At 38.0% G+C, this 144,179-nt stretch overlaps 2 protein-coding genes and 1 non-coding gene across 4 annotated transcripts; 1 reads left to right on the top strand and 2 right to left on the bottom strand.

Moving 5' to 3' along the window:
- Positions 1 to 42,151: 42,151 nt before the first annotated feature.
- On the bottom strand, positions 42,152 to 59,179 carry APIP (APAF1 interacting protein). Its single transcript, XM_062576492.1, has 8 exons — positions 59,096 to 59,179; positions 53,494 to 53,594; positions 50,915 to 50,963; positions 49,441 to 49,558; positions 48,121 to 48,256; positions 45,472 to 45,639; positions 44,775 to 44,897; positions 42,152 to 43,529 (listed from the first exon to the last, which is right to left on the bottom strand). The coding sequence occupies exons 1-7, from the start codon at positions 59,156 to 59,158 to the stop codon at positions 44,798 to 44,800; spliced, it is 735 nt and encodes a 244-aa protein (XP_062432476.1). The 5' UTR covers positions 59,159 to 59,179; the 3' UTR covers positions 42,152 to 43,529; positions 44,775 to 44,797.
- Positions 59,180 to 59,472: 293 nt separating this feature from the next.
- Positions 59,473 to 113,124, top strand: PDHX (pyruvate dehydrogenase complex component X). 2 transcript variants are annotated; one of them, XM_062577428.1, is made up of 11 exons: positions 59,473 to 59,603; positions 65,834 to 65,917; positions 70,735 to 70,835; positions 80,891 to 81,096; positions 83,779 to 83,877; positions 89,113 to 89,296; positions 90,869 to 91,016; positions 98,268 to 98,326; positions 103,772 to 103,930; positions 108,449 to 108,513; positions 109,429 to 113,124. In XM_062577428.1, the coding sequence occupies exons 2-11, from the start codon at positions 65,857 to 65,859 to the stop codon at positions 109,691 to 109,693; spliced, it is 1,347 nt and encodes a 448-aa protein (XP_062433412.1). In that variant the 5' UTR covers positions 59,473 to 59,603; positions 65,834 to 65,856; the 3' UTR covers positions 109,694 to 113,124. The 2 variants fall into 2 exon arrangements, with proteins under 2 accessions (XP_062433412.1, XP_062433413.1); XM_062577429.1 differs by lacking the exon at positions 108,449 to 108,513 and having other exon boundaries at positions 59,525 to 59,603; positions 109,429 to 109,557.
- TRNAI-AAU (transfer RNA isoleucine (anticodon AAU)) lies at positions 65,150 to 65,219 on the bottom strand. The gene has a single exon. It is a non-coding gene; the product is annotated as a tRNA-Ile (tRNA).
- Positions 113,125 to 144,179: the final 31,055 nt, after the last annotated feature.

Genomic DNA, 144,179 nt, shown 5'->3' with positions numbered 1-144,179 from the left:
TGGAAAACTATTGGAACAGATAACCAATCTATTCGCAAAACACCTACAAAAGCTGCAACAAATTTCCCAGAACACTCCTGATAGCGTGATGCCTGTGTTCCGATAGTTCCAATGTCTGTGATAGCGTGACAAGTCAACAATTCTTTAATAGGAGTCAGAATGTGTTAGGTTTAGTAAGGCTTTTGACTTTAATACTGCTTCACAGGACATTTTCATGAACACGCTATGGAAATACAGTCTTGATGAAACTCCTATAAAGTATGTTCAAAATTGGTTGCAAAATTGTACTCCAAGAGTGGTTATTAGTGATTCACTGCCAAACTAAGTTATACTTACTGTGGCTCCATTGTGATCTGTCATCGGTCAAGCACCATTCAATATTTTCATTAATAACTTTGTTCATAAAATAGTCTATTTACTGAGTTTGTAGGCCATACCAGCTGGGAGATGCAGCAAGCACTTTGAAAGAGAAGATGAAAATTCGAAATAGCAATGATGCATTAAAGAAGTGATTTGAAATAAGTAAAAGGCCATTCCATAAAGACAAAAACACGCACAATGGCTCAACAGCAATATTCAGCTGCACAAATAGGATATGGTAAATAACTTCTTGGGTGGCACTTCTGTAGGAAAAAGGAAAGTTTGTTGCAGTGGATCACAAGTTGAGCATGAATTAGTAATGCCAGGCTTCTGTGAAAAAAATACACTAGAATGTATAAATAGGAATGACTTCTGTAAGATAATAATTTGTCCTTCCAGCCTTTTCAGCAACAGTGCATCTAGTATTGGCTAGAATGTAGTGTTCAGCTCTGAACACTGTACTTCAAAAAAAGACAGGAGCCAGGTAGTATAGCCGGTAGGAAGGTCTAGAGGTCTAGCAAACGTGATATACATGGAAAAGTTAGAAAAATCAGGGCTATTTTACAGGGAGAGGACAAGAAAGAGGAGAAATGTGATAACAGTCTTCAAATGTGTAAAAAGCTGCCAGGAAGAAGATAAAACTTCCGCATTTCCAGTGAGGCAAAACAAGAAATAACAAGCCTGAACTACAGCAAGGGAAATTCAGGCTAGATGTAAGCAAGAGATTAGTGCTAGTACAGGTTGGAGTCTTCATCAGTAGACATTTATGAGGACAGGTTAGACCAACATCTTTGTGGAATTACATAAGTGCAGCTGATCTTTGCTTTGGGTGAGGGATGGACAGACACTATCTTAGATGTCCTTCAGCTCTTCTTTTTATGACTCTGGAATATATCTGTATGAGTCATGCAGGCTTTGATGAAATGAGAATGTTGTGATGAAAAAGTTGTATTCAAAACGTTTTGGCCATATTCAGCTATATGCTTTGACAATTCATAAACTGCCTTATGCTAGATTTTACTTTTATATTCTGTCAACTGATTCTATATTCTACCAGAAATGTTAGGAGTTCCTAGAGCAGAACAGTATCATAAGGCATTTTATATATCATATTAGCATTTACATATCATATTAGCATTCAAAGTAGAATATGTGCAATTTGAAACTGCCTGTAGAGGACTAAGGGGAGAATAGATCATGTTGACCTACTTCCAATTACGTTTGAGCCTCACCCATCGAACCTGTTACATAACTGTTTCCCTGTAGGTGATAAAGCAGGTTAAAGTTTTAAAGGGAATTAAGAGAGGTTGCTAGTACCACTAGACAGCGGGGAGTGTTGTAGCAGATCGGGCTATACTTCCACACTCGCAGGGTCATGTACTGCAAATGACTGCCCTTCTATCTACAAAAGATAAGACAACACTTTTCCGGTATGCATATGACACTCATGTGGCCCATACTGGTGTAGTAGTATTCACAACCACCTTGCTGTCTTTGAAGTCTTGTCCTCAGAGTAAGGCTTTGAGATATGGAAGAAAAATTGCCCCCTTTATGCACACAGAGATAAAGCCCCAATCTGTTCAGCATTTCTGAGATGCTGATCTATTTGTACATGGAGCCTAAGCATCTTCATTAAAGTCATATATATAGAGATATCCTGAATGCAAACATATCTGCCAGGTAGACAGAGGCTGCAGCCCTAGCCAGAAACACCTTTTCTTTACGAAACACGTAACTGTGTAGTGCAGGCATTCCCATTCTAGCTGCCAGGAAATGCTTTTGTTTCTGCTGAAAGTGCTAACAAAAATACTCTTAGATCTTTTTTTGTTAAAAATCTTGCTAAGATTTTTCATCAAAACTCTGCAAATCGGAACAGAATCTGAGCTGGGACTGTGGAAACTGAATAGCCAAGACTGTAGCAAAATAACAAGAAAGTTATGACAAAACCTGCAAAATGCTATGTAACAGATGCTGGTTTTGACAGAAAAACCCATCCAACTAGTTAATTAACCTACCGAGTTGTCTTTTTCTAATGGAATACTAAAAAGTTTTTTCTTCTTCTTGCCTGGTAGGAGACAAAGGTGTCCGACTGGGAAAATGTCCATTGTACCATATACAATGGGGAAGGAATAAAATCAAAACAAACAGAACAAAATGGTTTGTGATGTTTTTTTTCCTTTCACATACCATGTGTAGATCAAAACTCTCCCATCTGCTGCTTAACCTTCAGTAAGAGTCTCAATAAACAGCTAAGGAGCTGAGGGAAGGACCAGGATGGTGAGTAGCTTTCTATTAAATAAACTAACAAAATAAACAGATATTTAGTTCAACTAATTATAAATAAAAGAGGCTTTTTTAAAAAACTATGTCCGAGTGTTTTGTCTAATAAGGCTAGCAAGTTTACAAAATTTATGAAAGGCTTTGTTATTAGGACAAATTCAGTGCTACTGCTGATGGATTAGCAGAACTAAGAAATCTCATCTACAACTGTACTTCCATAGCGCCATCAACAAAGCAATGAGGAAAGGAGACTTTGCCAGGCAGACTATAACTAATGTAATGAAAGTACAATAGTATCAATCTTTTAAGCTGAGTAATGCTTTGGTGTTCAGGAAAGTAGTCACAAAAGCCTGGCTGCAGCCTATTAAGACTGGTCATCCTCAGATCTTCTGCAGTCAATGAAAGCTTTGGGTTTGCATTTTGGTTTGGGGCAGAGTGCGAACTCTCTCTGCTGAATGTCAGCATCGTGGGTTCTTGGTGCACTATGCACAGCGCCCCAGGAGGAGTCAAGATCCTACACAAAACATGCTGGCTCTAGTGTGAGACCAGATCAATTTGCAGCACCTACAGATAAGTGCTAAAGGCTAATTTACTCAGCCCTCCTAAATTAGTTTTACCACTTAAGACACACTTCTACCTTGGAGAATTTCAGCACAAAATCAAAATATCTGGAGAGGAAGACCCAAGAATTACCAACATGCAAATGCCTTACTGAACTTGCTAGACCACAGCAAAAAGTATCTTGGATATCTAGAATGACTTGGCATTGGATACTGTCATCCTCAGGCACATGAAATGATGTGGGAGTTGGGTGTGCCAGGAAGCAGGGACGGAGCCTTATGCTGGTATCTTCTAAGGATAACTTGCTCTCTTCCTGATTCCTAATAGGAACTGGAATATGTCTAATCAGACCCAACAAAAGATGTAGTGATTAAACTGCGCCATTAATATGCAGTAATGAGATGACTTGAAAAGATCTCTCACATGCAACACCTTCATTTCCATGCTTAAATGATTTACTTCTTTATTAAGTCCACTTGAATCAGCATTTTATCAAAGGAAATTAAATGCATGTGGAAGAATATTTGGCACCTTGACCACAAGCTATACCATGGATATGAATTTAAACACACAAACCTGCGGAGTTGGATATTACTAATGAATGCAATAGAGCAGAATGAAATAGAGTAGAAAAATATTTGCATATGCATATTCTTGCCAGATTCTTACAGAAATACAGTAAGATAAATGAAGATTATTAAAGGAATTAGCGAAAGAAAGCAGAGTATGCACCAATTGCAGTAACTTGTCATAGGGCTGCTGTTTTGCTTCATAAGTAGTCTATTGATTTTTGACAGTGTAGGAAAGGTGGCCAAATTATCTCATAATTGTGATCAACACAGCTGCAAGAAGCTGCTACTTGTTATCTGGTATTTTGGGAGAAGAATGTATAGTTTGTGAATGCTCTATGTCCTTCTGTGCTCCAGACCAGAAGCACTGGTGGTGTTTTAGTATGAAATGTTCTATTTCTACAAGAAATACTAAGGTGAAATTTTGCTCATTTTCTCTGCAGATTTTTAAACATTTAATTATCATAGAAAAAAATAGCTCCTGGCTAACCTTTCCTCAACTGTAGCAGCAATTAGGTGTGCTGGAGTGATGGTGCTGGAGACCACGGTCCAGCTAGGCACTGCCTTTGCACACCAGAGGTGATGGCACCATTTTGCAATGATTTTTAGTCACTCCTAGCATGGGATGTGGATTGGAGTTGACTGCTGCAGATGAAAGGCTCTGTATCCCAATTACTCACTGCTCAGCTATCCAACACACCCAAGGTTTTCAATTTGTAATAAAAACACATTTTGATCATGATTCTCTGCCTCTCTGGAAAGAGGGCTTGGGTAATTTGTTAACCATGAACTAATAGAATTGATTCTTGTCATACCAAATAGTTCAGGTGTATTTTGAGAGAGGTATAAACTCACGGTGGCACAGATACTGGAAACTTCTCCTTATTAAAATTTTCCCTTTCATTTACAGAGAAGTCATCTGAAATCTTGAATGTGATGTAATTTATCTTTTCGACACAGATTTTGATTGAATTGTTGGTGAAATTAAGATGTCAAGAAAAATAATAATTAAGCAGTGTTTCAAGTCGCTTATGGCAGAAATGTTCATAAACAGTTATTCGTGTTCATATGAAGCACTTCAGATTAGTATTTATTTAATTATGGACTGATAACAGATTCACTTTGCCATTGTAAAATGAAATTGCACAGACACACGAAGAACCAGTCGTCACAATTGACTCAGAAATGCAAAACCATTCCGGGAGGTGACAAGGAGTCTCACAGAGAAATACTGGGTGGCATGCTGCGGCACTTGAAATTAAAGGAAGAAGTCCTTAGGGGAACCCTCCACAAGCGCGGCAGGACGGCTCACCCGGGAGGCCCTGCGCGGCGGCGGACGAGGATCAAAGCCCCGCAGCCCAGAACCTCGGTGCCCCAGGCCACGCAGGGAGCCCACGGCAAGGCGGGGACCTGCACCAAGACGACGGCAGGGCAGAGCCGTTCGACAACCTCGCGCGCATTTTTCCTGCCTCACAGGGGTAATAAGATGCAGTTCAGCTCTCCCATTTGACTCTGAGAGGGAAACTTCTCAAAATTTCTCTCCGTTTCCCAAAATACCAGAAAACTTTCAGCCATATCCTGAGCTTCGGGCTGCACGTTACAGGCGCCGGGCTGGCACGAGAGGATGGAGCCTGTTCGGGGTTGCGCAAAGGGGCTTAGCAGCGAGAGAACATTCCTGCGGCTTATGGCAGTTAATTTGATAAGCTTTTTGTTCAGCGTCTAGAGGAATACAGCCTAAATAGAAAACTTGGCAGGTGAGGTGAGTTTTATAAGGCAGTTCAGACTGGGAATGGAGAATTTTATAAATAAATGCAGCTCACAAAGCAGTTGAGAGGTTTGTGTAGGAAAATGTCGCCAAATCGCTATTTTTAAACGTCGTTAGGAGAGACTTGGCAAAGCGGGGGTAAATCACTGCGGAGCTGCCCGGGGTAACACGTGCGTCTCTACGGCCCTCTGGCCGGATCCCCCCGGACGCGAACCGGCGCTGCCTGGACTTCCCAGCTCCCCAGTACCGCGGCAGGATTATTTCAGGTCACCGAGGCCTCGGTTCCCTGCAACCCACTTGGCAACGCGCCGCTGCCTCTGCCTGGAACCGGGCAGCCGGACGCCGCCGGCTCTTCCTTCGCCACGGCCTCGTCGCTCGTCGTTCGCCCGCTGCAGGGCAGCCATGGCGGGGGGAAAGGGCCACCGGCCTGCTGCTCGGCCGCCCCGGCCGCGACTGCGGGCCAAACCCAGCGGTGGCCTGGAAGCGCGAAACTCGTCACCCGCGAGGTAAAACCGTGTCACCCATCATGATCTCCTCAGCCGGGCAGCTCCTACATGTGTAAAGAGATCATTTTCCTTATGCTTGCCGTCTTCTTGTCTCTTGACAGTACACACGGCGATGCTCGAATAAATGTGATGAGAAGATGGTATAAAGTTGCAAAAGGAGTCAGTTTATCTGATTGTGTATGTTTTCCCTCGCTGTTCTTTAAAAATAATTACATGTGATTTGTGATATTTGCTGTAGCCTGGCAATATACATAGAGGCAACAGATCAGATTCAATCTCAGATGAAGCCATCACCCTCAGCTAATCAGGGTGTGGGAGAGGCATGCAGACAACATGTTCAGCCCATTTATTCAGTTATGTAATGGCCTTTTAAACATTTTCCATTTATGGTCTCTATTTAATTTACTGTAAGTCACAATGGTTTAATGTAAATTCAAGCCATAACATATGCCAGACAGCTCAACCATAAATCAGACCAGCCTTTGGTTTTCATGCATTTCTTCTTTTATGAAATAAAAGAACATCCATTACCCGCCTTTTAAAATGAGACTAGAGAAGATAAATCATTTTGGTTACTGCACAGAACAAATCAGTCCAGCGAGACTTGGTCTTTGCCCATAACGTACACAATAAAGGTTTAGATACTTTTCCTTTTAAAAATATTTTCACTCACCTTTGTGTTATCTGGCTTCAACTGTGACTGACAGTGAAAATACGATGGGGAAAATCACTTTGGCAGTATAACTCTCAAACTTTTCAAAGTCAGGAGCACTAGAAGGATTGTTTTACAAGATTTCCAAGCCTCTCATTAAAGGAGGTTTGAATTGGTGTCTAAATTAGGATACTTAATGAACTAAGCAAAAGCTTGGCTCTACCGTAAGCAAGTCATAGCATGAGTCTCAGTAGCGCATGTTTCCTCCCTTATCCTCGCTGCAGCGCTTCACTGTTCAACTTTTCCGACCATAGCATGCCTAATATATCAACTGAAAATATCTTTTTTCTTCTGTTGAAATGTGTTGATCACGCCAGCTGCATTTTTTGAGCTCCAGCCTTTGCATAAATGCCTTTCTGCGGATCCCTCCTCCCTCCAGGCCCCGCACTGGAGGCAGAAACCAGAGCATAAACTGCAGAGACCGGGCTTTAGGGACCGTAGCCTAAATCTAAGCGTTCGCACCCGGCAGAACCACAGCCTAAAGCGGCCGTTGCCGGGCGGTGCAGTGCACACCGTCCCGCGCTGCCGCGGCGCCCGCCCCGCACACCACGGGGGAAGCAGGCGAGGAAGGCAGTAACGCGGGGCGTGCGGGACGGCGACTCCCCAGCTCGCCGGTGCAGGCAGCCCACGTCGTTATGGAAGCGCCGGCAGCCAGACGCGCAGGCGGAGCCAAGCGCTGCCGCGCTGGACTCGGTGGCACGTGGCGGAAAGCGGTGGCTGGATGCTGCCCTGGTAAGCTGCCCCTCGCCAGCGCTGAGGAGCAGAGCTGGGACCGACCCTCTGAAACAGCCCTCTGGCTCTGCCTTGTCAGGGCTACCTCGGCTTTACTCAGCCCCCTCTGCCTCCTTAGACGGGGCATAGGAAACCACATTAAACCGTATAAAAGACGTTAAACCTCCCTGGCTAACTAATTAGCCTGCGGGTGCCTCCCCCCCGGCTGCCGCGGGCAGAGGTCAGCGCCCTGCTGAAGGTCCGGGGGAGCTTCTCTGGGAAGCACGCTGCAGGGCTCCCTCCGGACGTGCCCTCGGCCCCTCCGTCTGGGGGGAAACCGGGCAGACCCCCTCCGCGGCGTCTCCGAGGGCTGCAGCGGAAAAAGCACGGGTCCTCCTGCTTTCAGCTCCTAACATTTCGCTCTGAGAGACTCATCCCAACGTCTGTTGGTTTAAGAGCACGGTACAGAAAAAGCTCAGTACCGCTGGGCCTATTTCTATTTTAATGAAGACAGACTGTACCCTATATTTCTTCTCTATATTGACTTTATCAGATTGAAATCTGATGGGTCTGGTATATTTGCAAGAGCCTTGTGTGCATTGTTCTGCTGTTTGGTTTTGATAAAATGTGGTATTGTACTTGATGTTCTTTAGCTACGTCAAACCTTGCTTCATGGCTAATGCATGGCATTAGTCCATACCACAAGTTGTGCAACACTTCACAGCAAAAATATTGATGCTTCTTGGGGATTAAGCATGTTATTCCAGTGCAAATTTAATGAAAGAAAAGAAGGCAGAACTGGAGGAAGAAAATTTTCACTGTGAAATAAATTTTGGCAAGTTAATTATGAGGGGAAAAAAACCTCTTTTTTAATCCGTTCAAGCATTATACCTTCACCTGTTTCTAGAATTAAACTTTTTCTTTTTTACTTTTCACCTTTAGTTTCCAGCTGAAGCAAAACAGTAACAGCCACAGCCGAAAAAAGCAAAACATTTTGTCTGGAAGCCCATTTGAGAATGCACCTAATCAGGGCTAGAAGAAAGATTGACAAAGATTTGTACAATAGCCCCTCTCTTAGCAGATATTTTCAGGCAAGAAAGTCGAGAGTCTGGAACAGTCCGAACCAGCTCAAGCTACACAGTATTTCTCTCACCTGACCAAATTCCTGTAATTCTGCTGCAATCAGTGGAGTTGTAACTGTTGTGGATTTGGCCCGTTGTGCCCAGGAAGTGCAGAGCTGGTGCTAGGACACAATCACACTGGGAAGTTCTTATGGGAATTAAATGCATTTTTTTAATGGCCTCTGTGGCTGTATCTGAACTGGTAAATTAAACAGCATCCAGGCCAAGCAGCAGGTTAATTTACCTGTATGGGCATAGATTCAGTATCTGGGGATGGAGCAAACTTGAGGGTCCTGCAGGAGCTGTGGAGGGCACGGGCCAACGGAGACACATTAATCCTGCTTACAGGAATGACGCCTCCGTCACTCCGAGTAGGAGCGAGATAACAAAACTCTCACATCCACCCTTTGGACTCTGATTCACGAGCTCTACCCATTCGTGCCGGGCTGATCTCGGAGATTGCCGGGGCTGCTGCCTGCCACACCTGTCTGCCGGGGGTTATTGCCCCGCTAATGGGGGCGGCTAAAGCGCCGCGTATCAACTTCTGAGGCCCTGCAAGCCATAGGCTGATAAATCAATGTAAATCGCGGTTACTTCTGTGTTAATGTGCCATGAAACATGGCAGTAAGTGGCATTGATTCATGACCTCTCAAATGCAGCTAAATAAAACCCAGAATTTTATTTCCAGCACAAACTCTTTGAGATGGATTTTAGCTTTTAATCTGTTTCTTTCCCCTCTTCTCCTCCCCCACCCCCTCTAGATCTTGGTCTCTATTGACACCTGTAATTGCTACTCTAATATTAGCACTACTACTATTAACCATAACAATAGCAACAACAGTGAGGACCTACATGCACCAAACAGCAAGCTTATTAGATGCCACAAACACCTTTTGTCACGCTATGCAAAAGCTTATGTCATACTGAAAACCGAACCGCTGGCTTTTTTCCAGAATGTTTCTGAGTATCCACAGAATAGCTGCAGGGTCAGGACTGCGGGCGTACGCTGGCTGGATCCAGCAGATCAAAAACGGGTGTCTCAGTGTTGCACAACCATTTCTTTGGGAGAGAAGGCTCCATCTCGGTCTAAAACCAACACTCACACATATTAGAGGAATCCCTACCCACTAGAGTTTGCATGCGGTGTTTTTGCTTATTATATTCCTAACTCCTCGGGTCATCATTTGCATTGTACATCTTCCTCTCTTGGGCTGACAGGGCTACAGCATGAAAACAGAGTGGCTAATTGTTCTGCTATTATGAAGGCCTCTTGAAACAGAGCAGGCTTGGAAAATAATTTAGAGCAGGTGCTCAGCACACGGGAAGTTCAGTTGTCCAAGTAACAGATATTACAGGAGGTTATTTCATTCTGGTGTTGGCTGTGCGAGTTTCTAGTCACTTCAAACCTTCATTAATAGAAAGGTAGCTTAGATAACCTCCAGAAATATCTTTCATAGTTAAATACTGTGAACATATCACTAATTTACCTTTTGCGTAACTGTGTGTGTTTTTCTAGAACTAACTCAGACTTTATTTTATTGACATTGTTTTGCAGCTAGTAGTCTCCGTAAGGACGCAGATTCAAAATCTTCCTTAAGCATGGTGGGAAAGTCCTGCTGATATGAGGAAGGCTAGATATCCTGCAAAGCTCGGTAGAAACCTTTCCAAGCCATACATAAACGTATCTTCCATTGTAGGATATTATACTATCTCCTTAATTTAAAAGAATGATATGACTCTATCAGAGTTTTGTAGATTTTGGAAGTTTTCACAGAAAGGATAACCATTAAATTTTGTAGGAATGTCCAAAGGAAAACAAGATCTTACACTTTTACCATGGCTTCAATACCTTTATATCCCTAGAGATAAAAGAGAAAGAAAAACCTTAGACAGTGAAAGGAGAGGAAGGTACACAACCCCCTGCAGGTTCCTTACTAAATCTGCCTGTCTCCTTTAGCTCCAGCTCCAATTGCTGGCCGCGAAGAGCAAACAAGACTGCAAGGGAGACAAACACAGCAGCAACCAGAGAGAGGGCCACTATGTTTTTGAAAATAATTATTATATTCATGTTCTGTACAGGATTTTTAAATATAGGCTTTGATTTGTTCTAGAGAACTTTGTAGTTGCAAATAAAACTGAATTTCAGAAATATAACCGAGATTATTCACAAAAAATTGAAGCAAAACAAAATAAAAATTAACTTTAGAAATCAATCTGAAGGGGGGTTCGAGTGTTTTGTGCTCATAAATATGAAAAATACCTTTTTCTTCTTGAAAAAATTTGAGTGCCCAGAGTTAAGGAAAAGGTAACTATGATGTGACAGTTCCAGAACAAATCCTGAAAAAGAATTGTGCCATGATTTCATCCTGAAAGAAAAAGTGCAATATCTCTGTCTAAGCAGGTCTGTGAAACTTAATTTTTGATTCAGACACAAGAAAATGACTTCCACACAATACAGAAATAGTCCAATTACAAATGCACTGGCAATTGGAGCACTATCCAATTACAGCATTCAGTAGTCCAGCAACATTATTTTATGCTAATTACCATTGTTATTAGTTCCTTTTAGTTCATCTTATGTTTACTTTAAAGCATGCTCATAATAAAGCATGTTCATAATGACATGACTTTTTATAATTATATATGTTTACATATTGTACATCAACAAAAAAACAAGAGAAAGAATCATACTTACAAGCAGACTGGGCAGGGGAAATAAGGAAAAGATCTCACAAAAATATTCGTATGAAAATGGGTATTTTTCCCTCTATCTGCTGCGACACCTACCTGAATGAATAAGACTAACATTCTAATTTTTGGCTAACAGATTGCTTTGTAAATTTATATTGTGAGTTGCAATTGGGGATTTTCTAGGTGGGGAAGCTGCTTTGCTGTGATCCACTAATTCACCATGTAGCTGCTGCTCTCACATTAACCCCCGATGCGTATGTGCTTGGACTGCAGTTCGTGTTAGTAGCTAATCCATGGAGTAAATAAGTTGCAATTACTGCAGTTTCAGAGTTAAGGAAAAATTGTTAGTACTCTCTGCATTCAGCATTTAGTTTACTACTTAATTAGCTACCTGTGAAGAGGAGCTTTTAGCCTGATCAAAGGATAATTTTGGGCACTGTTTTTCTATTTTAAAGGTCCATGCTATATTAGCCTTATTCTAACATTCCTTGATTGATAATGTTTATCTCCATAAAACTACATAGCAATAATTTGGTAAGAATGTTAGCTAAGTGCTTAACGACTTTGGAGTATGCATTTATATTACATACATCATATTGTATCTTTTATTAGTTGCTGTTTTTTAATTACTTGATAGAAATGTATGTATACATTACATGAATGAATGAATTTATACTTTTAAGACAGTTTTTAGAAATGAACTCAGTATTTTCACTACTTTTAGGAACATCATGGATACAGGTTTCTTAATAAATAGCTTGTTTTCGTTCTAGAGGTTATGAACCACATTTTATGTTTCTTAACTACCTAGGAGTAATTCATGAATAATCAGTCATGCAAAGCTGTCACACTTGGTTAAATAGCAATCCTGTTTTTACTGCTTCAGTCCTTTATATCTTTAATTACCTTTATTTAGCTGATATAAATCATCTTCAAATGCATGCTCTCCTGGGCAGCCCTGCTTTTGCACGTATTCTGCAAAGTACTGATCATGCTTCTGGATGAAGTGCCAAACAATAATTGTATCTCTTTTTCTTTGGCATAGTTATATAAATCTTAGTTCTTTTATCCAGAATGAACTTGATCTTTTTTTCCTACTATTTCTTAGTTAGATTTCACTGCATCAGTGCTCTCACTTTACTGCATTCTCCTCTAAGTATATACATTTTAGTTTGTTTTATGCAAAGTCCCTTGTAAGAATATGTCTTTTTGAGCACCTTGCCTCCTGGAATGAATCTCTGTGGGCATGCAGCCTGAAATTAGTTGGTCAGAGGTTTCTTCTCCTGTTTACCACAGCATCTGCACTCTGCAGTGTCCAAAGAGCTTTGGATCCAAAACTCGTCCATGCAGTCACTCTGCCTGACAGCAAGATGCTATTTTTTTTTTTTTTTAAGAAAGCAGTTCACTCAGAAGGGTTGAAGGGTTTTGATAAACTCGTGGGATAAACATTACTGTCATAATAGTTGCTTGGAAAAGCCACTTTGCTTAGAAACCAACTCAAACAGATAGTTGTAATGAAGAAGTGACGATGGGTTAAAGTTATAGTAAATAGGAAAGTCAGTTGATAGCTGCCAAAAATACATTCTGGCTAAGTGAATGTCACTTTCCATTTATTTTCTCATAATCTATCTGTCATAGTGGACAGACAGATTTGCAATGGTGAATGCCTGCAGATTAAATGTGAATAATTCCCCAAAATGAAAGGAGCGTATCTTGTTGCAAAAAGTTAATTAGGCTCTAAAAGTTGTCTTGCAAATCTCTGATGGAAAGACAGACAAAAACAAAAGGAGATAAATGAGCTGGATTATTTCAAGATGATAATTTATTTACAACTATTATCTCTAATTGTCTCCCCTTTTTTGCATGTTTTACTTCTGTTAAAGGAGACCTGATTATATATACATGTATGTATGAATATTTACAAATGATTATAGCTGAGAAGATGGAGTAAGGAGTTCTTTATTTCTGATCCTGTCTCAGGCTTGTGACCTAGAAAAAGATGTTCCATGTTTCTGTGCTTCGGATAAAGCATATGCGAAGATCGAGACGAGCTTTCTCTCTCCCTTCCTCCCTGTCCCCTCCAACTTTCATCCTACCTCTTTTCTCTTAAAACTTCCAGCCCGTGGGTAATACAGCAACATCTATAAAAACAATAGCTACCATGAAAATATCTGCTACGGAGTAGCTGCGTGATGTCAGGCATATCAACAACTCATTAGCACCCTAAGCCTGACATCAGCGCCGCCTGCAATCCGACTGGCAGAGGCTGCTGTTCCTGCTGGTCTTGCTTTTTCAAATTCCTCGCTGCGTGGTCACTGCCAACTGTACAAAACTGATACGCCTTATTTTTATGAAACAAAGGGGATATTATTGGACAAACTGCTGATAACAAGGTATTGTTATTTGCATATCTAAATGCTGGCTTGTGAGTAACAGCCATAGGCCTGGAAACAGGTGGGTTTCTGTTAAAATGACTCAGACTGTCGCTCTACCTAGTATGGGAGCTTTAGTGAATAATAGTCACTGAGTATCCTCCTGCTTAGGTGTACAGAAAGGCAGGAGCCAGTGTTTCCAGTGCAGGGAAACCTTCATCACTCAGTATATGCAGGAATAAAGTGATTTTTTGCTCTAAAGCAATTTTTTTCTTTATGTTCCATGAGAACCTTGATGTTTCTCATCAAAGAATCTTTCAGAAATTTTCACAGAAGTTTTCCTCATTTTTTTAACTAGGTTTGGCATTTTTGAGCTTCAAAATTGTCAAAACTTACGATTCCAGCAGAGTCTGCTCCTTTGGCTTTTCTAATGCAAATGTGCTATCTTTTCCAGGCCTGAGACGATGCAGCTGGCAAGATTATTTATGTCTCTGATCTGAATATGTTATCCCTTTAATTCCAGTCTAGTTCCAGTGAAGGGCAAACTACCCATTCTGTGCTCTACCTACTTGTCTTTTACAGCATTGCCCCTCCACTTCTTTAGCGATAAACATCAATGCCCCCTCCAGCTGCTGTTCCTGTGATGCTTCCAACACATAATCCCTTTTCCTAACTCCTTCATAACATTGCTGTCTTGCACATCATGCTTGGTACACCAGTGTTGATAGCACAGGGCAGGGGTGATACACTGTTTGCATACTCCATCTCTTCCAGATCAGCCTCCAGATTAAAACATGTGCTGTCTACACAGGCACTCAAGAATCAGACCAGATAGAATACCTCCAGGTATCCACCCTTTAAAGGGAAAATCACAAGTAAGAATAAAAATACCCCAAACTCTTTATGACCTACAGGCCTGTTCCTTGTAAAACTGGTGCTTCTGACACTGGAACTTCAGGTGCTTTTCATGCCTGCTCCAGGCTTTGGAGATGGTCCAAAGCTACTCTGGGAAGATCCTTCTGAAACATACATGCATTTTGCATACACTGAGCCATCACGTTGCATATCCTTGGGCTCTCTGATCTCCATTGCTTCCTGACAAAGGGGTGCATCCTTCCAGTTCCTCTGAGGAACAGGAACGTTTTGCAAAACCTTAAAGCTCCCCATCCAGGGAAAAAAATAATTTGGAAAATGTCTGTGAGTGAGGCAGAGGATGAAGAGATCCTTAGCTGCAGAGCAGGTGCCACCATGGTTTGCATGGGCCTGGATGAGGGACACAGGTTATGTGCCCCATCATGCCCATATTACTCCCAAGTTTCCTTTTTGTGGATAAGGCCATTGTGGTAGAGACAGAATCCGTACAGATCTACATCCGTAGAGACGGAAGTTTCACCCTAGTGTGAATTTGTATGTATATAGCAGTGTCTGTAATCTGTTCAAGGGCTTAAAAGCTCCCTCATTGCTGATTTTTATGTACACGCTTTATCCCCCTCATAGCTGTCCAAGTAACAGTGGGATTAAGGATCCTAGTATAGTGGTGGTTATGGTCACAGAGCAGAAAATCAAGCAATGGAGATGACCCCTCTGATGCTGCAGGAAGCAAAAGAGTAAGGAGTAAAGAAAAAAAATGGGTATAAAGCAGCTGTATACAAACACTCTAGTCAGTCACTGGGCCTTCTGCCCTGTGCTCAGAGTGCCTGCAACATCCATACGTATCCTTCCCCTCGCAATCTCAGTCTAAAGGGACAAACGAAAAAATGGGACCTGCCTTGTTATTTGAGTGTTGCATAGCAGATACGTTTATGATGAGTCTCTGGGGGATTACTCCTGCCCTGAGTCTAACAAAGCTAATTACATTTTCAGGGTCTCTTCAGAGACCATTTCATCTTTCCTTAGGATGTCAGGGCAATTTGGAAAAGTCGCCATGTGAGCCCTTTTATGTGTAACTCCACATATTTTCTTTTCTGTGTATCAGATAGATGATGGACATCCCTGTTTTAGTAGTGCTATTTTAAAGAGGTAGTCCAGCTGGAGCTACTGTGCAGAGGTGGTTGTGGCGTGGATGAAGAGTCAATCTGTGGCTGGTAGCTGCTCTCAGGTATGCCTCTCCCTCAGCCACATGGCCAGAAGGCATCTTCCACTCCATGTCTGTGTTGTACAAAGGTAGTGCCAGCCTGCTCATAGATTTTGAATGAAAACAACTATCTTCTCATGGTTATGATGGTGGAGGCAAGAAGACAGGCTGAAAAGTATATAAAATGTGGTTGGGAGTGGTAAAGAGAGGGCTGCCACATCCTCTGTCTCTGATGCATGGCCATTCCCACTCTATGACAACCTTGCCTGTCCTATGCTTCTGACTGCTTGCAGATGAGCCTCATTAGATGAGCCAGGACTCAAAAATAAAAAATGACATTGGAATGATGTACCATTTTATACAGTACACTGCCTTTGCAACGCAGGTCCATTCATCTCTTGATGAAGAGGGAGGAAACAGGACTACAATAAGGTGTGGAGTGAGCATGATATGGGGAATGTCTTTTTGCAAATAAAGACCACTTATATTAGACTTTCTTCTACTTGTGCAATAGTTTTAGTTTCTACAAAGTAACCACGGAGCCTGCTAAAAACTTCAGCTTGATGTGTTTGTCAGGGTGGGCTAGAGGAAGGCATCATTGCTGCCCCTGCAGGGGGACAGCTAGGTGGAGGGGCCTGCTAACAGGTGTGCTGCAGCTGGCCCAGGGAGTGTCAGGAGTGATTGCTGAGCTGATTTAGGCCAGCTGACCACTCAAAGTGCAGTGCTGAGTTAGAGAGGGGGGAAAGCAGGTAGGCTGGCTCTGCTGAGCCCTCAGGATAGCTTTGTTCCTGTAACTCCGCTCAGACAGGCTTGGGGCTGACTGTGGATGCATGTACATCCTGGCTTGGTGGTCAGGCTCCTCCTGAGATTCCCTCTATCCTGGGAGGGGGGCATATTCCTGGAGAACATCCCTGTAATCGTGTGGCAACATGAGCAACCTGGTAAGAGTGTGGGGTGGGTGCCCTGACTGTACTGCAGAGCTTATGGCAGGCAGGCAACCCATCTGTAAGAACATTTGAGAGTTAGGACAAGATGTAAAGGTATAGTGATGTAAAATAGTGAATGCTGCTTTATTGCATACACTGTAGAAGACTTGGATAGCTCTAATTCAGTAGTGAGTGCTCTGGGCTTCTTCAGTTTGCATGCTGAATGCTATGGGATGCAGAGAGCCAAGTGCTCTTGAGCTTTCCTCTCTGCTATGATTCAAAGCGGGCCTTTTTCATGATACCCTGTATGTGCCCCTGTGCTAAGCCTCTATGAACAACTGGAAAGTTGAGTTTTCAGAGCTCTGCAGAGGGCAATTCTCCAGGGCAGAGTAGGAGCAGCCCCTCTCTTCCCTGGAGAGCAGGGTATGAGGGCTCTGACCTGGGCTGCAGTCAAGATTGAGTAGCTGACAATGCCCTCTAGTGACTGCCCAAAGAGAAAGGAAGGAGCAACTGCCAAGAGATTTTCTTAGTTTGGAGTTAGTATAATACCTGTGATGGCAAAGAACTAAATTTCTCGGTTTTTCTTTTTCACTGAGCACAGGTTTTGTGTTTATTGCCAGTGGCATGTTAAATTGCTCTGATACAACAAGAACTTTGTTAAACTTGGGGCTTGGTAAAGCTTATGTTTTATCTCCTGGACTTTTTTTGTTGCTGAGTTCTGCTCAGCTACAGAAGGATTTGTATAAAAGAAAGTATATGGCTCTGCTAGTCCTACCATAAAAAGGCCTTTCCTTATTTAAATGAAAGCACTAACTTTTCATAAAAATTTGCTTAGCCATATTATTATTTCCTTGCAATGTGATTACCTGAAAATTAGGTTAAAAAAATACAGTAACCAGATCTATTCCATGCACTCGCTTAGTGGATTTTGTTTAAAATCAACTTTTTGGAAAGTCTGTGTGATTTCTTGGGTTTTTCTGAGTTGGATGGAATTTGGATCAGACATTCTATAAGAATTTTGTTAGGTATATCAGCAGCATCTTCTGAACTGAGGAGATGAGTTCTTTGCATGGAGTGCAGGAATGATGTGTGAATATATAAAAGACTGAGGGTTGCCAGCTTTTCATTCGAAAGCGCTCTAAGCTGCTCAATTCCTCCCTTAGATATGCCCCTGGGTTTTCATTAACCCATCCGTTCTGTAAAGGTGATATCGTTTCTTCCTACTCTCCCATGTCTGTGAAACTTTTTTGTTGCCCCTATAAATGGAAAGGGGAATATTCTGTTTTTTTTTTTTAAGCACAACTTCCATTCCCTTACTGCCTTCTTAAAAGACAACCTCTTGTCTGAGATCTTTCACGTATGCACATATTAGTTATCTCACTTGTTGGTACGCCTTCTCTTGGGAAGGGTACTCTTTGGTACAAGCACCATGTTTGATTTTTGTGTGCTTACTGAAAACAAGCCAATCTAAAACTTACAGATCATCTAAAATGTAAAATTATAGTAGTTTCCATGGTTGTTTCACCTCTGGTTTGGCCCTATTTGGAGATAGAGAAAAGGGAGAAGGATACGTATGCCCTCTGTGCTCCATGAAGGAGTTGCCATCCTGCAGCTATTGTGCTTCTTACAAATTCCCAGAACATATGTAAATGGCTAAGCGTAACAGTAAACATAAATATTTTACCTTGTACCACATCCTCGTCCTCCTTGTTTGCTTCACTCCTTTTGTCTTCAGACTTTTAGTTTGTAAGATCAGTAGGTAAGGGTTGTCCTCTTGCTATGTGGGTTGCCCCTGGCTCGACATGGTCACTAGCCCTAGTTGTAGCCCCTGCATTAACACTGTGTCAGTGGGGGTGAATGACTTTGCGGGGGGGGGCAGCTGTATGAAAATGTGCAGGTAAAGTGAAAAGCAGATAATGTTGGAGATGGCACAGGTGATGAGAGAGGCACAAAAGGGGAACAGAAACAGAGAAGAGTAGCAAAAAGGTAAAAGATGTAGGGAAAGATGTATCCAGCTTCCTTATTGAGCCTGGTTCCTCACAGCTCAGTCCTGCACCCCCCCCCACCCCACCCTCCGAGAGACGAGAGGCAGAGGCAGCGAGTTTGCAGGAGGTGAACAGTAGGGAGGGAGAGAAAAGTGACACACACAATAGAGAAAAGGGTGCTGGAAACAAGGCCAACAGAAAACAAGCATATGTCAAAAGACACTCGAGCATTTCATCTTGGCTGTCACTTTTGCAAGTGAGCAACTGAAATAACCAGAGGGTATCAATTAGATTAGCAACAGGAATTCAGTGGGTGGAAATGTGGGACAATCTGCCTATGTTATGCCTGTCAGCACATATGACCTCTGTATTAATTCAAGAGGCGTCTGTTTTGTCACTTGCTGAGTCCTGAGTGTTCCTTAGAGAAGTGCTCTGGGTGGAAGCAGATGTACCTCAGTAGGAGTAACACTAATCTGTATTTTACTATTTACAGATCTCAATTGGAAGAGGGTTCAAAACGTGCTCGGTGCTCTGCTGATAGGTGTTGCTGTACTGGTACTGCATCTTGCCCCTAGAACTTCCCCTCGGGGAAGATGAAGTGAGCTATGAAGTACAGGGAGAGAGTGCCTCTCTCCACTTGGTGTTCAGAGTCAAGTAAGATGTTCAATTGTCAAAGCTAATCTCATGCTTTGATCATGCTGCTTTTTTGGGGTGTGGAAACTGTAGTTGCTAGGTGTTTACAGAGATCCCTAAACATTTGAGCCCTATCTATTGGAACTACTATAATTCCAATTTTGTATTGATTAGTAGGTTTTGGTGCACAGGTTATTTTTACTTGATATTCAGGCAAAATTTCTGAAAGATGAACTGAGTTCATGCAAGTCCTGGAGCAGCAGAAAGCCAGCCTCTGTTGATCACCTAAAATGAACTTGCTTTGCACAGGTTTTGGATACTAATGTATATTCTCACTGGCCTTCCTGCCTGCACTTTTGAACTTTCCTCCAATACTACTCTGCCTGATATTCCTAAGGAATAGTATTCCTTAAGGTCATTCTTAGAGCTCCTCTAGAGGAATTTCCAGCGTGGGTTTCTCCACATATCACAGTTATTTCTGGGTACCGATGCAGCCCCCTACACCTGTATTCCCACTCAGGGAAGGTGAGAGGAGAAGATTATTCTCCGTCAGACATGGTGATGTAGAAACAGATGGCTTCTTCCAGATACAGGCCAAATATTGGAGCAATGATTGATAACAGAGAGGAGGAATGCCTTGCTGCTATGTCCTTCTTTCTCAAGAAAGGATAAGGACCTTCCTTCTTTGAATTAGTAATGATCTCTACTAAGAGTTGTTAGGGTAGGCGTTATGTTTAAGTTATCCCGTTTCAAAAGCTTATCAAAGAGTTTAATGTCTTGCATCTTCAGAGTTGGAAATTTGTTCTTCTGGGTGCTTGTGGTCTTGTGTTTTGTTAAGTATCGAATAGTGATCTCTAAAGATCTGGTCTCTAAAGTATCTCAGCCTGGGTATTCAAAACACAGGGCTTTGAAATGTCTTGGCTTTCCTTCATTCTTTGATTCCCAAATGTTGATTTCAACTCATCAAACCACAACTCTTGGTTGACCTCTTAAGGTCATCCTATGCTGTCTCAGTTAAGTTTTAACTTAAAATGGTGTTTGCTGCCATTCCAGGGATCAGCTAAGAACCACTTACAGGATTTTCTGGACTTCGGTTTGGGAATTTAAAAATTTGGTCTGTAATATCTGGTGAGTTTTGTTGAGCACTTTAAAACAGTAACCTCTGCTATTCCTGTCATTGGACTTATCACCAGTTCAGTCCCTTTGTCACTAGCACAGACTAGGGCTGATTTCCTTTATTACAGAGCTTTTGCTTTGCTTTTTCCCCCACCATTGTGCCCTTAAATGTCAGGAAAGTAACTAATTTTTGCCCTATGGCGATTAAATAATCACAGATCGTTCATATCTGCTTCTTCCCTTCTTCTACATTTTATACCTTCAGGTCACTTCTCTACAGTTACTTTTATTGGTTAGAGTTCCTTTGGTCATTTCAGCTCAGTGCTGCACTCAACGAATGCAAAATAATACAGAAAATAAACTCAAAAGTTTGAGCTAGGAAAAAATCAAACTGTCCACAGTATTTATGTAATACTCCATGGTTTCAGGGTGTGCTTCATGCACCAATAAGTCTTCAAAACTCCAGAACAGTTTTGGGGGGGGAAGGGGGGGAAGCACCAAAAACTAAAAAGCCTTTTTTTCTTACCATTCTTACTCTGACTATAATGATGGAGGAATGCAGGACAGTATGATGATACTTGTACTGGAGAGTTTGTATTGTATGTGTAAGATAAGAAATACCACCTAGTCATAAAAAGGAAAATAAGAAAATAATGAGCTAGTTTTCCAACTTCATGTTAGGCAAAATTTATAGCATGTCATTAAATTAACTTTTTTTCCAATAGGCAACACAACTAAGGAAGATTAAAAAATAATTCACTCATTCACACAGGCCTTTCTTGATTTATTGCTTTTTCTTCATGCTATGTCTGAAAAACCAGAATAGCTAATAGGAGGTTAGCCACTACCACCTTTCCAAGGGAAATGGCATTCAGGAGTAGATGATTCCTAAATTTAAGCCTGTTGTTCTTCGTACCAGAAGCCTGTTGATATATCACAGAAAGATTGAAAGGAATAGGTCTGTGCAGGTACTGAATTTGGCTTCGAAGTCTTGATGACTGGTGAGGGTACGTAGAAGGGCAAGAACCTATGTTGTATTTGCATAACTGACAGTTGAAAAAACAATACTTTCAATTACAAACTGAGAAGATAGTGCACAAGAAACACTGAGATAGAGATTCCTTTAATCCTACACTTTCAGTCACATGATGGGACAGGACCACACTTTGAGCCAATCTGATCATCTTCCCATAGATATGGGATTCTGCTGCGATTCCCTAACTGCTGTGGAATGCTGGTAATAAAAAGCAGGGTTTATCACTTCATCTGGATTTTACAGTATTAGAATATTTCACATTTCTTTAGTCCCATTTACCATGGGGAATTTAAGCAACCTGACCAGTGAATCTACATGACCAATATTGCCTTTTCAGGAGTATACTGTAAAGATTAGGAATGCCTGAAAATGGATTGCAGCCTTCAAATAGTTATTTATTTTAACCCTGAAACTATCTCTACAGCTTATGCAAAAAGTCTTTGTCCTCACTTTCAGTAGCTTGGCGCACACTGAAGAAATTTACAGTTGAAATTTTTTCAATGGTCTAAATACACAACAAGCTTTTCTAAGCTTTCAATGTTGTAATATATGCACACAAATACACTGCACTTTTAGGAAATACGTGATATTTTTGTACAAGTACTGAGAATATAGAGAGTCTCCCTTCCTTGATGCTTGTTCTGTGAATACTTTTCTGGCTCTCTGAACACTAGCATGGTTGTTTGAACTTGCAGTCCGTAGTTCAATCATTCCTTCCAGAAGCTGCTTCTGTAACATAAGGAATTCACCTGCTCCTTAGCTGATGGCACTGAGAGACTGCAAAAGATTTAAGCCAAGGTTTTTATTTAGTCAAATCTGTAATGGTATAAAATCAGATTATTTATAAATACCATTTTTTGAGCAAAATGTACTGGGATCTTTACAACAAAATGCTGCATTTCATAGTTTCTCAGAAACGAGACTTAAGATGTTAGCTGTTCTATTGTGTTTCCCTACTGAGATTTTCCACAATGTGAGTGAAAGTGTCATGCTGACTAGTTATAAATGCTGTATTATTTACCTATTTTTTCATTCACAAAGAATAAAACAACATATGCTTGATTTGGATGCTGATTCTTAGACAGTGACAAGGAAAGAACTGAATGCATGAAAGATAAGAGGACTTTGTGCCTTGAATTCTCTCTCAGAAAAGGTGAGTGAGTACATATGTGAGTCACGAGACCTTACACTTGTATTTAAGGTCTGTCCCTTACTGTAAGTATAGAAACAACTACATAGCCTCCTGTTGCGGAAGAAGGAACAATTTCATAATTCATGAATATTCTATTTCCTGGTAGCATGGTTACCCTTATTTCCATAAACATATTATGCACCATGACCCTAAAAGTGTAAATCAGGCTCACAAAGAAGAAATTCTGCATGGAATTGCAGTAAGTGGGTTGGTGGGAGCTTGGGATCCTGGGGGTGCCTGGATTTTCTCTTGCCTCTCTGTTAAGCTGAAGGAGCTGCACTGAAATAACCAGCTCGTTTCCCACAGTTTATTGGTGATGTGAAGAATGCTACTGACCTTAGCTGGACTGGAATGCTTATTTAGCCGTTTAGCTGTGGTAGATGACGTTATTACAAGATCCTTCTAGAGATCCTGGCTGTACTTCTTCAGTTTCCATGCTAGTGCATGTATGCATGATGAACATATCACAGCAGTGGTTTAATGGGTATAAACAATTAAGCAATTATAAATCAATGAGCTCTGTCTGGTATTATAATAATTGCATTTTAAAAGGCACTACTTAGTCGCAACTTGGGGATTATTTACAGGCAATAATTTAGGTCAAACTGACTTCCTCCTGTTACACAGAGTATTTGTACGAGCAGCGTGTCAAGCAATAATTAATTTATGGTAAATCTAATTGCATATTGTACTGCAGTGTGTTATTAACCTAGAGAATATGATCTTGTATCTATCACTGGTTATATTTTAAGCAAAAAAAAATGCATATCTTAAAGTGTATTGTCTGAATATGTCACACCTCATTTAGGTATCATGTGCTTCAGGGTTTTTTATTCAGCCCACAAGAAGGGCAATAAAATAATAGGAAAAGAGTATGGCATATTCCATACATGAAGCAATCTTACGAGGAAAGAATAGATGGGGAAAAAAAATCGTGCAATCTTTTTACAGGATTATTCCCTACAGTATATTTCCCAGTGCTTTGTCTGGTCTAGTTTGCAAAGATGCAAATGATGTCGGTTTTATTGCTCCCCTTAGGGGAGTTTATTCCAGTCTAATAACATTCAGAGTTAGGAAATTTTACTGATGTTCAAACTGTTTTTCTTTACCTGACTTTACCCCATTGCTCCTAGCTGTAAACTCCCACAGGCAATTCTAAATAGTTCCTCTCCTTCCTGGGTGATCTGAGCCAAGCTATACATAAGTATTTCTTTTAATCTTTCATCTAAGTCAGTCTTAAGTGATGGACATCTGGGCCTCCTCACTGTCTGGTCACTGCCCTGCGTTCGTGTGTATGTCCACGCGGAGGTAGCGCACTCGCTAAATGGTCGCCCGATACAATGTGACCCCTTGATGCTTGCTGAACGATGAAGCGCACTTCTGAGAAAGGATTTCTTTTCCATTTAGCAGAGGGAAGAAAGTCACTTGCAAGGCTAACTGCTCTGAGAAAGGTGAATTTGTAGAATTGGCACAGAATCACCAAGGTGGGAAGGGACCTGAGCAGGTTTCTGGTCTGACCTCCGTTGCTGAGCAGGGCTAGCACTGAATGCACACTGGTGCTCTCGGGTCCCTGTCCAGGTAGGACCTGAAAACCCAGACGGACAGAAGTTTTGCAGCCTTTCCCGATAACTTGTTCCAATACTGAATTTTCAGTGAACACTTTTTTTTTTTCCCCCTTCACTCTTGTATCCAGTTAGAACCTAATCTTAAAACTAGTAGCCTTCTGGGATTTCTTTTAGGTTTGAGGTACCCTATTTAAGTGAGCACAGTAGTGGCAAAAGGTGGCAGCATGAATTATCAGTAAAATGCCTCATGAAAGGTAGCACAAGCTTCTCCAGTTTTGGGTCAGATGAACGTTGAAGTTTTCTTCTCTTTGTGGGTTTTGTTTTTTCTGTCCATGACTATTTTTTTTCTATTGCATTAGATGATAAACTTGATAAGAAAATGTAGCTGTTTGAATGACTCTGAGACGACATAAGTTTAAAATTGGCTTGTGTTATAATATGACTAAATTCTAAGGTGTTTTAGAAGTCATTCCATGAAATGTTGAAAAGTTTCTACGGTTTCATAAAATAAGAAATATTGTGACTGTTGGTAGTAGCATTGTGTGATCTCACTGCTGGTAGGAAAAGCAAAATCTTCTATAGGAAATGGTGACTCTTCTTACTGATTGTGATCCCTAAATCAGATCACCTCAGACATCTCTGAAGGGGGGATTGCTTTTAGACCCAGGTGTTGCAACCAGCTTGGTTGCTGTGCCCCATGCTTCATCTCTGAGGACGTTTGACCTGTGCTCCCCTTGAAGGGCAGGGCTGTGCTATGCAGAGCCCTCCCAGCATCATCTCAGCAGCACAGACCTCTGTCTCATTGCTGCCAGCCCTGGATAACTTGGTCACCTTCCAGTGCCCTCTCCTGAAACAGGATCAATGTATTTCAGTTTTGGCAGACTTAGTCACTGCCTTGGAGTTGCAGCTGTCCTGGCTGGAGGTGACGCTGATGAAGAGATAATACACTTCCTTTTTGGCAACGGCAAGCGTAGTGAACAATCTTCTCTTCAGACTGACAAGCTCCGGCTCTTTCAGTCATTCAAAGACCTCTGCCTGTTCCTCTTGCTTTCCTAGGTGTCACTTCTAGTGACTGGTGTATTTGTTGAAGTGATCCTTAGCTTTAGGCTCAATTTTCTAGTTAAGATCCTACTAACGCTGAAGAGAAGCATTGAGGGTATCTTGCAGACTGTTTTGCTTTTCATGTCCAAGAGTGGTGTCAGCTGCTTGTTGTCGTCGTGGCAGTGCAATGCTTACTGCTGAGCAGCTTGTGATCAGACACCTCCCCTGCTTTCATGTATCCAGAACTGTTTTCCAGGCGGTCATTCCTGATTCTGCTTTTGTAGAGTTGAACCCTTCTGAGCAAGTGTAGTATTGTGCACTTGACCCTATTATTAAACTATAGTCTATTTTGCCTTCAGATTAGTTCTCTAATTTCCTTATTGATGACTGTATTGGTTAGCATCTTTCTCTGAGGCTGTTCTCTAGTATTCTATTTAGAAGTAAAGATTTTGTAAACTGTAGTTGTAGTACTCCAAAAGAACAGTGTGCAAATACTATGAAACAAAATTAAATCTGACGTTAAAGTCATTGTGTTTTTAATAAGGGAAACAAGCATTAGTTTATGAAGCAATATATGTGGAAAGGTAAGTAGAACACATGCTTTATGAACAGATGCTATGGAAAAATGACTTGACATGTTCTTACAATATAAAATTTTCAAATAACAGGGATTAAGTATTTCACACAAGGCCACCCATGGAGCAATTTCACATACTAACAAAATGAAACAGCTGTGTTTCAAAGCAACTACACTTGTTTTTCATTTGACAAAAAATTTCTTTTACAATAAGATTATTTTTGTAGAGGTGTATGGGTATAGCTAGAACCCAGACTAGTAAGTGAGGGATATCATAATATTCTTTAGAAGAAATATTTCAAAGGGGACAAGGTATTTCAAAAAGGTTGGCTTCTACTTAAGAACCAAAATAACTAGCAACATGCTAAAAGAATTTTAGCACATGTAGCTTTGAGCAAGTCTAAAAAATTGCCTACAAGGGTACATGCTGAACATTTGAAAGGAAAAAAAGCCTACTATTCTTGAGCTCTTTAGAAAATCTGGCTACATTTTAGACAAATACCTGTTCTGTGATCTCTTGCCCTTTGGTATACCAAAGCTTTGTGTGCTATTTGACTGCTTGTTGTCAGATGTTTATCAGCTTTTAGTTGGCTCTAAAAATAAGTGAGGGGGTCTCTTTAGGTTTTGTGGAGATGGAGATAGAACCTCATGATAGAGGAAGACTTTATACTTAACATTTTTGAGCAGCCAGCCAAGTGATTAGTCAAATTTGTCAGTCCCCTGGGAGGACCTGGAGCACTAGTCCAAAGGCAGGCCTGGAGAGCCTTTCTCGCATTCCAGTCCTTACTTACCTCAAGGCTTCATAGCTTTACTAATGTTACCAAGAAATATTTGCTTGTGTTTTTCCACTACCAAATGGCAAGAAAATGCTCCTACCTTTAATAGTGATACAGGGAATGAATAGTCAGTTTAAAATGTACATCAAAGATAAGGACTACAAATCAAACCACTGCAGAATAAATTATTACCGATAAAAGAATAAGAATATACTTGGATAAATCCAACATTTTATGAAGAGCTGGCTAACTTTTAAACATTATAAACAATTGCCGTATTTGAAGTCCAGTTTAGGTTTAGTATAGTGATTATTTAATATGGTTTCTGTATGGCATTCATGCTTTTGAGGTATACTTCTTGGAGACATCATTCCTGTTTTCAGTCCTGCTGTTGATGCTGTGAGCCTGGAAGTTCTTTACCAGCCTCCCACCTTCTAAAATACATTTGAAGTGACTAATACTCCTTGTGTATTTAATTAACAATGAAAAACTTGTAGCCTTCCAGGATTTCTGAACATGTAGAAGCCTTATTCAGATCCAGATTGGATGGACAGCTGTATCTTGGCTGACCTGAAGGTGTGGTAGGCGAAACCCAGGGCTGCTCATTGAAGTATACCCTGCTTTAAAATATCATGTGGTCAGCTAGCAATGCCTATGCCTGAAAGACTGCCTGAAAGAGCACTACTGCATCCCTTTTCAGTCTTTTTCGTTATGTAAAAATAGCCCAGTGTTTTGAACATGTATCTTGTGCTGCACTCAAAGGATGTTGAATATCCAGGAGTAGTAATTATTTACAGCACTAGGTGGTTAACTTGCTCTTATATCAACTACCAGTCTTATCCTGATTAATCGGTATTTATTCTGCATTCCACATCTCTATTGACCTTTAAAAATATTCTTTGCTACCAATCAGAAAATTGCACCCAGTAGCAATTATTTTAGATCTTACTGGGATGATTAATTGGTTTGTTTTTCAACTCAGTGGGAATGGTAGACATTTTTCGATGCATTTCTCAAAATTACATGAAAGTGGTTTCAGAGTCATAAAAGTGGTATAACTGACTGTAGGTGGAGTGCTCTGGGCTTCATAATAAAAGAAGACTAATACTTCTTTTTTAGAAGTTATTTGTTTACTTATTCCTCAGCTTCTTTCAAAAATTGTACAAGAGATGTTTAGATATAGTAGCAAGGTAAAGATACGTTTGCATAATAGATATGGTTTAGGCTGTGTTTTAATCTTTACTGGATCTTTTTACTAAATAATGAATGATATGTAGCTGATGGAAGAGATGCAGGAAAGAAAGAGCAGCTGTGTTTTGACTGATTCTATAATATTGTAATTATGTTTCTAAATCTGTGCCAGGTGCTCCGACAACTCTAGCTAGGTTTTATTTTATGTGGATGTAAATAAATAAAGATTGTGGTTAATTTCCCTGTTTTCTGAAATAAGAGTTTATAGGTATTAATGAAAACAATGTTAATTGAAGCCTTAAAAAAAAAAAGAGGAGATCTGATTATTGGAACTGTGCAGCTAAAGTAATGGGGTGCTTGAGAGGGTGACTGAGCATCTAGGAAGAAGGTGAATCAGTAGGTTATTTAAAGCCAAAAGTCTGGATATGTCTTCATTAAGAAAGACATGAAAGCCAGGAAATGACCAAATGCAGCCTTCAAATACATATGGCATGAACACATGGTGCAGACCATGACTGGAGCTAGCATTGATATATATTGTATGGGTAAGCCATTAATCAATAGAAAAGTGCATTGTAGATTCATGATAGAAGCTAGGCAGTAGCAAATGCATGGCAAAATGTATAAGGAAGAGACTAAATGTAAATAAAGTGGTGGTGGGGAGAGACTGCGTATGAATTTTGTGACTCAGCTGCTTGAAAGCTTGGCTGTAGCATGCTTCATCCCTTACTAAACTGCATCAGGAAAGGGAATCTGGGCAACAAATCTGGTCCAGATTTAAATCTGTGATTAAAGGAGGCTAGTGAGGGAGAGTCCCTGACTGATGGGAGAGGGAGGCTTCTGACCAGGACACAGGACTAATGGATGGAGAGTCAAGTCTGGAAGAGCATCCAGGGAGGGTCCAGGATAAGTGGGACTAGGGCATGGTGGGGAGGAGACGAGTTGCAGCTGAGAATGGCACACATACCAGCTTTAGGAAGGCTTAATTATTTCATTCTTATGAGTTTATTAAAATTAAATATTTCAATTTAAATCTAATTTCAGTCAACTAAATAAAATCAGATACAACTAATATGGTATTATCAGCTCACAAGTAATTGTATCTAACATAGCCTAAAGTTCTCTCCACTGAAAGTGCAAAAGCAAATGGGAAAAACAATCTTGTTGGAAACAACTGAGATTTTAGAAAATGTGACTGCATTTCACATTTCATGAAAAGTTTATATTTGGTTCTAAGCAGCCTGTAAACTCAAAGTTGTAACAAATCTCTCAATTTTCCTTTCTCTGTGATGATAGTTCTTGTGCAATTTGCATTTCAACATCCAGCTTTGCTTTCTGGACTGCAGCCCTACTGGAGCACAATCAATTTGGGGATAAACAACAAAGAGGATGTAATTATATGTACTCATAGGAGATGAAAATTAAAACTGTTTTCCAGCTTATAGACATTAAATGGGCTAGAGTCAATTAGCAAAATTATCTTCTACCATACACTATAGCAGTTAATTTATTAGTTGCATGAGGAGTGATCACCTCATGCAACTTAACCAATGCTGCTTCTTCCACTGATAAACAGAAGTCTTAAATCTTTTATCTCCTGCAGTAAGTACCCAGCAGCAGAAACAAGTTATTGCCAAAATCCATAAATCTGATGCCTTATCCCCCTCTAATCCCTCTTCTGTGATGCTCATGAACCACTCCCGTTAGGTAGGCAAGTATTGAACTGCAGTGAAGTCTTGTTTGCTTTACAGTTATTCAGTCTTTCCAATCCGCTCCCACCTTGTAGTTTCTGTTCCATCAGTGTCTCTTATCCTGAGTGATAAGAACTGTTAGATCTCTGATGCTGGAACACTTTCCTATGATTTTTTGCAAAACACCTAATTAAAGTAGGCCCTTTCATTGGGGTTTCTAGGTGCAGCAATAACGTAAATAGTAAACAATAACTTTATAAGATTCTCTAACCCAAAAATCTGAAAGTGAGGCTTCAGGAGCAGATGAATTGCAATACATTCAGAAGAACAGAGCAGCACTGATGACACTGAGGGGCCACGACCAAATTTCATCTGTCAAATCCTGCCCGATCATATAGAGACACACTATTAGATTTGGGGAAGTTTGCATGTTTAAACCTATATTGCTCACTCTCAGAATGCTGTCCAGACGAGGGAGTTAGAATAAAAAGGACCTCTATCAGAAGATGCTTCCCCCCCCCCCCCCCGCCCCCAACAGTGAATTAATTTCCTCATATTTGGGTCTAATTTATTTATTATTACTAGTCTCTGGTTGGACATCATGCACAGCAAAAAGATTCCCATGTTGATGTAACTTAGGACTAAAAGGCAGCCTGGGATCTCATGTTTGAGCCACATGTTTTTAGTACAGCAGCCTATTTTGTCCTGCCTGAAAGAATCTTGTAACAGAAGCAGAGTAAGACTCTTAGCTTCTCCTATAAGGTTTAATTATAGGAGAGGTGAAAAGTCCTTAGAGGTGAAAGTCCTGGGTCATAACCCCAATGTAGCATGGCTTTTAGCATGTCACCTTGGCTGTGATATCAATAATTGGGTCAAAATGAGCAATAAAAATGGATACCTTGTGCATCACTGAGCCGGGAGGAGAACATTATGTCTTTTGAGACCTCTGTGTAACTCGTCATACCTGTTCTAAAACGAGTATGTTCCCTGGGAAGCATTAAAAGAAACAGACCTTACCTTAGTGTCTAATTGTAATAAATGACAGGCTGGGTTAATTATTACTTGGTAATTCTTTATTTAAACTTTGTACAGAGATTCATTTGCAGCAGATTCTTTCATGCAGAACATAAAAGATATAATTGTGTACAGAGTGGGCGTGGTGTTTCCCTAGGACAAGTAAGGAATAACTTGTCTATATACTTGCCCTATATGAAAAATATGCATGCTGTGCTTGTACAACGTAGTTTATAAGATCATTTCCATTAGTGTTTGCATAAAGTGAGGAAAATAAATTCCTTGGCATTTGGGGGGTCACTCTTCCTAGCTCCGATATATAAGGGAGCAAGAAACAGTTGTGTTTGCACAGTGCTGCAGTGGCTTAATGAAACCTTCTAGATGCAGTCTAGATCTTAATCCTTCCTCACTTCCAGTACTTCTGAATTAGTTTACCATCTTCTTGTAGATCTTGTTAAAAATATGTCGGGGCCAGAATTAGCTTCCAGGCTGTTCATTAACCTGCCCTAGGGATGGGAAAAAACAATTTTGTATAAGACCACTTTTACTCAGATGACTGAAACTGTCTTTTTGTCTTCAAGAATTGTCACAGACAATATGTCACAGGATCGCTTTTTTCTGAGCCAAACGGTACGTGTAGTGTTCTATGCATACTTCAGGTGATGTTGTTTTGCAAGGGGATTAGTAACTGAGGTACTAGGCATGTGGAATGATGTATGTGGAGAAAAAAATCAGAAATCACTTTGGAAAATTCTGATGTTTTTGTTACAAAATAATGCGATGTCCTGCAAAAGGTGGAATGCTAGTTAATTCTCAAATGTCTTGCTTATTCTGAAAAATATTATTCTTTATACAAAAAAACAAAAAAACTCTCAAGGGTCTGGACCTGATTTGCTTCGATTGTAATCAAGTTTCCAAAGGAAACAATAGGATCTCACTGAACTAGATGTCAAAATCGTAGCTCACTTCCAGGCAGGCATTAAGGACTTCTTCCAGAAAACTCTGCTTCTCACAGCTGTTGTCTTCTCTCCTCAAGCTAGCTTTTTTCCACTTACTTTTTTTCCTTCCTACAGCATTCTTACAGATTTTAAACTTGAAGTCACTGCCCTGTTTTCCTGGCCCTCGCCTAGCTCAGAAACTGGTTGTTAATCTGGTGGCATCTCCCTGTACTTGCTCTTGATTTCCAGAATAGCATAAATCTCACTCTGAATTTCAGCCTTGTCTTCAGGTTGACTCAAGTCGAGACCAGTCACCTCAGTCATTGCTGGATGATGTCTGTTAGTAACGTTTGGGCCAATACAAGTGAGTAAGAGAACAACAGAAAAGTTGTTGTCATGGCACTGACAACTTCATTAGTTTCTAGAGGGAGGAGAAGGGAAGAAAAGCAGCTACCTTCACTCCAATGGATAAGGAATGATGTGCTTAGTCTGCTGCTCTGTATGTGGCCTGCCTATAGCAGCTGTCTGTGTGTGACAGTCCTGTGGATGAAGGGAACCATGCTTTTCAAAGCTGCTAATCAGTAATTTTAATTAGTGTTAAACTTACTGGCCCCCAAGGCAATCTTCTTTATTAGTAGCACTTCTGTGCAAGTGTTTTGGGTTCCCAGGCACCTATCCTGCTCTGCAGGGATCCCTGCGCTGCAGAGCACTGCTTATCTCTGGAAGGCCCAGGACACTCGATAGTACTGCAAGAGAAATGGAAGCAATTACAGAGGGAAGGAACTTACTTTTCCAGGAAGGAAAAGCGGATGGTACAATGCTGGCCTGCCACAGGGCGCTCACTGGTTCGCAGCACGGCCAGTGCTTTTTCTGCTATCAGTCATATTTAGAAGGTAAATAATTTTTCTACTTTCTGCTTTTTTTTCCTGCCCCTTAGATACTCTTGTTCAAGTCCATTGTCTTATTCTTTTTTTAATGTTTATGCTTTCTTATGTACATATCTTAAGCTCCCAAATATCCATCCCCTCCTTAAGTTTTTATCACATTTGACTTTTTTCCTCAGTAGGCTTGTATTTTCCTCTTTTATTCCCTTTCTCTCCTTTATCCTCTCCTATATATTTTTTCCACTGTTCTCCAGTATTATACTTACCTATTAACTTCACTTAAGCAGTCTCAACTGAGCATGAGGTCCTATTACGTCAATCACAATCTACAAAACATGGCAGAAAGGAATTTTATCCCCTTTTTACAGATAAGGAAAACGTAGATTTGGCCATTCAGTGCCTTGACCTGACCCACGTAAGGAAGCTGTGATGTTTTGAGACTTGAGCCCATTTCTTGCAAATCCTAGGGATATAAGGCTATTTTCTTTCCCTCCTCTAACCCTTCCTTTTTCCCTCTAGTGTGCATTCTCCTTTCCCTTTTCCTCTGTTCCTCTCCAGAGAGAACAACAATTTATTCTATGGTTACTACCCTTTGACCACTTTGACTGGATCTCTTTCTACCCAAATCAGTGGCAATTATGTCAGGTTACAGGATGTTTCATCAGCTCCAGAATACCTGTATTGTGTAACTCAAAGTTGAACAGTACACCCATCCTGAAATAACACTAGGCACACAAGTTAATTGCATGGTTACTGTGGTGGGGGGGGGGAATGCAAATTATTTGATGGTAACTACACAGTGACCATCAGCAGTGACTGTAACTTGCTTGTTTAACTTTGAGATAATACACCCAGTGCTTGCAATGCATCAATAATCATGTAATTGACTTCTGTGCAAACAAAACTAGTCATTTTTGAAGAATACTTGCACATAAGCTAACACAGCCAGAAAAGGCCACTCCTGCTACCTCCATAAATGTTTCTGACACCAGTTAGTTTCCTCAACAATGCGAGGGAAGTAGAAGGTGTGTGTGTGTGGGGGGGAAGTAGAATAAATGTGTTCGTTGAATTCTACCCACACTCTGCTGTGGGGCAATGAGGAAAGATGCACAACTGGAGGAGGAGGAAGAAAAGAGGTGCTTGATCAGCATGTATAAATGATCAAATCTTTTAATTTTTGTTCTTTTTCTCTTTGGTAAATTATTTGGGTGAAGCGAAGGCTATTTGAATTAAATGGTGAAATGTGTAAGCATGCTTAGATCTACCTTCTTCACAGAGCGGAAGGATTGCTGCTCTGTCACTGAGTTATTACCACCTCTGGCTCTCCCAACCTAAACTTCCACCTCTGAGAGCAAGGTTGAATTGGTTTCTATCTATAGGAGTGGAAAGTAAATGATCAATATGTCCAGTGATCAGATTCTAAGATTTTAGCATGAGAACGAAAGTTTTGTCAATAAAAGAAGGGAGGGGAAAGAACTTTAGGCTTTCTAAAATTAAATCAAGAGCCATTTTTTTATTAATTTGAGTAGTTTTGAATCAATAATTCTGGCAAGTTTTACCATCCATGCTTGGGCGTGGACATAAAAAAAAAAAAAAAAAAAAAGTCCCAGCCTAAGCCTCTAAGTTTAACTTTACAGTAAATGTGCAGAAGGATCAACATCAAAATAAAATGAGACATGAATAAGTAGCTGTTTATTCTAGGTACAGCTCCCTTGCCCTGACAGGACACACTGTTGTATGAGCCTTTCCTTTATTTTCAGTTCATCTTAAACTCCTTCCAGTCAAAATAAGGTAATGCTTATTGCAGTAACATTATGTTCAAAAAGGCACAGTATACCTGTGTTACTAGGTAGTCTTAAAAATTACACTGGGTTACCCGTACGCATGTCTGCATTTGAATCAGGCCTGTAATCATTTCTCCTAGGTGAATATCGGGATGCTGCGTCTGGAGAATGTCATGCAGCGTCTCAAGTGCTAATGTAATGCAGCGGAGCTTGTGGAAATATTATCTGCTAGTAATTCACAGCAGCTGTTGTCTGTCTGTAGTTAGCTGAGGTGCTTCATTATTAATGGCAATTGGAAGGGAGCTGTTATGCTGTATGAAAGCATAACGAGATCTCAATCTACTATTGAGTCATAAGAGCTGCTGGCGTGGTGCTTTTTTTCTTCAATAGTAAGTGGTTGGAGAGCAACCTTTGGGCATGTTCCTGCAGCAAAGCTTGCTCTTCTAGGGAAAAGGATTATCAATGCAAATTACATGGAAATGTTTATTAAAGGTTACTAATTCAAAAAAATGAAAAATTTGCCAAGAGGAATGATTAGTAAAAGCACGTCATCTATGTCAGGACTATAAGAATCACTGAAAGCAAAAGAAGTAAGAAGTTTTTTGTTAAAAGGAAGGCCTGGCAGCTGTAATTGTTCATTTCCTTAAATTTTCTTTTTAAACTGCCTATTCCTACCTCTGAGGACTATTTTCAAGCATCTTAAGCACCTCTGTTGTAGGTGCCTAATCCGTTGTGGCCTTGTTCATTCCCTTACTTCCTTCTAGGATTGTGTGTAGTCACCAAAAGCCTCAGGTGACCAAGCACCTAGGTCAAACCTAAGCTGTTTCCAGAACCAGGATCTTGATGCCTCTTTGGAGAGGGTGAGCACATCTGGAGCCAGCTCTCAATAAAATATACCCATTCTCACAACCTTCAACTCTTTCTTCTACCCAAGGGTCTTCAAATCTACATCTCCCATGATAAAAACCTATGCTGAATGATAGTACTTTCACTTCTTCCTGTTGGATCACTTTTAAGTTTAATGTAAGAACAGTCAAATGCAGTCTCAAGAATGTATTTATAAATTAAATAGGGATTAGAAATCAAGTCTCTACTCTCCCACATAAATATGTTGGTTGCCTAGGGATTAATCAATCAGTGCCCATTACTATCTCTTTCTAATCCAATGAATATTTTCATAGCATCCTCAAGGGGAAGGAACAGGAATACTCCTAACAAATTCAGAGTAACTCTACTTCCATCTTTTTTCAAGGAGATGGGAGAGACTTGATTGAATCTCCACGTTCCAGAAAGGTACCAAGTTTTCATGATCGTGGATGAGACCATTAACTGCTCAAGTACCATAGCAAGGAGCTGGGACTACTGTCTTCTACTCCTCTGAAATATGAGAGCAATCCCTGCTCATGCTTTCAAGGACAGTGCTTAGTTCTATCTGTTTTCAGGAAAGTGTGCTGGACGGAGATTTCTCAAACAAGAGGAGACTCCCCTCTGCTCTTGCTCAGTCACTTAACACCCTGATAGGGTTTAATCTTAAGACCTACCCTTGTTCATGATGTTTGCTAGTGGCTGTTCATTCTACTTTGCACCTAGCTTGTATTTTTAAAAACTTAAATCTTACACCTTTGAATACCAGAGCTTTCACAAGAAAGCTGATTGCAAGCATCATGAACCTCCTTTTCCAGATGGGCTATAAGAGCTTCAAAGATGTATAAGTACAAAAGCTTAGCCTAAAACCTTCACAGAGCTTAAGAGGATCATTATGAATCAAAGACCTGATACTACTTCTCTGAACAGGAGTTAGTTTTATCCAGCAGGGAAATCCCACCTTTATCCTCCAAAAACTCAAGCATGGAAGCCATAGCCTGGGGATGAGAGGGAGGTTGCTGAGACTCTCGTACTGCTGTGCTCACTTGGAGCTGAAATTAGTCCATGGGTTGCTTTAGTCCTAAGAGACTGTTCAGGTTGTGGAAGCCAGTTTACAAGGGCACCTACAAATCCCAGAGGAAGTCTTGTACCCTCTGCCCTGAAACCACTGTCTCCTCTTGGCCTTTGATACAGAATCTGCAGTAGGATCCTCTAAGGAAGGTTTCAGCTACTCGCATTACTTCCTGTCCATGATAAACTATCTCTGGGATAATCTTAGCTTTTGGGATATTCTAATCCTTGCTTGGAATGTAAACAATCTAGACGAGGGAAACTTAATATTACTAGTCAGTCTGGAAGAAAAGTACATTTTCAGTACATAGCTGAGCAGGCATGAAAATCAACTCGTAAAATTATCCTGATATTGTCCTTTCCTGGTTCTTGATCTCTCTACATTAGCTTCTGAGCACATTAAATTTGCATCTACGTCTTAAAGCTTATTGCCCATTATAGGATTAAGCTTATCACGCAATCTTTTGACCTAGCTGCCATCTGTTGCATGAGGCTTAAGCCCGGGCACTCGCTACTGGTTCTGCTCAGAGCATGAAATGCTGCTCCACAGCTATTCATCTGTCATCTTCACAAAACTCCTGAGCTCTTTACAACCACTTTTGTCTAACATGTGGTTTCTTGCTATTCATGTGCAAGATTATTTTCATCTTCCCTGGTGTATTTCTTTGAATACCTAGGCTTTATACCTATTTCACACTGTTTTTTAACTGTTTACCTTCAATAATGCTGAGCAGAAAAATATGCTCACAAACCCAGTGCTCATTTTTTCATGTTCATGGTGGAATCCTTTCATCTATGTTAAAAAAAAAAAAAAAAAAAAAAAAAAAAAGTATTCCTCCTTTCATCATAAACCAGCTACTGTGTGTGGACACTTCTTTCTTGGAGAAATCTTTGTAAAGCTGTCCCCTATGCTGTTAGGATCAGTTTTGAATATGGCGCAAGGAAAAAAATTACAGAGAATTAGGAAAATGGTAAGGCAGATAGGAGCACTGGAGAGATCTACAGAGCTTTGTAGGATTTCTTGAAGTGATGCTGGCAATGGCAAGTCATTAATAGTGGTCAAGCAAGGTGGTAGTTTGGGGAGGGAAAGAAAGAAAAAAAAATCAGTAGATTAAATCTTCTGATAAGCTTCCTCATATAGGATTTTTTTTGTATCCACATGTATAAAAAAAAATGATTAGGGACAGCTCAGCACATGTAATGCTTTACATGACATAAAGCCACAATTGTGGTCTCAGTGCTGCAGCCTGGGACCTCTAGCCAGTTTGAGCTGAGCACGGACTATATATTTTGGGGAGTCAATAAATTAAAATATAGCAGTGGTGAGTGTCTCCATCCTTTGTCTCCGTATGGGAACAGATTGGGATGAACTGTCACTTCATTTTGTTGTGCAATTGATTTTGTGCAATGTGAGTTTCAGGTTTCACTAAGTTATCAACTATTGTCTGGTCTGATGTGGTTTAGTTCATTTTCTTCAGTATTTGATAGTTTTGTTTTTAATATTTTTCAAATTTTAGGTGAAGCTAGTGTTAACTACTTAAAACTTCTAGATTTTTTTTCTTTTCCAAATATAGTGATCTCTGATATTGAGTATCAGACATTTCATATAGGACAATGCATCTATTAATGTAGGTTAGTGGTGTGACTTCTTTTATCAAGAACATTAGACTAGCTATCCAGTCTACTGGGATTGCACTGTTTTAATTGTAGCTAATGTAAAATAAAACACAGTACTACTACTTGTAGTACTACTTCTTGTACCTACAGTGAAGGTATTTTATTAATGTTTCTGCGGCAATAGATAGCGGTCATCATTCTATTTATCTAACTATTCATCTACTAATGTTGCTACCATTGCTACTAAATGCTTTCCTATTTATGTGCCTGAGGTGCTAATTACATTCTCTCTTCTTGCTTTTACTGCAATTAAGTAAATCATTTACTATCATAATGTTTGTCCTTCTCTCACTTTGTGTTAGAAAGATTATTCTCCTCTTACTCTATGGCTTGAGACTTGATACCCTGAGCTGCCACTGCAATGTCATTGAGCTGTTCCTCCTCCCTCTTTTCCCTCTGTTCAGAAACTGCAGCACTTGTCCCTTTCCTGCTCCGACATGTCTCTTTGCATCCCCTTTGGACCTAACTCTAGTAGGCATGACAGTAACCATTTGCTTTAGTGGTGCTTTTTTTGTTTTCTTTTTGTTAAACTGATTTCCTGGCAACTGGGCATTCAGCTTCAGAGAACTTCCTCATCCAAGTTGTGTTTAAAATATATATATCTGGGGTCTCCAAAAGTCCTGACCATGAACCTCTAAGCCTGTTTACATAGAAGAGGTACCAGGTGACAAAAGTGTGTACTTTAGTGTGGCAATGGGATTCTCTGAATTTAAAGCACAGCTGGATTTAAAATAGAACTCGGACATAAAGCCATGACTAATTATTAATCAGTTCAGAACACTTAAGCATCTTGACTCTTTAAATTGCTAATGTACTTTCTCTTGAGGCCCCTTTGTCAAACTCCTGCGTGGGCACTCCTTTATTTACATAGACGTTGAATAAAATACCTGTATTATGAAATCTCATTGTTTTTGGCTATGTTTTTCATAGGTGCAGTCCTTAACCCCTATTTTTGTGGTGCGTTAGATGCTTCAGAAGTTATCATAACCTGAAGGCAAAGGCATTAAATAAAATGATGACCCAAGAAAATGTGGTAGCTTGATTTTGAACACATGACAACTCATGGAAAGAAAAAAAAATATATACGTATTCTATTGTATGGATCAAGTTTCAGGGACTGTTAAGTTAAACTTAAAATAACCCTTTTGAAAGTTGTTGAGGATAATGAATTAGCCAGGAGGAGTTAGAGCCTGCTGCTGCCAACTAGAGTGCTTGGGGACTTGAGATAGAAGTGAATGATAAGCAGCAGCTTTCATGCATTCAAATAAATTATATGTTGGGCTTGGCTTAATCCTGGCATCAGAATGATCTCTGGGGTTTTCCCTACATTATCTTAGTCTATGATTATGCAAATTTCCTTTTAATGTAGTGACTCTTTAACAGGAAATTAGTCTCATACTTGCTCATACGTTCTTGCAACCAACAGACGTTTGCTTGCAAAATCCTAAATAGTGTGTCTGAGGAACAGAAGGTACATTAACCCTTTAAGTACCAACATTTAGCAAACATGCAAATAACAGGACATGCTTGTGTGTGTCAGGGATGTAGCAGATGAATCAGGGTAGGGGTAAGTTATTTGTTGCCTAACACAAAAATATTCCTGGGTTTGAAAGTTCAACTAAGTTTACACTTAGTTTCAAAGATGGTACAAAAAATAGGAGAGGGAGAAAAACATCTTACAGCAAAGCAGGATTAAAACAGAGTAAGACAAGGAAATGAGACAAAGTATAAAGACAAAAGAAATGTAAGCATCAGTGTTAAATACACAGCAACCAGATGAGCCAGGCAGCTGGCTACGATCACTTATCCATGTATGTATATTTATTGCAGTGATGTTCTCTTCTGGGACTGTATTGAAACAGGGACTGTGAGGATGACCTGCTTTGTCTGGAGAACTGGAACTTAGCAATGGGCATCAGATGTTTTGTCCAGAAAGGACAGTTTACTGAAGAATAGTATCCTTTGGGAGGGGCAGGATTAAAGTTGCAAAAGTTGTGATGTTTTAGTTACGGTAGTATTAAGGTGCACATCTTGAGTCAGCAGGAAAGCTCAGCTCTTGATTTCTTGCTTTTGTAATACTGTGCCAGGTGATGTTACTGCAAGGTAATCTTTCTCTTAAGAACTATGAGTTTATTGTGCAAGAGGTTTTTTTTTCAGGGGGGGAAAAATAGCAGGCATTCGATGTCTACCTGGAACATGCTAGTGATGAGCTAGGGACCTCCACGCTAGCCCCTCCCTGCTTTTTCCCTCTTCAGATTGAAACATACAGAGCTAAATCCTGGGAGTTCCGGGGGAGCTTAATGAAATTCCAGCGTCTGTCTCACTAGTGGGATATAGGTGGTACCTGATTCATTCAAGCTCTTTTGATGGGAGTTTCAAAGTGAACTGTTCAAGGCATGACCGTAAGGTAACACTTGAATCAGCCACAGAATCTAGACTTCCAGCACTTTGCTTTAAATATAAGACTATTCTTTCTTCTGTATCCAGTGTATTCTGTTTGTAATTACCAGAAATTACCATTAGAAAAATCAGAGCAAATCTGAGGCTCATCTATGAGAGAAGGCACAACTATTTAAATAGATTCTTGTTGAGCTAGTTTCTGGAGATTAAGCTCTGTAATTTTATCTGTCACAGATGAGAGAAACTTGCCAGTACAATAGCACAGTGTCTTTTTTTTTTTTTAAGTACTTCTCTACAGAGAGAGAGAGTGGATGTTTGCAAATGTTATTCAGTCAATATGAATTTCTATGGTTTTGCATTAATATCTAGCTGAACATGTTCAGTCCATTTTTGGTATTACACATTAACCAGTCACTACTTTTTTTTTTTCTGGTTGTGCTTTAGCACAATCTAGCAGATGTTGGAAAAAGTCTGAAGACAAATAGAAAAATTAAATATTACTATTTGGAATTTATTTTGTTTTAAATTAAAATCCTTAGAAAAAGCCAGCTGAAGTAACTCTATTGCCATGGTTTCACTAGCAGTTTCACCTTCCTAATAATTTTGCAATACTGCACTCAATATGCTGAACTACAAGCATTTCAGATCTAGTAGAACCAGGTCCCTATGGTAATAACGTCAACTGAAAAATAGTATGATTTTATTTACCACCGGACTGATGAAGTGAATTTTTGGGCAGTACCAAGATAAAAGCCTGAGAGTTTTTTCAACTGGGGGGCTTAGAAACTTGCTCCCTTTGAAAATGCCAGCCAGCCTTCTCCTGGGGTAACATGATCCCAGGACATGAAGCTTTAGAAATTGCCAGTCAGCAAGGGACAGTGTTGACTTAAAATTACACACCAAACACACTGATTCACTGACTTCTGTGAAAACTTTGATTTAACCAGTATCAAAGCTCAGTCAAAGGCACTGTGATATTGTTACAAGGTCGTAACTTTATTGATTCCATTAACGACCCCACAGAGAGGAGGACAGTATATTTAGCTTTTTTCTATACCAATAAATGGGGATTCTGTGTATCTGAGAGTCCCATACAAACTTTCTATGGTAATTAGATTACTTTATATTTTATACTGATTTCAGAAATAGAGTTACAGATTGTGTCTGGGTAAGGAAGTGAATATTTGTAATTAACACATGATCCCAGAGGAATATATTTGGCAAAAAATACTTTCACTTACGTCTTTTGTAGTCTTTCAATGTGCACATAGAACAAAACACTTCGAAGCATAAAAACCTCTTTATTCTTACAATTCCATCATTATCATGGAATGATATAATTGTCCTATTCTGTCAGCATCATCAGAATACCACAGAAATTCACTTTTTGCAGAGATTTAGCAGTCTAAAGAAAGTATCAAAGGTCAGAATCAGTAGATGGCAAATAGATTTTATTGCCAAATGGGCTGTCACATCAATAGTTTCCCCCCCCCCTTTTTTTTTGAGCAAGACTCTTAGGAAAAGCATGAAGGAAAACACAATCTGCTTTCCTGTCTGTTTTGCCTTTGAGATCTTACTTAGATGCAACTTGTGCCTGACTAGAGCAGCAGAGTATGCAGCCTGCCCCTAGTCACACGCTGATCTAAAACTCAGTATTTTTTATGCAAGTTTCTGCTGCAATCTGCATACCATCATAAGATAGAGATGCTGCAAAATATGTATCACTGACAAGTGTTTAATGAGAAACGTGTCAATTAAATACAGTCAACAGGCTGAAGTAACTTAACTATCGCTTCATGAGAATTAAGAACCCCCTCACTTTAAAGGTTGCACATTGCAGGTGCATCACCACTCACACTGGGGAAAGAAAACACGTCCAACCGTTACAGGACACAGTTCTTAAGGAAACCTGCCAGTCTGTCATCGTAGCACTGAGTATTACTTTACTTTTCTCTATGAATTTTAAGAATGAGTGCAACACGACAGCAGGCACTTAGCTTACATTATGATGCTTTACTGCAGATGAGTTTTGTCAGTCTAATGACAAATTGTTACATAGGAACACAAATAGCCACCAAGCCAAAATGTGTTTATTGAGCAAGTTCAGCACAACACAATTACCAGTATACCAACAGTATCTATTGTGCTATATGCAGTAGTCCGGCATACATAAGTAAGTCAATGCTATTAAGTGAGAGGGAAATATAAGAAGTTTCTTCCTGATTTCTTGGTTTAGCAGAATACTTATAGGATGCCTTTCCACGAGTGGCTGAGTAAGTTAAACAGTCATTGCCATCAAAAGGGAGAGGGTCTCCCTTTTCTTCCTTCATTGCCTATTTTAGCCATCTCTATATTTTTGCCCCATCTCTGGTACTCTTTGGACCGATTTGTGAGCTGATTCAACTTACGGTTTTCTAAACAGTCACTAATATAATTTTTCCCCTCTGCAGTAGTTTTTTCTTAAGCTAATGAATTAATTCACCTCACAGAAGCTCAAACAAGTGTCAGAGATGATGCAAAAGAGGTGGTGGGAATGCATGGTCCCCAGCTGAAAACAGAAGGGAAAATGAGACCTCTCCCTCTGGCAGTGTAAATTGGCTGATTAGCTCTCATTCACTCTTGTGTCTGACTAGAGTCTCAATATTCAGTCAGAAAGCTGGACAACTGAGGCTTTGATTGCTTCCGCTGGAGGCCATTCCATGAGGTTTTGAAAGAAGATACATAGGTAAAATATGAGACTGTATTTTAGTTTCCTATCAGAATCATAACATTAGATTTAATCTATTTTAGACTGGGTATTGTAGGACATAAAAAGCTGTTTTAAAATTGTAACAGTCTTAATCTTATTGAAAAGGATTTACAAAGGTACAAAAAACTGACAAGACCTTCTCAGTGATAATTTTCAAATGCAAGCTATAAAATATTTCCTACTCCCTATAATGACGTTAAAAGAGGATTAAAAAATGTGCTTAATTTCATACACATTAACATAGGATAAAGGAATCAAGAGTTCAACCAATGCTTTAAACTTTATACTTAATATAAGTGGGGGGGTGTCCCACCTTATTTCCTAAGTTTAAAGGCTACTTTTTTCTCTCAAAAATCAAGATCCAAAGCAAGTTAAATGATCTAGCAGAGCATCAGGATCAAGAAATGTGAATTTTTAAAACACGCAAGCAAAACGTCACATTAATTCTCTATAGCTTTCCTCAAAGGCAGTTTTGCATCTGAATTTTCATTTCTTCCACTGTAGTCTTTGACAGTATTCATAAATAGCAATGATTGATTGTTCATAATTTTCTTCATTTCAACTCTCCTTTTTCTTTTTGATCATCAAAACTGATGATGGGTAGCATCTGCCAGTCAACTGAGTATAACAGCACCCCCTTCTGGTTTCAGTGGTGTGACATGGAACCTGAAACTCCCATAACAATGCAAGAAGAAACCTGCGTGGGAGGGAGAGAGGAAAAAAAAAAAGATATTTTGAAACAAAGTGTTTAGACACATGAAAAAAGTAAAGGGATATTAATGCTATCGTGCTAGTACAACCTTTTCAGTTGTAGGGGTTGAAGAGCAATTCTGGAACCTGTCTCACAAACTGCGGGGTAGCTCTGGTAGGCAGTGTGTCCTCATCCCTGAGCTCAGTGGCAGCCCTCCAAATATCTGGTCATGCAGAGACTCATTTGACAGCAAGCCTCCTGTCCCACTGCTTCCTCCTCCAGTGCGGGCATAATAGCTAAGGCTCCTAGTGCCTGGCTGTTCTGCGCTTATGCTGCCTAAGCAACCATTTTTCATCTCTTCTGATGCAAATGTGGTAGGTGGATAGAATTATCTGATGGGCCAACTTTGTGTAATGAGGTAGCCCATTCTGTTTAATTAGACCATGAGATTGGTCTAGCAACTCCTTCATCACGTCAGCACTGCCATCTTCAAACTCCTAGATCTCCAGGAAGAGCAGCTCTGAAGCATCACACTACCACTGTGTTTTGCCATACTGAGCCGAACAAAGCTTAAGTGAGAACTGTTTCAGAGATCATTCTCCATCAGTTTTATAATATACTTCCTGATCATATTGTACACTTGCTTTCAAAAATATTCATTCTGGGAAGCTTATAAAATGATCATTGCTGCGTTAGAAAACAAATTCATAGTAGCATCACTGTAAAAAGTAAAAATATGACACTAATCAATGAAACTTAAGTTGCAAGCAGTCATTTCTGTTGAAGGAAAAAAGCCATTAAATAAATAAGGAAAAATTCTCAATACTGCTGAGACAAACTGATGCCTGACCCTCCAAGCTAAAGAATGAAAGTGAGTGTTCAGACAGCTTTGTATATGTTAGCTTTCTAGGTTGCAGTTTCTTTCCTTTACTGGCTTCTTTTTTTGAGATCTTTGAGATACTATAGTTTTAAAAAGATAAAGGAATTGCAGTCTCTGCAGTTGCTAAAATACTCACGGGACATACTTAACTATAAACACATATCCTTTTATTGCACTGCAAGGTAAGGGAGCATTAATTCGGGCACAGGTCAAACTGCACTATTAACAGAGCTGGAGGTGGGGAATGAGGGGAAATGTGCAGTATTGAAGTGTCTGATCTGTTACCTGCCTGAGAATGCAGACTGAATAGATGTCATCTGCAGTCTCTCCCTCCATATAGTCCCTTTTGATCTCTACAAATAAATTCACACCTGAATATAAATGTTGTTGCCATTTACAGGATCCCATTTTCTCCTGATGGGTATTTTGAAGGATCTAGTCCATGCTGCTTCATCTGCACTGCGATGTCAAACAGGTAATCATAACACTCGCACCTTAAAATGAAAAGGAGAAAAAGAAAAAAATGTAAAGTTAAGTTCAAGCTGTACCATGTTCTAAGAAAATGAACAATTTTTCTTCCTTGAGCTGTGCATCACTAATGTTATGGTCTGACTAGACAGCACTATTATCATTCAGTTCCACCACTATCGGGAAAGTTGGCAAGGACGCTGGTATTCAGCATTTTTGCTGCAAGCGCCTGACTTTCTCCATTTCCATCAGCAAATGATCTAGATTCCCAAAGCAAAAGGGACTAGGAGAACTACAGAAACAGCTGGAAGGTACCATATAAAAGTAGAGATTGTCTGAAGGTTTCACATGGAAAGGGACTTGTCCATATCAAAGAAAAATATTGTGAACCCTTACCAGCTAGCATTACTGAGAGAGGGAAATCAAAAGGTGAAATTATAGATGAATCCATTACCAAAATCTCCCTATGCATTCTGTGAGGCTAGAACTTCTGAATGTTCTGAATTATCTACAATAGGTAAGAGGTACACACAACTTTAAACTCCTTAAAATTTTGAAGATATAATGGCAAAGGATACAGTCTTTCTAAATTTTACTCACATTGTTTTGGCTTTTTCCCATGTTTCTCCCCATACATAAACTCCATGACGTCTGACCAATACAGCACAAGAGTCTGGGTATTGTTCCATTGCACATGCCATTCTCTCCTTGAGATCTTTCTCTTCTGGTGTATTCTCAATAATGGGAACCACTAGTGTATCATCATATCTAAATAGAAAAAATAGGTGTTTGTGCATTTAAAAAATGATGTGTTTGAAAGTGCCATCCATCTTCCACTCCCAAACTTATGCTATGCCTGCAATACCTGAACCATACTTCAGCCATAAAAAGAAAATAACACTTCACTGTGTTAGGTGTAGCTGTTGTTCATATATCACCACTTTGCAGTCCCTTTGCAATTTTTTCAGGCTTTCTTCATCCCTGTATTGGCATTGTCTACCAGCTTGATCTCAGGCTAAATTATTTAAAAGAATCACATCATGAAGAAGGAAATGAAACTGTTTGCTGGAGAGCAGAAAAATATTTAAATTTAAGCAGTCCAAAAAGCCCATGGAAATAAGATTGTCCTGCTACGGCATACAAATAGAATGAAGAGTCAACACTTGAAAAATAAATTCTCTTCTGTGATGGAGTGATTGGTGGGCTATATGTGATCTTAAGAGAGGTTGAGAACCCCTGTTCTGAAGACAAGATGATGCACGTTATTCAATGGAACTTGCCTAACAGTTCCTTGTGAAGGAGGACTGGTATATTTGGCATTGTCTGAACCTTAATTAACACTGGCAGAAACTTGTTTAAATAGTTTTAATAAATCCCCAGTTCAGGTTCAGATTTATCAAGATCACATAGATATTTCATGGGTAGATGCTAGTAGAACTTTTAAAAAACACAGATGGGAAACAATGCTAAAAATAATACAGCTTATACTTCACATTACATATTCACAAAATTAAAGTCTGATCTCTTACACTTTTAAACAATGATGCTTTCCCAAGGAAGTCCATAAAAATAGTGAATGAAGAAAATGTGTATAGGTTTACTTAGACTCTCATAAGTTCTGGCCATTAAAATTAGATTTGGAGTGTTAGCTGTTCTGGCTTCACAAGTAGCAAAGGGACTGGTTTCCTATATTTCGCTTTCTCTTTGGACATGTGTTTGGAAGAATGCCACACTACTCTGCATCTTGTGTTAGACAGCATGTATAAACACCGTAAACTGATTCCTAATCATAACCCTGGATTTCTTAACAAAAACTAATATCCATAAAGGCCAGATAAGACTGAATAGGTTAAGCTAAACAGGAATTAAGTATTCTATTGAAACAAAAGGAGACCGTATTTTGTCAAACTTTCCTATAAAATATCTTGGGAGGGTTTGAGAGTAAGACTTCAAAGATTTTTCTGACGGGCCTGATTCTTCTTCTTCTGAAGTTGAAGATAAAACTATTCTGGCTTCATTGGAATAATATTTAGGCCAAGGAATACTTCTGATTATCCTATCTGTAACATTTTCCTGGATAGCTTCCAGAAAGTATTTGTGTAATCAGAATCAATGTATTCTTAATCCTGTTTTTGAAAGATATTTTTCTGCTCTATTCCTTTTAAATTCAATTAAGAGTTTCATGGGAAATAAGACAGTGGAATCAGAATCTAGGACAGACAAGTATGTACATAGTGACAACCAACTTTACAAGCTTTGACTCCTTTAGTTTTTCTGTTGAATTAAAAGAGTGACAAAGGAGAATGTGTAGGTATGGAACCCAATAAATGAACTCCTGACTAACATTTAGGAATATCTGAGAACTCAGAAAGCAAATCCAAAAAAAGGAATTTGATCCTGATTCTTAAAACCAGTGTTGTTTAGACAACTCAATATATGCTAGGATGTTTTGCTACATTAAAAATACAAATGTTAATGCTGAGAAGAATGTAAAGCCAGCAAGTTAACTAAAACTCTGAATATGCCCCAGCATAAAATCTCAAGCCAAACATTTTGCTTCCTTGCCAAAAGGCAATTGTTAGTTACAAATATTAACATAAAAAATTGGAAAGATCTTACCATTTCAATTTTTCATATAATCTTATATAAGTGTTGTTTGCTGGTCTCAATTCAACATTCTGCGGGTGGAGTCCTCAAAACAAGCCATCACACATAATTTGGAATAACTCAGCACTTACCTCAGCGCTCATCCTTGAAAAGTAATAACATTATCTTTATGAGCTGTTTATTGTGAATTTTCTTTCAAAGTCTGTCAAGTAAAATCTGAAATCCTCTACTCTTAACTTGCCCTGAACTAGCACGGGCAATAATTTGTGAAGTCCACCCAAATGCAGTTTGTTCTTCATCAATCCAACCTAACGCTGGTAGGCTATAGTTTCAGCCTAATTTTGTAGAGATCTGTTAATGCCTCTGTTCTTGAGATTTTTTTGCAGGGCATAGCTTTATTTTAGTTGTTTCTGTAGTTCAACAGACCATAGTAACTTTGACATTCCAAGATTTTATCTTGGTCCTCTTCCATAGGAATGAGACCTTGCCGGAGAAGCTAATGACTGATTTATTACAGAGGTCATGCTACTTCTTATTTTTAATAACTTGTATTACATACTTTAATGCACATTACTTGTCATCTATTTTGATTGATACAAGTGATCAAATACCATGCTTCTGTTCTTAAATATATTGAAATACCGGTAATGTCCTCCTGAAGTACACTTCTGGATTCCTTTTATCATCTCCTGATGGGTAATACTGAATTCCTTCCCTGGGTAAAGAAGGGTAGCCATAACAGCAGCCTTGGAATGAGTATGGATCACAGCACCCGCTCCTAAGATGAGAAAAAACACCAAAAAGAATTATTTTGTAATTAATTTTAAAACATGTCTATTAAGAATATTTTATTCACATATTCATTTTCTATGGCTAGGCATCTTAGCACATGTTATCTACTGTTTTTGAGGAAGAAAATACATAGCAATCTAAATAAAAGCAGGAAACAATCACTCATCTATAAAGGATAATTACAAATTGTTTTAGGACTCCAATACCAACTTTTAGTACCAATCTGCATTTACAACCAAGTTGAAGAGAAACACTACCTATTTTCACTCACTATTGTAGTGCCTGAAATTCTAATTTTGTAAGTGTTCTGAGATTCTAAAGAATTACCAAATTTACTTGTGAGAAGCAAGTTCAAAGGCTTTTAACATCTTGTTATGAGAGTACTCTTCCTGAATTATCGATGGATTCTCAGAAGTGCTATTTATTGTTATTTTATTTTTACCATACATCGTAATTATAATCTATTAATAAAGCTGCAATGTTGCCAAAAATATGAAGTGAGTTTTCCTCGGGTACATATATTTCTTTTACAGGAAGCTCAGAAGAGACTCCCTAAACCCTTTCCTGAAAGGACATACATAAAAATCATACAGCTGCAAAAACTTTCTATTACTGCCCATCTGTAGGGACTCCAACCCAGTCCAAGCTTGGAAGAGAAAAGTGCAAAACACCATGGGCACCACTAGAACCCAAACACTGCTACCTAAATGTAACAATGAATTGCAACAAATGAACTTTCTATAACATCTCTGACACCAGAACAGGAAACACACCTCTAAACTCGATATTGGCAACCTAATTACAAGCAAAAGGCAAGTTTCATGCTATTTATACCTATTAGTCATTTAGAAACTTTGACCATAGAAACGTGATGTAAAACAATCTAATAGTAATCCCACCCCCTCAAACTACAAATACACTGCACTATAAATTGGTGCTATAACTATGATCAGAGATGCAACTGGTACAGGTTAAAGGATGAATGAATCTTACAGTATGTAACCATGGGCTATTTCCCATACTATGCATTCTTGTACAAATGAACTTAGTTCAGTTTCATGTTTTTAAGGAAAATTTAGATGGATAAAGAATCCTGATACTGAATTTTGATTCTGTGAATGTATACATAGTTTTTTAGTCTTCTTTGAATTAAAAATATTAATTACATACCTCTCATAGTGTAAGCATTCATAAAAAGGGGTGTGCACTGGCTTTTTTTTAGTTTCTTGTGTGGCGGAGGTCCGCTGATGTCCTGTTCTTTTATGTCACAAACAAACATATCTTCTGGCTGCAAGAGGGAAGAAATTATTTTAATCTGTGATGACCCTGACAGTTTTGTTTTCCTTCTAGGAATATACAGGGGTGAATGGGTTGTATTTAATACAAAATGCAATTTTAATTCTGTAAAATTGTTATAATGCACCACATTTATTCTAGCTTCTAATATTAATTTCCATCACTATATGAGGTGAATGAATATTAAGTACCCTTTTTATTCAGACTGCTGTCAAGCAAATATTCAGAAATGTAAAACTCCACCGAAAGGGAGGGAGAGTCCACCGCTAATTAACATGCAATCCAACTAACAGAAATAGTAGAAACTTATTCAAAGAAAGAAGTGTAATGTACTCTTTCTTTCCTTCTTAAAGAACTAATAAAGACTATATATTAAACCTACATAAGATGTATTTAACTTGTAGAACTATTTTTTTCCTTAACTTTGCTTTTAGTAACTTTTTCACAAATGTTATCTTTGCATAAATCAGCTATTTGTAATAGCACAGAATACAGAGAATTGTTCAGGGTAAAAATAAAACTTTCTTCTTTAAAATTACTTACAAAATCAGCAGGAAATAGAGTTGCAAGAGATCTCCTTGCTCACTGCACTCAATCCACTGCTGCTGCCAGCAAAGAAAAGAATATCACATCTTGCCGTATTATGCCTTTGCCTGTCCGACTTGCTAACACTCCTATAGAGTGTTACGCAAAACCTCAAATTTCTATTAGCAAAGAGATCCCTTTTGCCTTTCATTGCATTAATTCTCAGAGCTGTAAAATAACAAATTATTTCTACATAAAACTCTATTTGGGGGGAAGTTCCTGCTGTGATAAAATAGTTATCATTTACTGTTCTTCCCTCTGCTTACATTTTGGTTTTTTGATCTTGTGGAAAAAGAACTGAGATAGACTCTCTCCATGACAAAGTGACCTTGTCTGTCTTTTTACTGAGAAGTTCAAGACAAAGAAAGATTTGTAATTTCTCAAACGAAAACAAATAGAAAAGAGGTGCTGATGCTTAATTTGATATATGCCACAATAAGTTGAAAGTGAAGCCAGCCAGCAAGAAATCCATTTAAACTTGACAAATAATAAAGCCTTCTAAAGTGACTTTCAAATCTCAGTCTTCTGTGTTAATTTAAAGGTAAAAGAATATCAAGACTAATCTATACACGACACTGAAACAAACAGTAGCTTGCTATGCTAGTGAAGTGCTTAAACAGTGGGTTAATCCACAGTTGTTACAAGAAGGCAGTCAGCAGCAAAACAAATTTCAAGCTTCAAATACGGAAAATTGAAATTCTAAATAAAGGTAACTTAATCTATTTCAAGAAGAGCTCTGAGGTAAAAATACAGTTCAACATACCTGTATTCTTTCCTTCTGGACTCCTGAAGGAGCGATATAGATTTCATTCCTAAGAAAAGTTACAGATAGGAAAAACTATAAATACAGAGCTATTTAAATGTATGGGTATTAGAACGGTAGATTTGCTGAAAAGGAAATAGCAAATAGAATTCATGAGAATTTAGTAATTTTCTTGCTCTTTCCACCTACTCACATGTAGACATTTTTCAAAACAAAACCAGCTTATACAAGGGTATATCAAATCTCTGTAACTTACACGGGTTCAAAACAGTGCTTTCAACTGGCCAAGAGATCTGAAACATGTATAGGAAGCACAGCCTTTTCTTTTCTATGAAGAAAAACTTTCCTGTGCAGTAATTCCAGACTCATATCTCTAAAACTCAGAATAAAAGTTGAGCAAAAAAGAAATTGCAAGCAGATACTGATCTGTCCCCAAAAGTGACAAAACTATTATTTTAAAAAAAATCTGTACAAAGTATTTATAAGCAATATCAACTGTCTATGGTATTCTACAAAGCGAATACTTGTGTTTTTGTTAGAACAGCGTAACTTGCATATTGTTTTTAAATGCATCCATATATTAATTTGTACGGATAAATAATTTAACACTAATTCAATGCAATTAAGGATTGAAATTTAAGTAGAAGTGCATCAATTCTTGCAAGGTTTATATGAACAGAAAATATAAAGGAAGATTTAGATTAAAATGATTTTAAGATGGGATGTGAAATATTTTTGATAACAGCAAAAAAAAAATCAGATTGTTTTCCCTCATATCTGTAATCACTATTCAGTTGCAAAAGCAATGAATTAAATTCAGAAGTACAGAGACATCTAGTGAATAGTTAGTCAAGTTACAGATGCAGTTCCTAAGGAGAACAAGACGTTTATATTTCTGGACAAGAAGGCACCTTCAAAAAAATATAATTGTTAAGGTGATGTACATTTCATATAGGTAAAACAGTTGTGAAGCATATAAAAATGTGGCTTTAGTACGTAATACGTTGGTAATTTTTAACACTCATGAATTAACATTATTGCCATTTCATTTCCTATCTTTGCATGAGCAAGATGGTTTAGAGAGCAACATACTGAGAAATCAAGTGGTAATTTGGTTACTAATAAAACAGGTATTTTTCTAAAAACAATTTTAAAAAAAAAAATGTGCAGGGAAAATCTGATGATGAAAGAAATATGAGTCACCTGACAAAGAATTAGATTGTTTTGTAATACGCTATCCCATATCCAAATTGGCGTATTTATTGAGTAATTTATACAAATTATCCAATAAGTAATGCTGATTACAATAGCCCGTAAGATTAATTGCTACAATTCCAAGCAGATTTCAATTATTAGTTATCTCTTCTGTAAAAACTCTAAGCAAGCCTACTCTTTCCCTTGCAGCTATTCATTTTGAAATATACCTACCGTTATCATAGGTAAAAAATGAGTACAGTCACACAGATTTCTGTTTTACACCATATAAGACATATCATACCAACTCAAGTACGTATTTCAGTGTTCCATAAGCAACCAGGTGATAGAGCTGCTAAGGAAGACTGTACCAAGATATTAGTGTATTCTCTATTGATATTTGTTTTGCCATAACCTACATCTAGCTATTGATCAAAATTAGCATTAAATAGATATTTCCATAGGCAAAGAACTTTAAAAACAAGAACTAACCCTCTTAACATTTCTCTCATTATTATTGCTGTTACTCTGTTTGCAAACTTAGGCAGAAAAACCAAATGACCTGCCAAATCTCTCAGAATAGCATGAAGATTGGCATTTAAAGGCTGTATTTCATAACATACACTTGAACAGCAATGCCTGTTCATGTCTGCAGACAAGTGTGTCAGAAATATGAGATATCAGGCAATGTGAAGAAGTTACAATGTTTCAACACCATTTGACCACAGACAGAATTGCATTCGCTGCATAAAACACTTAGGGCCCAATGAGTATCGGCCACTAAGAGGAGCTCTATATCCATTAAAGCTCAGAATTTGTGAAGAGGGGGCACGAACAATTGAAGCGCAATGCTGTGCTGCTTAGTAGTGAATGCACGACGAAATTTGTTTGCTGTTGCCTGTCCTGCTTCAACTATATGTTGTGAATATCTCTCTAGGAATTACCTCAGTAGAACACTAATTCCCTTATTAAAGGAAACAGCATCTCTACAACGTGCCTAGGGTGCAATTCATCTCATCTAACTATAAGCATTTGAAAGCTAGATGCCTGGTATAAGCTAATCCTCTAAATTCCATAGTCAATGGAATGAACAGATGAGAATGAATCGCTCTCTCGAAGACAATTCATCTACCTCAAAAGACACACAAAGATGGAAAAAACATTCTCTGAAGGTGCCTCTTTTTCCATTGAAGGAACCCCAATGATTAACTCGGACTAGCCACCCTCCCTTCCCTATGGTTAAGCTTGGGTACTGTTCATCTCTACTTTCTAATTCACTCTTGATTTTCAAATATTCTTCATGGAACTTAAATGCCTTCATCCACTATTAAATAGCTATATTCTCTATATAACCATCACATTCAATGTCTTCCATCTTTACTTACCCATGTTTCAAGCTGATTCCTCCACCAGTTCCTGTCACCCAGCCTAAACCATAAAACAGTCTACAAAGTTCTGGGATAAGATTTCTCGGATGCAACTTTTCCTAAAAATAAATAAATAAATAAATAAATAAATAAGAACCACCACAAACATCACAAAGCTTAGAATTTCAATTCTACAATTGAGTTTAAGGGCAATACCTTTATACTGCAGGATGATAATCTAATTTATGTTTATGAACTTCAACTACAAAATGACTCTGTGTTTGTACAATGCCCTTTAGGTTTTGTAGGGGCCACTTGCACCTTGAAACAAACCAACCAACCCTCTAAATGGGTGTCTCATAATTCCTCAAGGAAAAGTCTCAGTTCAAACTTACCTGAGTGCAGTGGCCCACAGGTCATGAAAGAGATCAAGTCATAAGCTACTGTGACTAAAAATAGAAAAATAAATGCATCTAAATGTATCCACCTTGAAAAGCTCAACCAATGTTTTTCCTTATTAAATCAATTTTCTGTAGGCTTATTTTGCTAGATTGAAATTTATAGTGAAAATCTGAGCTGCAATAAGAACTTATGCACAATTACTACAAATCTCAGTGGAACGTATTGTATCTGTTACATATTATTTTTTACTTAGCAGTCAAAAATACCATAAAATCGCTGGCAAATTCTTTGATGAATTTCACATTCTCACATTTTTTTACAATGAGAGGCCACCTGATATATAGTTTAGCCAGAAGGCAAATTGCACTAATTTAATACTTCTTTCAGAAGAGCAAAATAGTCTTTATTTTGTCTGCATTCCATTTTTTTATTGTGTGTATATACATACAGATATAAATTGTGTGTGTGTGTGAGAGAGAGTGTGTGTGTATATATATTTTTTACCTAAAGGTTTTGGTAGTGTCAGAGATTCATTCATGGTGGATCTAAAGGAGTACAGCTTTACAATTCAAATCAGAACTGTTTATTGGAAATCCTAAACACTGTTCGGCTCTGCACTGAACATGTAAAAATAAAAAGTAGTATATAACAGACAGCAGCCTTTGATAAAGTATTACATTGGAAAATCAAAAATTCTGAATGTTGGAACCATTTATATGAGAGACATAACTAAAACATGCAGAGAAAACTGAAAGATAATAGTTTAATTAATAATGTATTCTTGAATTTACACATTGACATGTTGTTTTAAGTATTTTTAACTTACGTTAGAGAATAAAAAACAAGCCAAAGTCCTTGCTCTTTACCAGTGTAAAAATAAAAATGAGATGTATTTTTACAAATATCCTGATACAGCTGAACCCATCAAATAATGAATCAAAAAGTAAAAAACAGAACAGTATTTTTATTTATATACATTTATTTACCAGGCATGAGGAAAGACTTCTACCTACAATACCATGGTAATACAGTTGTTTTTATGTTTCATGACTGCGTGTCTGACAGAAACCAGCAAATATGCAGAATATAGTGCCCCCTTATATTGTTTTCATGAAAAATGTTGCTCAATTTCTGCTCAAAAAAGCTAGTTTTGAAAAAAGGCTTTTGACATCAAATTCAGTCTCCTGCTGTTGCAGGCAACTCTCAAATAATTCTTTTTGTTATATATATCAAGCCTGATCAATACTTCCACCTTCAGCTTATAGAGACACTTCCATATTCTTCAGTGACACTTGTTTCTGAAGCTATTACCTCTGAAGAACTGGTATTGACTTCAGATGTTATTTTTAACTACTCAGATTTTGTTTCTATTCTTCAGGGTCTCTTTTAATAATACAAAATAGTCATCTGTTGATTCATTTCAAATATTTTCAAATATTAAAAACAAGATTCTAACCAGCACTCCCAGAAATCTATGCCAGAAGTTAGATTTTTAAAGCACCTAAAATACGTAAACATGTACCAATTCATATTATTTAAAACAAATGATATACACCAGTTCACAGCGGGTGGGCGGGAGGGGGGAAAAAAAAAACGGGCCAAATAAATAACTTCTAAATTTGGAATGAAAAAGCTCTGAAGGTAGGTCCTCCCCCTCCCAAACACACACATGTTCACATAGCTGAAAAATGAAACCACTCCTTTTCAATTCTCCTCCACTGAAAAAAAGTAATATACATGAAGTATATATTCTGACTAGCTAAATGTTCCTCAAATACTAATGCCTCTGAAGTATACCATGATTCAGAGAATACTAGTACATGTATTTTAAGATTTACAAACGTAAAACAAGTGCATAGTGTGGTAAATTACAAGTCCCCATTTTGTTGTTCAAATTTATTTACACAGAATTAAAGGCTGTATATGATTTTTATCAATTAGCCTGCTACAGAAATTGTGAGTCCCACAATACATTGTTTTGTCTTTCATTCAGAGTACCACCACTACATATTTCTAACCTATATACTACACTGATATTTTTCATTTCAAATAAAATTATCTCCCTTCTAGTTATGATGGAATAAACTCACGTTAAACAGGTTTACATAGCTATTATTTATTGAATGCATATAGATATAAAAAAGCTAGAGCATGACATTCTTCTAGTTGTTTCAGATTTTCCCTTGCTGGTGAATCTGGAAAATAATTCATGGGAGATTATGATTGCTTTTCATCACTTCAAAATCTTCAAAAAATTTTTCTACAGTTCAAAATCAGAGCCTGCTTTCATCAAAAGCATACAAAAAACAATTATGATTAAGGAATTCCAACTATTTTTCTGAAGAATTTCAGGATTATAAATCAATTCTCAGTATTTAACAAGACCCTTCCAAGATCAGCAGATACTGCTCATAACCACCACCTATTTATTTACCATGTTTTCAAATAACTGATAATATAGATGACAAATTTTTCTATAATTAAAAAAGGCTATTTGCTGTAATTAGCTTAGGAGTGAACATGTATAAAAGCAGTTGGCAAATCAACAGGATTATAATTTGCCAAATCTCAACTAGCATTCATTTTTTAATTAATTTTCAAGTTAAAATACAGATACCATTGCTTTTTCTCTTTTTTGTATCTCCAGCTCAGGATCTAGCCCACTAGTTTTCTGATACAGACAACATGAGCAACTTAAATTCTTTTTGTGATCTTAATCTAAGTTTTCCACCTCAGGTATGAAGGAAAATTCCACAAATTTCCATAAGCTAAAAAAAATTTTTTTTGATTTTTAGCCATCAATTCATTCTTTAAAAAAAAAAAAAAACGCTGATAAATTTCAAAAGAGTAACTGACTGCAGGCATTCACTTAAAATTTATATTTTTTGGTAGGCTAATCTTTTGATAAAACTACTTTTTTTAAAGACAGACTGTCATTAAGTCAAAGAAAATTATTTTCCCTCTTTTCTATTCAAGTGAATATACCTAATACTATAAAACCTAGAATAATAGTAACAATACAGTGTAAAACTGTATGGAAAAAATGGAAATCAAGGTGGACCCAGGCTACTTGTAGAACAAACTAATTTGCAAGACTTTCAGGGATAGTTTTCAACAAGATATGAAACAGAACTATAATATAGTTGTACTATTTTAAGATATTACAGTAATTAAACATTTACCATAAATAAACATAAATATGTACCTCCCCTTCACAAAAAAATGCTTAGAAATGCTGTATTTTCCTGAGAAATAAGCATAAACTGCATAGATAAAATCATGGAACTGCTATTTCCCACTAACCTGTACTACATCATGAGGTTTCTCTGGAATAGCTACATACTGGTAGGTTTGATTTGGTAATACAGAATAGTTAATACATATTATAAATATGAAATGGGAAAAGTACCATTAATAAGCTGGTGATTACTATTTAAAATCTAGACATGGCACTGAAATGGATGAAATAACAGAAGCAGGAAAATAATTTAATGATCCTTTAAAAAATCTGTCTTCTGCAATGCCTTCTACACTATATAAAGATTTTTTAATTCAGAATAGATTTTTTATAGGAAAGAAAAAAAGAAGTATTTGTAAGGGAAAGACAGGAAAGCAGCATGGTAACAATCCCTACACTGTTTAAAAGCCTCAGACTGTCAACTTTCACAGTAAGTATAGCCCTCCAATTGAAAATTATCATTTATTGTGTGCCTTTTTTCATTTGAAGTTTTATTTATTACAGCAACTAGAAGCTTTAATAGTTTTAAAAAACTATTAAAAAGTGATTAGCAGCTGTGCCACTCAGCTTAGTCATTTTTATCCATTGAATGACATTTTCAAGAGAAACATGTTTAGCAGCAGGAATCCACATTAAGGGGGCAGTCCATAAGCAACCACTGAGTAAGAAAAACAAAGGAAAAAATACCTAGCAAAAGCAAAACTGGTAAGAAGGTAATTACTGTGTATTAATAGCCTTTCTGAAACATGAAGAAAAATTGCTACTGTCATCCCCTCATACAGGATAGTTCTGTTACTCTAAAGTTGAAGATTACTGACGGTCTGAAGCAAGAGTTAAGTCTTAAAGAGCAGTTGGGGTTTTGTGGTCCCTGAAGGATCATTTCTCGGCCTGCGGAGGCACAGCACACAGAGGCGTGTGTTTAGTCCAACCTCTTTGGGCAGGCGGACCACCTGCACCCTGCTGCAGCTGCTAAGGAGGGCTGCCGGCTGCACGGCAACGCTTCCAGTCCCTGCTGGACTCGTACAACTCAAAGCGCTGAGGCAGCGCCAGCCGGCTGGGAGGAGCAGGCAAGGGTGCGAGGTGGAGGCAGTGCTGCTCAGGCAAGACAGGGAAGGTGAAGCCATGGAGAGAGCAGTCTGGGGCGAGTTTGAGAAGATTTGGAAACTTCTGCTTTAACTTGTTCTTAACTTCCCGTGACAGCCATACACGAATGCCTTAGGCAGCCTGTTTAACTGTCCTAAGCTAAAATATCTTCCTGTTGCCTAACCTGCATCTCGCTTGCTGAAACTTAAGCTCATCATCTTTTATCCAAACAATTATGGACATAATGAAAAGGTTCTTCCCTTTCACCTCTGTGACAGGGTTTTGCGCACTGGAATTTACTTCTCAGTTTGGGGGGTTTTCCTGACATGCCATGTTTCCTAGTCTGCTGACAATTCTCGTTGACAATTCTCGTTGCTGTCCCCAGCACTCAGTGCACTTAGTCCATGCTCTTCTTGCCGCTCAGACTGGTCTCTCGACCAGTTCCCTGCGCAGATGGCACAGGCATTTCCAGCATGCTCTGGGTGACGCTCCTGCTTACGAACTCTAACACTGTGCTCGCTTCGTCTGAAGCGGCCCCGCAGAGCTGACCTATGCTCGGTTTGTGAGCTCTTACAGCGGCCACCAAATAACACGGCGCGCGGCTACCCAGCGGCACTGCCGGCCAGCAGCGCGCTAGCAAGTCCGGGGAAGGCTGATTTCGCAGCCGTTTCTACACGCTCTGCTGCTAGTCGCCGCGAGGGTGAAGGGCCGCTTGCCAGGGTGGCGGGAACGTCCCCGCCTCGGCGGTCGCACTGCCGCTCCGCAGCGCCCGCTGAAGTGACGCACCCTCCCGCCCAGCGGCACCCGCGGGCGGCCCCTGTCAGGGCAGCGGGACCGGCAGGGTCCCTGCGCCCCGCGGCCCGGCCCGGCCCGGCCCCGTTCCCCCGCCCCCGTCACCTGCGCGGCGTCGCGGCCGCTGGCGCGCTCGAGGCAGCCGGCACTGCCGTTAGCGGCGGCCATGGCGGCGGGCGCCGCGGGTCCTCACGCGGGGGCTTGACCGTGAGGGCCGGGAGGCGGCGCGGGCGCCTGCCGAGCGCGGCCCTGCCGCTGGCCGCGGAGCGGCGGCCGTCGCGCGCGGCCTGTAGCGCGGCGGCGGCCGACGGGGCGGGATGGAGAGGGGCCCGGCGTTTCGGCTCCGGGGGGCGGCGGCCCGCCCTGTGGCAGCGGCCCGCAGCGGCGCGGCGGGGGCTTTCCGCTCAGGCAGCGCGCGGGGCAGCCCCGGCGGGGCGGGCGGCGAAGGGGGGCAAGATGGCGGCCTCCCTGTGGCTGAGCGGCGGCGGCGGCGGCAGGGCGGTAGCGCGGCTGCTGCTGGGCGGGCGGGCGGCGGCGGCGGCCCTGGGCGCTGGCGCCTCTCGCCCAGCTCGGGGAGGCTGGAGGCTGCTGCACGGCACCGACGAGCTGCGGGGTGAGTGCTTGGGCCGGGCCCGCGCCGTTGGCCTGCTGCGGGCGTGAGGGGAGCGCGGCGGCGCCAAGGGGCAGGGGGTGTTAGCGGGCGGCTGTAGGGCGGCACGGCCGAGCGGGCTGGTGGTGCAGGGACCGGGGCGGGGGGACGAGCAGCAACGTCCTGCTGGAAAACGGCAGTTGGGAGGGGGTAGCTCGGCAGGGCGCTGCTCGGCCCGCTCTCCGGAGGTGCAGAGCGCACGGGCGTTTGGGTGAGTTGCTGGTAAGTGTTCTTCCTGCTTTTGATGGAAAAAAAAGTCTGTTTAGTTCTGTACATCTCTCAAATTGCTTTTCTAGTGTCTTGTGGTCTTTCCCCAGCTGTATTCTCACCCTCTCTTCTGTGTCCTTCCTCACCCGCATCCCAAAGGGTGAAGTTGAATGTGGAAGTCTCCAAGGAAGACAGAACGTTCCACGCGTGCTAAGCGGTCACATTCGCGTTTAACACTGAAATGCTCTTTTCCTTCATTTTCAAAGAAGGCTTCTTGAGTCCAAGACCACATGAAGGCTGCCGCAGTCTGGTTCTCTGTTACTTTGGTGGCCCAGTCTAAAGGACACCACCTTTGTAATCTGCTGGGAATAATTCGCGTCTTATTGCCGTTTAGGTTTGTTTTAACTTTCTACAGAGTGCGAGGTTAGGTATTAATTTATTTCCTGATTCGCTTAGCAGCCCAGATGAATCTTTCCTTATAACATCTAACAATAGGATTAACGATCATAGCAGCTAGTCTTAAAAAAAAAAATAGAAAAAACAAATACTATGTTCTCCACTCTAAATGATGTGATACTACATATCATGAAAAAAGGATGGCTTAATGTAATAGAAGAAAATAAAATATAGGAAATGATTAATTTGAAAGAAATAATAACTCAGTAATTTTGAAAGGAAGCATGCAAACAAACAGAAAGCAGGTCAAATTACTAGGAGGAATAAAGTTGAAAAGGTAACAGCATAAAACAATGTAATTCTTGTCTAACAGATACCGCAAAGAAATATTTTGTAAATAAATCCATACAAGAAAGAATGATTAGCTTGTTATACAATGGAAGGTACCAAAGACTGACACCTGTATTGCTGCTGCTTTTTTAATTAAACTGTCACAAAAAGGTTACACAGGTGCCCAGAGCTATTGGTAAGCGCTAGACTAGGTGAAGGAAAAAGGTTATTTGGATGAGTTAGATGTAATTTAGATAGGTGAATATTGTATCAGATATTAATTGAGAAATTGTGGAAGATGATGAAAGCTGCTTTGTTCTTTCCCACTATTTTGCTCATATTTAAAAAAAAGAAGAAATTATGTGTAAGTCTCCTCCAGTGAAGAGAAAAGTCTTTTCAGAGACCACAGTTAACCAGTGAACCAGATTTGTAAGCACTGACAAGGCCAATCAGAACCTTGTTTTATTAAACCAGTCTGATATCCTTTTGTACTGGGGTACAGTATTGTCTATATGGGAGAGATGCAATTGGTGCTTTAGATTCATTTATTATGAGGTTTTGGCATTGTCTTATACATTCTTCTCATAAACAAGCTCTGGCCTCAAGGGGCCTCTATAGGGCTACTCGAACTGGTTGGGAAAGCAAGAGGTAATTACAGTTTGCTGTCAAAGAGGAAAGCTGTATCGCATGAGGTTTTTCAGGGACCTCGTGTCTGGAGTTGGATTTTAATTGCTGTTTTGTTAAAAACCTAGATAATGGAATTAATACCTCCCTTTCTTTTGAGATGCATCTGAGATGGGAGAGATTGCAATTGTCTTTTGAGGACAGGATTAGACTTCAAACTGATCATAGCAAATTAGGTAAAACAGCTTGAAAGAAGTAGTGTGCAAAGCATAAGAACAAATGCCTGATACAGGATGAGACATGGCAGTCATGATGTTGTGAAGGAGATCTGGGTTTTACAGTGGACTGTAAATTAAACACGAGTCTGTATCATTATCATGCTGCAAAAATTATACTGGGTTGGAAGAGCTAGGAGTGTTATGTGGAGGATGTGTGTTAATCCTCCTTCCACTCTCCTTTGCACTCATAATGCCTCAACTGAAGTTTTGTTTTGTTTTGAATACTGTTTGGGAAGGATCCTAGAAGGATATGGGCTACTAGAAGAGAATTCAGACAGAGGAGCGAGAATTATGTGGGGTCTAGAAAATGTCATCAGCAAGGACAAACTGAAGAAATTGGAGTATAGAGGGTAAGAAAGATTGGTGGGAGAGTAGGTCTTCAAGTGTATAAAATATTCTGTTGTGCATAAAGCCAAGAAAGAAAGGATACTGATTACTGGGGACAGATGAGTACTTTCTTAATTGGAAGTACAGTTAAGCACCTAAGTAGAAAGAGACTGTCCAAATTAAGGGGTTTTTTTTCAGTGCTTGTAGATTCCACCACTTCTCTATCATCTTTTGTTCTACCAGTGATGTTTCGAGTAGCTGGAGAAAGATGCAGAGGCTTTATTTCATGCATTTTTTGCTTGTTTGTTTTAAGTAGAGAAAATGAGTTTAAATTTATTCATTGCATGCTTAGCAGAACACAGTAGTCAACCTATGGAGTCAGTGCAACATCCTTTCAGGGTAACATTTTCTATTCCAATGAGTTTATTGTTAGAGAGTTACCAGGCAGATCATCTCCTTTCCTTGCATATTTTCCTTTTAGAGAAATATGGGAAGAATTTTTGATGTAGTTCAGATGAAATTACCAGTGTTACCAGGAACATTGTTTGGATAAATTTCTAAACGTGAAAATGAGTAATACTGAACTGACAAGTGTTTGTGTCGCAGAAAGATCATTTTGTGAATGATTTGGAAAAGGAGAATTAACCTTGGAGTAGAAGGCTGAAACAAATACATGTGTATTTCATGATAGAAAGTCTTCTGGAAACATGAACTATGCATTCACCAGGCTCATTTCCACAGTTCATATGTTTTGGGGGGCATGATTGTGTTGATCTCCTGGAGACTATGGGGAATAAATAATTCTTCTTTCCGATCTCACATGATTTTTAAGTTGGCAAGATCATTAATGGCTGCTGAGGTTATTAGATCTTTGCTGTAATGTTTCCTGTTTGCATTAAAAGAAATGTATTGTGTCCAGGAAGAATGGAAAAACTATACAGTTTCTTTAATTTTACATCACCTCTTAAATATTTATTACTAAATGCTTATTTATTCTTTCATAGGTGCTATAATATTTATTCTTTCATAACCCTGTAGCAATAAGATAGACATGGTTAAGATTTATGGGATGTATTAACATTAATTAATTACAGAACAAGGGTGCACTTTTTAAATTCCCTTAAATCATTGTATATTGATTGACTTCCATTTCTATGTTTGTTTTCTCTGAGATCTTAACTGTGACAAGTCTTAGGACTTAGATCAGTATTATATGGAAGTAAGGGTAAGAAGTATTCTCACTCTGGGTACTATGTTCTTTTCAGCTCAAACATTTTTCTTGTTTACTTTCTTACACTTTCTTCCAGATAATGAGAATTTTGGGCATAACTTTAAAGCAGTTATTGCTTGCTTTAAGCAATACAGCAACAGGGAGAAATGCGTTGTTGCTTACTGTTAAATTGGCAATAAGCTTTAACACTGCTAACTGGATCTTTTGAAAAGGGGATATGAAGCAGAATTGATTCTTGCCTTTGTATGAAACATACTCATTTTCTTTTTTTCTTTTTCTTTTTTTTCCCTTTTTTCTTTTTTAAATCAAGTGCTATGCTCTAATTCAGTATGGATTTGGATATAACAGGGCCTAAGGATATGTCTAGCACCTGATACCTGGTCAGGTGCTGGAAAGTTAGCCTTGCAACATGGTGCCTAAAGAGCTGAATTTGTAGCCTTGTAAGTGACTTCTACAGTTTAGAAAGCTGATATCTCTTGTATGCCAAGCTGTATGTCAGAGTACTCTGGTATACTGGGTCAAGTGACAGGAGGCAGTGAGCTACAGCACAGCCGAGGAATGTGCTGTCTCATGAGCCCTGTACTCAAAGAAATCCCGTATACGTGGCACTCAACCTGCTGGTGTGCAGTGCTGCAACTTCTCTCTTGTTGTGTGGGTTTGCTGAAGAGATGCAGATGGTTGGCAGACTGCAGTGATGGGCTGGCCAGCTGTGTCTGGTAGAGGGTGTTGCAAAGCAGGAGAGGCTGTGGGTTTGTATTGCTTGAATATACTGGACTTTGACAAGCTGAACAAAAAGATCTGCGAAGAAAAGGTTGAGAATCAATCTGGTCCCTGTATATGAGCACTTTGTGACAGAAAAGAGCTCTGTAAAATAGGAAGTCTTTTCACTCTTTTTAACAGAGATGCAAGATCTGGTCACTGAAATTTGAAATTAGGCTATATCAGTCTGCAAATTAAATGTGGTTTCTTAGTTGAAAGGGTAGACAGACTTTAAAACAATTTACCTGTGGAGGAATTGAGTCACCAGGGTCTGGATTATCGATGATGAAGGGTTTTATTATTAATTTAACAAATACATTTTATCATCTGGGACAAATTCCACAGCTTGGGGCAAAGAGGAGGAGGAAGATGTAGTGTTTGTGGTGGATTTTGAGAAGACAGACAGTATTATTGGTTGTGGAATTCAGAACTCTGAACTGCCACTTCTTTCCTGAGTTCCTGATCTTTGGGTAAATGGGATTACATGATTTGCCTTGGCATGTTCTTAACACTTCAGTTCAGCCTTAAGACAGTGATCACAATTAAGATATCAGTATCTAACCTTTCTTAAGAGTCAGAAAAGATTCTAACAGCTGGCTAAATATGTTCCCTATTTTTCTCCCTCTCTGTCCCACACGCATGTACCCATGACTAGAAGACTGGGGATGGATAAGTGCTCTGAGACAGAACAGAGGATGCCTGGCTGGTACTTTACTTGTATGTGCAAAATCATACTTCTGGTATACTGCATAACTAGGAAGAAAAATTCTGGTAAATGGTCAGGAATCTATCCTCTGTAACACATCAGTGTTCATCAGCAGGGAACTTCAAACTGCCTTTTACCCAATTTCCTGTGATTGCAGCAGCGCTGACCTCTCTTGAGGACTGAGATGTGTCTGTGCATTTGTTTTTTCCTTTGGGCTTGCATAGATTGAACAAGTCTTGTACGCACACTGTGAGCTCCCTTTCCTACTAACTTGTCTATGAACCATGTCTCGTTCATGTACATGTATTGGAGTGTTTGAGGGACTGCAGCATACCATTTTACCCAAGGTTTTGCTTAAAGAGAATATGGCAGAAGCAGAACAAAGCGTATGTAGGGCCACATGTGGAAGCCCAAGAAAATGGAAATGTGGTTTGGCTTGGTACTTATCTCTGATGCACGAGACACTCTGGGCCTTATAATTTTCCAGTGGTAGATACTGATGGTGTTAGCTGGCTCAGAAATCTGTGGCATTTCTGTGGAGAGAGGAAAAACACCACAGCATTTTGTTAGCTGCTGGTCTTTTCATAGAATCATAGAATTGGTAAGGTTGGAAGGGACCTCTGGAGATCATCTAGTCCAACCCTCAAGCGAGTGGCCCATATGGGATTCGAACCCATGATCTTGGCGTTATTAGCACCATGCTCTAACCAACTGAGCTAATCTAAGGGCATTCCCCCACCTTCAGCTGCTTTTTTGTTCTCCGTACTACTGCTTGCTTGCAGCTTGAACTTCAAACACGTTATTGATTTTTCTTTTTTTTGTTTTTTTTCCTCCCCTCTCCCTGTTTGTATTTCTGTTGGAGAAAGATTCTCTAGCCTTGTTTTAGGTGAGATTGAGCTGAAGATAACTTGAAATACTAGTTCGTATTATTTTTAATAATGCACTAAGACTGAATCTTAGGGAAAGTTTTAATTAAAAACTAATTGAATCAAAGCTGAGGGAACATGAGTATCTGAAGCCCCCACATTTATATTGTATTTTTATTTAAGTTGGAGTTCAATTTGCCTAGGAATTATGTATTATAAGTGCATATTCAAGTTAACCTTTTTTCTCTGAAGAACAGATGGGATTTGTATTTTGTGCCTTGTTTTCCTCAGTGCTCTTCTAAATTTCATTTACAGTGTATGTTTATGTGTAACCTTTAGAAAAAATGAGCATCTTCAGCTGTCTTTTAGACTCGTACACTGCTTATGTCTTATTCCAGTTAAGCAATTAACTGAGAAAAAAATACACTGGAAAAGTAACTAATTTAGATAACCATGTGGTTTTTTTACAGGTACACCTGCTATTAAAGTTTTCATGCCTGCACTTTCTCCTACAATGGAAGAAGGAAACATTGTGAAATGGTTGAAAAAGGAAGGTGAGACATCATTTTCTGTTGCCATAGTTGCTGTGTTTTGCTAGCTTTTTCAAATTAGTCTGTAAGATGATGATCATTCTTTCAGGTTACATTCCTGTTTTGAAGCAGTAAGTTTGGTACATGAATGTTATCAATAGTACCCTGCTTTAAAATTGTTGATCCTTTAAACATTCTTCCTTGTACTATGTTCTAGAGGGTTGCAATGATCATATTTTGAAAATTCTCCTCCAGAATATTACATAGGGTTGACACTGGAAAATCAGCCGTCAGTCTGCTTTTTCCCCCTATCTGCTGTCTCTCCCAGTCTTGTCATGGTGCTCAGTGATTTTGCCAGAGAGCCTTTGATGTTGGGGAGGCTTTCTCTTTTGTTATTCCAAAGCATTAGAAAGACATAGTATTTCTATAGTTGCTATTTAACAACTATAAAACAAGCAAGCAAGTTATTACTTGCTTCTTAATATAAACTATAGTCTACTCTTAAAGCTGACAGTAAACCTTAAATTTGTTTCATAGCCCCATTTCCAAATAGGAGAGGAGAGGCCTGTTTTCACACACACACACACACACACACACACACAAAAAAAAAAAACCCTCGTGATCTAATTAATTTTCATGAAGGGATATTTTGAAACCTCAGTTATCTTCATCTCTCTGTGCTTTGACAACTGAAAAATTTCTGTTAAACTGATTTCTGTTAAAATATTTTGGAGCAGCTAAATAGTCTCAGCAGTACTTTTTGTGTTCATATGGGTTGTATGTAAATGAAGGACAATCTCTAGAAGATTCAGCACTCCCTGTTCTATTAAGAGAACTTTATCCCTCTCCCCTTTGTCCTATTTGCTTTAAAATTATGGCTGGATTTTGACTTTAGTAATGGATTGTGGGGGGAAAATGGAAATTGTAATGGTGGCAGTTAGTATGGGATGCATTGCAGAGTTTTAGATGACTATTATAGTGTATCTTGTTTTCCACATTTTTAGCTTTAATACAGAGAGCTAAACACACCTTGAGGAAAGAAAATGTCTTGAAGCCTGTTAACTTTGATAGACACAATTTGAGAACCTGAATGTGTTTATTAGCTTTTCTTCCTGAATAAGTCTTTTCTTTCTTTTGGCATACCCTGCAAATGTTGGTATGGCCTCTGTCACCATATTATCAGAGTACTTTGCTTGTGTGTGTGTTAAATATGTTGCTGGTGATGGAAAGACTTTATACCTCAAAAGTCCTCTCATAATGGACATGAGATTTTGCTTCTAAAACTTTTGCTAAGAATTTCTGAAGAACTAGCTAGGAAAAATACAGCAGTGTCCATCTGAAGCTGCAGTTAGTTAAAGTAACAAGTCCAAGCTTATGCAGAGAGGAAGGAATGACCAGAAGTCATTTTTCTATTCATTAGACATTACTAGTCTATCCATTAAACATATAAAACAATTCAGTTTTTGTTTTTAAAGTAAATATAATGTTTAAAGTCACAAAAGAAAATAAAGAAGGCAGCATTGTAGCAGTGGAAATCAATTCCAGTTTGCTCCACAGCACAAACAAATTAAGTTTTCCTCATTAAAATATCTTAAGACACAGTGGCTGTACAGTGATTCTTCTTACTCTTCTTCTCCCTACCCCAACCCAAAAGAAAAAAAATGCATTTTAATTAAAAACATATCTTACTGACAGTTGGACTTTAATATAAATCATTTTAGGATTTTCATTGCTCTACTTTCTATTTAGAAACAAGACCAAAAGTGAATATAGATCATTGTCATCTTTGGCACATCTATGATGATAATTAGTTCCCATGAACATTCTTTTCTCTGTCAATCTGGAATTAATATAATGACAACATAAGAAAATGGCAACAAAAGTTTTGAAGAAGAAAGCAGTGATCTAATGCTTCTGCTCTTTCTGCAGAGCAGAACTGTGACATCCTTCAATGAGCTGATGTTAGTGGCATTAGTGAATATAAATGTTTGATAATCTTATGAGAAAACAAGTACTTCAGAGTAATAGAAGAAAGCTGATGGTTGTGTATGACCAGCAGGGGCCAGTAGAATACTACTTTGGTCATTTTTTTCCTGCTCTTTGTGTAAATATCAAATATTTTCATTTTATAGTTTCATAGGACAGACAGATGATTTCACTACAGCAGAAGGAAAAACACTGCCTTTAATTGACAGCTTTACTATTTTCCTCTCGTTGTTAATGCTGCTTCATGTCAATTCCTCTGGGTAATAAAGACCATTGTTTAAAAATAAAACTGTGCTTCTAAAAACTTCTGTTTATTATGCGTGAATTTGATGTTGATGAAAGATGATAGATTGACAGCCCTGGAGACTAAAGTCTTGTTATTGTGGGCAGAAAACAGAATAAGCGACATTACTAGCTGTTTCCTCATACAGTGTAACTTGGCCCTCTTCTGAGACATCACCTCCAGGGACTTGAGTCTCTATACTCAGTCAGCTTTCATTTGGTTTGTGAAGAGTACATCAAGAAATGCAGTTTGTCTTGTGATTTGGATACTTGTCTGCTAGTAACTTGGTGGAGGCTAAAGGCTGTTGAATGCCAATTGGATGTGGTCCCTTGGGGGAAACTCTGCTTTAATGAAGATCCTAATCGTTCAATCTAGCTGTAAGAAATTAATCACAGTGTGCACATGTACATGCACACACATCTGTGCACAGGATTTTTAGTGTTTTATATGTAGTCGTTCACAACTGCCATCCAGGCAGATCCTGGATGCAGCAAACCTCTGTTCTTTCTATTGGGAAATCTGATCTGTAATTGATGTGCAAATGGGCATCAGGAGATACCACAGATTTTGGTGTCTCTACTGAGAAAACTATGGTTCTTTCTATTGCGGTTAGGCACTGAAACACACATTAAATTTTTTGATTTTTTTTGAAGGCCACTGTGAAATAGTTGTCTTAAAACTGTATTTGATCAATTTCCTTCCCAATGTATGGCCACTTCGTGCTCCTGCAATAAGGTGGAGGAAAAAGTGGTGTGTCCAGTCTCCTGAAGACTACTACTTTTCTTCCCTGTGCAAGGGAATCCTTAGAAGTCGGTAAACAGCTTGATGCACCCAAGTTAAGGAGGTACATTGCAGGGAATGAATGCATGAATGAAGGTATTTGCTTTGGCTAACTTACGCTATTGGAGTTAGTACTGGATGTTACGTTTAGCACTGAGACTGCTTTGAGTGGTGCAAAACATTTACATGCTGATTGCAGGCTGAGAAAAACAGTAACTGAGATATGGAGTTAAACTCCTTTATGTTTGCCTATCATAGCTCTATAAATTACAGAATTTTGTACAATTTGATGTCTTGTTATCTATGAAATACTTGCCTAGTGGTCTGATGTACAGGCCACTTTAATTGTCTAGTGGAATCAAACCACTGATCTAAACCCTGAAATTCTGACTTTTCTTTCGTAAATTGTTTATAATGTAATTATTGCGAAGTGCAGTATGGCAATTAGGTTATTACATTAAATAATCAAATGTTTGTGTCCTCCCTTGCCAAGTTACAGAATAGGAACATTTTTGACTTCTAAAATTATGCATTATATAATTGACTGAGGTTTGAAGGTTTTCGTTGTTTACCACTGCAGAGGTCACATGAATCATATAATGCTTTTTTTTTTTGTTTGTTTTTTGTTGCTTCATTTCCATTCAGGTAGTCCTAAACCAAGAAACGATAAAAAGAGATGAGTTTATTTCATTTAGCTAAATATAGGTTGTAACATGTAAACCTGTAAAAAACCAGTTTTTCCTGATGCTTAAGCACTGCAGACAAAGACAGGAAGAATTAAATGAAATGCTTAAATAGTTAATACTGTTGCAGCATTTATGATGATGGGGGATTATTAAAATCGTTCTTTATATTAAAAATACATTCATGTAATAGATCTGTACTTATTGTCTTTCTTTTTTAGTACTCTGAAAGTGTATCTTATTTTGTTGGAGACCAAGACATTCAACAAGGTCAAGATTTTCCTGTGTAGTTTTGATCTAATGTTGACTGTCTAGTCAGTACTCATATACTAAAAGAATCCAGACTCATGGCATTTTTGTCATACACCAACTGATAGATACATTCATCAAAAGCAGAGGAAAAGTATACTTCAAAACAATTCTACTTACAGATTTTTGTAATACAGAAAAGCTACATCTAACATTTAAGCATATTTTTATTACACAAAATATATGTTTTTTTTTTAAAAAATGAGCTTTCTCTGACGATGTAAGAGGCTTAGGAAGCAAGCCTCTAGGGCTTGCTATTTGAAGTGATTCAATTTCTTGAGATTTTTATTTGTATATATTTAATAGTGTGCATACAAATTAGAGAACTGTTAACTGTGTCAATCTGTGGAGAACCAAAATAATATTTAGTAACATTTTGTTGCATGTGACCAGTATCTTAGAAATCATAGCTTTAAATAGCTTGCTGTGATTTATGGCTAGCAATGAATATGGAAGGCTGAAGGTTATATTCTTGGTTCTGCTAGTGATTTGTCATCTTGTGCAAATCAATTTCATTGTGTGTGTTTGCTTCCTCTTGGAAAACCTACTTTAAATGTGGCCATTTGAAATTTAATGAATTATGTCAGTGTTCTGTTGTTGCAGTCTTTATCTCTGAATCTTGGTGTTTTTATTTGAAAATGAAAAAGACAATATAAATTTATGATTTTTTTTCTGGATATCTACTACCTGGGGAATGTATTAAGAATGTAAAGTGTTGATGTTATATGGTTAAATGTCTCTCTTCTATAATTAAGTAGATCCAAAAGGAAGTTTAAACTAAGTTTTGTTGTGTTTTGCAGGTGAAACGGTGAATGTTGGAGATGCTTTGTGTGAAATTGAAACGGACAAAGCAGTGGTTACCATGGAATCAAGTGATGATGGAATTTTGGCTAAAATACTGGTAGGAATTTTTTGTTTCTGAGCAGGATGATGTAATTTGTCTTGATTATGTCATTTAGCGTATCAGCTCAAAAGTAGTTAACTTTCCTTCTTTTCAGCTTTCAAAATAATGCACCTACTTGCAATCTTAATGAAAAATAATTCCTATGTTTATATCAGTACAAGTATTGGACTACTAAATTTTAATAAATTAGATACATTTAATAGATTTTCAGTTAGTAGGACTGAGTTACATTATTTTGTGTTGTTCCTTATGAGTTTTGCACCTGAAATAGTGCAGTTTATTACAACTCTTGCTTTGAGTTAGAGAAAAACAAGTTACAATCAATTGGTTGTAGTATGGAATATTGGATTGTACTTTACCCAGGATGTGTGGTTTTCCATGATGGATTCTCTTGTGCCAGCCATTGTTGAAGCGCTAATGTCATACCAGCGGGACTGATGCAGGTGGCAATTCTTGAATTTCCTATATTTTTAAAAATTACATTGAAGAGGTTTATTATAAGGAATTACAACCGGAATCAATATGAAGTTTTCTCAATATTATTTTGGAGTGCATGTGAATTTGTGTATGTGGATATGTAACAAGGTGAAGGAGGCAATAGTATATGGATGAATGGAAGCAGTAACAACTGGACTGCATAGATCAGGATGAATGACAATTCTAGCAAGCTTAAGGCTTGTTTTTTAGTCCTATGTAATGAGGCAATATCTTTTAAGTACTGTATGGTAAAATTCTTCAAATGGGCTTTATTGGTTTTTTTTTTTGTTTGTTTATTTGTTTTTGCAAGAGCTCTGACTGCAGAGCAGTAGTAGTGCTTCGTATCCCATGTGGACAGCTTAAAGTTAGTTTTTAAATTGATGATAGAGACAAACTTGCAGAGTGTTAAGTGGTTTAGAGAGTGTTCACGCAAACTATTCTGGTGGAAGATTGATGATTGAGATAGAGGGCAGTATCATACAGCTGCAGTATAGAACATCTGCCACTAACAGCTGTCTGGATATTGCCTTGACAGTCTGAAAACAGTAGATAGTTCCTGTAATGTAATACATTTAAAATGAAATTTTCAAGAATTCTATCTGGTGTTTGACAGATCCTCCAACTCACAAGAGTGAGTCTTTCCTATTCTCGATTCCTTTCTCAGCTCCCTGGTTTCTATGCAGAATTTCCAAATAGCTTCTCTTACATAGTCTTGCCACTGGTTGATCTAGTAAAATTAAAAAGGCATAAATGTGGAAAATATCTCTTCCTGGGGAAGACAGAAACTCTTAATGTAATCTGACAATCGAGTAATTAAATCAGTATTGTTTATGGGCGGGGCAGACCAATCTCTATTGGTCTTGCTGCCCCTCTGTAGACAAGTTACTGAAGTCTGTGTCAGTTTGTTTCTCTCAATATGAGGATTACTAGGTTTTATCTGTGTTTGGTTGGAGTTTTTTTAATTGTTTTCTTGCTTTCAGAGTCTTGACATTTCATTACTAAAATAGATTCACCTGGTAATAATCACTTTAGAATGGTAACCTCTCTTGTGGATGGTGGTGGCAAGATGCAGGGATGCATGACTTTTTTAATTAAACAAAAGAACCTATATTTGCAGTTGCCTGCAATATTTGATCACTCATGATAAATGTACCACTATTAACATTCTGCTTGCTTTTTATATTCATATGATATTTCATATCATTTTTCTGTGATTCTGTGATATGTTGTTTCCATCTTTCACATGCAAAGCTTAAGAAGATCATTTAATCTGTTATATATTGTAGTTCGCAGTATTAGTCAAATAGACCAGTGCATTAAAGGGTTTTGTTTTATTCTCTTTCATATTGAGTTAATTAGCATGCTTAAATAAGAAATAATGATAGGTAGTCTGTGTGGTCTCAACCACATTTCAATAGGCAGATCTAATTACCTTTGGCTGAGTCTGCACTGTGTAGTAATGAATATCTTCTTGAATCATTAGTATTTTTCAGTTGGGTAGCAGGTAACTAAACTTTGACTTTGAATTGTTAGCAATATCAGGAATCACTAACCAACAATTCCTAGCACATCAGGAAAGACAAAACAATTCTTAGAGCCATTTGAACAGCTTTGACAGCATGTGCTTGTGCTTCTTGTAATATGGAAATTGTCCTTGTTGCAGAACAGTGGCATACAATTAAAAAGAATGTTAGTGAGTAGGTGGCGAGATGCATGCAGGCTTCTAAATGTTTTTTGTTGTTTTATAATTAGTTTTGGGATTATATTTTGCCTCACTGGAGCTTGAGCTCAAGAGTTATTTCAATATTTAAATAGTGTTCTTCCAATTGAGGCATTCTATTCATATGAGTGTTTTTGTAATTGCTATTGCCATTTTCCTAAGGTAAATGTCCTACTACGAGGAATTTACTGTAAGTGGGAATATGCATGTCTTGATTGAGTTTTCTCTTCTTCCCTGAGATCCTTTATGTTCTATGGTGGAAACATTTTTACCATTTATGATTAACATTTAAAAGAAATATGTTACCATTAAAATTCTACCAAATGATAGAAACTTTTTAGCCTTTTAATTTTACCATTATTTAAGAAAATATGAAAAGTAATATTCCTTATGCAAAACAAAAATAACCATTTAAATCTGTTTAAAGGGATATTAAGTCATAATCTGCATACCGTTGTTAGTTTTTTTTCTTAAAATAGTTTTTCAGAAGCTGGTGATAATATAAAAATCTGATTTCAAAATGAAACATGATTCCTTTTAGGCGATAAAATTTTTTTCTTCCTAACTTATGGAAGTCAAATATTGGATTATAAATATTTTGTAGAATACAATGCATCTGAAATGCAGGAAGAAAAAAAAATAAGATTTCCACTGTGTGGAACTCTAGAAAATACCGCAATTTTTGTCCTTGACACTTTACTTTTCAGATCTACAAATGGAGTTGAGGGGTTTACTCATTTAGCTTGCTGTACAAACCCGAGAAATAACAGAGAAGAGCAGAGTATGATCAAAAGGGGAAGCAGTGGGTAATTCTGAAGACAGAGTAGATAAAAAGGGATGAAATTTGGCAGTATAAGGTGCTGTGTCCAGGAGCTGTAGATGTGTAGGTTTGAAAACAAGTCATTACTATTGCAACTACCAGAACAGAAGAAAGCTCAAATTTAACTAGGCCGTCTCCTGGCAGAGACTCCTTAGGTACAATGACACTATTTTATATTCATATTAAAAAAAAAAAAAAATTACTATGGAATCATTTAGCATAGTTATTTATGTATTGAAAGACTCTTAATGCATATTTGCATGATATTCTTTTGCAAGATTCAAATAAATAAATAAAAATTTCAACCTCAAAAGAATTGTTTTTAAAGTCTCTTATACCTTTGGTTCTCTTCTGATTCTCCAGGTTCTCTCTACGATTTGTATTGGAAGTATGGTTCTCTAAACTGGATTAAATATTCGAAAGTCTCTTCAGCCCTTCAGTGTGTGAAACACTTCTTGGATAAATGTAATATATGCCAAGCTTCTCTTGCTCTTCCTTTTTACAATAGTGTCTACATTGATTCCTGTTTAGTTTGTAATCCTGTGCAACCTTGGAGCCTTTTCTGCCAAAGAGATCTGTCTAGTTATTTTTCATTTTGTGTTTTGTGAATTTGATATTTTCTTCTTGACCGCAAAAGTGCTGCACTTTCCTTCTAGGAACTCTATCATACACTGTAGGGACCAATAACGAAAAGATCTATTATGAACTGTTAGAACATATCAGCAAGAAGTAACAAAGGAAGAAATAACATCTCAAAGGTATCATGTTACCAGTGTGATATATTCATGATAAAAGTAAGTATAATTCTAGATTTACTTTTGTCAAGGTGTTGCTAGAAGAGATAGGAAACTGTTAATGCGGGTGTGCAAGGCATTGGTTAGATTTCATTTGGGTTCCTGTGAACTGTTCTGAATAGCTGCTATCACAAAGGATGAATTCACATAGGAAAGGTGCTGAGCAGAGTTAATTAGGAGTTGGCCAGGGCTTGGGGGAATCTTGAGCCTAGCAATGTAAATAAAGGATTTGATTGCACCCAGACCAGTGTGGGGGGAACTGCTTTCTAGGCAGTGCATGATAAGTGGTATGAGGAAATGCCTACAGGGATAGCAGCATGGATCCTTTCTTCTGAAATAATTTCTAATTCTAAAACAGTACAGTTGCTTGTTCATAACAATTTTAGTTTTTCTTCTTTTTCTTTTTTAAAAATCCTCTTGCAGTAAGTCTGTATCTTACAAATGGACATCTAAGGAAAGGAGAACTTGGATTACTTCAGTGAGGCCACAGAGGAGACTCACGCAGGCAGGGATTTGAATTCCTTTATTAATTTAAGATCAGTGGCTTAACCACAGTACCATCCATCCTTGGCTATCCATTTCTCAACATCTTACAAAGTGTGAAAACAATTTTCCTACTGAGGTACTATCCTGAAGTTGAAAAATAATTATCCCAGTTCTCTGCTCCTTTTCTTAGGCTAGGTCTGTGAAAGTTGGGTCCTGCTCTAAAACAATAGCTCAATTAAAATTATAGGAGATAACCTTCCCATATGATTGGTATCACCTAAACAGTGTTATCCTACTAACTGTCCTGCATTTATGAAGAACTGCTCTGAAAGAAAATGCTGTTGAAAGCAAACTGTAACGTGTCTTTTGGTCAGGTTGGCCTTTTTTAGGGAATATCTACACAAGAGGTGTGAATCACAGAAGTATATGTGGACGCATTGATATTAGTTGCAGTCTAGCTATATCAGAAAACATAGAATGGACATAAATGAGTAGAAATTCCTTGAGCAGTCAGCGTGCTGGACAGAATCCTTGCCTGCCTACAGCGAGACTTGTGTTTCTGCTGCTGTCACGAAAGAGTTGGATTGGTGTATTAGGTTGCTTATCTCTGCTACAGTTGCGTTTTGTTAGGACAGCATGTATTTATATGTTTATCCTTTGTAAAAAGGAGAGTGCTTTCCTCTGTGTTGGATACTTAAGAAGAGATGGTAAGGTTAGCATCTTCCTTTTTTGTATGAACAAAGGAAACATTTGCAAAAGGAAAAAGTCAAAATAGGTGCTTTTGTGGAGAGGGGGATGTAAGCTGCAACACCTGTGAGGTGTCCTAGCCTATCAGAACCAGCATCTCTTAAGAAATTACCAGTTGAGTGTAATTTCTGCAAGATAATTTGCATTTTAAACAGTAACTTGCATAGATGAGTAAAAACTCTTCACTCTTTTAACTTACATTGCTTAATAGTAACTTTACCCAGCTGTACTTTTGGGGAGTTTTTTTTGTTTATTTTATTTATTTGTTTGTTTATTTTTCTGGCACCATAACGAAATAGACATTGAAACTCCTGAGCTCTTGTGTTCAGCTGTGGGGCAACTCATCTAACAAATTCAGAGTGTATTTTGTTACTGCAGGGAAAATTTCACGTCAGACAAATTTTCAAATCCATTTTTAGTCCTCATATCATTATTTAAGTAACTGTTAGGTGAGTGATACTTTTGCTATCTTTAATTCTGTTAATTTTGGAATATTTCTGAAACTTACTTTGCACCTAGCCTCAGCCTCAGTAGAAAAGTATATAATCGCTTACATATGTGAAGTTCCTATTCTGCCTTTATGGATGCTATTTTGTTAGACTTGTTAGAATGATTCCCTGAGAGATGTTAAGAAAACAATAGTAGATGCCGGTATTGATGTGCCAAATGTCTTTAGCAGTGTTTCCTAATAACTAGTGGTAGGATTAGTATTTCAGAAGTTGTATTTTTCCTGTTTCCTCTTATATATTCTAAATGTATTCCAAAATTTCCTTGCATGTATTTTGCTGTTGTGGTGCTACTTTTTTTTTTTTTTTTTTTTTTTTTTTTTTTTTTTTTTTTGGGGGGGGGGGGGGGGATGGGGCGGATTAGAGAGAGATGGGTCAAAACCAGACTTCTCCAGCAACTACATGATGAGGGCAGTATCATGAAGTAGTGCTATTCAACCTTAGTCAAGATATCCGTATCATCCAGTAACAGTCAGACGCTGAGAGCCGGATCTAAAAAGGAGATGGCAAATAACAAATGTCTCTCGGATTGTTCAGGAAAAGAGGCAGCTTTACTGGAGTAGCATGAACAGATTTTTATCTAGTCTTAGTCTTTAGTGGACTCTGCTAATCATCCTTTCTGGAATCTAGAAATGGTGAGCTTTTGAAAACAGCTTACATATTGGAGTATTTAGTAAATGTAGGCCTGGACCTTTTTCCAACCTCTTGAAAACTGTAGAATTACATAAACCTGGTGTATTTGGGAAGTGAAATAATAGGGCAACAACAGAATCTGAAATTCTCTGAATTTTTTTCATATCTCGAGTATGATTCCTAATATTCCATCTGCAGTATCCAGTGCTATATTAAGTATTTAGTAGATTTTTGTGTGATATTTATAACATAAAGCTCTCAGGTTTGTGTATGGGTAGGGAGATGATTTCTTGCTGGAAGGGAAAACTATCCTTCTAAAGAACAATCAAAAATTTTGAGTTATTTAGTTTTAGATGTAGTATGGAGAGACTAGGAATAAGCGTAATGCATTTGAATTGACAGCATTGGCTTAAGTTTACTCATTTCCTAAAAGAAATGAAAAACAGTTTTATGTTCGTTGGTGCCAACTACAGTTTTGAGTTCAGAATGGGAAAATTAAGTCAGATAAGCACAAACTGTTTGCCTAGAGCTCCGTTTTACACTATGGAAGATGTGGTGTTCATCAGATTAATTTTTAAGTTTTTTTTTTTTGGCTGTACAGTGTAATATGTATGGTTTAAGAATAAAATAGATACATGTGCATATATTTTTATTCCTTACCTCTCTGAATCTCTCTTTAATGATCAAGTCTGTTCCACTATAAAATGCAGTAAAAATGAATGAAAGTTTTAAGGCAATTTCAGGATGGTGATTATTCTTTCAGTAGTTACTTCTTAAATTAACACTGCCTATTTTTTTCCCTAAAATACTTCTTAGTTCAATTTGGACTGAGAGCAGAGGATGAGTGATTGCTCTGAAGATCTAATATCTGTTACTGTTTTCTCAGTCATGCCCTAAATGTTTCATGACACTGGGTGTGAATTGAAACTACTTTGTATAAAACTTCGCCTGTAAAGTGGACCGGTGTAAGTTCCTGCTGTGTTTCTCACACAGTGTAGGAGAAAAACATCTGCCTGGATGTGTGTGCCTGTCTAAAGCACTGTACTGCTGTGGCAACAGCTCAGAGGGAGCTTTAAGTATTCAGAAGAATAATCTCATCCAATCTTTGTCCCTATCCTGGCTCGTCTATGCTTTGTTACTGTGTTAACAAAGTTAAGATCCTTTTGGCTCATCGTGGATACGTGGCCGCACAGAGGAAGTAGCTTAACAGTATTTCTGTTTCAGCTCTTCCTGTATCTGAGCTTCAAGAGTTGATGGAGATTTTATGCAGAGGGTCTTTTTCTGGTATGGTGAATTCTGAGAATGTACAAGTCATGAGTCAGAAAGTCAGGAGATGCAAAAATAGGCAAAATAATAAGCTGCTTTTTGTCTCCTCTAATTATTGGACTACAAAGGCTATGTGTTTAAAATAAAATTGTAATTATAAAATTGTACAGTAATTTGATATGAATCCCTTGCACTGGCACTTTTTCTTTTTTGTGGAGTAATGCAAATCTGCTTATTAGTAGGCCTTCCTGTGATAGGATTTTTCAGCATTAACTTAATCAGTTCAGGATTTTTGTTTGCCATTCTGTGTCCTCAGGTACCTTAAATTCATCCCAGTAAAAACAAAATATCATCAAGTCTTGACTGACACTTCAGACTTTTTTTTTCCCCTCCTTCCTCTCAAATGAAGCTAAGATGTTCAGAATATTAATGGAAAAGAATGCATCAAGAAATCAGCACAAGTAATGTTGATCCAAATCTTAGAGATTTTTTCATGAAACAACCGTTATTAAAGAATAAGAGTTGCACTAAAATTAACCTGGTGTTTGGAGGTGGGGAGGGAAGGGGACTGACAAAATTGCAAATGCAAAATCATAGAATCGTAGAATCGGTAAGGTTGGAAGGGACCTCTGGAGATCATCCAGTCCAACCTCACCTGCTCAAACAGGGTCACCTAGAGCATGTTAGACAGGGTTGCATCCAGGCAGGCCTTGAAGATCTCCAGAGAAGGAGAATCCACAACCTCTCTGGGCAACCTGTTCCAGTGCTCTGCCACTCTCACAGGGAAGAAATTCCCCCTCACGGTCAGGCAGAACTTCCTGTGCTTCAATTTCTGCCCATTGCCTCTTGTCCTGTCACACGGGGCAACTGAAAAGAGTTTGTCCCCGTCCCCCTGACACCCTCCCTTCGGGTACTTATACACATGGATAAGATCCCCCCTCAGTCTTCTCTTCCCCAGGCTGAAGAGGCCCAGCTCTCACAGCCGTTCCTCACAGGGCAGGTGCTCCAGCCCTCTGATCATCCTCGTAGCCCTACACTGGACTCTCTGCAGTAGCTCCATGTCTCTCTTGTCCTGGGGAGCCCAGAATTGGACACAGTACTCGAGCTGAGGCCTCACCAGGGCTGAGTAGAGATTCTGTTTTATCAGAATGTACTCGGATCGGCTTTCCTGTTCCTACTTTGGTCTAGTTTTGGCCCTTCTGAGGAGAGAGAAGTAAAATCCTGTCAAATGTGAAACTTTCTACCAGTAGTATCAGAGCAGTGTGCAGAGTACAAACTTTGAGCAATAAAATTCTGGTGTTTGCATCTACCTATTACAACCTCTATAGTTTACAGCATTATGTCTTATTTATTAGACTGATAAGCAGCTAGAAAACCTGATTAAAGTGGTTGGAACAATGTGATACTCTGCATATTTTTGCTTTGTGTTTAGGTTTTGCCAATGTCTAATACTGATTTGCGAAGTGTCAGCATTGCAGATACATACCAGCCCCCTTTGAGCCAAGGGTATGCTCAATATGGCTTTACGGCAGAGATTGAATGTCCATTTCCTTTGTTTAGACATCAATTTTATTTGGGCTTGTACAATCTAACTTGTATTTGGCTACCTGAGGTCCCAAAAGGCTATTTTGCCACCTGGCCTGATACCCTGGGATTGTTACTACTTTTGAGGACAGGACTTGCACTTCCACTGCCATTCCAAAGAATGTAGGATTACTCTATTGAGGAGGCCTTCGTTAGATTGTTAAATTGATGTGGCCACCATGCTTTGATCTAAATCATCAAAGCATCACAGGGTTATTTTGGCTGTGAAACATACTTGTTATTTTTTATTTATTTATTTATTTTGGTTTGAAAGGAACATCTAGAAATCTAGAACAAATCTGCCTTATCCCATCTAATTACATCGTGTTTACTTTTCTGTAAGATTTCTGTGCAGATATTCTCCAAAACAGAGATTTACTTACCACAAAAGTGCTAGTGCTTTCCTGGTGGACTGATTTCTTATTTGGCAGAAGTTGTTTTAAAATAGTCATATTTAGGGGAGAAGTTATAGCAGGCAGCAAATGTTACCTTTTCAGAAAGAACTAATGGGGCGCTACTATTGCTGTGGGTTTTGCAGGTTTTGGCCTCTTTTTTTTTTTTTTTTTTTTTTGGTTGTCCCTTAGCTTCTGAACTTACATGGCTGTATTTAAAGTACCTCAATGCTAGGTATGGTGTAGATATCTCAAGGTACAGTAGCTCTCTCTAGCTCAACATTTTCAAACTTAATGGCCAAAGATTAGGCGTTCACATTCGTTTTCGGTAACTAGTGTGCCTTCATTCGTAGAGGTACTCAAGTAGCTTGCTCACTTTGAATTCTGAGTCCTAACTTCAGATGTATGGGATTTGGGGCATATGTTAATATTTCTCTGTACCTTGTAATAGCAACCGTTGTTAATTTCAGTCATGAGTTTTCATTATTAATAGTAGCAATAAAATGAGAGATCTGTTCCTGATGATGTTTCATTAGTATGACTGAAATTTTCACATCTATCTTTTTTAGTCATACTAGTCTAGACAGTACAGTATGTAACTTAATGTTCTCATTTCCTTAATTTTAGGTGGAAGAAGGAAGTAAAAATGTACGCCTGGGTTCACTAATCGGTCTGCTAGTGGAAGAAGGACAGGACTGGAAGACGGTTGAAATACCGGCTGATGCTGGTGATCCATCTTCTCTGGCTCCACCAGCAGCTGTGCTTACCTCAGCTCCAGCAGGTCCCTCAGTTTCAGCTCCTCCTAAGCTGGAACATCACCCTGGAAAACTGCAGTGAGTTTCTGTATCCACTGTGAAATGGAACTCTTAGATCAGTAGAGCTGCACCAAAAAGAATCTTCTTGATTTCCAAAGATTCTTTGTCCCATTTCATTTAGTGTTAAGCTGTTATTTAAGAGGTTGTTTAAGTGCATAAGAGGTATTAAAGCTTGCCTATCCAGAATAGTTCTCTGTTCATAAGCCCAATAATTCAAACAGATTTTTATTAGAACTCCTTCTATGGCTATGCTTTTATTTTCATATGTGATTATGTTATGAAGGATTCTAAGCTTGAGATGAGGGAGAAAGTTGTGTTTATGTGTGACTGACACTACTTAGGCACCAGATCAGTTTACCTATAATTACCTATAACTTTAAAACAAAACAAACAACAGGTGGTAGACTCCAAAACCCTTCCAGCCTATCACACTTTCTGATACTTAAAAAAAAAAAAAAAGAAAAAAAAAATGATTCCTTCCTCTTACCCCTCCCCAGTAGAGTAATGTGGAAAATGCAAGGCTCTGGGTTTGTGCGCTCTTTGTTAGTGTTTTGTTAATTTGCCAGGGCAACATGAGTACTGAAAACATCTTAGAGGGGAGAATAAATTAAGCCCAAAGTGATAGCCACACATTGGAAATGTTTAAATCCCTGCTCTATGTTACAGGTTGTTCCTTAAAATTTGCTGCAGATAATACTAACTGAGGAGTTTTATTCGTAACCACAGTATGACTTCAGAGTTTATATAAGTCTGTCATGAAGATTCTGGCTACATAGTCATGATTGTTGTGTCATTTAGAACCAGCACCAGCACCAAATCAAACAACTGTGTAATTTCCATTTAGAGCTGATTGCGTTTACATCTAAAAGCTGTTAAATCACAGCCTATTAAAGGAAAGAATAAGGAACTGTGATTTTTGTTGGTAGTGAATACTACTTGATGAACTGTTTTGTTTAGTGTGTTGTGGGGAGGGAGGTGGTGTTTTGTGTGTATATGTATGTTTGTTTTAACCTCCTTGTCTTTATATATCTGAATTGATGTATTTACTTCTGCTGTCAGTATGTACGCTGTTCTATTGCAAGTGGAAGACATGTAGAAACAACTAATTGAGGTCATTGCCCAAATGTTACCTGTAGTAGGAGGGAGATCAAAGCACTTGAAAGGATTAAGTCTTGCATTTCAGGACTTAAGACTGTCAAAGCTGCATCTGTTTCTCTGCAGCTGTTTAATTAGAGTTATTGGCATCTTTGAAATCATGTGATCATTAATGACACTTTTTTTGACAAGGACTTATGGATAGTTTTTAAGAATTCATTGTGGTGCAAATATTGTTCCCTTTAGAAAATAATGAATTGGAGCTACTGGAGTGAGTCCAGCAAAGAGCCAGTAAGATGATTAAGGGACTAGAACATCTCGTATGAGAGAGCTGGGACTATTTAGCCTGGAGAAGAGAAGGCTGAAGGGGGGATCTTATCAATAGGTATAAAAATATGAAGGGAGAGAGTAAAGATGATGAAGCCAGATGCTTTTCAGTGGTGCCCACTGATGGGACAAGAGGCAGCAGGCACAAACTGAAACACAGGAAGTTCCATCTGATTCTAAGGACCACTTTTTTGCTGCAGAGGATGACTGAATACTGGAACAGGTTGCCCAGAGAGGTATCCTTGGAGGTATTCAGAAACTGTCTGGACAACTGAGCAGTCTGCTGTAGGTGATCCTGCTTGAGCAGGCGGATTGGACTAGATGATCTCTAAAGGTCCCTTCCAACCTCAATCATTCTGTGATTTTGTTCTGTTCTGAAATCTGTTGTTTCCCTTTTAAAAAAAATTTTGGTTTTATCTTCCCTTCCCCTCATCTCAGAAATCAAATTATGATAAAGTGGCAGTAAACAGTGAAGTGGTCTATAGCTTATGTAGAGTTCTCTGTAGTTGAGCACCGTTTCTGCCTGGAATGTTACTACTAAGCATATCCTGCATAGGTCAAGATGACAGGCACAGGTTTACTAGTACATCTTGGGTATATGATGTTTGAAACGTTTGACTGTAGGAGGGTTTCATATTTAATCTTTTAAAGCAAATACTAAATCATGCAACTATATTTGTATGACTTTCACTCTCCAAAAGAGCAGCTATTTCATTAAATCAACCCTGTAAAATAAATGCAGAGGCTGAAATGCAGTGGAATGGAAGCTAGAATAAAGATAATTAATTATCTTTATTATCTGTCATAATTAAAACTAGGGTGCACTTATGATTCACCTGCCACTACCTAAGCAAACAAGAGATGAGCAATCCTCTTGTCTGAGATCCTGAAACTCATTTTTTGTGTTACCATGGACAAGCTGATCTTAAAGGATGTATTTGCCTCTGCCCTGTTACTGCTTCCCAGAACAATCTACCAGTACATTGAGTTGTTGCTGTAAGATGGAAATTTGGAGATGAGTTCTCTACTCTTTACTTTGACCCTTTGGGGGTCATTATTCCATGTTTTAAGTTCAATCTTGCATTAAAACTTGATGAAGGGGCTCAGTGTGACTTCAGTGTTAGGCTCACAGCCTTTTTACAGATCTCTCTTCTCTTCCCCAAGACTTGCTCTTGTTCTGAAATACAGCATGTGGTGTGCCATTTCTGTTGATATATGACAGCTGAAAGAAGTTAACTTTATTGTTTATATAGCTTATTTTCCTCCTCATTTCTTTAGGATTCGCTTAAGTCCTGCAGCTCGCAACATTCTGGAGACGCACGGACTAGATCCAAGCAATATCACACCTTCTGGGCCCCGAGGAATCTTCACTAAAGAGTACGTAGATATTGCAGTAAAGCTACAACCTCTTATTCTTTTACTTCTTCCTTTGAACCTAGTCAGTTTTCATGAATTTGAAAGCCAATAACTTAAAACCCACCTTTTTCTTTCAGTCTTCTATGGAGTGATTGCTTAGTAAAATTTGACTTATTCAAGAAGATACGGAGAGTGGGCTGGCTGATACTTCAAGAAGCCTGTTACTTTTTTTTATCAGTAATTACTTTTATTATGATCCTCCAACTGAGCTGTGTGTGCTGCTGCCACATTTCCTCCAGCTCAGCCTAACAGTGGCCATCAACTCCTAAACAGCACTGTTAGCTAGCATTGTGAGTCTGAAGAATTTCGGTACTCAGAGATGTAGTTGGAGACAAAAGAAAACATCAGTGGCCTGTTTTCCTCAGCTCCTTTTCTTTGGGGGGTTTGGATCCTTTGTTGACATTCAACTATCAAGTCTATTAGAATTTAGTTTTTCTTTTTTGTTGAGCTGGGGCAGAACAATGGAATGTGATGGTATGAAATCCAGAGTTCTGTTTTGCTTCCATCTTTTTTTGTTCTTACCTTTAGTTTAATGAATGTTTGCTTACGCCTGTGGTTTGTTGTGATCAGACTTCTAGTATTTTAACATACTTATGGGTATTCTGATCTAGGAATTGGCCTTCACCCCTTGGAGTGAGGAACTCATGTATAAAAACATACTGAACTTTTAGCCTTGAAATGGCATATTATCAAATTTCTCTTTGAGTTAGTGTGTATTTTATTTGAGATGATATTCTTTGGGAATATTTATTTTTGTTCTCAGTTAATTTTTTTTTTCTTTTGAACAGTACAGTCTTTTGAACAATCAGAATTTCACCTACACAGACCTCGTTAGCAACTGTAACTTTGGTTCCGTATAAAGAGAGAGAGAGATTATTCTAACCTGCAGCTGAATAGAGAAGCAAACAGTGGAAGTCTGTTGCTTTTTCCTTTCTTTGTTTTTTTTTTTTTCTTTTCTTTTTTTTTCTTTCTATAGTCTTTTGCCAAATTTGGATAAGATAGGAAGTTAGATGGATAAAATATCCATCTAACAGCATTAACATCTAACAACAGCACGTTATTATAAAGCTTTCTTCTTAATTATACAAATGTAATTGTAATTTATGGTGTGTGACTAGTCCATTGCAGGTGGAAACCCTCTAGGACCTTGAGCTATCTAATTAGCATTCCCTACTTGTCATGGAGATGTAGTAAAGATTTTTCTGTAGCTGTAGTAATTATCTAACTAGCAAAATCTTTTTCTTTCCAAAAATTTTCTTCTATACAAAAGCCTGTGACTTTTGAAATGTCATTTTAAGATAGAGGCTGCAATTTTAACCATTCCTTTGAAATAATGTTAGTTAATTAGAGCCTACAGGCTCTGGTATTATGTACACTTTGAAATTAAGCATTTCCTAATTTTGTGTGTTTGTTGAGAGGTACTATAGATACATAGCGAAATACTTTTTAATGTGAGTCTGAAGTTAGCCAAGTATGTGCCAGGTTATACAGCTGAGTGACTCATTGTCTCATTTCCAAGGCTACTTGCAAGGGATCCTTTGTGAGAGTGTTGCCAGTTCACTTTTCACTTTTAAACAATGAGTTTGCCTATTGAGCAGGGGGGGGTCACTAGATTACAAGAAACAAAGAAAGATAATGTGAGGTACTTAAGCAAGCAGGATTCTTCCCTCCTCCTCAGCTTTCTATCTTTAAATTAAATTCACTGTAAAACATACTGTAACAGCAAGAAGAGGCCTCACCTGATAGTTTTCTCTGTCCTAATGTGCTTTCTTAGTAAGCTGATATTTTACTGTTCTATGCATCTGAGTTTCTCTGTAAGACTGAATTACTGCCTTCCTCTTCTTGCTTGTTTTTGGTGTTTAGAGTGGCAAGGCAGTATTTCTCCCCACTGTCCTTTTGTGCTTTTGTGACATAATGGATGAATGTATTGAAGATTGTGCTCGATATTAGTCACAATCAGAGTCACAATTAGATTCCTTTGACTTACTGATTTTTATTTTTGAAGCTTTGACCTCTCGCTCTTGACTGGAACTATTGAGTGCTTTGAGTGCTACTCTCGTTTCTGTCACTGAGTTCCCTGTTTGATCAAGTTAATTTGATTATGTATAGAATTCCACATCTACTAAGTGGATTAATTACTACTGTTCATAATTTTGTACTTTGAGAAGGTGCCGCTTTTGAACAGTAGAATAATATCAAATTTAACTTGTGTGGTGCTCTGGATGAGTCATAATCTGTTTCTCATCTAAGTTAGAAGGGAAACTTCCTAATAAAATTAAGAATATAAAAATTAGTTCTTTCATTCAGCACCATATACTCTTGGGTTGAGCTTGCATCTCCATTATTGATTGTTTGTACCTTTAAAGAATTTGAATAAGGCTATGAGTGTAACTGGAAGCTTCTTGATAGGAATTTCCTTGCTTATAATTGATAACAGATTTTCAATTATGCATTACACTTGAAATAATTTTTCATTCATATTAACTCTGTAACTGATAACAGGCACAATCAATCTTGCCTAATGGCAATGCGGATTCTTAAGGGGCTTTTGTCTGTCCCTAATAGTTTAGCCCTTATCAGCCTTTAAGCCTGGTTCTTTCTGAAACTCCTAATTCTCATGGAATTTCTGGAAATCTTTAAAATGAATGTCTTTTGAATTCCTTTGGTGATTCTTTTACAAGAGTGACTTTCAAGCTTCTGTTCAGCTTATTCATTAAGAGAGGAGGGTGCTGTGAGGTACCTTATAGAACTCCTCTCAAAGGTAGTATTAATATTTTATTACAACTTCTCTGTCTACCATCTTCCTTACTGTGTGCCTTTTGTGGTTGGAGAGGAGAATTTGTACATGTTACGATACTTCATAATGTTGACTGAACATAGTATTTGGATTGTGTTTGTGCTCCTAAATTCCCCTCCTGCTCATTTGTATTCAAAATATATCTTGAAAATGATAAGGCTTATTCAAAATGTATAGTGGAATCTGGTTTTGTGTGTTACTTAGCAAGTCTCCTTTTCCTCCACCAAAGGCTGACTCATTTTACCAAGGTGCAACTGATATCCTCTGCTTTCTTCAGAGATGCACTGAAAAGAGAAAATCAGTAAGCAGCAGCACAGAGTAACTCGCAGCTTCTGTTAAAGAGTATGCCATGTTCATTGTCATCAACTCAGAAATGCTGATCGTGAGAGCTATGTTAAAATTACTGATTGATTCAGACTCCTCCTGCCCTTTCTCATTTGACTTGCTGGTGGCTGGTTGCCTGTAGTGACTGCAGCTTTCTGAGGCTGTGCTCTGTCTGGACTTTGTGGCTTGCTCTCACTAAGCTAGTGTGAGTGGGCATTTCAGAGCTGCTCTGCCATTTGCAGTTTCCCTTTGGAAACAGTATGCAAGATGCTTCTATTCCTAAGAGTCATTTCCACTTACAGTGGAATGTATGCTAAGTACAACTTTTCAACAGCCATTGTGGATGAACAAGTAATTTTTCTTTTTACAGTGTTGGTAGTGCAAGATGTTGGATACTTAGAAGTTAAGTTTTGACTGTATAACATTGTTTGCTCACCTTCTCAATCTTCCAGCTAGCCTCTTGTGAACTGAGTAATCTGATGCTCAGGTGAAGAGAACTGAGACAGTTTAGTAACATTAACTGCTACCAGGGGATGCTTTCTGCTGTCTCTCATGTTTGTCATCTTTCTCCATTCCTATGCTGTGTTGACAGGTTTTTTTTGTTTGTTTTGTTTTACAGTAGTTGAAAAGGAAAGATGTGACCAACTCTTCTGAATTCTACTGAAATATCTACCTGCTTGTCTTGTAGAAAAATCTATTTAATTTGATATGCTTTGTTATTTGCAGACTCCCAATCTTGCACCTGTGTTTGTCATAACATAAAAATAAGTTCAGTGTTGCTAATAAGGTTTTCAGTTAACACAGTAAAAGCAACTAAAATTATTAAAGCTTTTTCACTCAGCAATAATAGGTAGGACCATCTGTTTGTTATGTCATTTGCATACTATATGGAAGTAATTTAAAACACTTCCTTTGCTTTGGAATATGTAAAAAGTGATAAAAACTTTATTCTATGTATTATGTAAGTGATACAACAAGCAGGTGGTCCTACTACTGTCAAGTTACTGTCAAGCTTAAATAATCTTTGGTAGCTTCTAATATGTTAACTAGCAACGTGTCATGTAATTACTTTTTTTTTTCCTTTCCTTTCCTTAAATTAATACTATAGGATGATTTTCATTCAGCAGAAATTAGATTTTTTTCCCAAAGTGGTAGTTGTATTAAATACTAAACACTTATTTTACACTTACTTTAAAACAAATTTTGGCTAACATTTCAGTTTGACAAAGCAAGTAATAACTTTATTAGCAGTGACTTTACTGTCATTCTGCTTTTAATATCATTTACTGAGGTATGTATTTGATCATAAAAGAATAAATTGGAGCAAATCAGCTCTTATGAGTAATAGATATTGCAGAAAACAAAACCAGCTTTTTTGTTTTATCAGAATGTGCCTACAGGAGGAAAGTTTTGTGGTGGTAGACAAGTGTCAACCATATGTGGGACTGAGTTAGGTGCTAGTTTTTGGTTATGTTTTTTTAGTGTGGTGCTGCTGTCTTTCAAATTGCATATGAAATGTGGACTTCTACTTAATTCTGTTTTAGCATATTTACTTCAGAAAGGAATAAAGGCAGGAATGATAAATGTATGACTTAATTTCCTCTGAGCACTATTTATAAAATAGTATTAGAAAACTATCACAACTAATTAATTACATAAATACAGGTAATCACAAATGGCAAATGAAGCAGTTTTTATTTGAGTCCCAGATATAGCCTGAATAAGTGTACTATGATATTAACAGGAATTGTTAGCGTAATGCACAAATTACCTTGGACACTGACAATTAGTGATGATGAGTATTATGTGTCTCTAAGATAAATGCATTTTGTTAGTGTGTATTCTAGCTCTTTTATTCACAGAAATTAACGAGAATTTTTTTGGTGTCTCTCTCTTGATATCTTGAATTTTTAGTAAGTTATTATCATTTAAAAATAATCACCTTTTTGATGTTTGGTTTGATAACAGAATTTCAAATGTAACAAAGCTGCTAATTAGTTGTGAAATAATAATACTTGGAAATTTTTGAAATAGCTTCCTTTTTGTCAGTATTTCAATGTATGTTTAATCACCAGGGATGCTCTCAAACTTCTACAAGAGAAGCAGAAGGGCAAACCCAGTGAACTGAAACCTGTGGTTTCTCCAGCTCCTCCCCAGCCTACTGCAGTGCCTTCTGCTCCGCCAGCAGCAACTGTGACTTCTGCTTATCCAAGGCCAGCAATTCCGCCAGTTTCCACACCAGGACAACCTGCTGCACTGGTAACATTTTTGTGAAGTCCTCAATGTTTTTACAGCTAAGTATTATCACTGCTGCTTAGGTATCTATGTGAAATTTCCAGACCTGAAGAAGGGAAGGAAGCTGAGGCCATGCAAATACCAAGCCCAGCTGCCTGCAATTTTTAGCATGTTTTAATGATTTCTACAGCAGCATAATTCAAACTGCAGAACTCTTAGAATTGCAGTCTACAGAGTACTTTGTGTGATTTACAGATTGAAACCATGAACAAGTTTACATTGCAAGCTGTTCTGCCTGTAAAGAGGCAAGTCAGCAATTTATTTCAATCCCCAAAGAAGAAGATGCAACTGGTTTGGAAACCAACAATATACCCCTTTCCCAAATACCTTCAGGATCAGTATGTCTGTGTGAATTTCCAAACTCTGGAGAAACATAAATCCTGCTTTGTTTTTATTTCATTCATTCATTTTCATGCAATACAGGTAGATGTCTGTTGATGAATTGTCAAGAAGTGAAGATGGGAAGGGCTTAGTAGTAACGTTGAAGAATACTTTACACACACTAACACCTAAATATAGCTTTTGTGTTCATCTGAAGTGTTAAAAATATCAGAAGTTATTCCATAAGGAATAAATGCCCCACTGAAATGCACCTCAGTAAAAAGTGAAAAGCTTTTTTGAAAAATTGGAAAGAAACTTTCTGGGTGTAGAACTAAATTTGAAGCATTTTTGCAGGCTGAGTATTATGGTATAGATACAATTCATAGTGTTTAGAAAATGGTATATTTTTCACACTGTAAAAAGAACCACACAAAACTCAAGAAGTTCAGACTTGGATAATTTTTCCATTACCAAAAAAAATTTTCTCTGCAATTGCACCAGAACATACCTATTTATTTGTTGTGTGTGGATTACCATTCAGTATATGTGTATGTATACATGTACTAAATATGTACTATAGTTATATAGAATGTTTTTCAGAATCACTTATTTTCTTCCTTTCTATCTTCACTAAGGAAACTATTGAAAGATAATTTACTTCTATGAAGAAGTTGGGAATGCCTCAGTGAAACATGACTGAAGGTATCTGGAGGAAAGGAGGAGAACAGCAAAAAAGATATGCAGTGAACCTGTCTTAGGGAGCTACTCCAGGAACTTGAAAAAGCATTAATTTACAGAGGAAATATTCTGCTGTAATTAAAATGGAATAAAGCATATTCTAAGCAATATGTCATATCAGTCTGGCAGATGGAACAGTACTTTTACCCTAGTCAAGTCTTAAGGCCTGAGTATTTAGAAATATTTTTGAAGCAGTCTGCTAGAATAGTAGCATTAATGCTATATTGTAAAACCTAGCTTGACTCTATACAGTCTGCTGTGTTGATCTGCATTCAGTATACTGGCATAGAACATTCTCTGATATGAACCATATTAGTTCCAGTAGTTGAAATATATTGCTTTTTGATATCTAGGGGTTGTTCTAAGTTCAGCAGGATCTGATGATAACACATCAATGCCAGAGTCCTGTTACAGGAAAAAGAAAGTATATTTTTCTCTCTTGATATCTAATATACAGCATATGACTTTTTTTTTCAGGGCACATTCACAGAAATCCCAGCTAGCAATGTCCGAAGAGTTATTGCTAAGAGATTAACAGAGTCTAAAACTACTATACCTCATGCATATGCTACTGCTGATTGTGACATTGATGCTATTTTGAAATTAAGGAAAGAATTTGCTAAAGGTTAGTGTTTAAGCTCATTTACTATAATACGTGGGGCTAATACGTACTTTGGTTTACATCATCTCTTGACGAGGACATGCAGATTTTTGTGTGGACAGAACATGACACATTCAAATGACCTTTTCTTTTTGGCATTCTGTATGTCAGAAGCTATTCGAATCTGACAGCCTATGGAGATAGAAAGACAAAGGTGTTGCTTTGTCAACTTACACAAAGTTGTAGGCAACGGCAGTTTAGCGCAGGAGTACTCATTGTCCAGTAGGTTTTTGTTTCCTTCTGTCCAGATGCAGGTTTCAGATTTCACAGAACTGCTGTTTAACAGCATTCAGCCTTTCAATTGTTTAAAAACTCAAATTTTCCATGTAAAGGAAGCTTTAAATGAAGATACACTCGGTTCTCCTACATATAATATTAAAGTTTAGTTTTGCTGCTGTGTTTGTCAAATTTACTGGAGAAGCTGATTTAGTCTCTCAAATATTGGATGAGCATGGCTTTATCTTTGGTTAGGAAGGGAAGCAGGTTCTTAGCACATGTCATCCAATGCATACTAAACTCTCCATTAGAGCAAAGTAATGTGAGTAAAGCAGGACTGTCTCTTTCACTGAAACTTACATCTGTGCTTAAAGTTAAGTTGTTAGGAGAATGGAATTCTGTCCCACAGAAAATTGGATAATTTTAAAATATCCATTCAGAGTTCAGTTAAGCTATAAATCCTAATGTATATTGTGTGTGTGTTTATAATTAAAAAAAAAAAAAAAAAAAGTGAATTCAAGTTTTCGTGTAGGGACAAAATGGGAGAGTTAGGCTCATTAAAAAAATTTCTTGAAGTTTAAGGTAGTATACTCGCACAAATTGCTTTGATATTGCTCATACTGTTTTTTTTTTAGCTAAAATCAACTGAGTATACTCTGCTTTAGGATGCAATAGTTTCAAAATTAACTATTCAAACTAGATTCTTTGCTGAACTGAGAATTGGAAAAGTAAGTGTAAAATGCATTTTTTTTAAAAAAAAGAAAGACTATTTTCAGTAGAACACTCTTCAGGCATGTACTTCATGTGTTTCATTTTCATGCAAAATAACATGGTAGAGTTGTTAGTTTTGTTTCTTTCTGTTTAAGGACTCTTGCCTAGTTGGGTAAAAAACCTGAGTGCAAATCCTTTCTTCTGTAACTTCATAATCTAATTTAAATCATTTTTATTATATTTGGAAATATTTGGTCAATACACTGACTTTAATGTTGGATACAGGAAGTGTCTACAATTTCATAGTTCATGAACATGTTAAGCCAAAAGGTAGTTTTATGCTTACTGTGGAAAATGGTTGCAGAAAGATTGTTTAATATTAATGTACTATTTGTGGGTAGGCCAGCTCTTGCAGTTTCATATAAGTACTAGCGTTTTGTGGTTTTGATTTGATTAGTTTAATAATTAAAAAAAAAAGAAATAGAAAAGGAACCCGCAGTGCAATCTGTGTATATAAACACAAATGTTAGAAATTTGGAAACAAGACTTTGAAGTTTGTAAGGTAGTTGATCAAGTAAGACTTACAACTTGGTAGTTTATGGGTTTATCTTCATCTAGGGCATCTTGCTCTTCACTCACAATAGATTGTGGAGTGGAGTTGTGCCTGAAGCTTAGTGGAAGTAATAAAGTTGAAAATGGGGTGTTAACTGAACTCTACCACACAGAAAATACAAGTAGTAAGATTCAATTTGTTTCCTAAAAAGAACTGTCTCATTATTTCAACTGTGATAGGGAATGCCAAATACTTAAAAGCATAGCTGATTGATGTTTATAGGGAAGGTAAAGATGATGCACATGTGAAGGAAAAGCAGGTTGTGTCCCACTTGAACTGTAAATGGGTTATTCAGCAATATCAGCAAACAAATTTTGGATTGCCTTTGAGTACTCTATTTTTTTTCCCAGTGATGCCACTAATCAGAATAATCCTTCATTATTTCATTATTTTTATAATATTCTCTCTTAAGAGTCATATTGCTTCATTATTTTTGTTAAAGTAAGTAAATATTAAGGTATTTTTCTCGGAAAATACATGAATTGCTACTGGCCACAAACAACTGCAGAAAACAAAGTGATTTACTGAACTGAAGGAAGTTCTTTCTAGCTGTTAGCAAAAATGGATTTGGAACAGAGAAAATGCTGTTTTCTCCTGTGAAACCATTGTTTAGTTTTATGCTGATGCTGCAGTATGCTATGTATTATTTACTGAGGTCAGTGGAGAAGCTCCCACATTTGCAAGCTTTTGGCCACATGGTGAGCTCTAGGAGACAAATCCTGAAGGCTTTGCCTCTTGAAACTTCAGTTAATGCTATTAGCATCCATTTAGCAAGGCAGTTGAAAATTGAGAGTTTTGAAGAAAACTGAGCCAGCCGTGTTGCAATTCAATGTATTTGCTAAGTTTTCACTTATGAATTATTGCCAGCAGAAATTATATTGATTTTCTACAGCATTATAGAGTAGTTTCAGGCAGTGGTTTCTTAAAAGCGGCAGACTTGCTTCAATCTGTGGTTTTTGTCATAATATAAAAGCAGTGATTGTAAAGGCATTTACTCTAGCCACCAAATTCAAGGACTTGTTAACTTTGCATTTAGTATTGCAGAATAGTTTTAATTTACTTTTTTATTGCTGCACTGCTTGAGAAGCTGAATGCCTTCTTTCTTGTTGAAGGACCTAGAATAGAACATGAAGATTGGGGCTACCTAATACTGATGTTGTTATAACTTTGTTTAACCTGTACAAATTAGATCCAGTCCTGAGAAATGATGTATACCCTGAAGTTTAAAACTGACATAAATGGTGAAAGTAATTTAGAATTCGAAATGCTAGGTCTGTCACAAGTATTACTAATATCATATGCAGCCTCTGCAAAAAAATGTTCTGTTAAAAGTTGTGATTTGAGTTGAATGAATGAACGATAAATACTATTCATGATTAATAGTGTGGTAGCAACTTTGAAAAGTCAAGAAAGAGTAAGAGGACCATGGGTGTGTTTAATAAAACCTCTGAAAGGATGAAGAATCAAATCCAAGTTGACAAGGAAGAGAGCTTTAAATAATGATGGGGGAGGAAATATGAGATACAGCATATTTACTGTGCATCTGAATGCTGCATTTGTTGGAAATAATGAGAAGGAAATAAGACTGAATTAAAATGGAAAAGATGTCAACTCAGAGGGCTCTCAGCTGCTTTAGGGAGAGTGAAATTGGAAGGTTCCTCATCAGTTCTAGGGTCTGTTCGAGAGGATAGCCCCCTTGAGGTGTGTGTCTATCAATTCAGAGACTTCTAAAATCAGTAATTTATGCTATTTTGTGTTTCCTACAGGTGCTTGAACAGAGAGGTCTTTTGGTGTGACATTATAGTATAAGATGTAAGCCCTTCACAAGTGTTAAAGCATTTCATAATGATTTGCTATTCCACATGCTTTACTCTGTGAGTGAGATTTTTTCCACATGATTTCACGGAGCTGTAGGCCTAGAAACTAGAAAGCTGACATTGGAGGGCTACTGTTATGTACTGGTGACCAGCACGTACCTTTCTGTATTTATGAGGTCCTAAATTAAATGACTAGATTAATTTTCTAGATTGTGATGGTACATGATAGGTTGCTACTTTCACTGGAGTCCAGAATGACTTTTTAGTGTAAGAGTATCCAGGTTGTTCTCCTGCCTGTCTTTTTGTGTGATATCGTATTCACAAATTAATGTCAAAAATGATTTATTATGTTGACATTTTATTTAAACAGCAGCAGATCTTAAGAAGAAATAAAGTACACAATTATTTTGCAGATACTTGCTTAGAAATCTTCACGTTTCTTTACTGTTGCTGTGGATTCGTATGAAATGCGCAGGAGTGGGAAAGAGCCACATACCTTAACATAAAGTTGAATTGAAGGGACAGTCCTGGTAAAATTGTTTCAATGAAAGTGATGATGGTCTCTACTATATGATGATACATAACCTGAAAACTTAATGCAGCATTCCATACTGTAAGCATTCATGATTTTGGGTAAAATATAGCAGCCATAGCTCACTTAACTGTACTGCTCTATTTTCATTGTTCTTTTGCCTTAGTGGACAGACAATGATACTTTTGCCCAAAGTTAGGAATATAATATATTGATCAAACTATAATTGTATTTTGTTATTTTTTGGTATTTTGACAGATACAGGTTTGTGTCTGATCTACTACTCTTAAGTAGATCGTTAATCTTACTAAGCATCACAGGTCAGTTTTGTGACCAATGGATACTTGGATCAATCCTCTGAATTAATGATCACTTAGGAAAATTTCCCTTAAGAAATTAAATTCAGATTAATTTTCCCTTTATAAAAAGCATTTCTAAAGACATATATTATGTGCCACAAATCCTTCTCCAAAATGAAGCTTCTTGATGTGTTCAGCTGACAACAGTCATGATGGCATTAGACTAATACAGCTTTTTTGAGGATAATGCATTTAATATTCTGCAAGTCTCATACATTTTCAGGATAATGCTATAGCAAGTATGAAATTACTCTCTAATATATCTGTAGGCTTTGCTTCTGTTGTCATAGTTGATTATATTTAGTCCTTCTGGTCTCTTAGAACTTTTAAAAAATAATGCAGAGTGAATATAGCCATTTTTTTTTCCACTGCCAGCTTTCTTCCGTGGCCCTATCCGTTGGGGGACAGGAAGCGAATGTATTGAGTGATACTCAGTATTCTGTAAGCTTGCGCTAGAAAAATCGAGTTCTCTCATAATTATTTTGTGTGTCTTCTAGCTAATACTGTGTTTTTGTTTGTGTTGGTTTTGTTTTTAATTTATTAACTTGTTTATTCATATATTATTCAACCTGCTTTAAATGTATTATTAACCCAATTTAAGGATTCACAGATGCTTTCACATTGCTGAGTCTTTATTTAAGAGGCCTTGAGGGTCTCTGGAGAAAGACGTACTTTTGATTCATAGCTGAGTACAAGCTGATCTTTGATATTTCCAGTTTATGCATTACAGAATGTAAAGAATAATAAATTTATTATATTATCTCTTTATATTTAGCTTCTTATATAGATTTCTACATAGAAAGTAAGTGTGTGAATTATGAAACATATATGGGTTACTTCTCATAAAAATGCATTTTTCTTGTGTAGTATGCTCAGATTTGGTTCATTTAAAGAGCATCCTTCTGTCTTGAAAAAAATAACTTTATAATTTTGGTTAAGTAAAATGACTACATAGTTTTAAAGTAGCTTTAAAAGATACGCTGGCTGACTTCTGTTCATTCACACTTATAGTTAATGGGAAACTAGTTTCTTGGTAATTCTTTAAAGTTCTGAAAAATACATACTCTATTTATATTTTCTTGCATTAGAACCTGCTGCAAACCAGGTTGCATCCTATTTGTGTTATAAACTGCTAGATGGCTTTTCTACAACACATTTTCTGAAACTATTAAAAAAAATCATTTACAGAAGTTGGGTAGTATAAGCCTTTGTGGAGAAAATTATGTAAATTAATTATGTAAACTGTGTAAATAAATGATCTAAGGGATGTATGTTCAAGTACAAGAAATCATCAAGTATCAAAATAATGCAGAAAATACTTAGTTGTATTCACAATTGTGCCTTAATTGCAAAATCAAAAAATATATTCTACATTTTAATAAAATCAGAGACTTTGAAACAAAGATTATTTTTGCATACTTTATGTAATTTTTATTTTTATATTATTTCCAATAATATATTATGGGTAATAAATCATGATAGCATGGCTTGATATATTTCCTGAAGCCTGGAGTACTGAGTGATTGGCATTGTTTGTCTTCATTTTAGGTCAGCACTGCTTACTGCTTTTTGAGCTTATTTTCACTTTGGGGGAGTAAGTTATCATCCTACTTTAATAATGAGTCAGCAGCACTGCTTATTCTTTTCCTTCTTTTCCTTCTTTTCCTTCTTTTCCTTCTTTTCCTTCTTTTCCTTCTTTTCCTTCTTTTCCTTCTTTTCCTTCTTTTCCTTCTTTTCCTTCTTTTCCTTCTTTTCCTTCTTTTCCTTCTTTTCCTTCTTTTCCTTCTTTTCCTTCTTTTCCTTCTTTTCCTTCTTTTCCTTCTTTTCCTTCTTTTCCTTCTTTTCCTTCTTTTCCTTCTTTTCCTTCTTTTCCTTCTTTTCCTTCTTTTCCTTCTTTTCCTTCTTTTCCTTCTTTTCCTTCTTTTCCTTCTTTTCCTTCTTTTCCTTCTTTTCCTTCTTTTCCTTCTTTTCCTTCTTTTCCTTCTTTTCCTTCTTTTCCTTCTTTTCCTTCTTTTCCTTCTTTTCCTTCTTTTCCTTCTTTTCCTTCTTTTCCTTCTTTTCCTTCTTTTCCTTCTTTTCCTTCTTTTCCTTCTTTTCCTTCTTTTCCTTCTTTTCCTTCTTTTCCTTCTTTTCCTTCTTCTTTTTTTTCTTTTTTTTTTCTTTTCTTCTTTTGTGTGTTGCGTCAAAGATGCAAAGAATATAGATTTGCTTTGGGAGTCAGCCAGAGGGGAAAGATTGTATTTTCTTTTGATTTACTGATTTTTCTTTTTTTTTACTTGTTGTTTCCATTCATATTTGAGAGTAGAAAATAACTGCCTCTTCCTGCAGGCTAAATGTGTTCTTGGAAGGAAAGGTGCAGTAACTAAATTTCTTCTTAGATAAAGGGAATGCGAAGAATGGATTGTTGGTATATAGTGATGAGAGATCTGGAAGGAATGTGTTAATGTGTTACTTATTGAAATCACATCTTACTTATTATTCTCTCATTTTTCTTGTAATACCAACTCTCTCCTACATCCTGTTTTGCAACATTCGCTTGTCAAATATTCAATTGCAATAACAGCTGTTGGATGCTAATACCTCTGCCCCGTAACTGTTAAAGTTGTTGTGGTTGGAGTTCACAGGAACCTATGTTAGGGGTTTGAGTTGAGAGCCACAGAATAGCTCAATTCCACTAATTTTAGAATTTCTCTTTCTTTTTTATTCCCTGAAAATCAAACCAGCATCAAGCATGCAGCTTTTCAACTTTGTATCAAAAAATAGAAAGAATGTCTGTGCTCAGGAGATTTTAGCTAGATGATACTTTTATTTTCCTGGTGAAAGTATCCTTTGAAGAGGAGTAACTACAGCTATTTAATTCTTTTTCTGATAATGTTTCAAAGAAACAGATTTGCTGAATCACTGGAATCTTGTGATAATCACTGCTCATAAGATTTTTTGTTTTTTTGTTTTTTTTTTCTTTTTTAGATGACATTAAAGTATCTGTAAATGACTTTATTATCAAAGCAACTGCAGTTACTTTGAAGGTGAGTAAATAATGACTATCATTAATATATTTTATAGTAAACTGTTAAGGAGACGAGAAGTTTTCTGTGAGCCTATATGGAGATATGAATGAGATCATAGCAAAGCTTCTAATTCTTCATTGCTGAATGGCAGCTCTTTTGAGCTCTTCTGGTGACCTACAAGAGGTGAGTACAGTTCTCAACCCTGTCTAGTGTGGAATGTCTGTCTGCACACTGTAAAAATGAGAACTTTAGTAAATATCCGTTTGCTGCAGTTATGAACAGCAGTTTTGCAAGTGATGTAACAGCAGATACTTTGTTAGCAGACTGAGGCAACTGACAAGATAAATCATCTCTTCTTTGCTATTGTATCTTATTTTCTTTTACAGTTATAAATAAATACCATCCATCTTGCTCCAAGTCTTACACCAGTGTCATGTATTACCTCAGACATATTCTGATATGGGGAAATCAGTGATCTCTGATTTGAATTAAAAATTCTTTGAGGGACCAATCTCTGCTCATTGCTGAGAGTTATCATTGTTGCCACTGTGAATGTGAAGGTTAGATTGTCTGTGTTTCAGACACAATTTGTATCTGAAATCAGACACATCCCTAATTTCACATAGAATCTAGACATTAGATGCCAAACTACAGAGGCTTCATGGTCTCCATAAGCTGCCCATTTTCTCTGTAGAACTAGATGTATTGCCTTCCATTTTGTGTTGATTGTTCTACCTGGAAAATACTTCTCTTGCCAGTTAGTTTTTTGAAACTGCAACATTTCAGAGAGAGTTCTTTAGGAGATCTTCCATGCTTTGGAATTTGCTCCTCCTATGTCCAAGGTGTCTCAAGATGATCACTTTAAAAAACTTATTGCTTAGTCCATCTTCTTTCCAAGCTGTAAAAAGAAAGGGCTGTGATAGTTTCACTTAGATGTGGAGTGTTGGTTTTAAGTGCGGTTCACATTTAATTTTGGAGTAAGTCACAGGTGGGAGCTTTTACCAGGCTGAAGGACAGTATTTTTAAGGTTCGGGAGGAAATAAGTGTCTTTTATTTAACACTGAAAACTTGAAAAGATCTCTGGCATGTAACAAGGTAAGTGTGTGTGGCAAATTGTGGGGGGAGAAGGAGAAACAGCATGCTTGGTCCCCGAGAGTCCCAACAGAGTTTGTGGCTCTTTGGTATTGCTATGTATTTGCAGTACCTTATACCCTCTTGATTTCTCAGTGATTACATATTTAGCTATATAGCACATACCTAGAGAGCTAGACTCTGCTGATGGCCTTGCATTGCACAACACACACTTTGTGACCGTATATGTACGGCAGCACTTTCCTGCAGTTCATGTAACTTACAAACAGAAGTATCACATTTCCTTTGTATATTCTGGTGTTGAAGAATAGGAACTGAGAATACTGGTATATCACTTTTCTCTAGGGGAATTTAGGAGTTAGTTTAGAGGTTGTTGTAAGTGTCATACGTATGTTGCTAAGGTTATATTGAAATAGCATTGGATCCAAAACCAAATGCATAAAGGAATATAGAGCAATGATGCATAAAATAAAGCCAATAAACCAAATCCTTGTTTTTATTTATTTTTTTTTTTTTTAATTCTGTACAGGTTCATTAATTTGATCAGTGTTAAAGTCAACAAGGCACCTAACAACTAAGTATTTATTCATATATGTATCCTATGCTTAGTATATCTCATATGAGTTCTTTTATATAAAAGTAATTTAATACAATGCAACTTTGTTAATAACAGTAGAAGGAAAGGCAAAGAAAAGGAATTTCTAGTCATTTAAAGTCAGCCTTTTCACTTTTATATGTTGTTTAGCTCTGCTATACTTCTACATATCCTTAGCTCTATGCTTCCTCTATTTCAGTTCTCATGTCACCCCAAAATGTTATTTATGACTTGCATAAACATATTGATAGAACAGATACTAAATGAAGGTAAGAACCTCAAGTAATTGTTGAAAAGTAAACACATTTTCTCATAGCTGCTCACATCACATTGTTGTATTATATAAAATGTTAATACTTGATCTATGTATACACTTAGTCACTGAGGACAAACACAACGGTGGGATTTACACTTCTGCAAAAGGTTTTTGTTTTACATGTAAAAATGCTATAGAATTGTAATTTTCTCTCTTCTGCTTTAAATAACTTTTTCTGTCGTAATGTTTTAGACCTTGTTGCTGTCACTCAGAGATATTGTTTCAAATACTTAGATTTCAACATTGTGATTCCTTTCAATTTTTTTGCTTTTGTTTTTATAGAGAAACCTTACCTACAAACATACCTAAACCAACAATGTAGCTTTGAGTAAATGTGATTCATTGTATAGCTTATAGTAGGAATATTAAGGTACATCTCTAGTTTTATTAGGATAAATGTTATTGTAACAATCTAAGTTTGTTTTTTTTTTTCCATAGATACAGCAGGATAATCTCTGCCACAGCTTTTCTTATCTGTAAATCTTGATTACTCTCTCTTTTTTTTTTTTTTTACATATTCTTCTGTTTTTATACTATCAGTGTTTAAATCATCTCCATCTTTAATCAATCTTATCTCCAGTATTTAAATCTTTTCAATCTTTAATCAATCTTATCTCCTTTCATAAAGTAAGTTTAGACTTATGATAGTATTTATTACTCGTTTAAAAATTCCTTTGTTTGAGAAGGGAGCATTCCTTTCTTGAATACCAAGCATGAAAGGATTCAAACTCTTTGTACCAGTATCAGACAAATAAAAAGTTTATTACTATTTTGGCAATACTTACTGGGGACTATTCTCAAGTGTGTAAGTGTATAATAAGTTTATAGTGTTTTTTTGTGTGTGTTTTATGTATTTTTTTTCCACATTTTTGACTAGACAAAGTAAGGAAAACTTGAAGTCAGAGCATACATTAGCTGAAAAAAGTTAAGCTTTAAGAGCAGCATTTGTCTTCGTATTATTATCTCCAGAGCAAGATCAAGGTGTCAAAGAAATTAGAAATCAGTTGAAGAATGTTGTGAAATTGCTGATGTTTAGATATTTGTACCTTGCTGTTCCTGAATTATGCCATTGCAAATATAAGCTAACCCGTTACTAAATTGGATCCAGTTCAGTTTCATGTATTGCTACAAAGTTTCTTTAAAATTATCTATACCCCAGAAGTCATGTGTTTCTATTGATATATTTTACTTGCTAGACAACAATATACTGCTTACATGTCTCTTGTGTTAATTTCTATAACCTGGTCTTTAGAAATTTCTGATTCATTAAACCTTTTTGTTCAGTTCGCTGACTATGTCTGAACACCTAAGAAAAACCAAACAAATGTTATCTGAAGCCTTTATTAAAGACTGTATAACTAAAGGACCTGGATTCATATCCCAACTTCCAATACTGAGAAAACAGCTGTATATCCAGTCCTGAGCTTCAATTTTCTATCAAAATAGTCCCATCATTATTAACAAGGTCGACTCTTGGTTTTGCCTCTTTTATAACATGCTTTTCCTCCTGTTCTCCATTTTCCCAAATGCAAGTAGTTTTTGTAGCAAGTAGTTTTTGTAGTATAAGCACATAATTTCAGGGGGGCCATGCAAACTCTCCAGTGTAAAGCAAGCTAATAAACCAGAAAGTGAAGAACTTTGAAGTCTTTATGGATAAAGCCCCTGATAAGAAATATGGGAAAATGATAAAAAGAAAATACCCATTTCTGAAATCTTTCAGTTTTGCTTACATATATGTAGACTGTAGTACCGTGAGGAGGAAGTTATTTGCAAGGCAGGCTGAAGTATGTATTTAAGAGGTAGCCTGCTGCCCATTAAAAGGCCTGTGGATGAGGGATACAGTAGCAAATTTGTACTGTTCAAAAAAGAGCTCCAAAAGATGTACAGAAACCCTGGTACTGTGAGGAAATGAGCTGTGCTGGCTTGTGGTATTTAACATTTTGCAAACTTGAACAGTATAACTGCTTCAGCATCACTTGCAGAGTAAGATATGTTCACTATGAAAAACCTCTAATTTTTAAAAACCAGCAGAGCTTTCCATAAGACTCTACAAGTATGAATAGGGTTGCAGTTGTAGCCTGCCCACCTTAAAAGGAGGAAAAAACCTACATTCACTCCCTACTTTCTTTTTTTTCCACAATTTCTGTTCCTTGAATTCAAAACTAGAGGTGTACTTATTCTCTCCTGACAGCATTTGAAGTTCAGCCTGAAAGTGTAGTTTATAACTGGTTAGTATTATGTTGCCAGTATTGTTCACTTATTCATTTAGTATTGTTCTTAATTGGGAGGGATTACTACCCACAGTTCTGCAATGAGGACGTTACTGGTCCTCAGGAGAAAAACTAGTATAAGAAAGGTCTGTGTATCTGTGCACAGAATGGATGGAGATTCTATTTTATATATGAGCTTTATATTCAAATTTTCTTCCTGTTTTTCATAGATGAAATTACGCAAACGTATGTTACAGCATCCATCCCATTTTTTTTTCCTGAATACCTTTTGCACCAGGAATTACAACTTCATAATTCCATAGAAATTACTGTAGTACAGTAGTAAAATACATAGAAATAGGATCTTCATGCCTGCCAAGGTGTCTACATCTAAGCTGATGTCCTCCAGCAGTCTTGTATGTAGATACTCCATCTACTCCCCTTTCTGTAGGGCAGGCCCACAGCTTGTAACCATTATGTCAGTATTGAGCAGAACTGAATTGTAATTATTAAACTACCCTTCCATCAGTTACCTGAAGGCTTGCTTCCCTGAGTTGATTCAGCTTTATATGGTAAACTCAAGGACTTCATTGAAATTATCATCAATGTTACCTGAATTTTAGTTGCGAGTCCATACAGAAAATACCTGAGGCACTCCCGTCCCGACAGTGAGTGTACCTGCAGCGTATTCTATGCGTAGTTTCCTTTGTTTAGAGTCATGCTTGAGACTAGACTGGAAAGCCACCTGTGGGTATAGTAGGAGCTCCATTTTCCATTTAATTTTCTTCTGTTTGCCTTTTTTGTATTTATTTTTAATCTAAATCCTACTTCTTTGTTTTGGAAGGAAAGGACACTGCTTTGTAGTTCTTGCATGCTGGGCATATATAAGGTGGTTTCTGAGCGCCCTGAAGGGATTTGGAGGCTTCTGTTAATTCATTGATTTTTCCAGCTGCACTGAAAAAAAAACCTTCCGGCTGCACTGCTGTTGTACCTTTTTAGTTCCTGCAGCGTACATTCACACTTTTTGACAAAACACATTTAAGTTGGTGCAAGCTAATCATGTATATCTATTCTTAGAGTCTCATAGTGATTTTATTGTCATACTGAGTGCAGTCCCAATGACTGACTGCAATGCACTAATTACTTCCATGAATACCTGTATATAACTATGCATCTTAAAGGATTCTCCCTTTCCTTGATAATTGGTTGCACCATTATTCTTTTAACAGCTGTGTCTTCTTCTTTTCAAGCAACTGCCAGATGTGAATGCTACCTGGGATGGAGAGGGCCCCAGGCAGCTGCACTCCGTTGACATTTCTATTGCTGTGGCAACAGACCGAGGTCTCATTACACCAATCATAAAAGATGTTGCTGCCAAGGGAATACAGGAAATTGCTGCCTCTGCAAAGGTAGGTCTTAAATGTACAGTAGGTTAAGGAATACAATAGCTATGTAGTTTCACATAACAGAAAATGTGGCATGACCCAGATACATACGAATAGTAACAAAAGCAGTTTCAAAATGGATTGAAAGCTGTTTCCATATTTCTTAAATTTCAAAATTATTCATTTTGCAACTCTGATCATTTTTAATGAAAGATAACTTACCTGTATTATTCATTAATTGCATACTGGCTAGGCTGTTTATTAAAAATAATAAGAATAAAATAAATGCAGTGTTTAATGTTTTAATACCACTGATATGCGTGGTTTTTTTTTAATCTTTATGAGAAAACTAGGTAATGTTGATTTCTTCAGTGTTTGCAGTGTTCTGATTTTGAGGGGTTTTTTTCCTCCTTTCCCAGAAATTTTCTTGTAGCTGCTTATGAGCAGTTATATTGTGGGACTTATTTCTTTTTGCAGTTTTTCAGTATGCTATGTTGCCCTAGGACATTAGACTCTTCAGACCAATGAGCTTGTATTTTGTATAGCCTAGGTGCCAATTAGAATGATTTGAGTTTGTGGCAGTTGTTAGCCATGAATGAAGATTTTTGTGGCGGGCAAAAAATACAAGGAAGAATGAAATGCTCCAACCTGAGTATTTTTTTTTTATTTTCTTTTAATGAAGTAAGTGATAACCTAAGTCTATGGTATTTGGGGAATGCAATGGAAGTAGCTATTTTTTAGGGTATAAGACTGCCCCAAAGCTGGATGCAAGCTGCACTTTGTAAATTTTTTACTTTTACTGAAAACTACAGAAATCGTAACAGTCTGTGAGAAGAGAGGAGTGTGACTAACAAAGTTATTACAGAAAAGACTTAATGTCATTCCACAAAACATTCCTAATAGGATATTTATAAGATTTTGAAATCATTTTTCTTTACTTCATTTTGAACATGTTGTGAAAGCAAATCCTTCCACTGCTATGCCAGCCAGCCAACAAGGAAGGTCAACTAGCAGTGTATGCTACTTTTAGATCCTCCTAAGTTGTTTGTTTGGCTTTGTTTGTTTGTTTTGTAGTCACAGCATGTAAAATCATACTCTATAATAAGTAATAGAATAAAAAGAAGAAAAGCATTAAAAGGAGAGGATATGCTTTAACTTTCATCCTCAATATCTGTAATATGGTGATGCAGTATTACATGTCTGTTTTGTCAGAAGATTTTCCTACAGTATCCTACGTAGGCTATTTTACAGATCCAGTGAGGAGAATGTACACTTGCTTTATATTTAATAGGACCGTGCTGAGATAAGCGTTCCCCTTTCATTTCAAACAGAATGTGTGTAACACAAGTCTCACTAGTCTAGATAAATGTCACTGAATCTGACAAGTTACAGTTGTCCAAACCAGTATAATTTTTCTTTTCAACTTCTCCACCAAGTTATTGAAACAAGTATCTACCCTACATGCACACATATGCATACACATGCACATGCAGGCACGTAAAGAGGCTGTGATCCTGCAGCTGCTTTTCTGTCTTAAGCATTTGACAGATGCTTCCTCTGTCTACTTTGCTTTACGTCCCCTTCTACTCCATGTTAATTCTAACTTACTTCCAGGTCATGTGCATCCAATCATGATATTTTCATAATTTCAGTAGTATTATTGAATGTGTGCTTTGCACTTACACTGACCCTGTCTTGTTGATGAACACTGTTCCCATGGCTATTGCATTTTGGTTCACTAATTATTTACAGATGAATTAAAGCCTAAAATAAAATTTAATATATCTTTATAATTTATAAATTAATAGCAAGAAATTTGAAGTTTTATAAAACTCGACGTAAGCTTCAATTGCTTAGTGGTTCATTGATTCATTAGAATCAGATTCTCTTAAACTTATTGCTTCTGGTTTTAAGCTGAAGTCATTGCATTTGTTAGACTATTGTGGCATTTCAGAACCTTTGCCTGAAAGATGCTTTGAAGTGCGTACAGCGAAGAAAATTGTTTACCCTGACCACTAGTCATGGATGTTCCTATCCATGTACTAGTTCTGCTTGCCTTATAAAATGGATGAAGAAGGAAGGGTGAGATTTTATTTCTAGTAGAAAATACCTATCGAAAGATTTAAGCAAGCTGTTCATTTTACTTGGTAAAAGTTGATAAAAGCTACTAGCAGAAGTGAAAACTGATGGAAATAATGAGTTGGTTAATAATTATAGTTTTGATATATATTAATTGAAGTGGTATTTCATGTTGTAATTGAAATCCCTTTTCATGCTGCAGTAAATTTTTGTAGATTCATAAATGTTTGTAGATTTTATAGATTTATTTTTGTAGGTTTTTTTCTTGGAGATTTCAATAAATATTTGTAGATTCTTATTCCACTAGAAGCTGTGTATCACTGATCCATGTGAGATCAAATGGCAGCTGGGATACTTATTTTACACTTCCCAAATAGAAATGCAAATCTGTAAAATAAAGCTATGACCACCTTAAAAGCTATTTTAAAGATTATTCCATTAGCATTTAAATGTAAGGAGTCTTGTGACAGGAAATGCTGTAAAAATACAAAGAACTTAAATGTGAATACCTTTGTTTATTTAAGTTTACATTTCTGTACTGCCAGAAATTTCTTCCTCATTTGGGAGTAGAACACTTCTGGAAGTAAGTGAAGTCTTTCATGATTGACAAAGGCTATACAGATATGTCATACTGTAAAGTACTACCTACTTGTAAACATACTGTTTATAAGCTCATTAAAAGATTTCATTGTTCAGACAAAAAAGCAAGTTTAGCTTTAATTTTTTTTTTGCATCTTTGAGGCTTTTTTAAAAAAGTATAACCAATAACCAGATGTCTTTACAGTTATTTTCATTTATTAATATGTTACTTTCAATCCTCCCCTAAACAAAATATTTCCACATGTAAAATGCTTTTGTTGCTATTCATAGTACAACAATAATACCTTTTTCTCTTAATGTCTATCTTAAACTTGACTATAACATTGTCCCATTGGAGTTGCTGTATTGTTAGGGTGGGTTGTATTTAAATTCTTCTTTATGAACTGTTTCATCGTGTAACTGTTTCCGTTATTCAGAAAGTGTTTTAGAAGAAATTTTCAAGGAAACAAAAATGTTTGATAATTCAAAGCAAATTCAGTTTGCCTGCTGAAAAGAACTGAGGACATATGTGATGCCTTTATGAAGCCACTGGTTAAATTCAGCTGACTAAGCAAGGCAATTTAGCATGTATGAAATGAATTGATTATTCTTGGTTTATATTCTCAGACTATTCAGGTAACCATTGCACCAAAAAAATTACAATATTTGGACAGCTGGAATTATTACAGTTATGTAACATAGAGACTGAAAAGTTCTGTTTGGTTGGACTAGTATTTTTAGCCACAACAGAATGAACTAGGCATTGTTATTTCCCAAGGCTTTTGTAGGACTTTTTGTCCAGTGTAGTTTTAATCTAGAGGCACATCATTTTCAGTGTAGACTATTTTGGAGATTTGTCTGTTCTGCTGAGTATAAGACTTCTATCAAAACACTAATGTTTTTGGCTTATCTGCTGTGTTTTTATTCTAGACCTTTTGTCCTCACTATTCAATTGTAGCTGTATTGCCACTTTGTTTTCTTAACAAATGGCTAAGGTAGTCCTTCCACCTGGAAAGCAGAAGAGGATTTTCATAGCAGAGGGTGATCTGTTTTAAAGCAGGTGTGGGGATTTCTTGGATATCAGCTGGGGAATTTTTCAAAAGCAGGAGAGAGGATTCCTAGAAAGCATGTGTCTGGAGGATGGGGATCTCTTGAAAGCTTGTGGGATTTCCTAAAAAGCGTGTAGAGAATTCCTAGAGAGCTTGGAGGGTGTTTGTGTGCATGTGTGTAATTTTTGGACAAAACATGGAATACTCCTGGAAAGCAAGAGGAAGGAAATACTTAAAATCAGTTGTGTAATTCTTCTAAAGCAGAGGTGAAGGCACCTCTTTTTCCTAGAAAGCACATGTCTGGGGCGAGGGTGGAGGGAGGTATGTGTTCCGGGGGAACGGATTCCTAGAAAGCCAATTTAAGGTAGCTGAATGCTTTGCTGGAGAAATTGAATTGCACACTATCTCTCTTTGCATCTACTAGAGAGTGCTGAAGTGGCAGGAGAGTATGGCAGGTTCTCTGAACAAATATGTTAGGGGGAATGCTATGAATTTGTCCCATCAGTATATCACTAAATATTTTTGCCATCTAGAAACATCTGGGAAAAATGACAAACTTTTTTTGTGGTACAAAGGTTGTGAGGTGAGAGGACATTTTTTATTAACAGCCTCTGTAGCTGGGAAAATGAAGTTGTGTGTTCTAATCTCTATCAAGTCATTGCAGCCACAGCAGCATTGTTGCTAATGTGCTTGCCTAAGTTAAAAATTAGAGGTCTGGTTGCCATGGCCATGTGGTATTTGTAATATCTTACTGAAGTAAAAAGAATGAGTGTCTAGTATGATGTTTTCATTTCTTTTCCCTCTCCTTTTCTTTTTCATCTTTCGATTTCCTTAGGCTCTAGCAAAGAAAGCAAGAGATGGGAAACTGTTACCGGAGGAATATCAGGGAGGATCATTTAGGTAAAAGTCTTTACCAGTATTCAATACATACAGAGTGGGTTTAGAGTGTCTTATCCTTGGATATCCCCCTGTGTGTTCATGGACTGCCTCATAAAATCCTGCTTCATTTAGAATGAAACTGCATGTGATTAATCTGAGTGCCAAACCTAACCACAAGTGCTCAGTATCAGGGCAGAGAAAAGATTATCTTGGCACTGTTTTTTAGCAATCCTGTCTTCTATCATGAATAATTTGTGTTGAGAGTAATACTAGAAATAACTATCTTCTGCACAAATACTGCAGTAACATACAGTAGTATGTCCAAACTTCTACTCTCTGTAGTATATGATTGTCTCAGGCTGGAGGAATGGTCAATAGTATCTCTTTATCACAAGCTTTTCAGCAGAAAAAGCTCATGGAAATTTGCAGCAGTGGAAGGGCTTTTTTGCTTGTTTGTTTTCTTCTTCTTTTATCTGTGGTAAGAACTCCAGTGACAGAAATTACGTATGAGATGTTCTGTGTAGCTTTGTGGTAATTTGCAAGTGCCTGTTTGGGAAGGCAATAGTTACCTGCCTAAGAGAAACTGTGGATGTAACTACTTATTCCAAAGTAGCAGAATTGCTGCAGATGCCTGTGTCTCTTATGCTGCAATGCAAGGATAGAGTCCTATAAAGAACTAATATATATGTATCTTACAGATCTTATGTATCTTTTATATATATACATATATATAAAGGTGGATTAGTTGCAATTAAAAAAATCCCAAACACTTTAGAGTCCGAGTGTATGCAAATTAAATCCAGTTCAGGTCTATTATAGTTAATGAGGCTGGCTTTGGGACAGAAATTAGCCCATAGTAATCACTGAATATAGATAACTTTTTCTTGTGGGGATATATAATTTTTGACATTACTAGTGCTGTTCTTTTCTATTTAGTATCTCCAATCTGGGCATGTTTGGCGTCAGTGACTTCATTGCAGTCATAAACCCACCACAAGCCTGCATCCTAGCTGTGGGCCGAGCAAGACCGGAGCTCAAGATTGTGGAAGATGAAGAAGGAAATGAGAAACTTCAGCAGCATCAACTCATGACAGTGACTCTGTCAAGTGATGGTCGAGTGGTAGATGATGAACTGGCTTCAAAGTTTCTGGAGACCTTAAAAGCCAATATAGAGAATCCGATAAGACTTGCTTTGTATTAAACTCAGTGAAGACTGCTTCCTGTTTTGACAATGTTTAGAATTCTGTTACAGGACAAACAACCCCAAGTACATGAAGAGGGAAATAAGTAATGTCAGATAGTTTAAACACTTAATTTATTTGAAATAACCTGAAAAACTCTTAATTTTCATCTTTTCAGTCATTTCCAGTTCTTGGGTTTTTATACTGTGAAACTAAAAGACTTTTAAATATAAGACTAACATATCATAGTTCTTTAAATGTATAGTACTCATGGTACATAATGTTTGAATAGAATAGTCAATCTCTTCTGTAAGAGAAAGTATAAGAACACTTTATGAAATGTAAAAGGGAATGAGATGCCTTATTTAAGCAGAGCTTTTACAGTGAGGAATGCAAGTATCATAACGGAGTAAAATCCTGCTATGAGTGGTAGTGAATATCAAGATCACTTAGTAGCTAAACTATACTGCTAGAGCAGGAAGTTTTTTGTTTTACAAAAGACTTTTCTGGCATGTTGTGCCATCTGAATTAGATTGAAATAATACTAAGACTTTGACAGACACTTCAAAGGTTCCTACATAAGAAAGAAGTTAGAAACCAAAATAAGTTTGATCTGGTTTTGTTTACATCACAGACTTGCCTGTTCAATGTTTAGGCTTTTCTGTGAGCTGCAGTGAGGAGAAAAAGTTTGTTGTGGAGATAAACGGGGGAAAGAAATGGCAGGAAATTCTGACAAAGACGAAATTAGATCCTAGATGAAGATGCTGTGTCTCAAAATATTGAGAAGTATCTGACAATCCACAGTTACGTTCATAAAATTAGATCTCATTAAAGTTTAAACTGCAGACACATCTTTTTTTTTCACCAGTGTTTTAAGATTACCACTTAATTTAAGGCATGTAGAGGGTAGAGAGGAGAATAAACTTATCTGAATAAATTAGTTCTCCATAGAGGATGAAATATCAGCCTTACTGATACCAGTGTTTGACAGAACCAAAATTTAGTGAAAACTAGATTTACTGTGTAACACCTAATAGTAGAGATATTCTAATTAATTAAAAATAAGTAATTGTCTCCAAATCTAGAAGTTGCCCCAACTCAGATCTCTCTCTCAGTGCCACAAAACATATTTGTTTTTTTCAGGTGCTCTGAGGTATATTTTGCATAACTTAAAACTGAAGTTAATTTTGCAGACAGTACTGGCTTTGATCTCTTAATCTCACAGAGGTTCTGATATGAAAGGTCAGATTTTGCACACTGAATATTTGCTGAATAAAGCTGTTCTTTGAATGGATAAAATAAAAATGTAAGTACAAAATGTTTCATCATCAGTTGCATGTTGAATTGTAACTCTGTTGGAGGCTTATGTGCAGCAGCCTGAAATTCAGATGAACAGAATGGCTATTTTTTTCCTGTATATAAATGTGGGACTCTGCATTGTCTGCATGTGTAATGAAATAACTGCATTTATAGGACCTAGTGAGAATAGAAATTGCCAGTAGAATTCTGGGAGTTTGTGTTACTCTGTTTTATGTTGCTATTATTATTTTAAGATTCAGAGAACTTTATTTGTTTATGGCTGCTACTGTAATTAAAGTGCTAATTGCAAGACTAAATCTACAGTTAATGCTGAGTTGAGAGTTTTCACTGAACTAGTTTTTTCTTTGGCTTGTTCTGTAAGTTCATAAAACATTGATCTAACAGTAGGGAGAGAAGAAACTTTTGATTGTGGAATTTGTTTTACTGTGCAATTACTGACATAGCTTTCTGTATTTACAGAAGTCTTTCACAGATAACTTTTATTCGAAGTTTGTTGTGTAAGATTAATTTACAGTTTTAGGTGGTCAACCATGAATTTTTCCAAAGTTGTCAAGCAAGTCTGGATTACTCTGAAAGGGAAAATATACATATATATGTGTGTATATATACACACACTCACACATGTGTTGTGTATGTGTTGTCCTTAATAATATAATACCACAAGCTCTTATTTGTATTTAGAGTCAGATCTTCTCTGCTGGTCAAAATTCCCAGTGTAATTTAAAATCCAGTATACTGTTCTTCATTTTCTGTTCTTGGTGCTCTCTAATGTTGCTGTGTGCTCTCCAGCATTCTGCTGTTTAGTTGGCCACAGTAAAGGGCTGCATGAATGTTTTTATATGCAAATTTATATAAAATAACATCAAATATATAGTGCAAGTCAGTATATTTCACAGATTTCTTTGGGAGCCACTGGAAGGTGCTATTGTATACAAGTACAGCATATTTATCATGGTGTCTCATTCATGTGGGTATTAATACATCCATTCTATATTCCCTACTCTGTGCAAATAGATGAAGGTCATGCAACTTTTCTCCAGATTAAATAAACATATAAATTTTTAAATTCAATTTCTTCATACCTGCCTGCTTGCAAACAGGTTGTCACTTGATAGAAAGATAGTTAGACATTTCTGATGTGTCAGCCTTTAAAGGACCTCTCTGAAATTCAGAAACATTGTGATATCAGTCAACTCCCAAAGAAATACCTCTCCTTAATGCAGAATAATTGTACCATTCAGCATAATATACTACTTCAGCAACAACGAGACAAGAAATAATTGCTCATACAGATTAAAATAATAAAAAAAATGTATTCCTGGAGACCTTTGGGATTTTGAGACAGGGCAATGGATAAAATGGTTCAGAAGGCAAACCTTAAAAAAAATGGTTACATTTGTAGCAAATTTGCGTGAAAGTAAAAATTTCACAGATGAAAAATATAACTTTTCATGTTTTATTCCTTAAAATGTCTACTGTCAGCATCTTTTTGACATACCTAAGAAAGAGGTTCATGAAAGCATCTAATTTCTTGAAGAATTAAAAAACTGAAAATAAAAATTTGAAGAGTGTGCTGGTAATATCTGTGTTTAGGATTTGTTTGGGAAAAACTGCTTTCTTCATATAAATTTTCCATTGAAAGAGGAAAAAAAAAAAGAAAAAAATAAAGAGTAGCTATTTGTTTCAGATAAACGTTGTGATTGCTGGCAAGTCATGAACTTTGTGTCACACTGAAATCCTGAATTATGCTATCAGAATCTGTGACTTTATTAGAACTTTTTTCTTGCAGTATATTCCTTCTGAAATAAAACTTCTGGAATTAATCTTCTTACCTGTAATCCCTGAAACAACCCCACTCCTATGAAGTGAATGGACAGTGCTATTTGCACCTGCTGCTTTGTCCATATGTTCATCTAAGTGCATACAAATAGAATGGACGCGTTTTTGTTTCAACTAATGGTTAATCCAGCTGGATGCAACAGAATTCGGAAATTGAACAGGAATGCAAAAATGTGACAAATAACGATAATCTAAGAAACAAAATCTGAACACATGATTTTATGTACAGTGATATTGTTATAGGAAGTTGCAATGTTTGGTTGCATTAAAGTATATGTGATTACAGAGTTAAGGGAATATGTGGTCTTATTGGTGTCATTTGCAGACTACTACAGTGCTCTTCTGTCTTATGCTGCTGAATGATCCTGTATAGTTTGAATGTAGCATTGTAAATTAACATTGAATATTACTGCAAGATAAGTTGGTTTTTAAAGGGGAAATACTAGGACTCAGACTGCATGGGGAACTTAAATAGACCTAATTGTATGGGAGTGACTCCCAGTAGCATAGCACAGCAAGAAATCATTGGTCATAGGAACATCATTGTTCACATAAATATTCCCTTTATTTACTTGTTTAATCTGAGCTTATGCTGGTGATTACAACCTTGTAACAGTAAAAGCAATTTCCATATTGCAGCATTGTACCAATTATTTTAGAGGTCTGGGTAACTTCTGTTGCCCTCTCCATAGGTAATATTTCCACATACATTCTGCACCATTTCCAGTTGGTGGAAAGACTGTTGTTCTGCCTCCTATTCATGGTTCATTTGCTTTAACTGTTGATTCATACTATTTTGTTTTTGAAATAATAGAAGGATTTTTCAAGGCTTTGAAGTAAAAATCCCCTTCACTTCTCTTCATGACATACCATAGAGCTAATAAAATTGTACTACCCATCTAGCCGTCCACCTGATCTTAATATTTTTCTAAGTTTTCCAGTTCAGGAGAAATGCTTATCTGGTACCATCGTGCACCATATAGCAGAAATAAGTAGCTATTGATTTCCTGCACCCTGAAGGTTGCTAATAAGCAATGAAGTGTCAATCCAGAAGTATCCTAGCACATACAGTTTTCTTTTCTCTGATACCTATTTGTAGGCTGTTTGCATTTCGTTTTTTATTTAAAGTAGCATTGAGTACGATGTGAATTGTCACATTAATGCTATGTAAATATTTGCATAAAAATGGAAAAAATAAGGTTGCCACTTAGATATTGCTCCTGCAGAAGGGAGTGTATGTAAGACAAGCATGTAAAAGATCTTAAGATTGCAATGAAGATGAGTTTTGTTCTTGTAGTGGCAATGACAGGTGTTAGGCACAGCAGAAAAATATCTTTTGTGTCTCTCTACTAATTCTATTTCTGACTATAGGTGGCATGAAAGAATGAAATACTACTGTGCAGAACACTGTTCTACAGAAAAGCATGAAGACTGACTTTTTTTTCGTTCTGTAGTGTTTTGTAAATTACTGGTTAGAAATATAACCGTATTTATCCCAAATTAGTTTGCAAGCAAGTACATTACTCAGCTAATAAGGTATCCATATCTGCACACAGGGTAGTTCAACGAATCGTTCTTCAAAAACAGGAATCAAGGCACTGACTGACTTCTTACTAATGGTGGTAATGGTATAATGATGGTATAATCCTTGGTGTTGGTACTTTTTCCTATCATTTCAGTCAAGAAAAGAATTGTTTTAAAGGGAAAATGAAATATAGGAAGGCCTGCAGAGGGCAGTCTGAGCAGCTTAATTTTCTGACGTGCTGTCAACTTAAGTTCTTTATAAATACAGGCAGTGAGTTACTTTATAGGTATTACACACGAATTTAAACTACAGCTCTATGGTACAGTGTTTGTTTTTGAAGGAAGCACCTGATGTGAATAAAAAAGGAATAGTAAATACTAACTTGCTTGGTCTGTTGGAATTAGGATCAGACAGAAACCATGGTTGTCATATGGCTTTTTCTTCAGAACTGGATATTATATTCTGTTTGCCCCTAAAATGTTGAAGGCATAGGGAGCAAATTCTATATCAGTGTATTAATTACATCTGTAATAGATTAAACAGGAAAAAATGAATAATCACTTTAGCTGAAAGCTTCTTTCAGAATAATTCCTTAGTTAATCAGAAGCCATAAACAAGCTTTTGTGATTTCTGTCTTGGTAATCATGCTTGAGTAAAGCAGGAAGATGTCCAGGATAACCTGTTGGAGATTTGTAGAAATGTTCCAAGAAACACAAAAACTTCAGATTCAGGAGAGCACACATACATTAACTAAACTGGGGTACAAATTCCTGCAGGTTTGGTTGGCTACTTTGACTGAACACTTTCAAAATCAACCTAACTTGTGTCTGTTGAAAAGCCATCACAGTTTGCTTAAATTTTGTTTAGACTTCTTCCTTTGACATCAGTTATGCTTTGACTGATGGTATCCTGGTGGATAATTATTCAGATACAGTAAGTATATTGTTCTTCCCTCTCTCCACAATAATGATCCTACTTGGCAAACTAAACATTATGTCAGTATCAGAAAATACTGGTTGGAAAATGACAGACTTTTCTGTATCTTCATTACTTGTACTAAGGAAGATGATTCACGCTGTTTCAATAAGCACCATTGTTTATCTCCTTAAAGGCTAGAGATCAAGAGATTTTGTGTATTTTGTAGCTTAGAGTTCCTCTTATGTGGCCTAGAGCTAGATATCAAGAAGAGGCAGTTGTGAACATTTTTATTTCTGTTCACTGTTGTATACAAAATACAATGAGTTGTTAGTGCAGTAAATATTCTCTCATCTGTAATTTCATAATTTTTGCATTATCAAAGTAACATTCCTTACAGTTTGCTCTTCACTTCACAGGGATCTAAGCAACAGAACCATATGGAATACTCTCTGATGACCTAGTCATCCCCCAATTTCTGTTTCAGGTGTCTTAAAAATATATGCAATTATATTTCATTCTGCAACCTTGGTGCACTTTGAATATGTTTCCTGCCAAATAAATTGTATGCGCAAATACACGTGGAGGCCGTTTGTCTGTGTGGACACTCACAGTTGCTGTGTCATGTCCCAGTGCCTGTTAGCAACATGCTGTGAGCTTCTGAGGGTCTCAGCAGAGAGCATCACTGTCTTCTCTGCCTTGTATGGCACACGGGAACTAGAATGGGTCCCCAGGCTGATCAGTCTTACACCCTGCTCTGAAACTCTTCTCACACTCTTAAATGTAAGACTTCTAGTTTACAGTTTGAGTTTCCAGCCACATGTGATGAGTGTAGTACATCATTTGCTCATTTTAACAAAGATTCTAGAGAACTTTCACTTCTCTTCCGAGCAGAAGCAATACAGGCATTCAAATGAAATAGCATGGAATTTACTTTTTTTTTTTTTGTATTAAGACTGTTTATAGAGACAAATTGTCTAGGTACTTCTTTTGGTGTTGACTTACAAATTAGGTGGTCATACTTACAGAACTTTATCAGATGCGATAGCATCTTGCATTTCCCTAAAGACAAATAAAGAAGTGTTACAGATTTTCCGACAGATTAGGAGTGCTTTCTCTCTCCATTCCTATTTTGAGCCTAATCTAGCTTTCATAGTGTTCAAGTGCTCAGACTTATAACAGAGGCTAATGATTTTGCATGACTGTCAGCCTGGAGCTGAACAGAAATCTGATGATAAGCTAAATTCCCCTAAACAATGCTACAAGCCACCTCAATGGCTGCTTTCCTTATGCTTTTTTATGGTATCTAACAGTTTCAACCACACTGACAACTGTGGTTGAAGGCCACAAAAAGAGGGCCTCGGCCCTCTTATGGAAATGACTAACGCTAATAAAGGAGGAAGAATATGACTATTGGCCCATTTTCACAAGATCTTTGTTACTAGTTTGATTCTAATGCTTTTAGCCACAAAGTGACTGGTTTCAGTGGCTGTAAGTTGAATGTAAAGGGTTGTAGTTTCAGTGGGACATGACTACTGGCATGTTAATACTTCTGATATTGAACAAGACAGCTTTTCTTAGGTGTATGTTGGCATAACACTCGCATTGATCATTAGTCTGTAACGAACTTGGTTGTATTAGAAGGAAGGAATATTGCTTTTGAAAGTCAACACCCACCCTGTACCTGGAGATTAGCAATTTTATTTATATTACCAATAGCAATGGTGCTGCTACACATTTGTGAAACTAAGCTGATGTAGCAAAAATGTCTTAGATAATATTCACTCAGCTTAGGTATGTGAGATCAGGTGAAATCTTTCCCTGAGCCTAGAGAGAGAGAGAGAGAGAGAGAGAGATGTTTTGGTCAAAGAATGTATCTGGGCAATTGCAGGAAGACATCTTTTGTTTTGGAAGACAATTCATTTTATATACAGAAAAGCAGATGAAGGTAAGTCAAGAGAGAGCTGTCTTTTTCACCTATACTTTATTACCTTTCTTTATATAGCACTAGATACCTATTTTATTAATTATCAAGATATACCTGGCTTTTTGAAGCAGTGAGTGAACACAACTAAGTATAAACAGATTGGCTCTGCCCACATATTAAATTACAGATAATTATCTTTAGTAAATTCTGAAGGAAAAATAACTTCAGAATTTTAATATTTCATAACATTTAAACAAGGAAATTTACTTCTTAGATGTCTTTTTAAAGCATGTGCATATACGTTGTGTGCATGTATGCAACATGTATATCTTTATGTGCAGCAGCTGAGATGGACTGGCAAAGAGAGCCAGATATCCTGCCAAAACATGTTGGTCAAAACCTGCCAGGCTTGGGCTACAGGATGGATAGAGAGAGTCTTCTGAATCTCCCCTGCTAGGCTTCAGCATTTCTACTTCAGTGTGTGTGTGTGAATGTATGTTTACAGGTATAGCATTTGCCTAAGCAAAACCTGCCCTGATTACATTTGAAGAAAATAATTGCAACGTGGCCTCTGTTGCTGAAACCCAAGTGATGAGACAATTGAACTGAGAGCTGGAAGCAGGTACTCTTGGCTAAGAGAGATGCCCCGAAGAACTTGTGAAGCAATCTTCATGTGAGAAGGCAAGTTGCTCTCACACAGGTCATGGTATTTTGGTCTGACGTATAAATCCTTTCGGGAATTTGTCTTCTATTCTTGTGTGCCATTTTAAATATTTTTTGTCTTTTTTTTTTTTTTTTTAAAAAAGACAACAATCAGCTAACCAACCAAAACCTGCAGCTGTTACAGATGATCTTATTAAGAGTGCTGAAAAACCTGTGAATCCAGAAAAGGATTTCCTAGAAATCTTACAGTACTAGGACTGATTTGGGCATAGGCGTAGCCATTGTTTTTTCCAGACTGTTTTAAACTCGAGATCTATTTAATTTGTAAACTGTTTGATTTGGTGATTGCCTGCTTGTATGTGTGTATTGGATCTGACAATAGTGGTGCCAGTATATACTGTTTCTATCCAAGTCACTAGTTACAGAAGATAACTATCAATTTAGTTTCAGAATTGACTATACAGGCATCAACACCTCAGCAAAACACCTCACCTTTTAAAAACTACTGAATAGTTATAGTGGTTAATGCTTACTCCACTGAGATAGTTTATTTAACTAATGACAAAAAGCAAGAGCAGTTAGAACAGGAAGACAGTAACTCCGCACAGAAATCGGTGGCGAAGAACCCTCTAGATTCTTGCATATCTAAACATCTTTTTCTTAATTCCTAATTTCTTATTTCTTAATTCTTAATTCTTAATTTTTTTAAAGTTTTCAGATTAAATGAACACAGGAAATTTTACTTTTCCTTATTAAGTGACAAGCAGAAGAAGCATCTATGAGAGGAAACTCTTTCACATCAACCACAAGTTCTAATTGCAGACTAAATATATTTTTCTGACTCTGGAGTTTTTAGGGGTTTCTTCTGAAGAGTTTTATGATGTTGAACAGAAAGGTTTGCATGTGCTTTGCTATTATTGTTGAGGTTATCTAGAATGCTTGACAGGAATTTTATATGTGAACAGCAGATCAAGCAATTATAGAATGCAGGTCTAACGTGTTTGCTCAGGATATGCACCGCCTTCAAAGGAATAGATCCCCATCCCATCCATGTTAAGAAATATGAAGATGTCCTTTCTCTAGGCTTGTAACAAGATGAGAAGAACCTCGTACTTTCTTTTCCTCCCTTTTTTTTTTTCATTTAAACATAGTTTTTCGTGTACTGAAAGAATTAGTGGCCTAATTTATCAGTAACTGCCTTATTTGTAAGTATACTGGCATCTCTGACATATCTATAACTTTTGACAAATCTATAGTTGGAAAAACGATTTTCCTTAGAATTGCTATGAGTGTTTCAAAAAAGTACATTTGAAGGTTTTTTTAGATGTAAATTTATATAAAAATAAATTATGCCTAAAGAAAGATTATTTTAATACTAATCACTGCTTATTTTAATAAGACTCATTTTGCTTGTTATTTAAATTATTTGAGGAATTTCTTATATAGCAATTCTTAGTTACTTTTTCTAGGAAACCCAGAAAGCCTTGGCTCACCTCATCATGAAGTGCTAAGAATTTATCATCTCTGAAATCATTAAGCAAAAAGATTTCTTTAAGGCTCCTGTAAGTTTTAAAAGACTTATTTTAAAATGATTTTGTATACAAAGAAATCACATTTGGATTTGCTTGAAAGGAAACTTCAACTTTTGTTGAAATCTATGAAGATTAGAAGATTGCTTTAGAAAAACATGTAGCAAAGAGTTAAAATTTTTCAGATGTTTAAAATATTCTTTCCTCAGTAACTCTTTTCTTGCTTATATGGAAAGTGAATGAAAATGCTATAGGCATATTCACAAGGGTGTTGAGTGACTGGAAAGATTAGGATTGTGACTCCAACTAAATCTTAAACTGCCTCGTGCTTCTAGTGACATTGAAATATCAGTGAGTGAAGCTCTTGGCCTACTGGGTTTATGCATCTCAGATCTCCTGGCACTCCATCACAGCTTTTTCAAGCCATCAAACTATGAGAAGACAAAGAAGACAGAAGTCACTCTACAACAGAGGCCTGAAGCAACCATCCACCTTAGAACATTAAAAAGACTCTAATTTTAGAGGTGGGAGAAATTTTACCAGATAATTAATTTACATTTCATTTGTGATGATTTCAATAGTATCTCAATACATTTAAGATAACAGTTTCTGCAGTTCAGCCATCATAATTATAAAGACTAGGTATTCTTGGAGAAGACTTTATTCCGACAGTGGTAGAAGTGTGCTGGAGGCACTTCAAACTTGTGTGTTCGAAGCAACTCTTGAAATTCTTGAATCACGTGCTTAAGAAAAAAAGAGAAGAGAAGAGAAGAGAAGAGAAGAGAAGAGAAGAGAAGAGAAGAGAAGAGAAGAGAAGAGAAGAGAAGAGAAGAGAAGAAAGGCACTGTTGCCTCCTCTCCTGTAAGCTGGGTTGCCATCCTTTCTCTGTGGGTGGTTCATCTTCCCTCTCACCTTCCCACTGGCTTAGACTAGTACCTGCTAATTCTGCTTCTCTGTGGCCTATCTTCTAGGTTTACCAGTCCTATGTCAGCAACTGCTTGGTGTCTGTCTTCACAGGTTCTGCAAAAGGACAAAAGCAGAGGCTTTGGGTAAAAATCAAGGAGAAAACTTCTTGAATGGCTTCTTTTGAAATAACTTCTCTTAAAGCCCGTGAAGCCAGAATTATTTAATTAAGATTACTTAACTTGCTCATTTGTGAGCTGTTCATTGCCCCTTGTAATCCAGTAGGATTTGTCACCCCTTCAAAAGAACTCTGTCCATTTGTAAATTTTTTTAATTCTCAAAGATTCACTAAAGCAGGACTCATTAATTTAAAACAGTGTTCTAGAGTTTAGAACAATGTACCTTTAACTGTTGCCAGACCACTCTAGAAGCGGTTTACTGAGTGAAATGTAAAATACACCATTGCTGAAGATCGCATGGTTTTCTTATGCTGTTTTTTTTCTCAAGTTGCTTTTTGTGATTGTTTTATTTTTCTTTAGCTGTGCCACCCCCTTAGACTTGCTTAAAAAACAAAACAAAACAAAACAAAACAAAAAGCCCACAGGCCAAAATAGTAAGGGACAATAGCTGCCCTTCTGGCAGCTGGAGGTTAGGTGCGATACCTGAGAGTATCTAAAATAACTCTGAGGGTTACATGTGCACAGACTCTCATCTCTGAGTAAGCACAGAGAGAAACTGCTATCAGTTTTTGGCTTGTTGTTTCTTGTTTTCCTAGAGAATTAACTTTAACATTTTTTTAATCGAATGTTTGGTTTCCAAACATTCCAAATGTTGTATAATTTTGTACTCCCACTGTAATATATGATAACAAAATAATATATTTTCCTTAGATGTGGAAACAACAGCACTAGCTGTGCATGTCCTGAAGATACAGGCATGTACTGAACCCTTAGAACTGGTGTGTTGCTGGCAGAGAGGTGCCTTGGGCACAGATCAAAAGTCAGCTTGCAAGCCGCTCAGAATGAGAAACGAAGGACTTGCAGGTGAATGGCCTGGTTTGATTAGCTTTCTGACAGCTTGCAGATCATGTATAGCAGTGAACTGAAGCTCAACAAAGTGGAAACAGCAGGAAAGAGACACTTTAATTTTTACTTCTGTTTAAATCCGATAGAGTCTTTAGCATCCAGCATCAACTCCTGCAATCTATAATTTGGAGATTTTGAACATGAATCGGAGGAGGAAAGTCCTGTTTAGTAATTTCTAGCACAAAGCTAAATGTTTACAGATGACTATTGAGCTATAAGTGTAGGTTCCCAGGAAACTCCAAACTGCAAATTCAGTCTCACCCCAGATTACAAAGTGATTTACTGAGGCATGAAGAAAAAAGTTATCTGCCACCAAAAATAGTAAGATGTTTGCAAATAATAAATTACAAGTGCATTCTGGTTTTAGATCAAGCACACCCAACCATCAATAAGACTGAGATTCCCTTATTCTGCTTTTAGAGTTGATATAAAAATTAAACAATGCTCCTCAGGATAACTATATTGCATAGTATATTAATATGAAATACAGTTACTTCCGCTATATGAATGTTTTTAACTCTTTAAATGGAAAAGCTCTTAAGCTGGATACAAACACAGAAGAAAACCCTCTTTTCTGTTATAAGGATATGGACATTTTCCAGCATATGTGACTTTCCAAAACAACCCAAGATGCATTTGGTAGGCTTCTTCTAAATCCTTTGAACATACAAAAAGAAACAAGAATGTTAGGGAACAGAACCTTTGTTCAATAAATAGTAGACTGACACCACACTAGAAAAATAGTAGGGGGAAAAAGCAAGAAATGCCGGTACATGTTGATCGTGATTACAACATTAAGTTTGTAATCTTAAACCAGGAGCATGACATCATCAAACCAATGCCTTTGATCTCAAGCACCAAGGCAAATGAATTGCTATAAAAGGTCATACATTACATTTTTCCCAGTTCTGTTCCAACTGATTATTTGAAATAATAATTAACAATTAATTAACACTATTGCAAGTCATTCAGACATGCAATTAAGTCCATAATTTGGCCTGAGCTTTAGCACAGATGAGCATGCAGTTCCTATTGTATTCCAGGGAAGTGAAATTGGCTGGAGGGGAAACATGTACCAGCAGGTAAGCTAGAAGGTTTCAGTGGGGAGAGCATGCTGAAGAGGGATATGAAGCTTGCAAGAAGAGGTATGTATGCCAGAGACTCTGGTCTCTGAGTGTCAGAAGTAGAGGTGCATGTCAAGTGGGTGGCACTGGAAGGAGCAGGGCAAATCTGGTGAATGGAGGAGGGAGGGGGTCATCCAGTGACTCGCAGTCAGCCTTGTCTCTCAGAAAATGTGCTTAGAGCTCCAGAACAGAGTACTTACCTTCTGGGCCTCTTCTGCATTCTGGGTTGTTAACCCCAGCAACAGTTAAAATTTGTACAGCTGCCTTCATTCCAACCATTGTGAGTATATAAAGTGACAATTCTTTGAGATTTCTTACATGGTTTTTATTGAATGCTTCTGTGATCAGCAGGACGAGGATGGAGTTATTCAGTGGCTTGTCTAGCCTCGTTCAAGTATCCAACAAGGACAATTTGTCTCTGGGATGCCAGCCAGGCACTTTTTCAGTTTGTGTTGATGGAAAACAATGACTCCTTGAATACGATGTACTCAATAAAAATAAAACCAAAGGATTCCAAAGGATTCTGCACTTCTTTTCTGCTCCATAAAGTGGTGTCACTATGTGAGTGCTATAGAGCATTGACTCTGTTGTCACGTTGTAGGGTATTATGAGAGATTAGTTTGATGTGGCTCAAATAGATGAATATTACAAGTTATTAAGAGTAGATACCCAATCTATACCGAAAGACTGTTATTTTACACATTTTTATTCATTTTTTTTTGGCTGCTGATAAACCTCAGCATTTTTGGTGCCTTTTGTGTTATGCATTAGGCATATGTATTGTATTGGGGAATGGGTGACCTCCTCTAGAAACCAGTGGAGAGGTCTCTGAGATGTCTTGTTCTCTGAACACTGCCGTGAACACATAGCATTCATTCCAGATTTTATGGGCCTGTTTCTGTGAGGAAATGAAAAGGAAAATTTTCCAAAGCATTTTGATTAAAATCCCAGAAGGAACAAGTCACATCTTTATGCTTCAGAGATACTTGAGAGCTCCAGATGGGAGATCCACTTGTTTTTGCCTGTATAATTTGAATAAAACTTTTCAGAAATATATGAACGCTAGCAGTCTGTTAAGCAGTGACATGTATGACATAATGAGCAAAGATACAAGAATCTTCTTCAATTTTCTCCCTCTCACTTGAAAGTAGCATAATTTTTGCCTTCTAATCTACTCCGAGTAGTCTGCAGTATGAGATGTCACCCTACCACATGTGGAGGACAACCCTGCAAGTCAAATGTGCTACTTTCCCTGAAATGCCACGGTGCCTGGCTTAAGTGGTGAAGATTCCCCCAAGCGAGCATCTCTCGTACTCCTTTTTAACATCTTACAAGCAACAGAACCATGGTAGGTTTCATTGTTCTTTGCCACTTTTAACAGTTACTAAAGCTACATGAATTCCTGGTTGCAGTATCACATGTTGATGCCAATGCTAAAATGCTAGCAACCCATCTAAGCTTACTTTTCTTTGACAGAAAAGACACCTAATAGTGGTCTTGATCAAAAGCTGTTTGTCACTGTGCAGTTTACTGTGCACTAGTATAGTGTTCTCATGGTTCAACGATTCTGTGCCATAAGCTTTTCTAGCTTTTTATTCAATTCTGACATTTCAGACAGTCAAATCCACTACCCAGACATCCGCCCCCTGTATGATGGATTCTTTTATAAAATAGCTATGGCTCTTTAGTTGGAGAAAGAAATCTGGATTTTACACAGAAGACAATCTTATAAGGATTATTAGCCATAGGGTGTATACTTGAGAAGGAAAGATTTTCTTCATAATAACTAAATACATGTTATTATACGTCATCCTGAATGTAGCATGATTAAACTCAAGTGGGGTATCAGTCATTCTTTTTGGAGCTTTAGAAACAGTTGTTAATTTTCCAGACTGCATTTCTACAGTATGTTGTTTATCATGAATCTGCCAGAATTTTAGCAGCCGTACCCTACCATTCTGATGCTAGAATATTCTCTAGCACCTGCTTCACCAAGCAAGTTCAGTTTAATTTACTGTAAAGTAAGCTTTAGTTTCTATAATGCATGAAGGTGTGGAAAATTGTCTAAAATTGCCCATGCTAGGGACAGAAGGTAGACAGACTTAGGAGGAAGAGAACTGCAAATACCAAAGGATGATTTTTAAAAACCCACATATTAACTTGCTATATTACCTTACAGCTGCAGGAGCCACAGGTGCAAGAAAGCACAGTTGGAATTTGAGAGCCATTTGTGACCAGTATGGACACAGGTATTAGACATATCACGTGTAAGTGTTCAAGTTCCAGGGCTGTGAGAAGGAAGCAGAAATCATGGCCTGTTATACAACTGTCCCCTAGATCTGGAAGAAACTTGCTTTTTACTGTGACATGAATTTTTCCACAGGCTTTTTTCCCTTCCCCACAAAACGAGGTAAAATATTTACTATCCTCAAACTTTGAGAAAATCTAGATTTCCACCCCTGACATATAGGTCCACTGCCAAAACAAGTGGCAGTGAACAAGCTAAAGGAAAATTAATTAAGCGTTAGCGAGAGGGTAAATATTGCTATTCTTTCATGAGATAAGTTCAATTTTATTTCATAACCCATGGGCCTCATCTCTACATTTTACTACAGCATTACTGCGTCTCACTGAGTTATTAATTATAATTTGTTTTTAAGGAAGGAAGATGCTAGTATTGCTGTTGTTCAGTAGCAGAATTGCTATGACTGCTGTGATAAGGCAATGTGTTTGACAGCATGCTAGCAATTTCAAAATCCTAGGAAGGCGATTGCAATACAGCCCACACCAAAACACCAGGTTCTTCTCCTTTATGGTTCCCATAAACATTCATAGACTGCAGAAAGAACAGGAGCTTGTTTCGCTCTCCTGCCAGATAAGCACATTGCAATTAACCATCGTGTTGTGCCTGTCAGCTTCAATTAAAAAGACCAGAGCTGCCAACTCAGTCCCCTACTCAGAGGTCATTGAGTGCAGGAGTAAAAAGGTGGAACAAGGGACACACTTCTGCTGAAAGCAACTAGAGAATAATTCCCTGATAATGCATTTTTAATTTGTATGGAACTAGCCACAGGGCCTCTGTTTGCAGATTGCTTTGTAAAATCTACCTGTCACCTATTGCTGGCCTTTCCAGTACCTGCAACAGCTCACCTTGTGAATCGAGTGTTTTGTTTTTATTTCCTGAACTGCCTGGTGTTCTCTTATCTCTCTACCTTGCTATCAGAGCAGTTTCATTTTCCCTTATCTTGTTCTCTTCAGGCAGTTGACTTCTTTTCTTGTGCTTGGACATCTATGAGCATTTTGCTGGATGGATTTCACGTCTGGAGATAATCCAACACATCCTAAGGAGCCATGGCAAATAGTAAATGCTTTATTGCAGAAGGCCTTACTGGAGACTACAGGAAGACAGTTGCTTATTTTTATAAATCTGGCCAGAAAAGAACTCTTAAAGAAAACCATCCTTTTCAGAGTGCTTGCATGAGATTTCTGAGGATGTAAGCTCCCCAGGAACAGCTTCAGGTTGACCAAGAAGTGAGTATAGAGAAAAGATGCAGAAAATAATCCTATGGGGCAAGTTACTTGGGACAAAGTCTTTACCTGGAGAGAAAAGTTCAGAATTACCTGTATTAAAGGACATATTCCACATGAAGCCTCTCAGATTGCGGAGAACCATTTGTTAAGAAAAGTGAATTACAACTATGCTCCATGAACTCTATACTGTTCAGTTCCAAACTAAAAGGTTGGATTCAGCTTTCAAATACCTGTGCATTTTGCATCCTGATCGTTTGAGAGACTACGATCTCTTAGAATCTCTAAATCCGAGTGTGACAGAGCACTGGAACAGGTTGCCCAGAGAGGTCGTGGAGTCTCCTTCTCTGGAGATATTCAAAACTTGCCTGGATGCAACCCTGTCTAACATGCTCTAGGTGACCTTGCTCGAGCAGAAGGGTTGGACTAGATGATCTCCGGAGGTCCTTTCCAACCTCAACCATTCTGTGATTCTAAGCCAGTAGCAGATTTCTCAAGGTATTAATAACCATTTGATTTAGTTAGGATGAGCCTGGAAAAAAAAAGCATTCATTTTGCAGCTTAAAATTCCCTTTGAATTTTAAGAAATTTTAAGAAAATTAACTTCAGAAAATAAACGACACTCAGAAAACATCCTACCACCAAATCTGCAAAATTAAGTTTTGCTGTCAGATCCCTTAATTTTTGGAATTGCTAGCTTCGATTGGGTTGAGCAGATCCTGAATTTTCTATGATGCAGGAAACACCAGACTCTGAAAGCATTTGAAGTCATTTTTGAGAGCACAACCTTTGTAATAACCAGACTTTCTTTTTAGGCCAGTAGAAATGGAAGTACCCAAAATGAGGAAATACAGATCTTAAATTTTCTGAGTCTCAGGTTTTGAGTATACCATCTTAGACATTGGTATGGAGATCAAATATGTTCTTGAGGTTGCAATGGGACATTTTTGTTAATAGAAAAAAGCCAAAGTGAATCATAACTCATATTTTTTTTAGGTTGTACAAGTCAGGTTTAGGCTGCTTCAAGTGGTAGTGTTAACTGAGCTGGAAAAGAGCAGGTGGCTGATGTTAATACAATACTGAAGTCATAAATGCACAGCTGCAAAATGTATTGTTTCTTATTTGTTTTAACTTTCAAGTATTGGATTTCCCCCAAATGCCATTTAGTGCCAAGTGAGTCTCCAAAGCTCGTTCTACTTTGGCAGAAACTATGCTTTATACTCTCCACTGTCAATGGCTCAATCTATAATGCAGCCATGAAAAATAAAGTGCAATGTTTCCCATCTCCTCTTTCTCTCTAGTCTTGGAGCTCTGGAGCCACACTGTGTGTCCTGTTTTCATACCATACCCTATGGTTATAAGTACGTTCCTCCTCTTGTACTTTGTACTTACTCCCTCTGTTTGCACCATGCCCTGTGCTACTGTACAGTTCCGTGTCACTGAAGGCTTTATTTGGACAGAGATTGAGCTGACACCACTGCAGAAGAGGCAATGTGAGTGTCACAGGCCCTGAGGGCACTAATAGGCCTTAATGGCCCTGAACAGCCTCACCTGGGATGGGCACCCTCTGCCCCTGGGTGCAGCAGCTCCATTTAAGCTCAGGCAGGAGCTATGTTGTAGCTCTACCTGCCTCCATCCCTGTCTCTGCCTCTTCTTCCAAAATGGACTTTGAATCTATGTTGTAAGTAAGTAGCTTGTCTCCTGGAGAGACCCCTCAGACATACACTGTAGCCTTGTCTCTACTCTCCTTTTGCTCCCGACTGGGCTCCTCTTGTCTGGGACTGCTGGACCCTGCTAGCGAAACCTGACTCTGCCTTGTGTGTTTGGTCCATGTAGACATGTGCTGGTCACTGCTCCCAGGGAGTTGGGTTTTGGAGCAGCTTTTAAAGAACTCAAAGCACTGTGGTTTCCCTCTGCAGCTGCCTGTGCTGCAGCTTTACTAAGGTGAAAATATGTTCTGAATTCCTGCTGAACTTCTTTTAGATCCAGTCCTGTATTAATCTCTGATCTATCTTTGTTTGCTCAACCTTATCTCAACTTTTACCTAAGATTAATCATGGTCTTTTTTAAAAAATACATTTTCTGAGCAGAATGCCAACCTTTCAGCTCATCTTTTATAATTTTTTTTTTTCTCACTCTGGTAATTCACCTTTTTCCCTCCCCTCCCAATTCTTTTATGTCTCTTAGATGTTCCTCATGCTAAAAAAGAATACCTACTTCAAGGCTAAGATGTTGATTTTCCTCTTCCCCGAAAAGTAAAACAATCTCTGACTTTCTGATTCTAAGAAATTCAAGAATTCTTTTGGTAAAAGCCTCTTTATGTGTTACATAATGTTTTTTAACTAGTGCTTCACATCTTTGGACAATGAAGCTGACTGTCTCTTCACTGCACATTCTTATCAGTGTAATACAAATGCACAAACTTTATATAAATGGCAAGCTTTGTTTTGTGAACGTATCAACTTTTTTTTAAATCATGTAATTTATCTCCACATTTACACCATACTTGCACCAGGATCTCTCTCCTCAGTGCCACCTCTTCACATTCTTATCTTATGTCCAGCATGACTTGCTTATTGTGAAGATGGACCTCACATAGAAAGCCATTGACCTAGGTCTTTCATTTGACTCTAGCTTTAGCTCTTTGTGCAGAGTTAGTGATCTAGTAGCTACCTGGAAATGAAAGCTTGATTACTGAGTCCTGGTACCACTCTTAAGAGAAACACTGCGGGGTGAAAGTGTTGATCCTCCATGTGTCTGGAGATGACATCCAGAATGAGCTGTTCCATCCCCTTTCCAGGGATGGAGGTGAGGCTGATCAGCCTATAGTTGCCTGGGTCCTCCTTCTTGCCCTTCTTGAAGACTGGAGTGACACCGGCTTTCTTCCAGTCCTCAGGCACCTCTCCGGTTCTCCAGGACCTTTCAAAGATGATGGAGAGCTGCCTGGCAACAACATCTGCCAGCTCCCTCAGTACCCGTGGGTGCATCCCATCCGGGCCCATGGATTTGTGGATGTCTAGCCTGCCCAGAAGGTCTCTAATCCTATCCTTCTCAACCAAAGGAAAGTCTTCCTTTCTCCAGACTTTCTCCCTCATGTCCAGGCTCTTGGATTCCTGAGGGCTGCCCTTAGCAGTGAAGACTGAAGCAAAGGAGGCATTCAGTAATTCTGCCTTCTCTGTATCCCTTGTCACTAGGGCCCCCGCCCCATTTGGTAGCGGGCCCACATTTTCCCTAGTCCTCCTCTTGCTGCTGATGTATTTGAAGAAGCCCTTCCTGCTGTCCTTGACATCCCTTGCCAGACTCAATTCCAGATGGGCCTTGGCCTTCCTCGCTGCATCTCTACATACTCTGGCTGCATTCCTATAATTCTCCTGAGTAGCCTGACCCCTCTTCCACATTCTGTGTGTTTTCTTCTTCTGTTTGAATTTGGTCAAGAGCTCCTTGCTCACCCATGCAGGCCTCCTACCCCTTTTGCTGACAAGAAGTTATCATCAGTGCATTGCAGGAGCCTCCTGGACTGCTTGTGCCTTGCTGTGCAGTCCCTCCAGCAGATGTCAGGGTGGTTGAAGTCCCCCATGAGAACCAGGGCTTGTGATCATGAGGCTACCTCCAGCTGCCTATAGAAGGCCTCATCAACTTTCTCTTCCTGCTCAGGTGGTCTGTAGTAGACACCCACAACAGTGTCCCCCATGTTGGCCTGGCCTTTGATCTTCACCCATAAGCTCTCAGCTGCCTCCTCCTCCACCCCTAGGCAGAGCTCGATGCATTCCAGTTGCTCTCTCACATAAAGAACAACTCCCCCACCTCGCCTCCCTGGCCTGCCTCTCCTAAAAAGCACAGAGGGTAGTAGTCTGATGAGCAGACAAGCCTTGGTAGCCTTGCAGACACATCTTGTATCCTCGCTCCTGGCAGGCAGCAAACACCTCTAGAGGAGGGGTTAGGTCGGCAGATAGGCACCTCTGTCCTCCTCAGCATGGACTCACCCACTGCAATCACTCGTCACCTCTTCCAAGTGGTCATGCAAGGCACAGGGTCAGACAGCCCACTTGCTTCCCTTGAGGCCAGGTCCAGGTTCTCCTCACCCTGGAGTGCACTAAAATTGTTCTTCAACTGTAACACCAGGTCTACAGGAGGATTAGGGGCCTTTCTTCTTTTTGTTCGAGAAGCAACTAGCTTCCAGCCTTCTTTGACAGTGCTGTGCTGAACTATTTCACTCTTCACCGAGTCCTCCAGCAACTCCCCTGCTGCAGGGGACTGGGACTCTTGGAGCAGCACAGTCTCTGAGAACACCCTGTCTATCTCCTGCTCACTTTCTCACATGTTTCGCAGTCTACTGACTTCATCCTGCAACTCTTTGACCTGACCACACAAATCCTCAACAGCAGCACACCTCTTGCAGGAGGGCGGACCATCGGTCCAGACCTTCTGGAGAGGCTCCAAGCACTCCCTGCAGCCTGAGACCTGTAGGGCAGCATCTGCTGTAAGAGGCTCTGTCTGGCTCGACGCTTCTAACACAGCTGATGTAGCAATTCCTACAGCTACTGGCAAATATGCTTTATGGCGAGTTACAACCATGTTAGCAAGAGTGGGCACTACTGGCGTGGAAGAAGATGTCCTCTTGCACCTAACTGCACTCCTCTGGGTGAACTGCTGTGCAAACTGCTGAGTCTGTTCGCTGCCTCTGTTAGCTGTGCTCTCAACTCTTGAGAGACAGTGCACTATGTAGCCTTGTGTATTCGTACAATATATACAGTATTTACTATCTATGCAACACCATACATTGTACATACAGTATTTACGGTCATTTAGTTGAAAGGTTGCAGAGAATAATGTTATCTATGTTGATGGCACTTTTACAATGGCATTTACAAATCCACTTTGTAGTCAACCAGCAAGCTAATTAAGCTCTGTAGCTGGAAAAAGTATGTAGAACTTTCTGCAGAATACATACAACTATTAGCATTCACAAAACTTGCAGGTAACCCTTCAGAAAGACTAGGATTTGCAATGTGATATTGCTTTGTAAGACTCTTACTGTTCAATGCTAATACCTATCTCATGCTTTCCTTTCCTCATGACCTTGTCTTTCTTCTTCTCTTGATCACTTCTCCCTCCATCCAGCTTTCCTCCTTACTATGTCTCATTTCTCTCCTCTCTCTCCTTTCTCCAACTTTGTCTCCCTGGCACTCTGTCCTGCTTCTTGCTAGCTTTCTCTAGATCACCCACCATTAGGTTTTGTTTGCCTCTCAATTTTTCATTCTCATTTTCTTCACATTGTAAGTCTCTTTTTCCACCCTTATTTTAGGCCTCACCTTTATTATTAGCCAAATGCTGCATATTCATAATTTTATTATATACAATGTATGAAATATGAGAGGATTTGAATAGAATCAACTGAATTTTTACTCATGACATCAGTAAGTACAGTTATATTCAACTTTTCTGCCATTTTAATAGTGGCATTTTTTCCAGTCCTTTCCATGAGTGATTAGATCTTTCATACTTGAATGTTAATTTTAAGTCTATTCCAAGTCAAACATCTCACTAAGATTTCAACTAACCTGTCCCATGTGAAAGGAGAGGCAAAATTCCCTCTCTTTGCACAGTGCAAACAGCAGCATGAATAGTTTCCAAGGCTGTATCATACACTATAGCATTTGGCTTTTAAAGACTATGTTGGAAAGTTAGCCAAAATTGTCACTGCAGAATGGTGGAATAAGCAGAGGAAGGGGCTGTGTAGCTCACTCTACTTTGGGAAAAGTTCCAGGTTGAGTAATTGCCCCCAGGCTCCCCAGTTCCATGCACAGCTTCAAGTGGGATTGCTTCAAATTTACTGTGCCATGTTACTGCACGCTGCTGAGCAGCTGCCGAGATCCATCTTGGAGGCTGCAGCTGTTAAAAAAAAAAAAAAAATTGCTTGCATGCTATTATTAACATGAAAGTACATAGTTTTGGAGAACTCTTGGTAAAGCAGAGGGTGTAGACTACACATTTGGAAAGTGCTCATTACTGTAACAACCAGATGGTAGTATTCAGCCATTGTCGTGATCTCATTATATAAGAAACAAGATTATGATCTCCGGGCTTTTTTTTAACACTCATGTTTTTTTCCTTTTTTCACTCGTTTAAGTAAATAATAGAGTTCATTTTTTACACTAAGTGAAGAGGCACTCCTTGAACTGCTGTGTGTAACTCCCTTTTCACAGTCTGACAATAGACCAGTTCTCCACTAGTCTCAGCCTGCACAGCTCTATTGACTTCAGTTGGGAGCTTCAGCTGAAATCTGTGCTCTTACTGCATGTTCAGCAATGTGTAGTAAAATAGCTCTATCAGACAGTCACTTGAGGCACCATTCTTATTAGCAGAATCAAGGAAGTTTTACCAAAGCCACATTTTCTAGAAGGTTCTAAGTGAAACCCCCCAAAAGGACTTTTAGCTCATTATAATACATAAAAATAGTATTATAAAAAGGGGAATCTTCTTTTTAGCTATTTTGCATCTTTTTTCCGTGCACGAGCTGGTCCATCATGAGTCTGTCTGATTTGTTACCCCTAGATACAGTTTCTAGCAACATTTCTTTTAATAATATTCTTTGGGCTTTGTGGTTAATATTTAAAAGGAAGCAACATGTTATCTATTTGGTATCTATTCATTGAAGTTCAAGGCATTGGGAAAGAGATTCTCCTTGACCGCTTTTGCTTGATGACTCAATGGCAGCTGCCATTAGAAAAAGTACTGTATTTCCCCAGGCAGGAAATTTCTTTACAAGGCTCCTCTGCAGACTTTGATAGTCTGAGCTGCTTCATGCAGCACCATCAGTTCCTGAATCAAATTAATTACAAGTCACAAAATCTGTTAATCTTGGGGACATGCTGTAGGCCCTGGTGTAGGGAAGGGATAATGAACATGTTAATTGTAATATACTTGTTGTAGGATATAAATCAATTATATCTGTATAGTTTACCAGAAATTCAGTGTAATATGGATTTAGATAATAGAAACAAGGCCATTATATCAAAGATGTTTATTTTTGCCATGTAAGTTTTCTTAAAGTAAATTATTAATAATCAAATCAAGTAAAATGAAGGGAACATATCTTTGGCTCTGAGTTTCTCAGATACTGAGCTGTACAAATTCTCAGTCCGACAGAGTTTTTTTTTTCTCCATTTCAACCAGAACACTTTTGCAAAGTTATTAATGGTGAAATAGGATTTTTTTTTTCCTATATGTCTTATCTGTTCTCAGAGAACAGGCGAGAATTGCTTGTATTGCTCTTCTCTCCCTTTTAAGGACAAATGTCATGGTTGATTTCCTCTCCCCCCACCCCGCTCCAAAAATCTGCTAGTAGCAATCTAAGATTACAAGTGTGCTTTGGAGAAAATGCTGCTAGTAGTGCAGCTGCTTTACAATTGTTGTTCATTTCACTGCAATGCTCCTTCATCGGGGTGGATTTATTCTAGAGCAGTTTTTTTTTGGTTTGGGGTTTTTTTATGCACCATCCATACATATTATTCACCTAGCACTACAAGTCAGAGCAGGGTGTTTCCTGTATTACAATGGCTTTCTTTATTGTTGAAGCATATTTTTACAAAGCCAAGTGTTTCAGAATTTCTTCTTAATTATGGTTTTTCAAGTATAAATGTGATAATGGCGAAGACCCAAAGTTTGGGCCTACGTTCTCTTTTGCTTGAGCCCATTATCAAGGGCAAGATGAACAAGTCTTTTCGGCTTGCTGTTGACGCAGCTGCCTTGTAGTTAGCCACAGTAACCCTACAGCATCTTCAGCTGCTTCCCTATCAAGCTGACCGTGCGCAGAAGTCTGCGGTTATCATTCCAAGCTCTCTCCAATACTTTGTTTTCTAACACCTGTCTTTGGCTCCTGGCAACTGGGTGCATTTCTAGAGCATCCAAACCATAGAGCTGTTTTTTTCCTGGTTCAAAGCAATGTTTCCCTAACTCAGATCCATAGGAAATGGTTAGCAGCCTTCCACCACATTGCAGCTAGTCCACAGTCTCGGTTAAAAGCTTGATACACTCTGCTAGCAGTTCTGCTAGCAGTTCTGCAGACTGATCAAAACCCATGGGTGACATTCACCTACACACCAGGTCAATATTCTGTCCAGGTTCTCTTATGGCTCCCAGCCTCTAAGTATAAAATTAAACTGATTGATCTTTGCAAAGTCTTTTAAGGATTCAAAAATATTCAGGCAGTTGGAGTACCAGTTCACTGGGACATGAGCTCCAGTCTCTTCTTTACAGTCTAACACTTTAATCTGGGAGATAACAGTTCACCTCTGCATCCTGTTTTCAGTAGTGTTGTGCGGTTGATGAACTAAAGGAAAACAGAAATAAGACATAGTACCCTGAAGAAACTATCTGAACTTGCACAGAGAGATGGGGAGAAGAGGGTGGGAATTTTCCAGTGATTACACCCCAGCCCATGAGACTTAACTATCCGAAATAGTCGATAACTAATGTAATTTGTTTGCATAACTAATTCCTCTGATTAGTTTTGGGGAGATGTGCAGCTTTCTTTCCACTTTAGGGAGTTTCGCACATAATTTTATTCCAAAGGTGAATAACGTCATGTTTTCCTAAATGCAGCTGGCTCTGAGAATTCAACTACATGTGCAATAAATGAGTTTTCAATCTCAGATGTTCTGATGGTTGCATCTTCTAGAGGAATTTCTTTCTCCTTTCCAATATACACCTTGTGCAAGCTGCTAGCTCATGCTTCAGCCTATGCCATAATATCTTTTAAAGCACATCTTTTTTAGAGTGAATCTATTCAGATGTGACACCTTGTTCCGTAATTTATCTAGGTAAATCTCTGGCAATTTATAAGAAAAGAGAGAATTAGCGTAACAGCTAATTTACAGAGAGAATACTCTTAAACACTGGTGTGTCTTTTTTGTCCAGAAATTATCTGGGCTGTCAGCTAAGCTTGGTTTTTGTTTTTTGTGCCTCAGCAAATACTAGTTCATTGCTCTCCTCTGAAAGGTTTAAGGTTTTCCTCTTCCAGGAAAAAGGCCACAGAGAGCTTGGAGGATAAACTGGAACCTAGTTACTTATACTTGTGAAATCAAGCCACTGGGTAGTCAAGAACACCACGTTCAAAAGCAAAGACGGTCAGCCAAGAAGGCTAATCTGAACGGACGCTCTGGACGGGTGGTTCTCAGGAACTAATCTGCATCTTAAATTATCACTTACCATAATTAGAGATCATCTAACTGTTCAGTGGTAGTTGAGCAGTAATCAGAATTTCCTATCAACGGTAAGAAATCTGATCATGCTTTAGAGTTCTTGCAGTCCCTGTGAATTTTGCACTTGGACTCTTTGAGCATGTTTAGTAGCAGAAATTAAAGCCATTTTATTGGTGCAAACCTGAACTTTACAGATATCTTTACTTTACAGCAATCTTTAGATAAGATTGCTGAGGATCACAGGCCTTGAGCTTAGATCTCCAGATATTTCCTGGTTGGAACTTGAGGTATATCAGAGTATATTTTTGGATCTGATTCTTTGTAGGCATCAATTCCTTGTTTTGTTGTCTCACGATGAATCAGTACTCTGTCTTTTCAGGTTTCAGAGAAAGGAAGGGTCAACAGTTTATCAGCAGAAGCAGGCATAACTGTACTGCCTGCAGCATGTTTTGCAGGGGGAAATGAATTTCCTGTAAACGAAAGGTGTGAATATCTTATTTAAGGCACTAACACTTAGTGGGAGAAGTGCAGCCCTTTAAGTGATTGATGCCACTTTCTGCAGATGTTCCCTTTGTAAGGTTAGACAAGCTAAAATTTGAAAGTGCCAGGGGAATCACAGAATGCTTTGGCTCCACTATCTGTCTTTCGAGGTAAATTCATCACGGCCAGAGATAAGATATATGCCAGTGAAGGAATTTGCCATATAGTGTGTGTGATCGTTCATAGGAAGTGAAATCAAGGGAAGTCCAGAACTGGGCTGAGCTAGGCTGAGATAATAATAAACCCTGTATGCATGAATTACATGAGCATGATTTATCCCCTTGTCACAGAGTTTTCCATGGTTATACTGCGTAGTTACAATGCATGCAAACGTTATCCTGCTATAGCAACATGACTCATTTGTTCTTTTAAAGTCATTTTGATTACATCAGGGGGACATTTTTGGAAATCCGATAATTTTCACTGAGTCAGTTAACTGCCTTTTCTTTTCCAAATGTGCCTGATTATCTTCTGAATAAGCTTGCAGGATGTGAGGCTGAACGACTGTTGGTGGGTCTGTCTGTCTCAGGGCAGAGAATACTCTGGCTGAATAAGCAGCATCTATGCCGTGCCTGTATTATTCATGCACATACCATCTGAGCAAGAGGGCAGTTGGCAGTTTAGCAAACCAGTAAATATTTCTTCTGACAATGAACTGAGGAATGCACACCAAGGAAGGAAGAGTTCCACTTTCTCAGAGGACTTTCCCAGTTGTTGGAGCTTACAAAAATATTCCTAAAATCAGTACAGAATAAATTCATAAATAAAGCCCCAAAGCTTCTTTGTTGTATGCAAACTGCACTTTAAGAAGCAACTTTTAATCACAATTCAGAAATCATAAATTGTAAGATTTCAGAGGGCTTCAAATGTTGATATAATATTTGTCCTTGAAAAATATGAGATGGTATCGTGTTGTCTGTTTATTTCCACAAAATTTTTGGTCTGACCATATGGTTCAAGGTATTGTCACCGAATTCCTGGAAGCTTTTTAACTAGGGATTTTTAAGTGAAGTCAACAGAAGAAATCAAGGTAGTAATTCCTTTTATTTATGTTTAATTTTATTAGACAAGATTATAATGGAAATGAAGTTGCGTCTGTGTGAGAGAGTATATATTTCTTGTTTATGAAAAGCTGGGTCTGCAGTAGTCACTTGATAAGAACCAGAAGGAAATAATCTTCTGGGTAAGTTGGAAAAAATGCTGCCTGTATATTGTCCGTACAATTTGAGTGTAAATGAATGATGCCATACCCTTGACACTTGAAGATACAAAAATTTAGAGCCAAGCAGAGTTAGGTTTATCAAAAAGCAAAGCTTTGTTAAAATGTCTTTTACTAAAACACAGGCATTAGTTTGTAAATACTGTTGTTGGCTCTGTTATTACACTGGCATCATTATTCTGCAAAAATAGGTGATTTCTGTGTGTTTAAGAGGAACATGAGTAGTGCTTGTTCTAGCTCTCTAATCCAGGTGAATTTCAGTGTATTTATGCATTAGCTCTTAACTGTCTTCAAGCTAGTGAGAGTTAGTCAATGCAAACTGAGCAGCAGGGATTTCCCAGTCTTGCTGCTTGCTAACTTAGAAATACTGAATGCCTTTATTAAAATTGCGTAACCATCTCCCACATCTCTGGAAAACCAAGTTATGCAAGCTTGGAGCCGAGCAGGCCGGCGCTGCCTTTACGCGCGGTCTGCTCGCCGCCGGTCCGGCCAACGTTCCCGCAACGGGAGCGGGATGCTACATAGCAGGAGGAGGCAGCAGGCAGAGGCAGCTGAGCTAATAACTTCTCAGTTATTAATTCCCCTCTTACAGGGTCACTGTAACCAACCTGTAAGAAATGAACAAGTCTCAGCTCGCTGGGTTGCCTTTGATTTTACTTTCCCCACTCGCAAATGCGGCTCTCGCCTACTGCAGCCTTCTGGGCTTTAGATTAATCATGAAATACTCAGATAAAATTTATAATAAAATATTTCAGGCGAGAGTGACATAGAGTAAGAGCTTTGAAGACAGAGAGAGCCCCTGTTCTAGGACACTTTCACATTTTTATTAACTGTTCTGTTTGCTTTTAGGCAAAATGAGACAAAGCAAACACCTTTGCAAACTAGAACAGTAATTTCAACAGCACATAGTTATATGGTATTTAGTTGGCATTGCACTGCAGGTATGTCAAGATTAAAAATATAGACACAGATGTCCTAATTAATACATGCACACTGTTTTGACAACCAGCAGCTTTTGAAATCTCTAATTCACTGGATTGTATTCCAAACCTTGTCTCCTCTGTACTCCGACTGCATGTGAAAGGCACGTCTGCTATTTGTTTTCTGCATTCACTTGCCCCCCCCCCCAAAAAAACACACCACATGTATTACCCCATTTTCTCCAAAGAAGTTTTTATTCAAATCACCATTAAAGATTCTATTTTTCTAAGAACAAGTCTAGAATCTTGGAATCTTGGCTAGGATCTGGACACAGAGCAATTGTGAGAGCAAAGTAGCAAAGTTAGAGATACATGACCTTGGATTTTGTTCTGAGTAGGGTACTAAGTAGAGACCACAGGCTTCAGCACTGCTGACTTCTATTGCCAGCCAAAAAGAGATGAACAAGTCTACAACAGGACACAGAATCAGCCTAGAAAAGTGTAGCATAGGGAGGTAAGGGAGCTTCAGGTACCAAACTCTTTATGTATCTGGGGGCAAAACAAACTTTACTGTATAATACTCTTCACAAAAATGAGACCAGCTAGGATCTTGATCACTTGAGGTTATGCAAGTGATATGTAACATCACTTGTTTCCTATGTACTTTATCTTTTCTTTCCCCTCGATGTGTCATAAGCCTGTCTTGGAAAGAACCTCTCCACTCTCCTTTTCTTTTCTGGGAAAATTGTTATGGGAGTAGCCAGAAACAAGCAAATAATTATAGTAATGTATTAAAAAATATAGTACTGTTGGAAACAGAGGTAGGTAGGAGAAAAGAGCTGAGGGCATGAGTGGGAAGAGCAGGTTTATGCTACGCAACTGTAATCACCACCACCCATGAATAAGGAACTGTTGCTTAATTGGCAGTAAGGTTTTAGGGGGCAGTAGGTTAAAAGAGGATATAGTTTCATTCTCTGCATCCTGCCACTGACTGTGAGAAGAACTTTCTGTCTTCCCCCATCCCCCATCTCGTTGTGAATTCGGCTTTAGTTAGGATTAAACCAATGCATGGACAGTGCTGGTAACTACCCTGCTCTAGCTACGCTTAAAAATGTTCCTCTGAGTTTAAGAACGAGACACAGAATTCAAGCCAGACTCCAAATCACTGTGTTCTTCCTTGAATTCTTCCATATATTCATCTGAAATAAACATTTGTCAAAGCAATACAGTTTCAATCAACTGCTATATTTTAGTGACAAAGTTATCCTCAAATATAGTCTGCAATAAGAGTCAAATCATGATGTATTGCTAAATAAATAGCAATTGTTGTCTATTAGAAATAGCAATATTATGAACATTGACTAGATATTGGTGGGTGGAGAAAATGAAATTGATCTATTTTGTATTTTCCTTGGTATTTTTACAGTTGAGATGTAAATTACACAGTATATCCGGTACAAATGCCAAACAGCATCATAAGATCATTTGTTCTGTGCCAGTCTAAAGACAACAAAATCATGTGAGTTATCATTAGCTATCAGATATGAAAGCAACTAAAATAATCTTTCTGTTCCTTAAAAAGGCAAAATTGATGGTGTTTGGCACATAGTGATCAGGAAATGGGTAATTAAAATGCTGATAGCATGGAAAGTAAACTTAAAAGAAAAATGCACTATAAAAGACCACTACGTTAATCGAGTTTCGTGTGAATATGGCTGTGTTGACAGCTTCAGATGGGAAGGCTCCCTTGAAAAGTACATGAGAAATAGCATAGATTCGTTTCCTTGAGTTCTTCAGGCAGACTAGATAAATAGCTTACTGATTCTTAGCATTTGAAAGACTACCTGTTACCAATGTTTCCTCTCTTACCTTTTAACGTATCATCTTGCTCACTCAAGGGCAGAATATTCCACAGCACAGCCCACTAGCCCACAGGACAACCTCCGTAATTCCTTTAAAACTTCCAAGTACCTTCACAGGATTTTATTTGAAAGCACAGGTATGTCTGAATCAGAGGAATCTTCACCAATTTATATCTTCAGTGGGTTGTTACCAATTTGTAATGTAACTGTTCTTCCTTCACGTAGTGGATGTGATTTAAGGAGAATACCATTTAAAACACCTGCAGAAGCTAAGATTTTCCCAGCTTAATGTAATTTCCCATTCTCAGTATAAGAGAATGCTGGTTACAATCAAATGTATAGTGTAATAGTTATTGACCGAGTCTGTGCTCAGATACAATTATTGGTTTATTAGTGTTTACAGAGCTTGCTGGTCTCTCCCTTTCTCATCCCATGTGATCTATTGCTTCCATCTCCTTGTGATTCCCTGAGATGAAGCTTCCCAGGAGCTTTATCAGGGCATTTCCTAAGCAAAATGGGAGGCTGGAACTGGAGAACTTCTTCTGTGGAACAGGAGTGAAAAAATCTGCCACAGTAAATTCAAAATTTGAGCATTGTCTCTTTCTTTGATTAGGATTTCATGATACTAAGTAGTGCTGGCAGCACAGTAGGAGTATTTTTTCTGGATTTGCCTTTTGAAGATTCTAGAAAATGGTCTTTAAAAAGCTGTAGCTAAAGTATAAAAGTTGCATTTTAATTTGAAAGGGCCTCTGTTGCTCTGCCCAACAGCAGTGCCTCAGAGTGAAATTGTTCTTTTCTGGAGAAAATCATAGAGGTTTCTAACCTTGTTTGGAGACAGTTGAGTGCAAACTCAAGAGAGGGGAGATAACAGGTTTGCTGGTGATGAAGCTCCAAAGAAAGTGGTGTCTGTTTGGTTCTGTACTGCCAGCTCTGAGGTTGTAGAGGATGCAGCCAGCCTGACTGGCAGAGGTTGTTTTGCCCAAATATGAACTTGGTAAATAATCAAAAAATTCCAGGGAGAATGTTTTTTTTTCTCCTTAGCCTATGTCATCTGTGAATATTTGCTTCTCTGTAACTTAATACTCAGTGCTCTGTCTCCAATAGCTTATTTTCTGCCTCCTCCAAAGAGCTGCCATCATTAACACAGTGGGAGGTATCCATAGGCCCATCTCTGGGCATTGTAAGAAATAACTGGGGAAGGAAATAAACTGATAATTACATAAGCATGCAGTCTGAAAAGAACAGAATGATGATCCCAAAGTCATACAATCAAAAGGTAGGAAATACCAGAAGTAGGTCTGTCTGCACAGTCCCAATTTTGGCTTCCTTATACATCTGATTGCAGTGCCTTCTTCAAAGCATGACCACCTGCTTCCTCCTTTCTCCATCTTCCCAGGACCCCACACTTACTCAGTGCATGACATAGACGGTTCTCACTTAGTGAGCATCTTTTCAGTATTTTGTTTATGCCTCATTATTCCATGTTTGGCATTTGTGGCCTCTGTCTGATGACCAAGAAACCCTCGTGCTTTTCTGTGATTCATCACTATAGTGTCTGAATGCTTCACAAGCAGTAATTTGTCTTCACAAAACTCCCTGAGACAAGAAAAGCACATTACTTCCAGGAGGGACACATGGGGCCTATGGTGAAAATAAATGACTAACTTTAGATGCCTAATTTGAAACAGTGCGGTTCTATTTGCTAGCACCATGTACAGTTCTCACAGGACTGAGACATGCAGGAAGGATTTTTTTTTTTTTTTTAGCATATGGAGGAGTAAACTGGACTTCACACATTATAAGTTCCTCTCTCTCTAACTTCAGTTGCAATTTCTGTAGCTGGAGCTGAAACTTCAGGTCAGACACCCAGAAGGTCACATAAAGTCTTCGCTTGTGAAACATTTGGTTTAAGCATGTTCTATGCAATTTTCTAGGTTTTCAAAAAGTAAAGTGAGAAAGGCCACCAGAAGTACCACCTGCTAGAAGTGTTTTCTGTTATAATCACGGTCTGTGTCTCAGCTAACAGTGATGGTAGACTGATGCTTACAGACAAACCGTTACTGGAGGGATAAGAAGCGAATGGTCAGCGACCACGAGGCTCTGGAGTAAGGTGGCCCTATTTATTTCTGGAGTGCATTTACTGTGCATCCAGCACAACAGTGCTCCTGGGCAGGACAAGGGAAATCACACGAGCGTAGGCACAGCTGCCATTTTTTTCTTGCAACACAAAGCTGGTTTTGTTTTTATTTTGTTTTGTTTTTTCTTTTGCTTCTAGTTTACACCACAACCTGCCCCCACTTTCTGGTCTATTCCCTTGCTGAGTCAGCCCTGGTGTGCTTCTCTCCTAGCCAGGTTTTGTCCAGGCCCCTTTTCACAACCCACTTACATATGGGACAGCTCTTGACCTCTACTCATTCACTCTGGTAGCTTCTTAATTTCTCCAGGTTTTATGTGTGGCTATCCAGAATCTGGCAAATTCAAGGAAAGTTGTGCTTAGCCCCATGCTTGGGCATGTCCTGTGGAGGTGGAATATTTGATAATCATAGCTGCAAAGAGTCACTGGGTGTATATGAGATGCAGTTATTACTCTTACAATTTTAGCTGCACTCAGAGGGTTGGGATATGGCATGCTCCTGGTGCAACAACCACTCCCATGTAAAACTCTAAAGAATGAGGGTGTTGGAAGAAAGAAAGAAGTGTCAGAATTTTGGAAGTTTGAGTAAAACAATATATTCTATTTTTATGTTCAGAAATTATCAAACTATTCTGGCTGACATTTTTCATTTCAACTAATCACTTCAGCACAGCAGACATTCAGAAAAACTTTAGTTCAAAAATTTAGCAGAGTTTTTGAAACAGGATTTTAAAAACAGATATTGTTACATGGCTTTAATAGGTAGAGTAACCAATAGTGGCTACTCAATCATCAGCAAACAGAAATACCTTTCTATTCATTCAAACCAAGCAGAGACCCAAGCAGTAGCCTAAAATTATAGGGCTGTGGATTCAGTTTCCAGTCTCAGAGCCTTTTATTATTATTATTATTATTTTAAGAGATACTTCTTTCCTTAGCAGAAAGGATTTCCCTACACAGTTGGTCGGTCTCTCCCCCTTTCTTCCCCTCTCCCTACGTATAATAAAATAATTTTCTTGATCTGCAGTATTGAAATGAAATTGATCCCTGTCTGGCATCTTTTTAAGAAGAGTTAAGGAGCATATTTGAACTACTAGTTAAAAATAGTATATAAATTTTTCCATTCTCTTTTAATAATGCTTTGGCAATTTTGGAATCCCCCCCCCCCCTTGAAAGCATTACTTAAAAATGCTTCATGAAAAACTAGGCCAGATATTAGAATGGATGAAGAAGAAAAAAATTCTTGGAGAGTTCAGGAACATACAAGCAGAGGAACTGAGCCAGATTTCACTCTCCTTCTGTAGATTTTGTTTCAAAATGGCAGGCAAAGACAAAAACACTTGAAACTTCTCCAAATTGCTTTAGGATTTCTGTGAATTACCAATATTTCCTTTGAATTGCCTGAAGTAATTTCAAGAGGGAGCTGTATGCTCTTACAACAAGAAAGTCAAATAGACAGTAGTGCTGGAAACCTGGTATTTATTGCAGTTATTTGTACACACATGTACTCCCCTCATGGCACTCACTGGAATGTTTTTGTATCCTTCTTTTTCTCCTCCTTGTTTTTCTTTCTCTTTTCTTCTTTTCATCCATTTCTCCCTTTTTATTTTCTTTTTCTCCTCTACAGCTCTTCACTTCCTCTCTATAACTCATTTTTATTACTCACACCAAACCATAAATTGGTTTATTGAGTTACTATGCTATAATTTGCAGGCCAGAAAGCTGCCTCTTTGTTAATAAGGAAAAAAAATAAAATAAAACGGGGGGGGGGGGGGGAAGTTGTGGGGAAATAAAGATCCTACGTAGAGCTGTTGAGGGGTTTATGTTCTCTTCCATCACATTCGCACAGAAGCAGAGGGCCAAATCTGCATATCCACGAAGGAAAAATTGGAGTTGTTTGGAGGAAAAAAAAATTAACAATGCTACATTTTGTATTTTCACAGCTGATGGCTGCACACATCATGGTGAGTATGTCAGACTCTGCCTTTCCAGGTCTGGGTGCACAGTAATAAAACCGCAAGGAAATTCGCTAAGATCAAATGCTCTGTGAGAAGAGGACCAAGAGACCCTTCCTAACGCGCTCGCTCTTCCAGTGACCCCAGAAAGGAAAATTAATTGCAATCTGCAGTCTGCTTTCGGAGGCAAACTTGGACTGATTTCTCCGTAAATCAACCCTACAACTGATTGCTAACGCAAGACCCCAGGCTCCTTTCTTTGTCTAAGGTTGCTGAAGGCGACTTTCTCACAACAGTGGTGACGCGCTTTTCATC

This window comes from Rhea pennata, chromosome 5 (assembly GCF_028389875.1).
Source record: "Rhea pennata isolate bPtePen1 chromosome 5, bPtePen1.pri, whole genome shotgun sequence".
In the NCBI taxonomy this organism is placed as follows: domain Eukaryota; kingdom Metazoa; phylum Chordata; class Aves; order Rheiformes; family Rheidae; genus Rhea; species Rhea pennata.
The sequence above is the reverse complement of the archived record's forward strand: the minus strand, read 5'-3'. Positions and strand labels throughout refer to the sequence as shown.

Bases quoted from the DNA above. Each gene is read 5' to 3' on its own strand.
- APIP (XM_062576492.1), bottom strand. From the start codon at position 59,158: ATGGCCGCCGCTAACGGCAGTGCCGGCTGCCTCGAGCGCGCCAGCGGC. The intron at 49,559-50,914 runs GTATGTTGAACT...TCCCTCTTGCAG, and splicing joins TCCAGAAGGAAAGAATACAG to CCAGAAGATATGTTTGTTTG. The intron at 44,898-45,471 runs GTGAGTAAAATT...TTTCATTTTAAG, and splicing joins TGGGAAAAAGCCAAAACAAT to GTGCGAGTGTTATGATTACC.
- PDHX (XM_062577428.1), top strand. From the start codon at position 65,857: ATGCCTGCACTTTCTCCTACAATGGAAGAAGGAAACATTGTGAAATGG. The intron at 98,327-103,771 runs GTGAGTAAATAA...CTTCTTTTCAAG, and splicing joins CAACTGCAGTTACTTTGAAG to CAACTGCCAGATGTGAATGC. The intron at 108,514-109,428 runs GTAAAAGTCTTT...TTTTCTATTTAG, and splicing joins TATCAGGGAGGATCATTTAG to TATCTCCAATCTGGGCATGT.